The sequence below is a fragment of the Dipteris shenzhenensis genome, chromosome 25, assembly GCF_047967505.1.
Source record: "Dipteris shenzhenensis isolate YYH24624 ecotype China chromosome 25, Dip_SZ_1.0, whole genome shotgun sequence".
Taxonomy (NCBI): Eukaryota; Viridiplantae; Streptophyta; class Polypodiopsida; order Gleicheniales; family Dipteridaceae; genus Dipteris; species Dipteris shenzhenensis.
This window is the reverse complement of record NC_141620.1, coordinates 35403265-35547443: the sequence shown is the minus strand read 5'-3', so window position 1 is coordinate 35547443 and position 144179 is coordinate 35403265. Positions and strand designations below refer to the sequence as shown.

General features: G+C 42.3%; 1 protein-coding gene across 1 annotated transcript; it reads left to right on the top strand.

The window, feature by feature from the left end:
* The first annotated feature begins 30101 nt into the window (after nt 1-30101).
* Nucleotides 30102-103658, top strand: LOC147885810 (GATA transcription factor 26-like). Its single transcript, XM_087396452.1, has 8 exons — nt 30102-31151; nt 55795-56166; nt 65765-66209; nt 66463-66535; nt 66669-66772; nt 67246-67474; nt 67624-67762; nt 102614-103658. Exons 1-8 carry the CDS (start codon nt 31112-31114, stop codon nt 103132-103134), a joined length of 1923 nt encoding a protein of 640 aa, XP_087252578.1. The 5' UTR covers nt 30102-31111; the 3' UTR covers nt 103135-103658.
* The last annotated feature ends 40521 nt before the right edge of the window (nt 103659-144179 follow it).

Here is a 144179-nt window from a genome sequence, read left to right as displayed (position 1 = left end):
GTCTGTTGTGGCTATGATTCCACTGGGCTTACAGTTAAAATGAATAGCCACCGCTCACCCACCACTAGGCTTAAGCATGCATGATCACTACAAGTGTAGTAAAAATTACCAGTCACCGGGCTCGTATGCTTAGTAGAGAACTAGAGTTCATGGTAATGAGTGATTAGAGCTTCATGATTTACCTTAGTGAGAATTATTGACCGGTGGTGGTGGTGGCTCTCATCAGCCACATCTATCGTGGGTGGCTAAGATTCCACCGAGCTGGTAGTTCCCAACCACCATGGCTAAGATGACATGCTCATAGAGGGCCTCTTTATGGCTATGATGTATGGGTTCCCCCTAGATGTCAATGATGGCCTTGGCATTTTCAAAACAAAGTACTCTCAACTTGTTGGGGGGACCATAATCTGAGTCCTGGCAATGTGCATGGTCTTCGGCCTCTCCATCGTATCCTCCTTTGGCTCCCTAAAAATTTTTAATGCAACAAGCTAGACTGGCAAAAAACTGATTTGTACAAATTCCCCTTGCTCAGACGAGGCTCTCAGTAATGGCTAAATGTAATCTTTTGGCCTCTAAGGCTCTCTACAATCTTTTGCCTCACTCAATGTAATGTTTTGGTCTTTAAGGCTCTTAGCAATTGTTGAGTTTTTATTACATTTATTAATCTCATTTTGTTCAATTTGAGGCTCTCAATATGCACTATTGTTAACTTTTATATTTGAATGCTTATGGTCACTAGCTGTAATCTTTTGGCCTTTAAGGCTCTCAGCAATTGCTCAGTTTTTATAAATGTAAGATCCTCTGTTCAATTTTTGATCGATATAAGTTGTTGATTTTATATAACCTATTAGTGGACATAGATATACATTGTAATCTCTTTTGCCCAATTTTCACTCGACAAATTGTACTTTTTTCCTCGCAATTTCCTTGGTTTATGACCAAATAGCGCTAAAATAACTCCAACGACCCACCGTTGTGGTTGCATGGAGACTAATCTAGAAAAATACAATTAAACTTCCAAAAAATGCAATTGATGATATGGCCCTTGAGGGGTCCCCTCTAGGAGCAAGGGCCATATCGACATGCATTATACAATATCCAGGATGCCACTAGATAGAAATGGCATGTCAATATGGCCCTTGTCCCTAAAGGGGACCCCTCAAGAGCCATATTGTTGTCTATGTGCCAACATGGACTTAGGTAGAACAGAATGTGTGTAGAGTAGCGGCAAAGCTCTGCTTATACTTGCATAAGGCTAGAAATAATCCCTCTTAGAAATCCAACTTGCATGTTCTACATACGATTTGTACATGCAACTCCTACATGCGAGTTCTACATGCAAGTTCTACATGTGAGTTCTACATGCAGCTCCTACATGCAACTCCTACATGTGAGTTCTACATATGAGTTCTACATGCAACTCCTACATGCGAGTTCTACATGCAACTCCTACATGCGAGTTCTACATGCAACTTCTACATGCGAGTTCTACATGCAACTCCTACATGCAACTCCTACATGCGAGTTCTACATGCAACTTCTATATGCAAGTTCTACATGTAGAGAGAGAATGTCTTACAATTCCTACATGCAGAGAGAGAAGCTCTCCAACTTGTATAAATACCCCATAATGGAATGAAGCTTACACTCTTTGGGGCATTATGTTGAGTTCTACTTTGGTATTCCAAGCAATTGTCTCAAGTGTCTATGCTTCCTTGCATTCCATGTCCAAAAGCATGTCCTAACCTTACAACTCCTCCTCCCCTCTCCTCCAACCTTGCAACCCATCCTTTCCCTCTCCTCCTCTCTCCTCCTCCTCCCTTCTCCTCCTCCCTCTTCCTCCTCCTCCTCCCTCCTCCTCCCTTCTCCTTCTCCCTCCTTCTCCTCCTTCCTCTTCCTCCTCCTCCTCCCTCCTCCTCCTCCTCCTCCCTCCTCCTCCCTTCTCCTCCTCCCTCCTCCTCGTTCCTCCTTCCTCCTCTCTCTTCTTTCCCCCATGCTCTTACACCTTCTTCCTCTCCCACTCCTATGCTCCCCCTAAACCCTTAGTTTCTCAACCCTTAACCTCCATGATCTACAAGGGAGACGAGATCTCCACCATGTACTCTACCCTTAACCTTGGAACCTCTTCTAAACTCTGGAACCTTTTTCTAAACCTTGGAACCTCCTTCTAACCCTGGAACGTTTTCTAAACCCTGGAACATCCTTCTAAACTCTGGAACCTCCTTCTAACCTTACAACCCCCAATGATGACGAAAGCCTTCATTACCTCAACCATGATGATACACGTTCCTTTTACACATGCATGCACTATGTTTGCTTACCACACTTAAGCCCATGTCTCTCAATGGAACACGACTCGAGGTCCTAAGCTACATGTATACTACAAACGACAACAACCCGATATATCTATAGGTGACAAAAGCCTTAGAACCCTGCATACTGAGAATACCCTGCTCTTCCCGTGAAAGCCATGGGAAAGAGCAAACATTTGGTGTCATTGTCGGAGAGACTAGCATCTCAAGTAACGAGTAAACATACACAGGTATGTGTAAAAAAACAAACTACTTCAAACTTTCATGAACATATCACTCAAGAGTTAGGAGAGCTAAAATTTTTCCAATTCAAGTAAAAAATAATAATAATTTCCTAGCTGAAAGTCCTCGTTATCGATTTAGGAAAATGCATGTTTTCTAGAAAAACAACACCTTAAGGAATAAATCAAACCATGTGATGGTTATCAGAGTGTAGAGCTTGAAATTCTAAACATTTCTCCTTATTACTGAATCACATTCTAACACAACCACCAAAAGTTATGGGCAATCGATGATTAAAGGTTCTAAATGCCATAACCCAAAAGAAAAATTAAAACCACCTCCCTAGTCCAACTTATACAAATTCAAAGGTGCACATGTGTTTGACTAAATAAAAAATCACCCATCCCTCTCATACTTTTTCTTTCACATCTTGCCTCCATCCTCTTCTGCATTCTGAGCCCTACGCAAGACACTCCCTCTCCATCAACCACCACCCTACTCCCATTATCACATGGTAAGTTACTTCAAGCCCATCTTGTAGCACCGATAACCTAGCCATCCATCAACTGTCCATTGGTCCTCAACAATCCCGTTACATCGAGAAAGACTTGGAGAGCATTCAAGTGACCATCTCTTCCTCTCTTTGGATTTCTGTCAAAGTTTTATGTTTTCCGTCAAAGTTTTCCGTCCGTCAAGTTTTTTCTTTTTTCTTTTTTCCCCTCCCCCTCCTCCAACCCCCCCCCTCCACCCTCCCCTCCATCTTCACCACCCCTTTTCCCCCCTCCCTCCCTCCATCCCCCCCCCCCACCCCCCCTTCCATCTCCTCCACCCCCCTCTACCACCACCCCCTTTCTTCATCTTGCCCTCCACCTCCCTCCATTCCCCCCCCCACCCCCCTTCCATCTCCTCCACCCCCCTCCACCACCACCCCCTTTCTTCATCTTCCCCTCCACCTCCCTCCATCTCCTCCACCAACCCCACTCCTCCATCTCCCCCTCCACCACCACCCCCTTCCCCCCCCCCCCTTCTCCCTCCACCACCACCCTTTCTTCCCCCCCCCCCAACCCCCCTCCATCTCCACCACCCCTTTTCCCCCCCTCCCTCCCTCTATTTCCCCCCACCCCCTTCCATCTCCACCACCCTTCCCCCCCCCCCCCCCCCTCTCTCTCTCTCTCTCTCTCTCTCTCTCTCTCTCTCTCTCCCTCCCTCTCTCTCTCTCTTCCCCCCTTCTCTCTCTCTTTCTAACTCTCTCTCTTTCCCCTCTCTCTCTCTCTCTCTCTCTCTCTCTCTACCCTCTTTGCCGAACCCTCTTTGCCGACTGCTCCATGCACCTAAAACTAACTACAAATCTATACTAAGCAAGGGCCTTAAGGCCCTTGCTATTGCTAAGGGCCAGCGCCCGTGCACAGCACCAACCCAAGGCAACGTGTTGGCGGTGCCTACCTCATGCCCCTTCGTAGCACCCTCCTCCTTGCCATAACATCCCCCTCTGCCCCGCCCACCCCGCACCACCCCTCACTCGCCCCTCACCCACCCCTCCTCCTCGCCGTCGTAGTGTCCCCCTCTGCCCCGGCCCACCCCTCACGCCTCTTCCTCCTCCTCCTCCCCTCCCCCCTCCACCTCCCTCCCCTCCCCTCTGTGTGAAAACCCACCCCCCCTCCCGGTAATGCCGCCGTGTGAAATCCCCCCCTAACGCTTTTTTTTTTAATTTTTAAAAAACCCTAACTTCACTTTTAATCTAACCTTAGGTTTTTTAAACTAGCTAAGGTTAGCTATAACATAGGTTAGTTTTAACCTAGGTTATGTTAGCTTTAACTTTACTTAGGTTAGTTTAACTATTAGCTAGTAACACTAACTAGATCATTAGGTTAGTTGATTGTACTAGGTTAGCTCAACTAACTGTGGTTAGTTAGCTGCAATCAATCTAACCATAACTAGGTTAGGTTAGACTAACTATTAGGCATCTAACTAGACAGTTAGATTAGTTAGACTAATTAGGCTAGTTAGGTCAACTAAACTAGGTCAGTTACTGCCCCTCAATCAGATTTAAAGTCCATTCACACCACCCTTAAGAAAACCCCCCCCCCCCCCAAAAAGCCAATTTTACCCCTATTTTAACCCCTAGTAACTCATCCGTTTGGGACCCAAGCTGGACCTCGTTTGAACCAAGATTTCACACACAGAAACACCACGCTACAGGGTATTTTCCCAACCCATTGTACACCATTTTAGCATCCCTAGCACTCGCTCATTTGCGCCCCCATGTGGGCCTCGTTTCTCATAAATTCGCTATCTCTTCACACCGTGACCTCCAATTAATGATCCGTTTGCATCGGCACAGTTCCCTACACACGTAGGACAATCTTAGGATGCATGCAGCTCTGTTTCAGCCAACACCTCCAACCCCAACACTCGCCAAATCCACATACAACTCTACTGCAACCACCACCCCCGACAATCCTTTACCCCGAATACCCCCCTGGGATTCAATCACTCCCTTTAACTCCTCCATGCCACAATATGGCTAGATGCCATTGTGACAATGATGGGGATATCGATCTCGATGCAGAGGCTGACAATTTCTTTAATCGAAGAAATAATAACACTCCAGGCAAGTGCCCCTTGGGAAAACTGGAACTTCCCAAATATAATGGTAGGGGAGATCCAGCCCGATTCCTCTAGCATTTTGATGCAGCATGCCGAGCAGATGGAGATCAATCCCACAAAACCAAGGTGGCTTGGTTTCCCATGGCCTTAACTGATGAAGTGTCTAAATGGTACCTAGACCTTCTAGTGGAAGAGCACACCACATGGGACCTACTTCAAACAGAATTTAAAAGACACTTTCAAACGGAGAGGCTACAAGATGATCCCGTTCTCCAACTAAGCAAGATCAAACAAGGCCGTCGAGAAGATGCATGCACATACCTAGGTAAGATGAAAAGATTAGTCGCCAAATGTGACCCACGTCCCGATGCAAAGTACTCACGGCCTGGTTCATTGCAGGACTAAGAAGAAAATCTGAAAGGATATGAAAAAGATAAGCGGCTATGAAATGTTCAGTGCTGCTCATGTAGCAGCCATTGACATTGAGGATGGCATGACCGACTCAAACACTAGCAGTGATGACGGCAAATCTAGTACACGAGATAAGCGCTCAAAAAAGGGCAAATCAAAGTCCACTGCTGAAACATCAAATGAAGATCGCCTAGAGGCCATGACCATGGAGCTGAAAGAAGACATGATGCAAGCCATGGAACAAAAACTTCACTTGTCTCAGCCACCAACTCAGACATATCCACCACGAGAAAATGTCTAGTGTCCACATTGCATGGCCAATCATACAACAAATGAGTGCCTGGTCCTAAGATCCAAGATCACTGCACAAGCAAATCCACCACTAAGGTTGTGGTGCCATATCCGCGTCGTCAGCAGCCATGATGAAAATAGTTGCATCTTCAACATGTGTAACAACCCGCCTCGACCTCAACAATACTAAGTGACACCCATGCCAGTGTATAGGCAACTGGCACTTGCACAAGCACCCCCAGCTCCGAGGCTAAATCCTATTCCCGTTCAGACACAAGTCCCACAACTACTTAGGAATCCAAATCCACGACCATATGCAAGAGCACCAAATCCAGCTCCTCAGGCAGTTCCAATACATTAATTAAAAGCTGAGGAAGTAGACTCGTCATTTGAGTATGAAACAGAGTACCTAGTGTACTATGTAGACGGTGTAGAGGGTCTAATACCAGTTTATGCAAATCAAGTACGTCCCAACACATACCGAGCACCAATCAAGCGCTACAGTTGTGGCAAAAATCACCAAATCGCAGAGTGCCCTCATCATGGTAGCCCCGCTACATTCCAACCATTCTATAGAGATTGTGGCATAGGACATGCTTGTATGGATTGTCCCATAAAAAATAAAGTCCCACAACAAATAGAGGTTAAGCCTAACATCCCAATCGGCATCATTGGGGTGGACCATCAAAGTCTAGGTCTGGCAAGTGTAATATCACAACCTATAAATGTAATTACAAGCCAACAAAAAGAGGCCACCAAGGACCCTAACATTCCAATCCAACCAAATCGACTTCTTAAAAAGAAAGCACAAGTGCCTCCATCTCTGCCAAGCAATGAGCACCCGAGCTCATCCACATCAACTCTCGAGCCTCAAATAAAAAAAGCTCCATACCCAAATGCAAAGGTGGAGAAGGCTCATTTTCAGGCACTTCAACAATGGGTACTAAAGGAACAAGCTCAATTTGATGTCTACCTACCATGGTCATACAAAGAGATGAAAGGAATTTCACCAGAAGTGGTAGTACACATGATACCTATAAGGGAAGGTGCCCACCCTAAGGTATGTGGACCTTATCGCACAAATCCTAAGTATGGCACCATGGTTTATGACGAGCTGGAAAAACTCCTAAATGTCGGATTCATCTATGAGATAGAGCACACTGATTGGCTTTCATCCATCATCATTGTGCCTAAACACAACAAGAAGCTCAAAATATTCTTAAACTTAAAAAATGTAAATGTTGCCACAATTAGGGATCACTATCCCCTACTCTTAACAGAAACAGTATTGGAAAAGGTGGTAGGTTCAGAAATATATAGCTTCTTGGATGGCTTCAGTGGCTATAACCAAGTGCAAATTGCTCCTAAAGACCAATCAAAAATAGCATTTGCTACAAAATGGGGTATTTTTGCATATAGAGTCATGCCATTCGGCCTTTGTAATGCCCCGACCAAGGCATTTGAGTAGCTCGGTTATCCGGTAGGTCCTGGTTTGGACACCAAATGGGGGCAATGTGTGGCTTGATGGTTGGACAGAGTTGGCACACTGCTAACTAGGCTACATGCAAGTGAGGGAAGGCATCCCATGACTGACCGCATTAAGGGTAGATGGAGCATTTCTCGGGGCAGTCCACTCTCAGGTTGTGGGGCCCATTTGGAGCCCCAGATGATCTCAGATGGCTCTGGGCCAAACAAAAACCATAGGTTAGTTACTCTTTTTTGTGCATCGGTTCTATCATGTCAGTGGCCTATTTCGGGACCGAACCCCAGTCGACCGTTTTGGGCAGACGGGGTCGGTCACCCAATTGGGTCTAACCAACTACGATTGGTGGCTATATAACAATAAGCCCGTGAAGCTCATTTCATCACTGGCTATAGCAACCCTGATTCCTTAGCATCCAGCCTCTGTCCTCTACTGTTTCCAGCTTGCCTTCGAAGCTTCTTTCACAGGAGCGCATGGCTGGGAGGCAGCGCCATCTATTGTATCAGTTCTACAGTAATCAAATTTTTTATTCTCCATACTATCTGCTTTTCTCTCTTGTGTACGAGATCTTGTTATCTGTTGAGCACAAATGTTGCATTGTTTTCTTACACATTCTAGCGAGTCATGTTCACAGCTTTCAAGTCATTTATGAATAAGTTTTTACAGGTGTTCTTGGATGATTTGTACATCCATTCAAACAAAAAAGACCACTTCAAATGTCTTGAAGCAGTACTAATCAAATGCAGGGAGTATGGCATCTCCCTAAATCCAACAAAATGCCAGTTCATGGTCACCACGGAGTTGTTTTGGGACACATCGCCTCTCAACATGGGATTGCAACAACCGACATGGGCAAAATCAAAATCATCATGGAATTGCCTCCTCCTACAAATTCCAAAGGTGTACAGGTCTTTATGGGACATGCCGGCTATTATAGAAGATTTATATTGTGGTATGCCATGATAGCTAGACCACTTTACAGATTATTAGTGGAATTCTTATGGACCGAAGAGTGCAACCAAGCCTTTGAGCTTTTAAAATGGCACCTAATCATAGCACCCATCCTTATATCTCCCAATTAGGATATTTATTTTCATGTTCATATTGATGGATCCAAGTATGCAATTGGGAGTGTGCTTTGTGAACTTGGTGAACATAAGAAAGACTACCCATTCTACTTTACCAATCGACAACTCAATGATGCAAAGATCAACTATACCACCATAGAAAGAGAAGCCCTAGCAATGGTGTATAGTGTAAAGAAATTTCGGCACTATCTACTGGTGGCAAATGATTTTGTCTTCTACACCAACCATCAAGCATTGCTTTATCTTGTGAACCATCCATGTACAACAAGAAGAATAACTAGATGGCTCCTCTTACTTCAAGAATTCAACTTCAAAATAGTGGTCCGCAAAGGTGCCCAACACTACATTGCCAAGATCACATGTCTCGTGTCAAGTCGGGAGAAGAAGCCACTGGAGTAAAAGATGACTTACCAGATGCCACACTATTTCAAATAGATGTTGTTCCAGAGTGGTGTGGAGATATCATTGGGTATTTAATGATAGGCAAGGACTGTCAACATACTTGAGCTAACTCATGAATGTGCTATATGAATCTCTCCAAAACTCAATTCCAAGACAATAGTGCATAAGTCCAAGATCTTTCATGTCGAACTCTGCAGATAAGTCTTGTTTTAGTTTTTTGATGAAGCTATCCTTGCTTCCTGTCACAATCAGATCATCTACATACAAGAGTGCAATAGTAATGTCTTTCGCTTGAACTTTGTAGTAGAGAGTATGATCTGCATTGGATTTCAAGGTCAGGATTGAGGAATTACCCCACAAGATGGTGCAGCTTGGTGCACAACGGCAACCAATATATCTCCAACAACAGCAACCAGAGCCCGAGGCAAAAGATCAGCACCAAAACTTGAAGAAAGATCGACACCAGAGCCTGAGGTGACAGAATTGCCCATCGATGCCATGCTAGTCGATGAGCCACAAGGGGAGCTAGTGCCAGATCAACAGTATGACTATCGTACACAAGGGACTAAAATTAAATTAGAGCAACCTGCCCCAAATACTACAAAATCATCGGGATGGCTACATGGCCCCCTATTCACTAGCTTGGCCAAGCAAGAATATGCAAGAGAATTAGATCGACAAACTACAACAGAAGTCAAAGACCAATTCCAGGCAATCACTATAGAGGTCAAGGCACTTCGGGCGCAGATAGATGAGAAGGAGGTAGAAGAAGAGCACATGAACCAAGCTCTCCTCAAGAGAAGGTAATGAGGGATGTGACCTCCAACCTCCACCAAAGTCAAACACAGCTGACAATAGCAGTACAAGCAACGGCAATCCTACAGACCTACTATAACTCCTTGACATCTGCACATGCTCAATAGACAGAGGTAGTGGCACAAGCTCGACTCACTCTAATTCACAAAGAAGAAGAGCTCCAAGATTGCAAAGATAAGCTTGAAGACATAAAACAATCTTTGGCAATACATGCCTTTAGCATTGACGAGCTTACAAGGGAATGCAGAATCTTAAAGGACCAACTTGCTACCGCTCAAGAGGCCAGCATTTCATAAGCATAAGTCTTGGACCAATGGTCCAATACGACTGAAGAAATTCCTCAATAGGCAAAGGTCACCTTGCAAATGAGAATGCTTAAGGAGGCATATACAACCACTACAAGCAATATAGAGAAAAAATGAATGAGATGCACTCCCAAAAGATAATCATCTTCAAGCTTGAACTCCAATTGCTAATGCACAACAATGAGGCATTGGAAGACAACACAAATGAAGCCCCACTACAATGCACAATGGTGGTGTACCAAGAGCTTGTGGCTACTCTACAAGTGGAAGATCACCTCAATGCATGCGTGCTTATCCAATGGAAGCACCTCCAAATCAAGATCATATCTACTCATCCAACAATCAAATGGGAACGTTCCATAGGAACCAAAACCCTGTGCATAATTTGTCAAGACTTGTCCAAAGATGAGAGAAATATCTTCTACCTATCTACACATGCCTAGTTTATAACACTTAAGATTGATGCTTTCGTTGCATATGTATGCCTCATGGGTAGTCCTCCCCTCAGGGTTATTGTAGGTTTGTTGCCATTGCTACAAAGGCCATCACTATTATTTACAAGGCATGACATAACCGACATCCCACCCATGCAGATAATGATCCCATCGCACCAACAACATCCAACTTCCCATATCTAACCATTCTTTCTGCCAACCTCATAACCTCACTTACCCTTGTTGCTACCACCCTCTTAACCTTCCCCGAGCTCCATCCTAACATCCATTCCCTCCATCGTCTCTTTGCTCATGCTTCTCACCATTTTCAACTAACCCAACAGTAAAAAACTAATGAGCCCCTCACACCTAGCTTCTTCCCCTCCCTTGCTAATCCTACCCTTGAGGATTACCAAGCTGCTCAAACCATTTGCCAAGTTCTTCCCCCCCTCCCCTCTGCTCCCCCTTTTGCAACTAACACTCTTCCATATTTCTCCCCCATGTCCCTAGATTCTCTCCTTGCACCGTCATCACCTCCAACACTACTTGTGCTTCCATCAGCAAAAAATGACATAGTATTTGTTTTTGAATATCAAGATCTGGATAATCCAATTCGTACTCCCATGCCAAGTTCCAATTATGGGATGAGATACCACTTCCCAGTAACCCCATCAAGGAATTTTGGAGCAAATATCCTGATATGAAAACTCGAGGTGGATGGACCCTGGCTACCAACCTTCGTCAGCATCAAATTAGTGAAGGTTGGATTAGCAAGTTGCATCCACAACCTGATTGGCACCGCCCAAGCTCTTTGATGTAATCTTTTTGAAGGAGTACCTACGTGCACCTCCATGTCTCAAAACCCATCCCAAGTTCAATGCAGTTCCACGGTGTAAAAAATGAGAAGCCAACATACACACTTTGGATGAATCGAACCATTAATTGGCTAATGATCGAACCATACTCTAGTGTAGAATGGAATATCCAAGGCACAATGGTCCAAGCGCTTTAGTAGCATGAGCAAATAATGTGTGGCAACATTGATCGCTTCCTTCGCCTAAGTGCTATATTCTGTAACACATTGGAATTCATTCTGGAGGTCCCATGTTACCTCAATTCCCATTTTCCTCCACTTAGTTTCAATCCCAATGAACGGGTCGATGCTCAGATTACAAGCTGACTCTATCAAAGAGTCATCTTCTTAGAAGCACACCACATATCTCTGTTTGAGCAAATGGTGGATACATGCTCCTTGGAAACTGAGCAAAAATTGTATGGTGCCAAGGCTTTATAATAGGATCGACTGGCATGACACAAGTTCCATAGCCACTGGACTAAAGGCATGGCAAGTACTCACAATAAGCCATAACCCAAGGATGGGTAATAAAATGGATCCGGGAGTATGTTGTCTCTATGCCAACATGGACTTAGGTAGAACAGAATGTGTGTGTAGAGTAGCGGCAAAGCTCCACTTGTACTTACATAAGGCTAGAAATAATCCCTCTTAGAAATCCAACTTGCATGTTCTACATGCAAGTTCTACATATGATTCCTACATGCAACTCCTACATGCAAGTTCTACATGTGAGTTCTACATGCAAGTTCTACACGCGAGTTCTACATGCAACTCCTACATGCAACTCCTACATGCAAGTTCTATATGCGAGTTCTACATGCAACTCCTACATGTGAGTTCTACATGCAACTCCTACATGCGAGTTCTACATGCAACTCCTACATGTGAGTTCTACATGCAACTTCTACATGCAAGTTCTACATGCAACTCCTACATGCGAGTTCTACATGCAACTTCTATATGCAAGTTCTACATGTAGAGAGAGAATGTCTTACAATTCCTACATGCAAAGAGAGAAGCTCGCCAACTTGTATAAATACCCCATAATGGAATGAAGCCCATACTCTTTGGGGCATTGTGTTGAGTTCTACTTTGGTATTCCAAGCAATTGTCTCAAGTGTCCATGCTTCCTTGCACTCCATGTCCAAAAGCATGTATTAACCTTGCAACTCCTCCTCCCCTCTCCTCCAACCTCGCAACCCATCCTCTCCCTCTCCTCCTCGCTCCTCCTCCTCCCTTCTCCTCCTCCCTCTTCCTCCTCCTCCTCCCTCCTCCTCCCTTTTGCTTCTCCCTCCTTCTCCTCCTCCCTCTTCCTCCTCCTCCTCCCTCCTCCTCCTCCCTCCTCCTCATTCCTCCTTCCTCCTCCCTCTTCTTTCCCCCATGCTCTTACACCTTCTTCCCCTCCCACTCCTATGCTCCCCCTAAGCCCTTAGTTCCTCAACCCTTAACCTCCATGATCTACAAGGGAGATGAGTTCTCTACCATGTACTCTACCCTTAACCTTGGAACCTCTTCTAAACTCTAGAACCTCCTTCTGAACCTTGGAACCTCCTTCTAACCCTAGAACCTTTTCTAAACCGTGGAACCTCCTTCTAAACCCTAGAACCTCCTTCTAACCCTGCAACCCCCAATGAAGATGAAAGCCTTCATTACCTTAACCATGATGATACATGTTCCTTTTACACATGCATGCACTATGTTTGCTTACCACACTTAAGCCTACGTCCCTCAACGGAACACGACTCGAGGTCTTAAGCTACATATATACTACAAACAACAACCTCGATATATCTGTAGGTGACAAAAAGCCTCGGAACCCTACATAGTGAGAATACCCTGCTCTTCCTGTGGAAGTCATGGGAAAGAGTAAACACATATCATCAATTGCAGTTTGCTTAATTACATAATGGAATAGATTTTCCTTGGCACACAAATATATAACTCCAAGAACCAGCATGGCGGCTATCATAGATCTCCTTCTATTTGCCAGCGCTGGTCGACATAGACCTCCTCCTACAATAACTAAAAATAGATAATGGAGCTATAACTCCAAGAACTAGCGTGGTGGTCTCTCCAAGACAACCTTGAATTTGGGGCGATGACAAGTCGTCACACCAAAAACCAGCGCGATGGGCTCTCCAAGCCAACCTATGATTTGCGTGGGCAAAGATGCAAAAAAATACTGCATGAGTATAGGTGGTCAGGCCAGATGTTGCGCTGCGATGGTGTTCAAAATGATAGATTCCATCTCATTATTATGCCAAGAACTAGCACGTTTAATGATATGCATGGGTGTGATGCCCAGTGACACGTGGCAAAGTTGTGGCAAAAGGCTGCGCGATGTTAAGTGGTCAGGCAGCTTAGGCTAGAGACTATGTTGTGCGAAGTAGTGCAGAGATGCCGTGTTTCAAGCTATGCGGTGTTCAGAATAAATAGATTGCATGTCATTATTATGCCAGTGCACCTTCATGACATAGGGAAAACTTCTAGTGGTGAGAGCATGGGTCCGCAAAAATTTCAAATATTCACCCAAAAGCACATCATTTGCAATCCCAAAATGGCCCCAAAAATAGTTTCGCGCTTGGCTACACCCAAGCAAACGTGAAGTCCCAAAGCATCTGTAAAACAATGGGTGGCCTTGCTTTACTGTAGGGTTACTCATCATTGGTACCTCTAGGATGTGGCTAAGTGAGAAGATGTACTGCCTCTCAATAAGCCTAGGGTGTGGCTCAATGCTATTGCAAAGATGATGTATTAATATATGCGCAATGGACATTATTTTAGACATAACTATGGCATGAAAATATGAAAATGCTTGAATAAATTATGATTACTAGTAACATCTTATGCCACTCATGTGACTTCAAACTAGTTAGTTGTTAGCCAAAGATAAAAGCACCCTTCAAAGAATGTTGGACCCCTTGTCAAAATTTTCATGCTCACAATCATGCTTTTGACATAGCTATACCCATGATGCCTTTAGCAACTTTACCTTCCCATTCACCGCTATTGGCCACAAGCTCCTCTTTATTACAATGACTCTCAAGTCCTCTCATTGCTTCAAACTAGTTTTATCTCTTGTCATATGCTTCCATAAGCTTTAGAAACATTTTGGAATATGTGCATCGGATCCAAAAGATAGTTGAGTTTTAAATGTTTCCAATAAGAAAGGGTGTAGAAAATAGAAAGCCTTTCCATGCTTATTCGAGGTTTAATGTGTTAGGATCTACCATTTTAACAACCAAGACCCTTCATTTATCATTGAATGTGCTTCAATGCATCAAATGAAGCATGAAGGTAGTAGAAATGATCCATAGGAAGATACTTTCCATGATATTCATAAACCACTTTTCCAAGATGTGTGTGGTGGTGGCTCTCCAAATTATCTCCACCAAATGGGCAAAGCATAATATCCTTGCCCTTTTACCCTTGCACAATCATGTAACTCAAGACAGTCATCATGCTCGACAATAAAAGCCCTCGTAACATTAAGTCTCTTTCATTGATGGGTCATGATATATCATACACTTGAGTGCCATGGCACAAAACTTGAAACTCATCCAACAGTGAGGTAAGATACCCAACCCATTTGTTCATTAGAACTATCAAGCTAGCATGAGATGCTCTTTCTTTATAGTAAGCCACTGAGGAATACTATAATTTATAACAATCGCTATCAATGTAGACCAAGATGTGGATTGATATCCAAAGGGAGTAACACCAGCTAGAGCTAATCCAAGCTATAAATGGTGAGGTTCATCTTTAAACTTTGGTCACTTGCTCTCTATGTGGCACCATGCTTTCCCATTAGCTTGAATCCTCAATTGTAGAACATAGCAACATAGTGCAACACTGTGGCAACTTGAACTCCATGGTGGAGATAAGAGAGATGAAGAGACGGAAAATAACAATACATAGAAGAGAGAGTTACATGGTACAAGATGCTTATAACTTGATGTTCTTATAAATTACCAACAAGTAAAATGTGCTTTTGTATGCAAGAAGACTTTTCTCACACAACTCACAAATGAGATCACAAAAGTTTCAAATCTAACCTAATCTCATCAAGTGCGTCAAGTGGCCACCTAAGGGCACATAGTTCCCACACCTTTGGCCATGAATTTCATGAATAGCCATGATGGAACACAAGGGTGCAATCATATTTTATTTTTTCGAATACTATTATGATAAGCAAGCACTTGCCTTTCAATAGTGTTCACTTCAATTTTGTGAATAAAGCTAGATATTATAATAAAAGTACCTAGTTTTAAAATGTCCTTGTAGATGACAAACCGTATCAATCGCTTGCAATTCACCTAATGTCGTTGTGATGACAAGCTGTATTAAACAATCACAATCCTCATCTTGAACCTACAATACAAATGTGAAGACATCTTATGAAGTTCTAATTGCAATGAAATGCAATTCAATTTTAATTTACAAAAGAACTCTTTAATTCTATTTTTCTTTATAATTAGATAGCTCAACAAATAGTGGTTCAATTTTTTATATAACCATACATTCATGTGGGCAAAAAGCTAGTAGTATAGATAATGTAACTACATGTTCATGTGGGTGAAAGTTGGTAGTACACATAACGACACGTTCATGTAACTCCACATTCATGTGGAGGGAGAGTCAACACACTTCCTCTCCAACAATTATAAGACTAGGGAATGTGCCCTTCCTTGGGATGTTGCATTTTGTATATCACACATGGCACATTGTATTTTTTGAAATTTCAAAATGCTATTATACAAAGCGTTCTCTTTTTTCTTATGATCAAATTATTTTTCTTGTGAAAAGTTAAATATTATAGGAAGACTACTTGGTTTATGAATGTGTATTAATCATCATGAAATTCATGTATTGAACTTTATGAATACATGTATTATTCTTGCAAATGACAATCAGTACTGATGATGAAATTCATGTATTAAACCTATAAAATGAATAGTTATTGTTAACATGAGCTTAGGAATGAAAAGTGGCATCACTAGCTGCTCTAGAAGTTAAGTTCTTATTTAATAGAAAAAGAAGCATTCCTAGGAAAGAGGGCAATTTTGGAGCTATATTTAAAGTGAACTATGAGTTTCATAGTCATAGGACAAGAACATGGAAAACACTAGATTGGTTCTCATGACCTTTCAGCTGAACTCAACATGAAGATTAAAAACCCAAACATCCACTTATTGAGCTTTATGTAATTACTAATAGTAGACTTACAACGTCAAATAATGACAGAATTACAATATCAATAAGCTAAAGAGATGCTTACCCATCATTGCAGATTATTTCTTCAAGAAATTACAACCAAAAAGGTGAGACATATGCAAGAGTAAGTTAGACAAGAACCGACAAAGGAGAAGAAAGTAGCTGGTTTATTGGTGTCATAGTCAAATGGATGGAAGAACAAAGAGAACAAAGCAATTTAGTAGTAGCAAAAAAGCTATGGGAGGGGATATCTACTTCCTTGGCCTTCTGCTTACCTGCAATAGAAATCTATATCAAAAAGGACAATAGAGGCCATAGTCATGATTAGAATAATCAAGAGGCATGTTTTGTTGTGGTGCAGCATCTCTCTCTCTCTCTCTAAGAGGATTTTCTCTCTCTATGTTGAGCATGCGGTAAATCATTTTCTTTACTATGTCTTTGAGGTTATTGAGAGAAATCCATCATTACAAATGGAGCTATGCAATGACTCAACACACGGTTATGCTATGCACTAATTGTTTTTTTCTTGGACTTCTCTGTAGATTGACGCACAAACAAGGTTAACAACTCCTTTGGAATGATTTGATTATAGATCCTCAAGTTATGCTATTGTTTTCTTTATCCAACTATTGTGGTAAAGGTGCCATTGGTGCCTGAGTTGTCAAGCTTATTGTGGGCTTTTTCTTCTTGGTAAATAGAGATTTTGATTTTATCTATATATGTGTGAAGTCTATGTCACTCATTTTCTAAATTATATGAATCTTTGAAATAGGTGACTCAGAGTCTAAGCATCTATCTTGCATTTGGATTGGAGTAGCCGATGATCAATTGTGGTGGACGCTTCTGGAATTATTGCCAATGTCTGACTGAATATGGCATTATATTTTAGAACTCAACTAGGGCTATCACACTCATATATGCAGCATGCTAAATGATTTTTCGTATGAGTGTATTCTAGAGGAACAATGGGCTAGATGGCTTGAGCTTCTTGATAGCCTGAAAAGGTAGGATTAAAATGCCCATATATCTTACCCATGCTAGTAATACAAAGATACATGGAATATATGTTAGATATCGGGATCATGGCACCATCACAAATAGGTTAAATATGAGAAACATAATGAAACCATGAGCAACATGTTAAATTGAATAAATAGAATGACAATAATGTAGCCACAATGCACACCAACATCATAATAGCAGCCTACTTAGGATCAACAAGGACCAATAGGGGTCCACCTTGGAATAATTATTGATGGATGTTTAGATTTTCACCAAGTACACGTGTGCCACCCTGATATGACCCACTCAAGTACCATCATTTTCCACTACATTCAGAATTGTAGGAATACCATGAGTTGTTTTAAGTGTTAAAGCCCACAGAGGACGCAAATTGATCCATGAGAATTCAAGGATGTATTTTCCAACATGTGTGTAGGTAATCTCATTAAACATTGTCCTCTAGCTTGAGGAATAGAGTAGAATTCTCCTAGTTTGAATCAATCCTCTACAACATTCAAAGATTCTAGCTATAGAAAAAATCAATAGAACAAAGGATATAAAAATCAAGGCCAAACAATAACTATCTCAATTTTTGAAAAAAAGATAAAAGTAGATGAGAAGTCAGACTCTTTAGAAAAGAGTCACTCAATGTCAACTCAATCATACAAGAGAAGGATAGCAAAGATGAAAAAGTCAAGATTAGAAAATAATAAACCCAATGAGGATGTTTGCCCTCCTCTTTGTGATGAGCATGGTTGCCAAATTTGGGTGAGTACTTAGATCTCACACAAGAAAGAGAATCTTTGACACTCTTGGATCACACTCTTGGATTCTAGATAGACAATGAGTAAAGAGAGAAGCAATCTTAAAGGAGCAAATGATCTTATACTTCCTAAATCTTGACCTTCTAATATTGTGCCCATCATGGAAGACTTGAAATCCTTGGAATGCCCTGACTTTGTCGGAATTGGATTGAAAGTGCCAAATACTAGATGGTCATAAAATCTTGACACCAATAACATTACCTTTCACAAAGCATGTGCTAGAGAAAGTAGGGAAGGAATTCTATAGCTTCCCATACCCTTCCCATATGGGTTCTCTAGATACAATCAAGTATCTAAGGATAAGAAAAGAACAATAGTCACACCATTTGGTCTCACCAATCCTCCTACAAACTTCTAAAGACTCATGTGCATGCAGCACATCCTTAAAATGATCAACACAAAAATTTAGAACAGTATTCATGGATGACCTTTATGCTCATTCATCTTAACAAAACCACCTCAAGTATTTTGAGCAAGATCTTTGATCAATGCAAGCTACGTTAAATTTCTTTAAGCACTCTAAATTGTCGATTCATGGTAACTTCTCCATTAACTTGTCCTAAGTGAAACCTAATTGAAAAGGCCTTTATGTTTTAATGGAGAAATTCAATGATTTCTTAGGTGAGAAGGTGGAGAATTGAGATATCCCAATTAAGCTAGCAAAGGGATAACTTCAAAATCTCTTATAAATGGGGGATAGGAATTCAAGACATTCCCTTACTTATAAACTCTCTACATGAGATGTTGCAAAAAAATGGTTGTAAAAGAGTGAAATTTCACCCTCACAAATAATACAGGAGGGGGTCCCTTCCCTCAAAAATCGAGTGATGTCTTCATTATTCACTCTCCTCTTTATAACCCCCCTTTGCATTTACCACCCACTTTCCTCCTCCCCTTTCTACTAATTAACATATTTTTTAATTCTTTTCAATCATAGGGATCTATTCATAGAAAAACCAAAATGTTGCAAAATAGATGAAGTGAGAATGGATAGAATTTGGGGCATAGGACATGAGCTTGCGATTAGGTACTACCATATAACAAATGGATATTAATAAAACTTTCGGATTCCACATGAGCTTTATTTTACAAGGATATGATCATGTTTTTGATATCAATTAAAATGTATGACTTCTGCTTCTAGTGAGGGATGTTTTTTTCAAGTTCAATACTGATTGATTTTTGTATATTCTTAATATTACTTTCCCTTTTGATGGGGTTATAATTTTGGATATAATTAGGACCATTATTGTAATGTTCTTGTTTTATTCACTTATTTCATTTCCAAGGCATTCAGGTTGCTATTAAGCTTTTGTCTCATTGGCTCACCTACTACATTATGCAACATTCACATTAATACAATGCTTTAGTGGTCTTATTAGTGTTGTTAAGCTTTTGTCTCGTTGGCTCACCTACTACATTATGCAACATTCACATTAATTCAATGCTTTAGTGGTCTTATTAGTGCTATTAAGCTTTTGTCTCATTGGCTCACCTACTACATTATGCAACATTCACATTAATACAATGCTTTACTGGTCTTCTTATTGCCTAGTTCACTTCCTCTTCTTCTTTGATTATCTTGGAAAATTGATCAATTCTTTCTCAAAGATTCTACCACCTAGAGTGTACCCCTTAGTGGCCTTCCTGGTGCCTAACTAATTTTTTCTTATTCTTCTTTGATGAGCTCGTTGGGAAACTTATTATTGATTTCTCTAAAATGCTATCACCTAAAGTGTATCTCTTAGAGTGATTTTTTAACAACCTATCAAAAGAACTCTATTATGAATGAGGATTACCACCTATGAGGAGGGCACCATTCAACATAAGACTTCCCAATCACACCAAAATGAAGCCATAGAGAATTGGGGATTGTGTATTAACCAAGACTTTAGGAGTTAGGTTTGCAATTCACCATGCAAGACCTTCCAAAGGATCAACTACATATAAATAAGATTGAGAATACTACGGTTGAGAGAAGCATTGGCACTACATGATTGGAGAAGTAATTGACTCAGCATCCAAAATAGAACATCACTATCAAAGTAAATTTAGGATTGGGAGAAATGATAAAGCTACCATACCCAAAAATATTGATGGCACCTCACCTATCCTAGCCACACCAATGAAGAATTCCTTATGCCCAAAAGTCAAGAATCCCTCTATTGATGAAAGCCTATAGAAGGTGGCATCCAAAAGTGACATCAACAATTGGACATAGGCATTGGCCATAATTGATAATTACAACCTATACATCCTATGCTTCTAGAATTGAATGCACAAATGCTATATGTAGAACCACCATTTTGGTATGAAGAACCAAAAGAGCCGAAACACAGCTAACATTGGGTAGAAAATGATCTAGAATATCCTATAATTAAAATAAATGATGTAGACTTTGACTAGGACATAGAGATGGAGGCAAATAATGACACATTATAAGGTCAAGTCTTTGAAAGTGATTTGGAAATCCTCCAATAATTAATGGCAATATAATTCTTGGACTAATCAATAGTATGAGGTTGATAAAAAATAAGGAAGATATTCAATGATCTCAAAAGACGGCAAATGATCCTGGTGGTATTATACTTGACCAAACCAACCAAGAGGCTAGATTCGTCAAATCTAGAATCCAAGAGGACTTGAAGGAGTCCACAATGCAGAAGATTCACTGCTTGAGAACCAAAATTCTATCAAAAATCAATCCCCTATGACTCAAAGGAGGATTATAATTCAAGTTAGATGTAAAAATGAAGACTAAAACCAATTAGCACACAAAGGATCTCTTGTGTATAAAAATAACAATACAATAGGACAAGTACCATCCATGACCATAGCAAAGTAAGCAAGTACCTCACATTTGAATGTGGATCTAAGAGAAGTACTTGACTATTTTGAAACTTTACGAAAGGTATTGCACCCATAACTTTGCCCAAACTGATAAGAGAGCAAGAGGTCACTGAAATGGATAGCCTTGGGGAAACTCTAGTGTATGAAGGCCACCCACGCACAACAAGCAAATTAAATCTTACTTTGGAAGGAGAAGAAGAGAAGCCTGTATTCATTTTTGAAACTTACTCAGGGTGAAGAAGATGAGTTAAAAGGAGTCCTAGTGGCATACAAGGGCCTTTTGGCTTGGTCCTACAAAGAGTGAAAAGAGATCCACCCCAAAGTGGAAGGAGAAGAAGAGAAGCTTGTATTAATTAATGAAACTTACTCAGGGTGAAGATAATGAATTAAAAGTATTGCTAATGGCTTTGGCTTGGTACTACAAAGGGCCTAAAGGGATCTACCCTAAAGTAGCATATGTATACCTATTAAGGAGGATGCCAACCCTAATGTACCTGGGTCTTATCAAACAAATCCAAGATTATATATTATGGTCTTCAAAAGTAAGGAAATTTATTGGATGCTAATTCCATTTATGAAATCAAATATACCAATTGTGCCTAAAAAGGACAAGAAAAAAACTATTTAATAGTACTACAAAACCACTTAATACTGGTTTAGGACAAGTTAATAGTGCTTCAAGGCCTAGAACTTGCATAAGATTTCCTAAAGTCAAAGATACTAGGAGGATTTCTTGAGAGGTTGCAAGCACTAGCACCTACCCTTGACATGACTATGCACATTACTCACTTAATTAAGTCCTATCAAAGCTAGAAAGTGATAACAAGAAGCAAAGTATGCTACAATAATGTTTTCTAATTATACCCATTGTATCCATCCATGAATGAATACATCTCATGGCCTCCTACCTTGTTCAAGATAGTGCTTATGAATAGAATGAGAATGGGCCTTTGATGGTCTTGTCATTTAGGTTCTGGTAGTTTATGTACACTTGTAACTTGACATTATTCAACTTGACATTATTCTTTGACTTGGTTATGATTGGAAATAGCTAATTGCTTTGGTCGACCAAATAGACAAATCTTGCCTTGAATAGTTGATCCGTCTCCACTTTCACGAAGTTGGCATAGTTAAGGTTCATTTGATATCTCTATTATTGAATGGGTTTGGCATTCATTTGATTTGGATAAACTTTGTGCTTCCCACAATCCCATGTTAATTTCTTTGATTGCGTGGCCTTTTGTAATTGATCCTTTGTCAATGACTTGGTTCATTTGGTCTGTTGATTCTACTTGAGCTCTCTTTGTGCTTCTTCAAGCATTTTGGGAAGGCCATGTGGAGCTCTTTGTCCTCCATTAGCCATTCCTATTGCTACCCACATTGCATAAATCATTGCAATCAATACATGTCTAGGGCATAGGCCTCTTCCATCTCTAGGCATTTGGGCCTATAGTTCCTTGGATTATGCGATTAGTACCCATCAGTATCTACGTGTCCTACCCTTCATGGGTAATTTTAAGGGTATCTCCTCTCAAATCATGAAAGACCTTGGCAATATTCAACCATGCTCATCCCAACAACATTGGGTACCCTTCTTTGCTCTCCGTTTTGACCACGGCGAATGTGAGCATGGAGTAGTCCATTGATCTTGATGCAAGCATCTTTGAGCATGTCCATTGATGCTGACAATCTCTACTCTACCATACAAACTTTGAAATGAAAAGGCTTCAAGTTCTTCAACCTAGGCCTCTTCTAGATGTCTTTGGAGATGATGTCAGTCTTATTAGCCTCTATCAATGATGTTCTCAACCTCTGGTCCACCATACCAATTTGATTCAAAAAGGTATCAAGTTCTTTAACTTGAGCCTCTTCTAGACTTCTTTAGCAACAATGTTCACTCTTGAGCCTCCAACAATGAGCACCCCTCCCTTGTGATATTCCAAATTTCAATATCGATCATGAACACTCCTTCATACTAGATCACCGTTTTGGTTACCTGTACTCTTGGTACAAGGGGTATAGCCATAGCTTGTTGGTCAATTACTAAACTTTAAAAAATTTTACATAGTGAGAAGTGAGTTTCCACAAGCCTATGGGGAATTTTTTAGTCCATTGTATATGCTTACCTTATGAAAAACTTATCGAGATGAAGTGATAAATATTACATGGAAGCATAGGACATTAATTTGTAAGGTGGTAAATAGTTTTTGATAATAAATGTTCAACATAGAGAGAGGAACCTAAGAACATTTGATAAATACTTGTAACGGAATGAAGCCCACACTCTTTGGGGCTCAGTGTTCAATTTAACTTCATGTCCACCTTTTGTGTCCACATGCATTTCTCCTTCCATCCATGCTCTCTTGCAATATCAACATGTACTAGCATGCTCTTACACTTATCCCACAAACTTGCAATGCTTACGTTTACAACCCTTGCCCTTGCACTCTCCAACTCTTCTCCATCACTCCTCCTACTTTCTCATACCTACTCCCTTTCTTTTTCCACTCTTTCCTCCCTTTTATATCTTCTATTCCCAGATGTACTCTTTCTCTCCACCCCTAGACCCATTCTAACTTCATAATCCTTCTACACCCACTCCCACTAATCTAGACTTGCAACCCTTAAAACCCTAGAATAAAATTCTCAACTCTTATCCCTTGGATCTCTGAAGGAGAGACAAGCTCTCAATATCTCCACCCTATAGCTCCTTCTAAACCTTGCATCCCTTTCATAATCATACAACTTCTTCTAAACACTGCAACTCTCTAAACACTTCTACTAAACACTACAACTCTCTTTCATGCTTAAACTTCAAGCTAGATCTATCAACTTTACCCCAAATTTTCTAACATGAAACCACAATGGAAGTGAGAACCAACCCCATTTAAGCAATACTTCTTCTTCACTTGAACTCATTCAAGGATCGTTTACCATGCTTTAAGCCTACATCCTTAACCCTAAATACAAGAGGCCCTGTGCTATAGTTGTGATCACTTATGCTAAAATGAGCAACCAAACATAGCTAGAAACTTGAAGGATAAATGAGAAATAGTGGTAATGTATAATGAATGAATGGATTATTCATGTACCTTTGTTCAGGAATTAAGTTTCTTAAACTTTTGGTATAAGCATTAAGAATTTTGATTATTCTATAATAGTAACCACTAGAGAATTTTAGAAATCACTTTTTGATAGGGATTATCCATTTCCTCTTGGTGCTAGGGGCTAAGTCTTTGATGCTGTTCTTGATAAATCAACTACTTGTCAATAGAAAACGCTAGAGATTATCCCTTTTTGCTTGTTGGTATGGGGCACACGCGGAGTCTTTGGTGTCATTCTTGATCAATAGACCACTCATTGGTGAGGACAAGTTTAAATGAATTTTGATTGAAATTTTCTATGAGCCTATCATTGCGTGCCTTGGTAAGGAAAATAAAAATTGGTTTCGTTATTTGTTGATATGCTACAAGAAAATGTGTTGGATTCTTGCTATAAAGTGTATTAATAATTATTTCCTTTGGATTGGTAGCTGTGAAAACCCACTAATGGGCCCCATTATTTTAAATCTATTAGAGCTCTTCCCATTTGATAAGGTCATTATGTGTATGATTAACCCCCTATAGTTGGTGATAACCATCGTACCTCTTAGTCATTATCAATACCATTAAGCCCTAAAACCTAAAATTTAGCACATACACAATTGTCAATAGCCTTAGTTTGGTAAGACGGTTTTAAAGCTACCTTCTTGCCAAACATAAGGCTATTGACAATTATGTACAAGGAGTACTCTTGGATAATTTGATCAACAGAAGTACATCCTTGCACCTAATTGTGTTTCACATTATGTTGACATCAATGTTTCATGAACACTATCATCTTCTTCTGTTATTTACGAGATCAAAGCTAAAAGTCCATACGATTGCACCGTTGGATCATCCTTGTAACAATATTTAAACAAGCTTCTATGATCCTAGTGCTACCTTTCCATCACCATCAAGTTCAATCAGGTTTACTTATGTGCATCCTTAGTTACTTACCATGTCGCATCCTTCCTCCACTATACTCCAAAAGTTGATCGACAAATAGGTCCCAAGCGAGCCTTTTGTTTGCCTTTAAGCTATGTGGCATCAAATAAGTCAAACGTTACTTTCTGAAACATTAGTTCAAAACCTAGCTTAACCTTTTGCAATCTCAAGTAATTGGGTCCTCTAATCATTTTAATAGGAGGAAATGGTTGATGGATACATATGAATCTAGGACTATTATCATCTTGATACCTAGATGATGGAGCACTCTTACTTGCTTAAGTTTGGTCCTTGTTAATTAATACTCCTCCTTTTATGGTGTGTTTCCTTTGTCCATGGCAATGGATCAATTATGGTATGATGGATGATCTATGTTGGCATCATTGAAATTCATTATACTAATTTCGTAGTATAGTCTTATTTGGATTATTACTTGCTCGATTCACTAGGGACATTAACCACATAGCAAATTTGTGGATATTCTCGCTAGCGTCTTGTTAAAGGTTGTTCAAGCAAGTACCTCATGCGCTCGGCTTTGCATTTCATCCCTTTGGGGAAATTGGTAGAAACTCTACAATAACTATAATAAACTCTTTATCCCCTCTATTGAACTTTTAAAATCTAAAGTTTGACATTGTTGCTGTTGTTATTGCTTTGCCAAATTTTAAATTGGACCTTTTACGCTAGTAATGCCCCTACTTTTATTTCGGATTTTCCTCTACTCTTGGTGTCCTCTCATAGTTGAATCTTTGTCCTTGATTTATCAAATTACTCCCCTTACTATTTAATAGAATTCCCCTTTTTGCAAAAATTATAATTCTTACACAGCTACTTCAACCCTCCTATAATCCTCCTTTGCCATCCAAGCTATTAAATCCCTTTATTCTTTATTATTTTTCCACTATCGATCCTTTTCATACAAATTGACAAGCCTTTATTCTTTATTACTTTGCCACCATCAACAATACTACTACTAAACTACAATGTAGTTGTTGTATTGTAAAACTTTAAACTAAAAAAATAACCACCTACTAAATGATGAAAGTAATCTCATGTAGCTGAACTATAAACACACTTTAGACCGAAAACATACAAAATCACATATGGTACTTATGAAATCACTATGTGAACTCTTTACAAATCTCTTATGTCTTGTAAATTGCCCAAATTTGCCATTTGGCTCATACACCTACCAAACTATCAAAGTAATATATTTCGTTCTTTAAGCCACCATACTATTAAGTAGCCTAACAATATGGCCTAATTTTGGCCCCTAGACCTAGTCTTTACAACTCATGTGGGCTTTGATAGCCATATTTAAACTATGGCACCTTGTAAATTGCAATTTGCACATGATGTATTCAAAGAAACTAAGTTGAGAACTTGGATCTACAAGATCATGGAGTGGTATTTCATCCCAAAAAACATAATTTTTAAATAATAAGAGATCGCAAGTCTAAATTTATTTTTGTTGACGTATAGTATACTGAACAACATATCTATCTAGCTACAAATTTCAAATATGCATTGCTTAATGGCCATTTATATTAATTAGCTAATATGCATTGCTTAATGGCTAATTACAAATTTGGAGCATAATCGGCCATTTCAAATATCAAGCAAAGCCCTTATGCTCCAAATTTTGTTTATCATCTTTTGAGGGAACAAGTGATGTATGTAGATCCCATCTTTATTGAAAACTACTAAAATAAAGACTCGAGGAGTGAGGAAAGCTTAAGACCCATGAGTTCATCAAAGTTGAGAATATTTGATAAGGCCTCAAAGGGGAAAGGGTTGGGATTGCACTATACCCCTATCCAAAATCACAATTTTCCATTACGGTGCAATGAAATCCATTCCAATATTGTTTGGTGTTTCCACCACCATGAAAAATAGAATTTTGGATCCAAATCTATTATCTCTATAAAATTTTTCAAATTTATGGAGAAGTAGCAATAGCAATAGTTACACTTTATTGTGGTAGCTAATGTAATAATGCAAAGCATAAGGATGGGGCATGCTAGAGGGAGGCTATCAAAAAGGGGGGGCGAGGAGGGAGAGAATCAACTCTATCATTGAGACCCATGAGACTGAAAATATGACACGTTATAAACTCTATAGGGGTGTAGCCCGTAAAAACCTGTCTAAGAAGGGCAGTGGGTGGGGGAAACTATGTCCTTAATCCACATTGTTAGGTGTAAGGTCTCCCTTAAACCATAATTAGAGGTGCTTGTAACTACCCAAATCAACCTTATTAAACCCCCTAATAAATTCTTATGATGCCCTTTTTTTTTGAATGTAAACATGCCATATTAACATGCTTTAACCTTCAAAATAAGTCCTATATAGTTGTAGGATTGGGGATAGCAAACAAGTAAGCATATGATGCATGAATTAATTAATAAAATACAAGGCCTTGTAGTGAAGAACATATGTATTTGGTAGCTTCACATTACTCTATTTTCCAAATCTCATCTCGCTCATTTTACTTTGTTAAGACTAGAATACACTATGGCCTATGAAGTAGGTAATTTGAAAGTCACTACTTCATATCATGTGAGTTAGTATATCCAGGGAGCTAGTTGTACAATAGATATGATTCAATAGGTCCCGTCAATTGAAAATAATGAGAAAATGTATTAATTAGTGGAATAGGGATGGGAAAGGGGATGTTTTAGAAAATTTATTAAGCTAAGTGAACTAGGAGGGGCGTGGAAAAGGTGGTCCTATTGGTAGAACTCTCCACCAAACCTTCCTCGACCCTCTCTCTTTCTCTTCGTCTTCCTCTCTCTTAGCCATTTCTCTTACAGGCTCACCCCGCCTCCTCAGTGCAATCACTCCCCCCCCTCTTGCTTAGACTCCACTCCCTTGCATATTCTTCTATGGCTCCTTGCCTCTTCCTTGCCCTTGTCCTAACTCTTTGTGCATTAGCCTCCTTTGCACCTTCATGCTTGGCTCTTTCCCTCCTACCTTTGTCTCTACCTCCCTCGTCACCTCTCCCTCCCATTGCCTTTTAGCTTGAGCAACCCTTTCTCAACCTCTCTCCCTTTTTCCATTTAAACTGGCCCCTCTCTCAGCCTCTCTTTCTTTCTACATCCAATGCTCTTCCATTTCCTCTGTGCGTTTCTGATGTAGACACGGATAGTCTATATGTGTACATTTATGTATAGTCTCATCACTCTTATTAATACAACTAATTGCCAAAATATGTTTCATCCATTATGTTTTCATAAAATGTCAAAGAATTGTTTGATTGAACATGAAATTCCTTTGTGATTTTATCTTTATAAGTGATAAACCATGCTTGATTATGATTTATACATGTGGAATTATGATTTTATCTAGTTCTATGACTGATGATGTCAAGGAGCTAACAAAGCAAATTTGATCTCTCTAGTGCCCACTTCTTTATTTGGTTGCTTTTTATTGCCTGTTGAAAACATTTTTCCAAAAGAAGTTATTTCTTGGTCATAAACCTTGAGAGCTCAAATTCTGAATAGACTTGCACACATCTCAAGGATATTGAAAAGAATTACCTTCAGATTATTTGAATGAATAGAAATTTGAAGAAGAGCTTCAACATTACAATAACGCAAAGGTCTTATCCTAGTACAAGAAGACACTTTTACAAATACCATGCTATAGTAATATACAATATGCGACACAACATGGGTACATGTAGACTTCATGAAGTAGCTGAGAAGAAGGACGAAGATGGTTGTGCTATTGCAATATTTTTTCTTATTAATTAAAATGCTTGCATAAGAGGATAGCACGATTCTTCTAATAGACGGAGGAAGAGGTAAAGTCAAGAGTTTGTAGTTCATTTATTTCATAGGGGTGGAATAGTCATGATCTTAGAATGACACTAGATAATAAATATATGGAATTGGAATAATAAACTTTGAGATTGCGTGGGATTCGGGAAACAATTGAAAGGAGGGTGGCTTTTTAACTTATGGGAAAGGACGAGGAAAAGGAAATACAACTCTAAATATATAAAAACGTGGGCAATCCATAATTGGCCTAGCGTTTGGATGTAAAAGGATGTTCAAGCACATGTATAAAGAAATCGAATACACCATAGGATTTTAAGCCCATAGGTGGTTGTGGCTAGTAGCCATTCTTTGCTTGGTGAATGTGACATGCATGGTGAATGATTCATGCAATAAAATGGTAACATTGTTGCCCGTAGACCCCCCTTACCATCTCATATGGCCATGCTATGCCTTCAATGAGGCCATAGGTGCTTGTGCCCTAAGTGCGACGAATCAGGTAATTAATTGGACCACATCTGTGTAAGCAATACGGTGTGATGAGGGTAAGTTAGGGGAGCATCATGGTCTAATTGTGAGATTGGTACAAAACATGGAGCCATGCTTGAAGGGGGAGGTTTCGAAAGGGACGAGAACATGGATAACCATGAGGAATGGTTTTCTGACTATTTACAGGGGGGTGGGATGAGCTGCATTAGGCCGCACAGTTGATATCGAGTAAAGAGGGCCAAGAAAGGAAAGGAAAAGAGAATCATGTACGTGAGAGAGAGAGAGAGAGAGAGAGAGGGAGAGAGAGAGAGAGAGAGAGAGAGGGACAAGAAAGGAAAGGAAAAGAGAATCACGTACGTGGGGGGGAGAGAGAGAGAGAGGGGGGCGAGGAATGCATGAAGGGGAGGAGCCTCGGGTTGAACAATATCAACTTTTAAAAGGGGGGTGGGAGAGCGGGGAAGAAAAAAGAGCAGGGATTTTTTTTTTTTTTTTGCTTTAAGAACCCTAAGGAGGAGGGAAAGGGGAGGAGCAACAAGGGAAGAAGAAGAAGAAGAAGAAGAGGCCATCCATGCATGCATGCAAATGCATAAATGCATAAATGCGTATGCATAAGCAAAAGAGGGAGCAAGGCATACATAAAAAGGCCATAAGGGAAGGAGAGGACTCATTTTGCCACAGACGTTTGGGACAGCTTTGAAAACAGGCTTTGAAGCATCTTTTTCTTTATCTCTGCCCACAAGCCAAGTCATTACTCTGCCCATTCACTCTGCCTCTCTCTCTCTCTCTCTCTCTCTCTTTCTCTCTCTGTGAGCTGCCTCAGTTTGCTCAAAAAAATTCTGCCCTTTTGCCCTTCAATCCATCATTCACCATCATCATCACCTTTTCCTTCTTCTTCTTCTTCTTCTTCTTCTTCTTAGCCCTCTCTGTTGTTGTTGTTGTTGTTGCTGCCCAAATTTGCTGGCCTTGATCCATCCTGTACATTTCTTCTACTGCTGCAAGAGTTCCCATGGTTTTCTGCTTGTAAAACTTGCCCTTGTCTTTGCTCTTTTGCCCTTGCCCTTGTTGCCCTGTTGCCTTGTTGCCCTTCTCCTTCATCATCATCCCCCTTGCCTTGCCTGTTTTTTTCTCCGTCTTTTTGCTTTGCCCCCCCCCCCCCCCCCCCCCCCTCCTCTTCTTCCTCTGCAGGTTTTCCCTTCCAATTTGCCTCGCTTCCTGCCCCTTTTGCCACCCCAATTTTTGCCCAAGCCTTGCTGCCCACTTCTCCTCTCTGCTTCCTCTCATCATCCCCTCCTTCCTTCCCTTCCCCCTCTCGCTCCTTTTTCCTCCCGCCCATCTCACCTCATCACCAGAATTCCTTCACCCCCCTTGCCCAATTCAAGCCCGTCCCAAGCTTTCCCAACCCATCTTTTCGTTTTGAGGAATTCTCCTCCCCCCCCCCCCCCCATTTCCCATCACCGCCTCCCCTCCTGCCGTTCCCTCCTTGTACATACCCCCCCTTTTTCTTGCTTCCTTTCTTCCATAACAGCCCACACGAAAATTAATCACAAATTGTTTCTCTGCCGGTGCTCAGCTCTCGACACTTATTGAAGCAGCCGGCTATTGACTTTGCTCTGGGTAGCCTTACATGTTTCTTAGCCCCTTTGGAGCTCAAATCCCAAGAGTGGAAGACCGTCCGGAGTTTTTATTTTATACAGGAAACGAATGGGAAAGCAGGGCCCTTGCTGTCATTGCGGAATCTCCAGTAAGTCGCTGACTAATCATGCTATTAAGCGCTCAGGGAAAGGTTATGGAAACCCCTAAATTGCATGTGGGATAAGCATCTCTTTTCATTTACGTTTTCAATCCTTGGTTATGACATCTAGCTCCCTCGATTTTGCGCATAGGTTATCCATATGACTTTTCTTGTCAATAGATTGTACGCATCTTTAGTGTCTTGAACTCCTTTCGTAAACGACTAACATCTTTACAGTCACATGTCAACCTGTTTTTCGACGCACAGCGTACGAAGTCCGTACAGTTTATTTTGCTTTATTCTTATTCTCACCCTGGAGTGTACGTGGTGTGCAAAAGTTTATGTCATACCGTAGCAGCTAGTGTCTATCGATGTGCATGATAGCATTTTGCAGGTGCACCTGTTTGGCATTTACAGAGTACACGTTTTAACTTATAAATCGAGAATACAATCAATAGAGAATAATCAAATTTATCTAAACTTATGCTATGGCAACTACAATCCTATTGATTCAAAGAATCTCTAGCACTTCTCGGAATTGAAGGTATGCATGCTGAAGATTGGTTGCACCGTTTATTGATGCCTTTAGATGACAGGGGTAGGAATTGGTGGGTTTCATTCCCACGTCTTGTTTTTGTATACTCGTAAGTCCTTTAAAACGTTTTACGTTTTGCCAGTTCTACGCAGAGATTCAACTTGTGCATTTGGAGTAGCTGGTGTGATGGTTGTTTGGAAATGTGTAAAGGTCTCGTAACAGTGGCATTGTCTTATTTTAGGTACACTTGTAAGGATTGAGGGAGGATCAAATTGAGCCAAGGAGAGGGAGCATTAGATTTTGAAAAAGCACACAGATTGGATAAAAGGAGTAAACTTTTAAGTGGGAGTACTTCATATTTAATAGTTAAGGGTTGGAATGGGCAAGGGGGGAGGGTTCCAAAACATTGCTTACATACGTCTTGGGTTGCACTTGTTGTATGGGCATTCAGGAGTCATTTGTTAAACGCTTCTCTCTTTTCTTATTGATAATATCATCTTCTTTGTATTAACCCTTGCGTGAATGTTGTGGTTTGCCTTCATTTGCTTTTTAAAAAAATCCTCTTTTAAATTTCTAGCAGATTCTCAAATGCCTCATGCGATTAGATGTTCTTCTAACAGTTTATTCTTCCCTTCGTTTTGATTATTGACATTAATCTCAATGGAGGTGCTGTTTTTGAGCTGTGGCAGCTGACTTGTACTAATCGTGTTATCATTCCCAAGATCATCAAAATCTAGATGATTTGGCCTTTTGATCAGTGATAACTTTAGGGATGGTAAGTCTAGCTATAAGAACAGGCTTCTATAGACATAGCTTGATTAAAAAGTTTGGCCTTTGTTGTTGAGCTTAAAGACACGCATAATCTTATGTCCACCTTATTTTGAGCTCATATAAGAACGTCTTAACATATTCCAAGAGCAGAAGCGGTTGCGCATCCAGTTTAAACCAAAGTATGAAGATGCCAAGTTATTGTTTAATTTTGATACTTCCTCTCAATCACAGTAGTGACTAGGGAGACATGGCTTGATTGTAGGTGGACATTGTGTGATTTCTGTCTGTGAATATCTATAGAATATGTGTGCACATGTCTGTTTCTGTTTCATTTGTGCTCTTTTCACACGGAGAGAGAGAGAGAGAGAGAGAGAGAGAGAGAGAGAGAGCATGTCTAAACCCCCCAAGCACACACGTACACACATACATTTATTTATTTATATTTAAATATATAAACACATTTCTATCTTTACATACAGTATGTCTATGCCTCCCACACATGTGCGCCATATACATACATACATACACCATGAAATTGAAACCGCACTGTGTGTTCTGTCACAGAACTTTTGCAACCCCACACCCACACAGGTGCACGCTCACACAAAAATATACGTATTTATATGCACGCATGCGCACACAAATATCAATTAATTATACCTATATTAAGGTACGTGTATATATGTATATTTCAATGCATTTAGTTGTGTGTGTATGTGCATACACATGCTTACACAACCGTATATATACAGTTGTGTGTGTGTGTACACATGCACACATATTTACATAACGGTCCATATACATAGATGTACACACACGCGCGCACGCACACATATTTTCATCCTACCGCCTGTCACAGCTCCTCAGCTCCCCCTTGTTTGCTCCCCCCGCCCCCCCTTCTCTCTCTCTCTCTCTCTCAGATCTCTCCCTCACCCACACGTGTACACACAAAAATCGCGCTAAGCATCACGAAAACACAGATAATCCAAGACTAATTGTGCTGCTTATGGAAGCTAGCTAATTGCAGCAGCCTGGGTTCAGAGTGGAGGAGAGATGCAGCAGTATGGCACGGAGGTAGTGGCAGAGTGTGGAGGTACCAGCAGCAGAGAGGAGTTGAGAAAGGGATAAATTCTTGCATCTCTGTTTGGAGGATCTGCTCTGTCTGTTGTAGGCAGGTCTTTGCAGGGATTATTGGAGAGCGGGTGGCAGCGGCAAGGAGGAGAAGAAAGGGCATAGAAGGGCCTGATTAGAAGCTGAACGATGAGCAGACGAGCAGAGAGAGAGAGCAGTATAGAGGAAGTGGACAAGAAGGGAGCATGGCCAGAGAAGAGGAGAAGGGGTCAGCATTAGGGCAGGTAAGGGAGAGAGAAAAAGGGGGGGGGGAGAGTCTGGCAGGAGAAGGGAGGAGAAGAGGGGGCTGATGGCGGCATGCTCATTTCTTTTTCAATGCTCAACTAATTAACGGGTACGTGAGATGAATTTTTATTTTTTGATCACATAGGGGACATATCCATAGGGAACATAAGTACATATGTAGTCATGTGTGTATATTCATAGTTTCAAATATAAATATATATTGACACACATATATGTTTTCATATATCTTTATGTACATGTAGACACCTGTATGTGCATGTCTGTACGTATGCATTTATGTATTTATGAAGGTTATGCATAATATATGTGTGTGTGTGTGTGTGCGGGTGCGTGTCACCACTCTTGTGTACATGCTTACTTTGGGGTAGAGTGGTCACCTCCCCAATTGTGAGCCCCCAAATGAGGAGAACATGGGGGAGGATGACATACGGCAGAAGATGGGATGAATGGGGATGGAGAGGAGCTGCCATGTGGGCAGCATATTAATATGCTTCTTGCATTGGATTGTTGGCAGCCACAAGTCAGCAGCTATGGTTGACATAATGCCCTTGTTTACGGCTGGCATAAGAGCTCCCGCTGTCTGCATAAGAGCTGCAAGTGGCCCAGCCATGTGTCCTAGAAATGGGGCAAGGGGCTGGGGAAATGGGCAGTACAAGAAGCAGAAAATAGGTGGGCTGGGGCCTTTTATAGGCCTGTGGCCCCCCGGTCTGCCAGAATATTCAGGGTCACAGACCTTTTGGCCTCCCACATGGCAGGTTGGCAGTGGGTTAGTACAAGTCGGCTGACAGTCAGCCCGTCTGGGTCTGCTGGATTGCAGACCAGGTCATTCTGTTTTGGGGGGGTTGTCTATCCCCTATATAAAGACCCCCATTTGCAGTGTCATCCGTCCGTGTGTGCTTAGCCTGCAGAGCATCTTTGAGGGTGACGACAGAGGGAGCTTTAATGACCCGCATAAGCCTTCTAGATGCTCACTGTTGGGACAGATCAACATCAAGGCAGAAGAGCTGTTGGTGGGGTACCGAAGGAAGAGCAGATTAGCTCAACCTTAGTAGCTATTGTAGCCTATAGGAAGGCACATCGCAGAATAGGAAGAGTCGTTGTCATGACAAGAGAAGTCACTAATCCATGATTAGTAGACATTAGAACATTATTATATATTATAGGCCAATGGTGTAACATGTATTTATATTTATGATGGACACCGATCGATTTGTTATGGCGGTGGATCATCTATGTCACTACTTCAGATGGCATCAAATTTGGACATGTGACACTTATTCTATTATTAAAAATGTGCACACTTGTGTCTAGGTCCTTGGGGCAATAGGAAGGGAAGGGTGCATTAAGGTGCATTGAATGGTAGATGCATGGGTCATAGGCTAAGGGTAGGTGTAAATGGGAAGAGACTAAAATGAAAATGTTTAGACTTCACAAGCAGTTGTAGCTTGAATGAAGAGATTTTGGACTACCTTTTGATTAGCCTTCTCCTTTAGTGCTAGCCTTCATCATGGCTGAGTCTGCCCTTCACCTCCGGAGTGCCGACAGAAACTCAGTACGAAGACTTTGTATAAATGGATGCTCAAGTATCTGTGGGTGTGTGGATTTGTATGTGTGAGAGCATATTTTTATACTATGGTCTACACCCACTGTTGGGCGCTGATGACGTCAGTGGGGATGTCATAGTAGCTAGTCCCTGCTATGCATGATGGAGTCTATGGTTTTCAACCTTGTGAGTGACTATCATGAGATTGAAACTGCACTATGTTGTGTTTTTAGAGGATGAGTTTGGGAATGCTCCTGGATTCATCTAGGTATAAATAGGTGTAAATGGGAAGATGGAACTTGAGTGATCTCAAGGGACATTAATGAAAGGGTATCACCCTTTCATTGTGAATCTCACGTAGTATTCTCTGTATTCACCTTGCATTCATCTGCTATCTCTCACCCACCTTGCATGTAGGTCGAAAAGAGAAACAAGTACTCTCACGAGGGCGCTCTTCCCCATTGGAGGGGCAATTCAAATTCTGCATGCATTGCACACATTTGCATTCTTGAGAAGTCCATCCGGGACAGCAGGAGAGCGTGTGGGACGGAGTCATGGACAGCAAGCATGAGCATGTAAGAAGACTGCGTGGGAGGGAGCCGTACGAGGAGGAGATGCGTAAGAAAGGCTTGCACGGAAAGCACAGCGGAAGAGTGCTGCACAAGAAGGCCACGTGTGGGAAGGACCAGAGGGTGGAAGAGGCACGGGACACCCCCACACGGTTAGGCATGCAGAAGGCTGCAGATCAGTACGTTGAACAAGGCTTTTGCCTAGACTCTGTGCAGAATCCGAGTTCTGAAGGCCGTATGCATACCTCGATTTTTGGGGTCAAGAGGTTTCTTAACCTTGCAAACGCTGTGGAATCCCTGAGGTAAGGCCTTACTCGTGAAAATTTGATCTTTGGACAGGGAATAGAGTGTCCTAACTGGGTGACCCCCCCCCCCTCCCCCTTCCGTGCCAGTAGACCCTTAAAACTTGTAACAATAGTTACAGTAGTTAGCTTCATTTTAGTAGGAAACTACTACTTTCCTTTGTAAATGCTACTTTAAATCAGGCAATGCCATGTGGCAGCCCTTGGGAATTATCCCATAAGCATTCAATGTGCTGGCCCACTTTCCCATAATATAATAGGGGCTTGAGTTGTACTTCCAAAGTACCTTTTGATCATAATACAAATGTGAGTTTACTCTCTTGATCCAATCTCAAGAAGGATTTTTCCTAGCAATGGCTAGCCAGCCCATGGAGCTGCAAGTCCATGCCCTCTATTGTGAGTGTTTCTAACCCTACCCCTCTATATTTCTGTTCTTTCTGTTAGTTTAGGTGACAGTTTAGTAGTCTAGTAGTTGCCCTTGTTACATTTGATATCAGAGCCCTTTTCATGGGAAATTGTGGGATAAATCATGTCCAAACTTGCTGAAACTTTTGGAGCATGGCATCTTGAGGCCTATCCCTGTCTTTGTGCAAAGATTCATCGCGATCAGGTGTCCCAGTCAGCTGTTGCCATGTGTCGGATTCTGCAGAGACCGTAAATTTCAGGGTGCTCAGAATTTGGGGCTTTTAGCATCATTGGATAGCTCTTGCTCCCCTGATCACTCCTTTGTGCAAGAAACACGAAATGGTGCAGGATTGACCAAGAAATAGCTCGAAATTCAAATGGTGCAAGTGAAATTGACCTAAACTGCGATTTAGCCAAGTACTGTACCGATTTTGGTACTTCTTGCACCCAGCTGGTCGCCCTAGGCTCTATAGGCTGCTACTAAAGTTTGGTAGACATTGGAGTTTAAGTGGAGGAGTTATCAGCGTTTTCGACTGGCCGTACTGCGTTTCTGCTTCGAATTAGGGTTTCCCTGCTGCAAATAGTGATATCCCTGCTTCCAAGGAGTCGCCTCAGCCTCTAGAGCATATGAACCAGGTTTGGAGTCAATTGAAGATCATTTACCTTGAAATCTACTCAAAATTCAGCTCACAGGTGGCGCAGTTGTAATATCCTGTCAGATTCTTTGAAATTTTTGGGGCTTTTTGAATTTGCAGGCCATCCTACTCTATTTTATCTTGCCTAACCTAAGAAATCTAATGGCACCAAAGAAATTTGCATCTAATTCCAGAAAGGGTAAAATAATTCGAGATCTAAGATCTGAGATGGAGTATGATGAAGCTCAGTTTATGAGCCAGGCAGAAGAGAATGTTGGAGCCCTGGAACTTGGGGATGAAGTCCATATTAGTGAGCAAGAGCCAGAAGATGAGGGATTGGCAAGAAGGTCTACCTCCCAATCACCTGTCAAATCTCCTCTTTCTAGGCCTGGAGGTCTTGAAGGATTTCTGGCTACAATGCTGCAGCCACAGCAAAGTATTATGGAGAAGCAAAGTAAAATGATGCAGCATCTTATGGATCAGCACCAAAAGCTATCTGGTTAAGTTGGGCAGCTCAATGTAATGCTGGAACAGAAATTTGATGATGTGGAAAGAGAATCCAAGGCTAAGTTTGACTATGCCTTCACTCAGCTAAGAAATATGAGGAGTGATGTGAATCAGGTGAGGAATAGGGTTGAACCTAGAGCGAAGGAAATCCTTGCGACAGGTATTGAGTGCTGTTGTTCGGGGTCAACCTACTCATTCATCTGGGTGAAATCCTTCCCTGTTCACTTACAAATCGGCGGAGTAAATAAGGGAGGATGTGCCCAAGAAGGTTATGGAACCAAATCAGGGTGGTTTGAACTCAGGAAAGGGCGGATTTATGGCAGAGGCTAGAAGATCTCATCCACGACGACCTTCCTATCATGTGCCCCCATGGAATGCAAATCTGTCAGGTGCTACAGAAACAAGTCCAGCTCTTGTGCCAATTCCAGAAGGTGGAATCAGTTCATCCAAAGTGTACCAAGTGTCACTTAAGAGAGGTGAAATGTTGACACAACAGTTGATGACTTATAATCAGTTAGATTCAGATGTAAAAGAGGCTATGTCTTTCACTCAGTTTGTGAAGACCACTCAGGTTGATATTAAAAAAAAAATGGAGCAAGGTTCTAGTATGGGCAAGGACTATAAGGACAAAATAGTGCTGCAGAAATTGAAGGGAGAGCAACTCACCAAATGAGCCGTGCAACTGGCAGAATTATATGAGCCCAAGTATAATCCAAGGGAGAAGGTCATTGGGATTGGTACTTTCCAGAAGCCCAGCACAATGGATTATGGTGTGAGGAAGTCTATGGATGAACAGAAACTTCAAATGGGGTTAAGCCTTCTCAATCAGCCTCAGCTTATGGTGTACCAGGTAGAACAATTCCCAAATATCCTACCCTCAATGCTTCAAAGAATACTTCTGTTGCCAAAGAGTCCAAAGCTGATGGAAGATGTCTAGACCTCGACAAGGGCAGGAGGGAGGTTCAAAAACAGTTTCCCCAATCACTAATGGATGAGAGGAGAAAGAAGGGACTATGCTTTAGGTGTGGAGAAAAGTGGAGTGTTGATCACAAGCCTGAAGAGTACCATGATTGTGGTCAAGAAGCTCCAAGAGATGATGAGAACTTTGTCTTCAATCCTGGGGGTCTCAATCATGGTGAGTTGAAGGCCATGGACAGCTCTAGGCCATGGAATTTACTACCATTTGCTGCTCAGTCAGTTTCAGATGCAACTACAGCAAGGAATGGGCACAAGTCCTATCATCTTGAGGATCCTTTTGCTTGCTGTGAACCCAGCAGAGAAGCTGAAGGCAATGGAAGTGTTAGTGATGAAGAAGTGGCATGGGTTACTCAGTCAGAATTGTATGTCATTTCCAGCAATGCTCTAAGTGGGATAAGTGGACCTACTACTTTTAGAGTCAAAGGGCAAGTTAAGGGCAGAGATGTCTATGTACTTGCGGACACAGGAAGTACCCACAGCTTCATAAATTCCAGGTCTATTCAATCATTTAGGCTCCCAAGTGGTGAACTACCTCATAGCTTGAAGGTGGAAGTGGCTGATGGAGCCTACACTACCAGCCAAAGGATTTGCAAAGATGTGGATATTAAACTCTCTTCAGAATCCTCTTGTACTGTGGATTTATTTGCATTAAATCTTGGTCCTATAGATATCATTCTTGGCTGTGATTGGCTCGGAACACTAGGTAAGTTCACTAGGGATGACCATGACTTTCCAAGATGGGTATAAGGAAGTTTGTTTATTTGGAATTCATTCTGAGAAATTACAGTTGGTCACTGTTAAACAGCTTAGAAGACTCTTGAAGAAAGAGGTGAGTCTATTTGCACTTATGCTTGAAGCTGAAAGCACTCAAAAATCTTGCAAGGACTTCAATGTTGAAGATGTTGACATGCTGGATTTGCTACAGCAATATAAGGACATATTTAGGGAACCCCCACCTGGTCTACCACCAAAAAGGGAAGTGGATTATGCCATTTATTTGGAGGAAGGGGCTAAACCTGTCAAAAAAGCTCCCTACAGGCTGTCAAGGGCAGAGAAAGATCAAGTGGTTAAACAAATTCAGGAAGGGCTTTATTACCCATAGTTAATCCCCATTTGCTTCTCCTGTTCTATCGGTTAAGAAGAAAGGTGGGACTTTCAGAATGTGCATTGACGATAGGGAGTCAAACAAAATGACAATTAAAAACAGGTTTCCTATCCCTAGAGTGGATGACCTATTGGATGAGCTTAAGGGAGCCAAATACTTCTCAAAGATAGACCTCTAGTCAGGGTACCATCAGATAAGGATCATGGAGGGAGATGAGAGTAAAACTGCCTTTAGAACTGAAAGAGGACATTATGAGTTCAAAGTGATGCTCACTAATGCCCCAACTACCTTTTAGTACCTGATGAACCAAATCTTGGGCCCTTATCTCTTCAAGTTTGCACTTGTGTTTTTTAATGATATACTCATATACAGTAAGAGTAAGGAAGAGCATTTGCAGCATGTTGCTAAGGTTTTGGAGATTCTCAGGCTGCACCAGTTATATGCCAAACCTTCTAAGTGTTCTTTCATGGTGCAAAGGGTGGAGTACTTGGGTCACATCATCTCCTCACCTGATGGTATCCCAGTGGATCCAGCAAAAGTGCAGGTGGTTGAGCAATGGCCAACACCCTCAAATCTCACTCAGTTAAGGGTTTTCTTGGTTTGACTTCTTTCTACAGAAGATTTATTAGGCATTATGCCAAGAGAGCTTAACAGATTTGCTCAAGAAGGGACTCCTTCTCATGGAGTCCATCAGCCCAAACAGCTTTCAATGATCTCAAGGAAGCTCTTACTTCAGCACCTATCTTGATATCCCCAGATTTTTCAAAGCCTCTCTTTATTGAGGCTGATGCCAGTGGCAGGGGCAAAGGGGCTGTTCTAAAACAGGGTTACGGAGCCATTGCCTATGACAGTAGGAAGCTGAGTGACAAGGAATTTATTTTTCCTACCTATGATAAAGAGATGCTTGCCATTGTTCATGCTATCAAGAAATGGCACCATTACCTATATGGCAGCCACTTCAAGGTCAAAACTGATCATAGATCCTTGAGGTATTTCCTATCACAAAGTACTCTTACCCCAAGGCAAAGGAGATGGTTAGCATTTCTGCAAGGCTATGACTTTGACATTGAGTATAAGAAGGGCAAAGATAATGTGGTAGCTGATGCTTTGTCTAGGCTTTGGTCTTGTCAATGTTATGCAGTCGCTACCCTCTACAAGGATCGGATCCATGACATCCAAGAGGAATATATGGAGCATCTAGAATCTGCTGATATTTTCATGGCACTTTAGGACCCTCAATGTTTGGATTATCCACATTATGCCTTAAGGAATGGATTGCTATGGTACTTGGATAGAGTTTATTTGGTCCCTCATTCCTCATTTAAAAATCAGATCTTTGGTGAGTTTCATAGCTCACCTATGGCAGGACATATTGGGCTAGGCAAGACTTATGAAAGGGTTAAACAAAGCTTCTATTGAAAGGGACTGTGGAAAGATGTAATGCAGTATGTAAAGAGCTGTGAGCAATGCCAGCAAAATAGAACTGAAAACACTCATCCTGCTGGCCTATTAAGTCCCCTACCCATTCCTGAGGTTAAGTGGACACACATCAGCATGGATTTTATCAGAGGATTGCCCACTACAGCAAAGGGATGGAATAGTATTTTGGTGGTGGTGGATAGAATGACCAAGACAGCTCACTTTATTCCTACCAAGACCACTTATTCTTCTTCACAAGTGGCTAATCAGTTTGTGAAGTATATCTTCAAGTTGCATTGTCACCACAATGTAAATATCCTAAGTCAAAGTACAGTTGACCATTTATTTGATCTTAATTAAAGAGTTCTATATGTGTTAATTACGGTCAAAGAGTCATTTTAATGGTCGAAGGATTGACTACGATCAAAGATACTTGACTCCAGTCAAGTAAACCTGATTGCGGTCAGAGAATGTTGACTTCGGTCAACAAGACTTGGCACGTGCCAAGAGGGGTTAACCTCGGTTAACCAAGATGTGCCAACCTCGGTTGGAGAGACTTGGCTATAATTAAGGCGCCTTGACTCTTGGTCAAAGCTCTTTAATTATAATCAAGAGTGTTGACCTCGGTCAATCAGAGAAAATATATATATATATTTTATTAGATGTGCACATGTGTTCAGTGGGGACGCCCACCGTGACTAGGATTAGTCCACAGTGTGTTATTTGCATGCAAAGCGCTAACAATTAATGGGTACCATGGTGGTGCGCTTTAATTAATTGTTGCAGGTACTAGAAGGATTATTTTTCCTAAGCGAAATGGGAGCCTCACAAGCACCTAGGAAGCGGTTCCTGTGACCGAGAGCCTTGAAGACTCCAGAATGGCCCTAAGTGGCTTGTAATAAGAGCTAGTCTAGATTGTAGACAAGTGGCATGTTGCCAATTTGAATGGGGTTTGAAGCCCTTGTAAAGAAGGATTTCTTTTCACGTAAGAGAGAGGAGAGACTTACGAGACAGCTTCCTGCTGAACTTTTGTAACAGTTTTTCTGAAAGTAATAAAGACCTTCGGGGGGGTCCAGCCCGACAATTTGTCCTGGGCCCTAGTGTTTGTCCAGAGAGAGAGAGAGAGAGAGAGAAGGGAGAGCTGTGGACAGTTTTAATTCAGTCGTTGACGTGAATCCATGGCTATTTATTTTCCACGATCAGTTCCGGTTGTATTGGTATCAGAGCCTGGATCATTGTTTTCCTTGACAACGACGATCCTAGTTATGCTAAAGGCTAGTGACGAGGACGAAGCGTTGGTGACAGAGAGGCTGACTCAACTGAGTCGTACGCCAGACGTGGGTTTCTAGGCAGTGTGATAGGGACTAATAATTTGCCGCCAACATTGCTTTGAGCGTATGGCAGCGTGGAACCTGTGCGTAGGGAAGTTCTCCGTCGACGACTAACGAGGCTTTCTTATTTACGCGGGCGCAGAGGAAAGGAAGAGTCTGGTTTAATTTCGTCGTTAGAAGAAGCAAGGGCTGAAGGTTAGCGCAGAAAGGTAAATTGCCTGATGCCTTGAGTGGGACAACGACGCCTTCACGCACCGGCTAACTGCTTCGCTGGCTGACGGAAGACCATCGCCTCACCAGAGACATTAAAACCGCGACGCCCGACGACGATCAGCCCACGACCAAGGTTTGGGCAGGCGCTGACGTGGCGCGGGACACGTGGCGTAGCACACGTGGCAGAGGTTTTGCAGGCGCTGATGTGGCACGTGTGTAATCTGACACGTGGCGCAGCACACATGGCATACACAGAGCTGACGTGGCAGACACGTCTGGATGATGACGTGGCACTCTGACACGTGGCAGCCAGGCTGGCAGACCCGTGGTTAGTGAAACCCTGGTTAAGTCAACTGCAGTCAGTTAACTCTGGTTAGTTGAACCAGTGTCCAGTCAGTTCAACTTTGGTCCAGTTAATCTGGCCTAACCAGATCAGTTTGGTTGGTGTAACCAGAACCAGTTAGTCTGGTTAGACTAACTAGCAGTCACTCCATCTGGTTACTGTTTTCAACAAAAAAAAAAAAAAAAAAAAGAGACAGTTGCAGAGACAGTTTTGGCTATCAATTTTCTCTTGCCTGTCAGGTTTTTACTGTCAGAAAAGTAGCAGAAAACCAGAGAAAAGCAGAGAAAACAGAGATTTGCAGAAAAAGGAGAATGCATGCCTTTGAACAGTAAAAAGAGGGACAAACAGATGCCTTTTGAAGCCATCTGCAGCAGCCAGAAAAAAGGGCAACATAGTTGATGATGCTTTGGCAACTGTGTGGGTACATGCCTTGAACTGACAGCCAGTACTGGCATAGATTGTGAATGCAAAACACCTCTTGTTGAGGTACCTTTTCTGTTGGAAAACCAAAGGTAGTGTGCATCAGTTACTTGCACTGTGAGAGAAAATCTGCAGATCTCAGAATATGGATCAATCACCTATCCAGTGGGATTCTCAAGATAGGGATGTGCATCCAAGACAGAGGAATGTGCTGCAAACTCAACAAGAATTTGAACAAATGGTACGCACTCGTATACAAGAGCTGGAAAATCTTAAAAGGGATCCCAGGGCTCAGCATTTGTTTCCAGCAGAGGCTATGCCTGATCCAGTATATGACGTGCCAATGCCAGAGGCACACTCCCGTGTACAGTCTGAGAGAGAGAGATCTCATAGATCTCATAGGAGACGGTCCCATAGTAAAAAGAGATCGAGGCATCGTCACCGATCTCCTAGTCCATCACTGTCTACCTCGAGTTCGACTTCTGTGTCTTCTTCTTCCTTATCAGATAAACTATCCAGGAAAAGAAGGAAACATGAGAAGTCTGGGAAGAGAAAGTCTTCCAAAGCGACCAGGGAATTTAAAGAGGGAGGAAAATCTGTCAAGTTTATGACCTACAATGGACAGTATGGTCATACAGACAAAGCATTGCAGTTTATCAGACAGTTTGATGCTGCATTTGGTACAGAGAAATTTTCAGAATCCTCCAAATTAAGAATGGTCAGCTTACACTTAACAGCAACGGCTAGTGCATGGTGGAGTGCACTGACCACAGATGGGTCAGCCCCAAGAAAGTGGAAGGGCTTCAAGAAAGCCTTCTACCAGCAATTCATGCCTAAACAGTTCAGAGACCATGTTCTTCAAGACTGGGACAGCTTGCACATGGATGCAGGAGATACAGTGGATGGGTACAACCAAAAATTTTGGGATGCTTATTTGCAGGTTGCACCGTTCAAAAAGATCTCCAAAGGTACCCAGATGAGAAAGTACAGAGCAGGTCTCACTCCAAGAATTCAGGCAGTAGTGAATGCTTTGGGGGCAAAGAATATTCAAGATCTTATGCATTCAGCCTCAGTAGCGAGTCTTGTGCCGCTACAAGATCCATCTACAGTGCCATCCTTGCATGCAGGACGTGCTGATAAAAAGAAATCTGATTTTCAAAAATCAGAAAAGAAAGAGTCCCCTAAGGCTGAAAAGAAAGGGTTTCAATCTCAGAAGCCGAGGGGTACTCAGTTCTCGAAGACCTATAAGGGCAAATCTAATTTTACCCCTGAACAGATAGCGGAATTACGTAGAGATGGGAAATGCTTCAGGTGCGGTAAAGAGGGGCATGTGGCTGCCCAGTGCCCAGAAAAGCCTTCATCATCGAAGGGAAAAGAGGCAGAGAAGCCACGAGGACCGCAAAAGCCAATGGCGGGGGGTATTCCTGATATACTGGGTCATGCTTTGAACCCAGAAGAACGAGAATTGCTGCTATCATGGGGCAAAGTTAGAGACCAGCAAGCGCTGATTTTATTTGATCCAGGGGCTACTGATAATTTCATATCAGAGGATCTAGCCCTGAGGCTGGGAATAAAGACGGAAGAGCTAGGCAGGGCTTTGGATGCCGATCAAATGTTTTGTGGGAATCCTGTGCCAGTTACTCCCTTGATAGGGAAGCTCCGTCTTCATATTCAGAGTTATGTGGATCAGGAAGACTTCTTCATTTCTCCACTGAAACATTATGATGTAGTTTTGGGGATGCCTTGGTTTCACCGCAAGGCAGTGAAGTTGACTCTTCCTGAAAGAGTGCTGGAATTTGTACATAGGGGGAAAAATCAGCGTGTAATTGCCAGGAATAAAGGGGACACTATCCCCATTGTATCTGATGTTTCATGCGGTAAAGCAATAAAGTCTGCAATTTCTGCGTACATGGTTTTTGTAAAAGAAAAAGGGACTGATATGCATGCTGAAATGAATGATGCAGACAAAGATAAGTTTCAGTTTTTGGTAAACTTTAAAGATTGCTTTTCTGATGTTTTGCCAGGGGAGTTACCCCCAGAGAGACCAGAAGATCATCAGATAGAGTTAATGCCTGGTAGTGAGCCACCAAACAGACCCCCTTATAGAGTCAGTGCGACTCAGAGAGAGGAGATTATGGCTCAAGTACAGGACTTGCTGTCCAAAGGCTTGATTCAGCCCAGCTCGTCTCCTTTTTGTTCCCCTGTACTGTTAGTACAGAAGAAAGATGGTTCATTCCGCATGTGCGTCGATTATCGCGCACTGAACAAAATGACCATCAAGAATAGATTCCCTATTCCGCGCATTGATGATGTCCTGGATCAGCTAAATGGAGCTTCAGTTTTCAGCAGGATAGACTTGAAGAGTGGCTACCACCAAGTGAGGATACAGCCTCAGGATGTGCATAAGACAGCATTCCGCACAACATTCGGGTTGTATGAATACTTAGTGATGCCTTTTGGGTTGACAAATGCTCCAGCCACATTTAACAGAATGATGGATCGCATCTTTCGGAAGTACAGGCATTTTACTGGTACTTTCTTTGATGATATCTTAGTTTTTTCTAAGACAGAGGAAGAGCACAGAGAACATCTTGCTATAGTGTTTCATGAGCTGAGAAATCATCAGCTCTATGCAAACAGCAAGAAAAGTGAATTCTTCCTGGAAGAAATCCATTATCTGGGGCATATAATATCCAAGAATGGGATACAAATGGATCCAGCGAAGATCCGTGCCATTCAGGAATGGCCAGAGCTGAAAACTGTGCATGAAGTTCGAAGCTTCTTAGGCTTGTGTTCTTACTACAGAAGATTTATCAGACACTTTGCTGATATCGCAGCTCCATTACATGACCTCACTAAGAAAAATGCAGCTTTCACATGGGGATTATCACAGAAGAAAGCATTCAATATACTCAAGGAAAAGTTGACTACATAGCCTATTCTGGTAGTTCCAGATCTGTATCAGTCTTTTGATGTGGATTGCGATGCTTGTGGAGAATGTGTTGGGGCTGCATTGCATCAAAATGGTCATGTAGTAGCCTATGAAAGCAGACGACTTCGGGATGCGGAAAGATATTTAGGAATCTATGAGAAAGAGTTATTGGCTGTAATTCATGCCATCCATACATGGAAACATTATCTTTTGGGTGCAGATTTTACTGTCAAAACAGATCACCAAAGTCTGAAATACTTTTTGACTCAGACCAAGCTTTCAGAGAAGCATATGAAATGGGCAAACATGCTGTCAATGTATCATTTTCAGATTGTCCATACCCCAGGAATTCGGAACAGAGTAGCAGATGCCTTGTCCCGAAGACCCCAGGTCAATAATGTAACTATTGCATATCATCAGGACCTGGAAGACATGAGGGAACAATATGCTCATGATTCTGATTTTGGTGAAATTTTACAGCAGATGCAAGAAGGGCAATCCACTAGTCACTATTCCCTGAAAGATGGGTATTTAATGAAAGATGATTGCCTATGCATCACCCAGGAGATGAGGAAAAAGATTTTGGGGGAATGCCATGCACCTCCCTATGCTGGACACAGAGGAATTACAGCAACAACTCTAGCACTAGAGAGGTATTTCTTTTGGCCAGGAATGCGGAAAGATATACATCAGTTTGTTACTGAATGCCTTACGTGTCAGAAAATGAAGTATGATAGACAGAAGGCACCTGGCCTACTTATGCCTCTTCCCGTGCCTCAGGCACCATGGGAAAATATTACAATGGACTTTATTTTTGATTTGCCGAGATCAAAGTCAGGGAATGATGGGATTTGGACTATCATTGATAGATTCAGCAAGCAAGCTCATTTCCTTCCGGTTCGTAAAACCATAAAAGCAGATCATATGGCTAAGCTGTTCATGGCACAGATCTTTAAACATCATGGTATGCCTAAGTCCATTGTTAGTGATCGAGATCCCAGAATGACCAGTCTATTCTGGAGAGCTTTATTTGATAACATGGGGACGAATCTGAATTTTTCTTCTTCTTTCCATCCCCAGACAGATGGTCAAAGTGAAGTAGCAAATTCTACCATTTTGGATATGCTGAAATGCTACGTGGGTGACCAGAGTTCAGACTGGGAAAAGTACCTACCCTTAGTAGAGTTTGCTTACAATAATACAGTACATAGCTCTACAGGGAAAGCCCCTTTTGAAGTCATATATGGGAAGGTGATTTTGCCACCTATATTAAGGACTAAAGATGAAATATTCGCAGCTGATCAGTTTGTGAGGGACCTCCAGACAGCTTACAGCCAAGTCCGGACAGCAATTGAAAGGTCTCAAGAGAAACATAAAAGAGCTGCAGATAAACATAGGAGACAGTTGGATCTCAAGGAAGGGGACTGGGTACTTTTAAAGTTTGAAAAAGCTAGGCTCCGCAAGTTTAAAGGCAAACACAAAGTGTATGCAAAGTTATCTCCCAGATACTATGGCCCTTTCAGGGTTACAGAGAGAATAAATGAAGTTGCATACAGATTAGCATTGCCAGAGCATTGGAGGATTCACAATGCATTCCATGTGAGTCTTCTAAAGAAATTTCAAGGACCAGAGCCTACAGAACCAGTATCAGAAGATCCACCAGAAGTGGATGAGCTGGAGGAAGTCCTTCAGCCAGAGCAAATTGTGTATCATACTGTACGAAAAGGCCCTCAGGGTAAAGAATTTTACAGGTATCTTGTAAAATTCAAGAATTATACGGCATTAGATGCCAAGTGGATGGACGAAGACATGTTATACGATCATCCACACCTTTTGGATGTTTACAAAGAAGCTTTTCAGTTGAGGTCAACTGAATAGAAGCCGAGGGGATGTCACCACAATGTAAATATCCTAAGTCAAAGTACAGTTGACCATTTATTTGATCTTAATTAAAGAGTTCTATATGTGTTAATTACGGTCAAAGAGTCATTTTAATGGTCGAAGGATTGACTACGATCAAAGATACTTGACTCCAGTCAAGTAAACCTGATTGCGGTCAGAGAATGTTGACTTCGGTCAACAAGACTTGGCACGCGCCAAGAGGGGTTAACCTCGGTTAACCAAGATGTGCCAACCTCGGTTGGAGAGACTTGGCTATAATTAAGGCGCCTTGACTCTTGGTCAAAGCTCTTTAATTATAATCAAGAGTGTTGACCTCGGTCAATCAGAGAAAATATATATATATATTTTATTAGATGTGCACATGTGTTCAGTGGGGACGCCCACCGTGACTAGGATTAGTCCACAGTGTGTTATTTGCATGCAAAGCGCTAACAATTAATGGGTACCATGGTGGTGCGCTTTAATTAATTGTTGCAGGTACTAGAAGGATTATTTTTCCTAAGCGAAATGGGAGCCTCACAAGCACCTAGGAAGCGGTTCCTGTGACCGAGAGCCTTGAAGACTCCAGAATGGCCCTAAGTGGCTTGTAATAAGAGCTAGTCTAGATTGTAGACAAGTGGCATGTTGCCAATTTGAATGGGGTTTGAAGCCCTTGTAAAGAAGGATTTCTTTTCACGTAAGAGAGAGGAGAGACTTACGAGACAGCTTCCTGCTGAACTTTTGTAACAGTTTTTCTGAAAGTAATAAAGACCTTCGGGGGGGTCCAGCCCGACAATTTGTCCTGGGCCCTAGTGTTTGTCCAGAGAGAGAGAGAGAGAGAGAGAAGGGAGAGCTGTGGACAGTTTTAATTCAGTCGTTGACGTGAATCCATGGCTATTTATTTTCCACGATCAGTTCCGGTTGTATGCATGGCCTTCCACAGGAGATTGTGAGTGATAGGGATGCAAAATTCATGAGTGGTTTTTGGAAAGAATTCTTCTGTCAAATTGGAACAAAGTTGACCCCTAGTACAGCATATCATCTCCAAACAGATGGCCAATCAGAAAGAGTAAATAAGTATGTAGAGGAATACTTGAGACACTTTTGCTTTGAGACACAAAACTCTTGGGATACATGGTTGTGATTAGCAGAATTTTGTTACAATTCCACCCAGCACACCTCTATTGGCATGTCACCTTTTGAAGCATTATATGGATGCCAAGTTCAGTTATCCTCCATCAGATTTTGTTAAATCAGCATGCAAGGATGAAGTGGATAGAATGCAAGCCATCCTACCTGTCATGTGCACGGATTGGTATCTGACGTGTACTAGTTACACAGAACTAGCTCAGGTTAGCCTGGGGAGGCTTAGAGCTAGGCAGGCTTGATTCTCGGGTTGAGTGGCAAGGGTACGAACTATTTATAGGTCTTCGCTATTTTTGGCGCCGGGGCCCGAGTCTATAAAAGAGGCCCAGGGGGTTCAGTTCTCAGTGTGCAGTTGGGAGCAAGTCTCGTTCCCAGGTGCAAGGTCTGATCCTGGATTGTGTCGCGGACGCGCGCCTGCATCTTAGCGTAGCCCAAGGCCCAGTGGCAGATCCAGGGCTTCACAGCGCCACCTGGTGGTATGGGACACCAGGTTGGTTAGGATCTGATTGGGAGTTCGTGCCAGTAGCTCAGCTCGTGGCTCGGAGGGGACATCTTCTGATTCGGGATCTTATCCCGTAGATGTCACGGTTGGGTGGTGAGCAGCCTGCTCAGTTCTGATGTTGTGTGTGGTTATTTTGCAGATCAGGGGTTTCAGGAGTGCTGGGACGTGTCACTACCGCTGGCCAAGGATAACCTTCTCAAAGCACAAGCTAGGATGAAGGAAAATGCAGATAAGAAGAGGAGGCATGTGGAATTTGAGGTGGGAGATTGGGTTTATCTCAGGCTGCATCCTCATAGGTATGCTTCTGCCGTATTAGCGGACAATCAAATTTCACCTTGTGAAGTTTTCGTCCAAGTTGCGGCTTGTTGGTATTGCGATAATTCTTTCTATCTTAAATGGTGCGTTGCCCTATCAGCTAGATTTAGATTTAGATGCTCGTTTGGGAGAGACTTAAATGAAATCGTTTAGACTTCACAAGCAGTTGTAGCTTGAATGAAGAGATTTGGACTACTTTTTGATTAGCCTTCTTCTTTAGTGCTAGCCTTCGTCATGGCTGAGTTTGCCCTTCACCTCCGGAGTATCGACAGAAACTCAGTACGAAGACTTTGTATAAATGGATGCTCAAGTATGTGTGGGTGTGTGGATTTGTATGTGTGAGAGCATACTTTTATACTATGGGCTACACCCACTATTGGGCGCTGATGATGTCAGTGGGGATGTCATAGTAGCTAGTCCTTGCTATGCGTGATGGAGTTTATGGTTTTCAATCTTATGAGTGACTCTCGTGAGATTGAAACTGCACTATGTTGTGTTTTTAGAGGATGAGTTTGGGAATGTTCCTCGATTCATCTAGGCATATGCTTCCTTAAGGGGCAATACTAACACTAAGTTAGCTCATAGGTTCTATGGCCCATTTCAGATCCTTAAGAAGGTGGGAGACTTAGCCTATAAACTCAGCTTACCAGCCACAACCAGTATTCATAATGTATTTCATGTTTCCCTACTCAAGAGGTATGTGGGCCCATCCATTCCAGTTGCAGCAGATTTGCCTCCCATGGATGAATCAGGTCAAATTGAGTATATTCTAGACAAGATCTTGGGCTATAGAGACAAGGTACTCTGAAATAAAGTCATGGTGGAGTATCTCATCAAATGGAAAGATCTGCCTAAGGAGGAGGTTACATGGCAGCCAGAGAGCATTTTGTAGGAGCATCCACATCTCATGAATTAAGTCAATGCCTACTTGCTCATACCAGGCTGTGTAAGACAAAGGAAAAGCACCGGTTGCTTCGAATGGTGATGCTCCTCCTTCTGTGCCTTCAACCTCTCATCCTCGGGCAAAATTTTTGTAAGCAAGAGGGGATTGTAATAGTGGCTACTTCCAGCTTAGTAGTTAGCTCCATTTTAGTAGGAAACTACTACTTTCCTTTGTAAATTCTACTTTAAATCAGGCAATGCCACGTGGCAGCCCTTGGGAATCATCCCATAAGCATTCAATGTGCTGGCCCACTTTCCAATAATATAAAAGGGGCTTCAGCTGTACTTCCAAAGTACCTTTTGATCATAATACAAATTGGAGTTTACTCTCTTTGGTGATTGATCCAATCCTAGTAGGATTTTCCCTAGCAATGGCTAGCTAGCCCATGGAGCTGCAAGTCCATGCCCTCTCTTGTGAGAGTGTTTCTAACCCTACCCCTCTATATTTCTGTTCTTTCTGTTGACAGTTTAGTAGTCTAGTAGTTGCCTTTGTTACAAAACTCTTAAATCGTGATGAAGAGAGACCCCCCCCCCCCCCGTTCTCCCCAATGGAAAGTCGGATCGGAGCAAGATTTTAAGGGGGTGATCCACCCACCAAGCACCCCCTATAACGGTATCTAGAGCTCCAATCCACTCAAAACAAGTAGCCCAAATGGAGTGTACCAGTTTACAGCATATAAACAAGGAAGAAAGGCTAAAAGAGAAGGAAGAAGAGGTCATTTGAAGTGGTTTTTCAACACAAGCGAAGTGCGAGTCGGATAAGTACCACCAACTCTACAACACTTGACTTTGCTGTAAAATAAACTCCTTTTCTGAAATTACAGCAAGTCATTTTCTCTCTTGTATTACTAAAAGGAAGAATGGAACGGGAAGGGAGATTCAATAGTGAACTTGTCCTTTTTCTTCCACTATCAGAAGAGGATACCATCACCTCCTTCAGAAGAGGATGGTCTAGATGAGAGTTACACACATATTGAGTATGATAACCCTACGAATAGAATTACCTTTATCTCTTCAAGAATCTCTTGATAGGGAGTTTTCCTTTAGAAATGAAGGGAGGAATGAGTCCATCCAAGAGCAAGGTGTTGAGTTGACATTTTTAACTCAAAATCCCGTACGCATGGATTATAATCCAAGTGCAAGAGGGAGAGAGGAGTCTCTTGTTGATAAGCTGGTTTCTTAGCTTCACCATATGATTGAACAGTCCATTTGACAAAATTAGGGACTAAGAGAGTGCTGAATTTTGGGGATGACGATTTAAGTACCCGCGCGTAGAGAGCCAAATTCCAACCCCGAGAGAGAATAGAATTCCCAAAATATGAGAGGTGGATAAAATCCTTAATTGGATTTGCCATTTTGAGCTATATTTTGCCCATCAAGATAAGACCGATCATGATAAGCTTGGTCTTGCTACATTGCATCTACATAAGGATGCTTTGATGTGGTGGTCCTTATTACAAACGGGAGGAAAGCCTTTTCTTCAATGGTCTAAGTTTATAGAGCAGCTTAAGGCGCTTTCATGCCTTCGAGACATAAAGAAGAATAGACCATCCGTTGAGAAAGGTTCAGGCAATTCGATAATGAGAGTAATGCCAGTGAGGTTCCGAAAGGTTCAGACAATTCGATAATGAGAGTAACGCCAGCTAGGTGCTTGAAACTCTCTTTAGAGTTACCTGAGAAGAGTGAGGATGATAGAAGGAAGAAGTATTTAGCAGCCCTAAGTCTGATAGTGGGGTATGAGGATGAAATGTTCAACCCAATCACACTGAAAGACCTCACTAAATTGACTGAGATTGTTGAGAGGAAATTGAATCCTCGTAAACCCTTCAAAGAAGAAAAAGAAAAAGCTATTGTATAAAATGTTAATAGCCAATCACGTCCTGGACGGATACCATTTTCTTCCATGACTGACGATGAGAAGAAAAAGCTAATTAAGGAGGGTAAATGTTTCGGATGTAAGAAACATAAGCGAGGGCATTCATGGCTACTCTATTAGCCAAAAATACCAAGATCAATTCTGTAAAAGGGAAAGACAAAGCATTCAGAGGCTTCTACCTCCTCATCCCAGGACTCTACGGGGCGAACATAGAACCAAGAGTAAATGTTATCCATTCAGCCAACACTGGTGTACCGATGTGTGAATTGAATCGAGAGTAGGCGTATTTATTCATTGTAGAGTATGGACAAAGAATAAATAATTTTCTCCTCCATGTAGAGCGTCTTATAGGATGAATAGGGTTGAAATTAAAGAGTTGAAAAAAAAAAGAGATTGAAGGCCTTTAGTTTCTATAGACTAAGTAGTTCTCCATCGCAAAATCAAATATGGCCAAGGTCTACCTAGTTTAATGACACATTTGGGTGTGAGAACATCTTTTAATAGTGAACAGTTTGTTGAGAATATGTTTCAGCTTATTGAGCAGGTTATTATGAAGAGATTTCAGCAGCTTGGTATTCAAAAGAGGATTCTGAGTATGAAGAGATATTGAAGAGGCATCGCAGTGGTACTTTTGCATTTTGGATGTTCAGCATCAGGAGGAACTTGAACTTGAAGATGAGATTTAAGTTCTGATTCAGAAGAGATCGTGTACTACCAGGAGAAGACTATTTGCAGATTATGAAAAGGAGATGCAAATGCAGAAGTAGAAGAGAAAAGCGCACGAGCGCGAGAAAGGAGAGAGGATCTACCCATTCAAGCAGGAGGGAGTGTCATGACAAGAGAAGTCACTAATCCATGATTAGTAGACATTAGAACATTATTATATATTATACGCCAATGGTGTAACATGTATTTATATTTCTAATGGACACTGACCGATTTGTTATGGCTGTGGATCATCTCAGTGGATAGAACTAGTCAAGCTGGAGCCACTACTTTAGACGCCATCAAATTTGGACATGTGACACTTATTCTATTAATAAAAATGTGCACATATACCTAGATGAATCCAGGAACATTCCCAAACTCATCCTCTAAAAACATAACATAGTGCAGTTTCAATCTCACAAGAGTCACTCAGAAGATTGAGAACCATAAACTCCATCATGCATAACAGGGACTCGCTACTATGACATCCTCACTGACGTCATCAGCGCCCAACAGTGGGTGTAGACCATAGTATGAAAGTATGCTCTCACACATACAAATCCACACACCCACACATACTTGAGCATCCATTTATATAAAGTCTTCGTACCGAGTTTCTGTCGGCACTTGTGTCTAGGTCTTAGGGGCAATAGGAAGGGAAGGGTGCATTAAGGTGCATTGAATGGTAGATGCATGGGTCATAGGCTAAGGATAGGTGTAAATGGGAAGATGGAACTTGAGTGATCTCAAGGGACATTAATGAAAGGGTATCACCCTTTCATTGTGAATCTCACGTAGCATTCTCTCTATGCACCTTGCATGCATCCACCATCTCTCACACACCTTGCATGTAGGTTGAAAAGAGAAACAAGTAGTCTCACGAGGGCACTCTTCCCCATTGGAGGGCAAATTGGCATTCAACTTCTGCATGCATTGCACACATTTGCATTCTTGAGAAGTTTGTTTCTTCACAGTCAAGCAGGTGTGCAGCATACAAGGCCATTTTGGGTGCCTTACCTCAGCCGTAGTATGCTCTGCAGATGTTGGTATAACTTTTGGCAGGTCTTGTACTTGGATTTATATATCTATCTATATCTTTTGGCTGTACATCTGAGGGTTGTATCTTCCAGATGTGAAGTGTTTTCTTTACATGCATGCTCACTTAGTGAGTTGTCTCTTGTGAATCGTGATGTGTGATCTTGGGGAAGTCTTGTGCCGTGTGGAGTTGGCTATAGCAAGCAAGCTCTCTCATTTGACGTGGTATCCGAACTTTGCGTGGTAGTGGATGCATGCAAGGCATGGGAGATCTTGAATGATGTATATGAGACATAATACAGGGAGTATCATCATACTCCAAAAATCTGTTGTACACCATGATGATTGGGGCTTTATAAGAATAACTATGTAATAAATTCAATGGTTGTTTGATTTTAAATCATTTTCCTGTAGTTGATTCTATGGATGATGTATTGCATGGTTTGAAGCTTTGCAATGTGGAGTGTTGTGAATTCAAGAGATGGACTCAGGAGTAAAGTGGACCTTTTTATTGACATCCAGTCTGAAGACTGCTGTCAGACTGCAAGCATTTGCTTCTGCTTTGAATTTTCGATAAAAGCGATTTTGATCCATTTACACCATTGTAGTGGTTCATGCATGGGGTTGCGTATGTGCCCATGATACAGTTTGTATTAAGCTTTAGATGAATAGGGTAGATGATATATGTACCTATTTGATTTTAATATACAAATATACATTTGGACACATTTTTATGCAACTTCGTGGGTGACTCCTTATGTTTATCTGCTCATCCATATGCACACACAGTCATGACTACATACCATATTTTGACCTGTCTTAGGGACGTACACATCTAATGTGTTGGGTTCTGATTTTGCAGCCACACCCTTATGGCGAAACGGTCCCCCGGATAAACCTGTACTTTGTAATGCATGTGGTTCAAGGTGGAGAACGAAAGGTACTTTGGTGAATTACATGCCAATGCATTCAGGAGGTTGTGGAATCAAGAGTGGCTCTGAGTTGAAGCTGAATCGTGCCAAGAAAGGCTTTCAGAAAATCAGAGAACAGCATTCACACAAGAGAAAAGAGCCTTGTGATGGGTATTCAGAATTCGACTATCAATACCAGACATCGGATTACTGCTTTAGCAAGGTGTTTGACGAGGATGTGAGCACCAGGTCAAGTACAGCATCAGGAATATCATATTCTGAGTGTTGTATACAACACTCCATGGGAGCAGGCAGAACCTCAGGTGTTTATCATTGTTTGAGCTCTTTCTTTGGGTTTTAACTTTTTTCATAACGTCTACAATGTAAAAATGTTGAATGGTGTCATTGTCTTTGTCAATAGTCTCATTCGCTTCTTCGTCTAGATTCAACTAGAAGTGGCATGTCTCCTATTCATTTTTTGCCTTTGTTTTGCTAGCATAGATGAAAAGTGTTGTAGTGCCACAACATTGGCAGTATGGATAATTCTCACAAGGACTTTTATGTGGAGCTCAAGATAGTATCCTTATCGCTACCTCTGGCTTGAAGGCTGTACACAGCTTGGTTTTGTGTAATAATTACTTGTTATAAATAATGCATGCTTTGTTTTTTGTTATTACTTGCATGCTCATGTGCGAAATTGACATAATCTTGGCCCTTCAATGGGAAAGAGCATCCTCATGAGAGAATTTCTCTGCGTTGACGTACATGCAGATGGGAAGAAGGTTTGGATGAATGCGACATGGATACGAGAATGCACGCTCACACATTAAGAGGAATATGCCTTCATTCATGACCCTTAGATCACTCAAGGATCATCTTCCCAATCTACCCTTAGCCTGTAGCTCTTGACCTACCATTCTATGCATCCTAATCTGCCCTTTGCCCTTTCCTATAAACCCAAGGACTTAGACACACGAGTGCATATCTTTATTAATAAACATTGGTCAATATTACATCCTTTGTTGGTACCATCCATATCACTTGGGAGTCAGTCCCAATAAGACCTGAGGGCTCCATCCAAAACCCCCACATTGAGATCTAAGCCTCAACATAAGGTCGTCACGATAATCATAAAGTCAATAATACAATTCATCACATAGCCATGGCAATACTAATAAATGTTACATAATTGTGGCACCATCAATGCTCAACTATTATATCTGTAGATGTCATTGATCATAACACTCTCTCTTGCCTATATCATAGCTGCCCTCAACTGCATAGCTTCTTGATAAAGCTTCAATATGTTTGGATAGTCCTCAAAGAAATACACTTCCATCCATTGTGCATTGACACAGGATGGTTCTTAAATTTCAAAGGTACCGGACTCTCATTTGGTTGTGGTACTCTTCTCTTAATGGCAAATAACTGTTTCGGTATTGATATTCCTTATGGTTCTTCTTTCATATGAGGCTGTGATGGAGGTTGTTCTTTATATGCCTTCAAATTGCTGACATGAAAAGAATCCTTCATTTTTCAAGAATCTAGTAGTATCAGTGTGTAAGTAACCTGATTTTCACTAGGAAAACTGCTTCTGTCACTTGAAAAGGCCCATAGTACTTCACTGCCAGTTTACATATGTGCTACACCTAAATCCATTATCTGTGACAATGAGTCAGTTTTTTGTTCAAAAACATGGAACCAAGTTTTATTTTTCCATTGCTTTTCATTTCCAAGCTGCTGGTCAGAGTGAAGGCGCCAGTAGTTCTATAATTAGTATCTTACGAGCCTATGTTTGATTTGTCTACTAAACACAAGTGGTCGAGAGGACAGATGCTTGATACTTTGATGGTCAGTCTTCAGCTTAAATTTTTGACCCATATAGATAATGCGGGTGTAGAATCCCCAACAGCTAAAAATTCTCAATTTTGGACTTTAGGACAACAAAAAACTGAATTTGTACGGTTGGACATATTCTAGTCTTACAAAGGCATATTTTTCTATCAGCTTAGTGGACATGCAAATTCTTTGAATTTTGTTCCAGGTGGTGATTAGCTGTTTAACTTTATCGAAATATCTTATGCGGGTGTAGAAGCCCCAACAGCTAAATAATCTCAATTTTGGACTTTAGAACAACAAAAATCTCAAGTATGTGTGGGTGTGTGGATTTGTATGTGTGAGAGCATACTTTTATACTATGGTCTACACCCACTGTTAGGCGCTGATGACGTCAGTGGGGATGTCATAGTAGCTAGTCCCTGCTATGCGTGATGGAGTTTATGGTTTTCAATCTTATGAGTGACTCTCGTGAGATTGAAACTGCACTATGTTGTGTTTTTAGACGATGAGTTTGGGAATGTTTCTGGATTCATCTAGGTATATGCTTCTGCCGTATTAGCGGACATGCAAATTTCACCTTGTGAAGTTTCCGTCCAAGTTGTGGCCTATTGGTATTGCGATAATTCTTTCTATCTTAAATGGTGCGTTGCCCTATCAGCTAGATTTAGATTTAGATGCTTGTTTGGAAGAGACTATAATGAAATCGTTTAGACTTCACAAGCAGTTGTAGCTTGAATGAAGAGATTTGGACTACTTTTTGATTAGGCTTCTCCTTTAGTGCTAGCCTTCGTCATGGCTGAGTTTGCCCTTCACCTCCGGAGTGTCGACAGAAACTCAGTACGAAGACTTTGTATAAATGGATGCTCAAGTATGTGTGGGTGTGTGGATTTGTATGTGTGAGAGCATACTTTTATACTATGGTCTACACCCACTGTTGGGCGTCGATGACGTCAGTGGGGATGTCATAGTAGCTAGTCCCTGCCATGCATGATGGAGTTTATGGTTTTCAACCTTGTGAGTGACTATCATGAGATTGAAACTGCACTATGTTGTGTTTTTAGAGGATGAGTTTGGGAATGTTCCTGGATTCATCTAGGTATATGCTTTTGCCGTATTAGCGGACATGCAAATTTCACCTTGTGAAGTTTTCGTCCAAGTTGCGGCCTGCTGGTATTGTGATAATTCTTTCTATCTTAAATGGTGCGTTGCCCTATCGGCTAGATTTAGATTTAGATGCTTGTTGGGGAGAGACTAAAATGAAAATGTTTAGACTTCACAAGCAGTTGTAGCTTGAATGAAGAGATTTTGGACTACCTTTTGATTAGCCTTCTCCTTTAGTGCTAGCCTTCATCATGGCTGAGTCTGCCCTTCACCTCCGGAGTGCCGACAGAAACTCAGTACGAAGACTTTGTATAAATGGATGCTCAAGTATGTGTGGGTGTGTGGATTTGTATGTGTGAGAGCATACTTTTATACTATGGTCTACATCCACTGTTAGGCACTGATGACATCGGTGGGGATGTCATAGTAGCTAGTTCCTGCTATGCGTGATGGAGTTTATGGTTTTCAATCTTATGAGTGACTCTCGTGAGATTGAAACTGCACTATGTTGTGTTTTTAGAGGATGAGTTTGGGAATGTTCCTGGATTCATCTAGGTATATGCTGCTGTCGTATTGTGTAGTTTTCGTCCAAGTTGTGGCCTGCTGGTATTGCGATAATTCTTTCTATCTTAAATGGTGCGTTGCCCTATCAGCTAGATTTAGATTTAGATGCTCGTTTGGGAGAGACTAAAATGAAATTGTTTAGACTTCACAAGCAGTTGTAGCTTGAATGAAGAGATTTGGACTACTCTTTAGTGCTAGCCTTCGTCATGGCTGAGTTTGCCCTTCACCTCCGGAGTGCCGACAGAAACTCAGTACGAAGACTTTGTATAAATGAATGCTCAAGTATGTGTGGGTGTGTGGATTTGTATGTGTGAGAGCATACTTTTATACTATGGTCTACACCCACTGTTGGGCGTTGATGACGTCAGTGGGGATGTCATAGTAGCTAGTCCCTTCTATGCGTGATGGAGTTTATGGTTTTCAATCTTATGAGTGACTCTCATGAGATTAAAACTGCACTATGTTGCGTTTTTAGAGGATGAGTTTGGGAATGTTCCTGGATTCATCTAGGTATATGAATTTGTACAATCGGATATATTCTAGTCTTACAAAGGTATATGCATATGGATAATGCTTCCAAATCTTGAGATCATCACAATTGCCAATAACTCTTTTTCAGAAGTGCTGTATTTTAGTTTAGCACCTTGAAGCTTACGGCTTTCCAAGCCTATATAGGTCTTAGTGGGACCTATTGATATTCTTTTCATATAGTAGCACAACTACATAATAGGGATTGCCTGAAATTCCAGGAATAAATAGATTACTTCTGCGAGAAGTTAGTGAAAGGAGAATGTATTTTGAAAAATTCAGAATAAGCCTTCTATAGTAGCTACACATTTGCAAGAAAGATCTTAAAGCATGGATATTCTTGGGAATAGGCCAATCTTTGATGATACTAGTCTTCTTTTGACCACCATGTTCCCCGTAGCGGAACTAGTACTTGTTGTTGCCTTTTCTTTGGGGTTTTGTTCTTTTGGGGTGTGTGTGTTGTGATTGATATTCAGCCTAATTTGATTCTCTCTCTCTCTCTCTCTCTCTCTCTCTCTCATATTTTCCTTATTTTTTGCTTTATTTCTTCCTTCTTTCTATGAACTTTTTTATCGTTTGGATTGGGATTTCAAAGCTTAGTAAGTGCTAGGTTTACCCGAGAGATTTTGGATTAGTTCAAAACCCAGATTGGGAGCTTATGCTTGCGTACTGATGAGAACATAAGCATAGCTTTACTAAGTTAATTATTTTGATTTTTTATTTCCCTCATTTACTCATAATTTTGTTTAAAGGTGCTTACGAACTCCCTTCTTTCCTTTGCTCTTTTGCTTGTTTTACAAACATTTTAATTTTGTTTAAAGGTGCTTACAAACTCTCTTCTTTCCTTTGTTCTTTCGCTTGTTTAATTAAAAATTTTAATTTGTAAGATTGGATATATTCTCGTTTTGTGTGTGTGCGTGTGTTATTGGGCTTTGTGATCTCTCTATCATGCTCGTAACTTTTGGCTCTATGGATTGGATCTTTATCATTTCTTCCGTTCCTCCCTGCTTCGCGCTCTACGGGATGTGCATTGCATGGGAGCTCTTTTTGCAACCTAGCTAGAGTGTTTTTTCAATGTTTTTACTTTTCTTGTACTAGCTGTTCCTTATTGGAGCAGCTATAAAATTCAGCCTATGAGTACTAGTTGTCTCACTTGAGACAACTACATATGTAAACTTCTTTTAATGAAAGGTTCTTTTTACCATCCAAAAAAAAGAGTGTACATACATATGTACATACGTACATACATACATACATGTATGTACATATGTACACACACACTCTTTCTTCTTTTGGTGAAACTTTTTCTGGGTGAAACTCCACACACACACACACACACACACACACGGTCACACATGCACATGGTGTAGATCTTGTTGCACTTGTTGATACGATGCTCAAATTTGAGGTTGCGCATGACTACAACAATAGTATGTAGTAACAAAGGGCTTCCTTGAAAGTGGTAAGTGTCAAATTGAGCGCCTAAAGGATGAGGGGTGCGACAATAGCAGGGCTTGAGCGACGAATTGAGTGGTTGCTCAAAGAATCGAGGTGGCGCGCAGATTGTTGGGTGACGAGTAGAGGGATGGTGCACGGGCTGGCAATGAAGAGTTGAATGAGGTTCACAGAACTGAGGTAGTAGCTCTTTTGTCATCTATTTATTTTTTTCCAATCTTGGACGAATGGTTGCTTTAACAACTAGAAGCCACTCCCACCCTTACTTTATCGACCATTGTGTTAGCTTTCATCTTCACTCGTCAAGCTTTTTCCTTGAAAGAAAGATGTTTTGCAACTAGAAGACATTCTCTTGAGGCAGGACTAGCTTGAGCTAGTAGAGGAGCAGTGCTCTGATAACAAATGTTGGGTTTGGAGATGAGAGAAGAATACCAAAGTGTGGAGTTGTATCGAGAATGCAAGAGTCATGTCTTTGAGATTGACCAAAATGAGGATTATATCCTCTACATGGAGACTAACCCTAGGGGGAAAACTCCGTTATTAGTGGGAGAAATGTTCCCAAGGATGTGTTCACATGCACTACTTATAATCTAATATTCCTTAGTCTTTGGGAGAGCAAATAGTATTTCAATGGAACTTGCGTAGGGATTTGCTCAATGGAGCTTGCGTATGGATTTGCTGGTTGACCAAGACTAGAAGGGGTACCTAAAGGAAAAGTCGCAAGTGTCAAATTTGTAGGCGATCGCTTATGAGCTTGGACCTTAAAAGGGTGAACTCTGATGGCATCAAGGGATGCACACTCAACTCATGGGGGACTGATATATTGGATAAGGATTGCGATTTGCTATTTGAGGAGACCGCTGCAGAGAATTCAGCCTAGAATCACCTATTTGTTCGTCAATTTCACCTTAGAGGGGTCGAATTGGAAAGGGATATCTGTGGTAGGTGTTGGATGCAATAAAGAGGCTAAGGATCAGCTTGGAAAGGACTGGCTTGCACGGAAAGCAAGAAATTTACTTTTCTAGGCGTTGCTTCCTCAAAATGTGTGAGTTCTCTTTTTTGGGCAAGCCTCGGCTTGCACGCAAAGCAAGGAATTTGCTTTTGAAGAAAAGAACAAAAAGTAGAGCTCATATTTTATGGCAAGGCTTGCTTAAAACATAAGGCTTGGCTTGCTTGTAAATCAAAGGATCTCTTTTTCTATGGCTTGCATGAAAAGCAGCGGTTGCAAAGAAAAGCGTTTTCTTTTCAAGGAATGGCTTGCACAAAAAACAGGGGTTTACTGTTTTGGCAAGGCTTGCTCGAAGAAGAAGGCTTTTCCTGTATTTGGGGAGCTTTGCTTGTATGCAAGCAAAAGCTGTTTTTGGGCATGGTAGCCCAAGGTCTTGAAATTGCAGCGAGCATTTTCTATTCCATGCTTGAGCCCACATCAAGTTTTTTTTGCATCCTCTTGGATCAAATCATATAGCCTTTTACTCTTGCTGCCCATAATTTGCAAAAATCGACACACCTCGCACCTACAAAATTATTTGGAACAGTGTTGAGGTTGAAACCCACGTGATTTTCAGCTTTCTTCCCTAGTTTACCTCCATCTACTCCCATTTCTTTGTATCTTCATAAGTGGTAACAAAATTTAGCCTTGCGAATCTTTGTGCTTCTAATTCTTTCGTGGTCATAGTATGTACATTAGAAGTATGAGTCGTTATATTGTCTATACGTATGATTTCAATCGCAAGGATAGAGGTTATGAACATTACATGACCAAACGGTCATAGAACCTTGGAAGCCCTACTTAAGTAGGGGCTTCTCAAGAACAATAGTCTCATGGGTGGATCTTCACAAAGGCTCTTGTAATGGGAAAGTGTGACTGTTGATGTAGAGCTTGATGAGGGTGCATTGACACCTGTCCATCAACCTTATTTGGACCAGGCCGCAATGTGGGGAGGAATTCGAGTGCTGTCCCTTGATTTGGCACCCAGAGGTCTATGATCAGGAGGGGCACATGTTGGGCCACTGCATGCATATTAGTTGGGAAAGTGGGATATTAGACATGCTTGCTTGTTGGGAGCTTTGTGTTACCTCCCCTAGAACATTGGAGGGGGGCTCTTGATCAGATTGACACAGCCATTCTTTTGGGCACGCAATTTTACTATGTGGAACATGGCAAGGACTCTGCTTGGCATATAGATCTGAGCCCTCGTCTTTCTATTTTCGGGTTCATGGAGGTTCTGGCACTATGGAGGGGTCCCCATAAAGTATCTTTAGTGGGACCCGGAAGAGTGGGAATGGATTGTTGCAGGGAACCAAGAGAGGAGTCTTCCTTTCTTTGGTTACATGGTCAGTAATGCCTGAAGGTTCCCGATCAGCTGTAGAGGTTGGAGACCTTCCAGAGCCCCTCATTGGAAGGGCTATCAGGTTTCAGCTGACTTGCAGAGATGCTTTTGGAGAAGTCTTTGGAAATCTCGAAGAAAAAGAAAGATTACTTTATTTTTTAAGCTTTCTATACATGGAGGGATTTCATTGAACAGGAGGAGGTCCAAATTTGGGGCAGATTCCACTTGTCCGAGGTGCTCGTTTGCAGATGAGTCGGTTCATCATTGCTTATGGGACTGCATACATGTGAGAGGGGGCTGCTAGGGTTCTCAGCCCTTTCCCCCCTCTCATTTCGTCATGACGTGGGGATCAGTGGCTTTGCTCTCTTTATCAGGTCCTCACGAGTGGCAGGATGCTTCCTGGGCCATTTCTATTCGACGGCCTAGTTGAGCCTTGCTCTGTGGAGGACGTGCCTATCTCCTGATATATACTAGTGCATGCTGATGTGGATTCTGCTTGGGAGATACTGGCTAGTATTACTGCTTGACAGATCTGGAGGGCCATATGCACAGAGGCCGTTGATGGATCTCAGGTCCACCCTTCTCATACCTTGGCCAGTATTTGGGCTATAGCACACACCTTGATGGAATCTTCAAAGGAAACAAGGAAATGAAAGGTAGAGGCTATAGGACAGTGATATGTCACACTCTAATGGCCAGTTGGGCGAGCATGCAAGGGTCTTTCAGGGCAGCCTCTTCTAGGAGGGTTATATTCCTTACGGAATGGAGGGGCTCCTCTCAGAGACTACATCAGGGTTGAGGTGGCATTTTCAGCCTCAACCTTGGTTTCTCTCCAGCTCTTTTTGAGTTTTTGCTTACTCTTATAGAGTTTTTTTTCTCATGTCCTCATCGAGCTTGCTCTCGCGGGTTTTTTTCTTACTTAATAGAAGTCTCTTTCATGAAAAAAAAGAAAGAAAGATTGACACAGCCCATGAGGGGCTCAAGGCGGCCGGCTATCCAGATCACCCTCCTTGATGGTTTAGCCAGTTTTCCAGGATAGGGGCCCCACTCAGTATTTTCTCCAGGGTTGAGTAGATTGATCCTCACTCGGTTTTCTATAGCATAGGCTAAGGAGGACTGCTGTTGCCAAATATGACAGACCCTGATCCTTGGTATTCACTTGGGCGATGGTGGTGTGACCATTGAGGATAACCTCGCTCACTGGTGCTGAGTGGGTCACTAATCAGGGCATCCTTGGCATCTCCCATTCCAAACGATGTTGCCTGTATGATTTCCAACATCACAGCCTGGCACATCTGGGTAGCCCGATGCAGCCTGGTTATGTGGAGGCAGCAGACCCGACCTGTGGCCACCATCGTGGTATTTGCCATGATATCATCTATACTTTGCGTGCAAATTGGGAGTGGGGTGTGTATAGAGGACTCTGAGAAGACTTCCGAAAGGCGTGCTGGTTTTTGATAGGGTTGGCCTGCAGGGATATTTTATATTCTCATGGATCAAGGTATCTGCCGGCTGTATACCCTCCCTCTTGGATGTTGGTGTCTGCTTCCAGGGTACTCTTGGTAGTGAGCTGAGATCAGCATCTTTTCATTTCAGCACTCACGGATTGCTGAATCCGTACTTTCTCAAGATTCTTCTTTTTTCGGGTGAAAGAAAAGAAAGAACCTATGAGGCCACCTGTGTTTGCTCAAGGAGGGAATGTCCATGTCAGGTGTAGCTGAGGCATGAAGTTTTGTGGAGAATTGAGAGACATATTGGTACTGGATGAACGTGTTATACTTTTCTTAGCAGTCCTCTTTTATAAGTTCCTTGTTCTTCATGCTCATTAATTGCACTGTTGCAGTTTTTGATGCACATTTACTGATTTACCTTATCCTGTAGTTACTTTTTAAATTATTTCTTATGTCTTGTGGATGTGCTTGTTTATGTAATCTGCTGTCTCTCTTTTTGTTCATTTTATGCATTAGGAAATCTTTTTTTGGGTGCAAGTCAAACCTTTGTTGATGTTTGGCATGATTTGGACTTCCTGATACGCGATCTTTGTATCATTTAGTCATTGGCAACTGTTTAGACCTAAGTTTATGAACTCTTCCTTTTGGTACAGATCAGTGGCCTCCATGGGAATGCCCAGTTCCTTCAAAAAGACGCTCCCCTATGTACAGGCATAACAGATTCTTTCATGCTCACTCAGATCTTCGAGAATCAAATTCTTCTGTCTATCCTGAAGAGGATCTACTTGTTGAATACAAGCCTTCATTGATGACACTTGAAATAGGGCTGGGAGGTGTTTTTATCCGACCACCAGTGTCCAGGGTCCAAGAGCAAGAGTCACAGGCAAGCTCACTGATGTTTGATAGTAAGGAATTTGATCATTCGGCGGCACTTAAGAGTGATATAACAACAGAAAAAAGTCCAGCGTTACAGTTCTCTGATGGAAGTGTTAAGCCTACCGTAGCTCGTGGAAAGGAGAAAACAAAGCAAATAGCGAGGAATGTTGATGCCGGGCGCCTACATCCTGTCAAAAGCTTGATGCCAAACAAAGCTCTTTTGTAAGCATAATTGCGTTTGGCATGTACCGTGTGTCTGTTTCCCATCACATTTTTTGTGAAGTGAGGTGATATGACCAGGTCAGGTCTGGAAAGATTTACTTTAGTAGTTTCATCGTTTTAGAAAGTCCTCTGTTTGTGTTTTCCTGCTTGTTACTCTTGTTCGCATTCTATATCCAGGTTGGAATATGTGCTGATCAACTGACTTATTTTGTTTGTTGATCAACTGACTTATTTTGTTTGTTGGAATTGGCAGGGAGAACTTTCCCTATAATAAGCGTGATGTCTTGCAAAATTGTCAGTCACCACTGGTCTTTGTGGAATTGAAAGTAATTGCTGCCTCATCCAGTTTTCCCCTTCGTCTATTTGGAATTGAAGATATCAAAACCTATTTTAGTGGAAGTAGACTATGTGTGTAGCATTTTGATCTTACATGTCTACAGCTTTTAACATTCTTTGCAGGATATTGTCAATATTGACACATTCATGGGCCTCCTAACAGACCAGGAGCAAATTCACCTTATGAAGCAGGTGTCCTCAGCAGATGTTTCAAGGTTTCCTGATAGGTATTTGGAATGAAATTTTAAAGGAGAGATCTTGGTTGTTGCTGTTGTGGTGAAGTATGTTGATGCAAATGTAAGGAAGTTCCTTCAAGGATCTGAGTCGACTCTAGGCTTCCTAAGATGCTCAAGTTAAATGTAACCCTTCTTGTCTATCATTCAAGAGTATGAATTAGCTTCGTGAAAAGGCCCTTTAATTATCATAATCCACTAAGGGGTGCCAGATTAGTACTCGAACAAGAGGTAGCAAGAATAATCATAAGCTCAAAGCCTTTATGTTGTCCTCATCGTGACCATGTCTTAAGGATTGGATTTGATATGCTTTGCTCAAATGGTTTGCTAAGTCTGCCTCCCAGCTCTTGAGTAGTGCTGGCAGCTTACCCGAAAGGTATAAATATGTAATTGACGAATATGAAAATGTGTGAAACCTGCAGTATGAAGCTACCCCAGGGTAATAATCGTGAGCATGTTTTCTGCAGTTTGAGGTCTATGTTCAACAGCGCACAGTTCGAGAGTGCTTTGCGGAATTTTCAACTGCTCTTGTCAGAGGGCATGTTTGACTCATTAGAGTCTGGTCTGAGTCCCCGTGTATTGCAGCATTACCACCAACTTCTTACAATTACAAACCTGACAACATCAGGGTGGATGGAGCGATGCTCTCAAATTTTCAGTCGTAGCAAACGGAAAAATGCGCTGGATGATGGAAGGGTAATAACTTTGTTTTCTGTTTAGGTGGTTTGATTGTACTTCCAAATATTGCTGAATAGTTTTGCAAATCATGTTAGTAGAGTTGGAAATCTTGCCCTTGTCTTATTGGTAAATGTTCTAAAACTTGTTGGTTGATGTGTGGAAAACAGATTATGCAAGGAAAGGAAAACCAGAAAGAGCGGCTCAATGGCTTGACCAACACATTTGCAGCTGTTATGCCCTCTGTTTCAATTGGTGTAACTGAAACCAAGAATCCACCAGCCAGGTCACTTGGTTCTTTTATTACTGGTAAGATCTGCAAGCAAAACGCTCTTTTACACATGGGTTTAAAAATACACTGGGATTTAGTTGAGGGTTGTGATATAATTCTTTGCTTATACAATTCGTGGGATTTAAAGCGTGTGAAACTTTGACCTTGTATGGAAGCGAGTCATTGAGCTGTTAGGTTTGTACATCTACAGAGAATTGTGGTATCAGCTGGCCTCTTTTTGACTTGCAGTAGCGCTCTCTCTCTCTCTCTCTCTCTCTCTCTCTCTCTCTCTTCCATGCTGATACAAATGGGTCTTTTAGGAGAGACCAACACTCAAAATAATGAGACAAGACTTGTACCTCAATGGATCTATGAAACCGTGATTGAATTTTTAGGACAGACCAACACTCAAATTAATGAGACAAGACTTGTACCTCAATGGATCTATGAAAGCGTGACTCAATTTTTAAGAAAACAATAGGAACTTGATAAGTGTCAAAGCTAATGATACAAGCTTACCTTGATTCAATTCGAGCTCTTGAGTCTCTTTTGTAGCAATAATTCCAAAGAACCTTGGATGAAACTGCTGGAAAGAAGATCACCGGAGCCTTGTTTTTTGAAAGCTGATGGAGAGGCACTTTACGACGTTCCTGACGAGCATATTGCTCGCCCCACCACGTCCACACTCTACACCACAGCTCGCTTGAAGGAGGCTGTCAAGAAGCTACATAATGGCAATGCCAAGGATTAGGAGGGCCTCCAAGCAAAGCTGCTAATCCACGGGTGGGGAGTACTTGCTCCATTCCTAGCGAAGCTGTTTAATCTACAAAGGCTCTTTGACCTTGTGCATCCAACATGATCATGCCCATTCACAAGGCAAGTAACTATTGTACCATCATGGTTGGCCACTTGTAGTCGAGCTCAGATTGATCCACATTGGATCTTATGTTTACTTTTAGATCCCTTGGAGAGGGGGCCCAACTCCGAAAGCATAGGGTATATTGCTACTTTGTGAACTTCCTATGACCTTTGTGACTCTACCATGAGCCCACCTCTTTGCATGACTCAAAAGCCCTCGACATAACACACGACTTTATACGGGAAGTATGAGAGGGTTACAAGAAATGTGCGCACCACATGGGAATGTTGGAGGAGGTGAGAGGCACCACTGGGGTGAAGCACGACTCTCCCCCATTCTCTTCGGCCTTTACATTGATTAGTTGGCCTCTTTTGTGGACACACTAGGATGATGGGGAATCACTTCGACACACGCTGTCTATATCTATCTTGTTATATGTTGATGATATAGAGCTGTTTTCAGATACAATAAAGGATCTTCAAATGCATGTGATAGCTTTGCAAGCTTTTTGTGATAGCCAAGATGTGATGGTTAACTTGGGTAAAACCAAGGTTGTGAGCGGAGACCATAGTTGGGTCCGTACGTGTATGGTTGGCTGAACCATACGTGTATGAAATAATTATTCTGTATGCGTATAGTACGGCCAATCATACTTGGCTTTTTTCGGGGGGGGGGAACACGGGGTTCCCAAACCTCTATGAAAACTATTTTTTAACAGTTTCTTGACTTCAAAATAAATACAAGTTTGAAGTTTGAAGTTGAAAATTGAAAGTTTTTTAGCTCTCTGTCAAGTAAATGTGTATAATGTATATTTTCCTGTTTTTGTTTGTAAAATTAGGGTCACATATGATTCAGCCCCAGGGGCTGATCTATACTCCAATCATACTTCCGTACCTGTATGCAGTATGCATATGGTAACGTATGGAAAATACTATGGCCGAGACATGAAGGTTAACTTAGGTAAAACCAAGGTTATGATCTTCAACACAAGTGACACTCTACTTCAACAAGCAGCTTTCACACATGCAAAGGAGTGAGTTGAGATAGTCAAATCTTATGTGTACTTGGGGAACATTTTCATGGGTCCCAAGTCCCAAGTTTACCATGAAACTGCCAGCACATGCACACATGCCAGAACATGACAATCTGGAGTAGTGGAAAATGGCCAAGACGGCCCCCTGGTTCCCAATGCAACTCAGCAAGAGCTCTCCCTTTAAATATTAAAAGCCTGCACCTGGGCTCAGTTGCGACTGTAGAATGGGATGGATCTAATGACCAAACACTCCCCAGGCATCTATAACTCTGATCCTCTGCCTGTGTAAATCGTGCTAATTCAACGGTTGAGTAAAGTTTGAGTTTGTGGGGAGGTGTTTGAGGCAAGGTATGAGAAAGGTGCTGGTCCTTCTCTCACTCCTAAACATGTGCCCTGCTCGCTAAAGTACCCAGACCATGTGAACTCAGTATGAGGGTAGTAAGGATCAATAAAGGTCTCTCTCCAACCCTACAAAATGCGGTCTCACAATCCACAGTCTAATAACCATGTGGAAACATGGTCCATATTTGTGTGTGATGATTGCCAATTTGGATCTCTGCTCACAACCAAGGGTGACACCCTACTACTACAAGGGTTATTAAAAAAGTGGCTGCCTGGCTGCTACTCCTTGGCAGATGGGAGTGTTGCGAAAATGCTCCCAAAATCTAGACAAGGCTCCTCACCATCGGAGAACTGGGCTTACAATGATGGTTCAGCATGAAAATCAAGCTGATCCTATTTGATCATTGCCCAACTGCTCGTGGTGTGTACTGAAAAATTCCATGAAACAAAAATTGTTTCCAGCGTGTTGGGGTAAAGGCTCTATGGCCACCCAAGTACAGTTAAGTACACTTAGTACTTTATTTGTTAAGTACACTAAGTACACCGTACTTAGTGTTGTAACCTTATCCTTTCATATAAAAGCTTCACTGTGTGCTAGGGGAGGTACACACATACCTTTTATCCCCACACTTCTTGTTACTTATTCTGCTTGTGTGTGTGTGTGTGCTCTCACACTCTCCCTTCCACAACTGGTATCAGAGCTAGAGCACCTCTCTCCCTAGCTAGAGCACCTCTCTCCCAAACGTGGGTCTTAGCAAGTCTTGGAGCAGCAGCAGGCAGGACCAGCCAAGCAGCAACAGCAGCAGCCAAAGCTGCTGCATTCGCCGCCAAACAGCAGCAGCAACAGCGAGCAGCCCAGCAGGAAACAGCAGCAGCAGCGTGCTGCTGCTCCAGCCAGGCCGGCCAGCCAGCCAGCCAGCCAGCCAGGTCGCCCAGCCAGGCGACGCCAGGTCGCCCAACCAGGCGACACCAGGTCGCCCAGCCAGGCGCGCCACACAGGCGATGCCCCAGCAGTAGTGGCGCCTGGTCGCCCAGCAGCAGGCGAAGCCAATCAGGCCGCCAGCGTCGCTCACAGGCGACGCCAGCAGCAGCGGCTTCTTCGTCTTCGCCAGCACCCGCCATCTTTTGCTCGCAGAAGCGCGAGAAATCCTTCAGAAGCACGCTGCGACACGCAGCCTCTAAGCTCCGACAGCGACAGCCCTCTTTTCTTCATTTTTTCTGGTACACTTTGTCCTTCTTTTCGCACCCGTGTACTTGCAGGTACAGGTGCAGTCCTTTTGAGCTCATTGTGAGCACAGTTGGTCAGATGCAAGTGCGCTGCAAGTGCAGTACGCGTTTATGCCTACTGTGTGAGGAAATCCTCAACATTTGTTTGCAGAATCAAGGGGCTTTTGTAGCCAGTGCCAAGAATTGGCCTGTACACGCACGCATTGCGTTTATACTCCCGATTGGAGTTTGATTCTTGCAGATTTCGTATGCATTTGTGACCTACGGGGAGTGGAAGATGCATTGAGTACCACATTGCAGATTTGAGCACTGAATGTGCTAGTCAAATTGTGGCTTTTGCAAGGTGGATGCATATCAGTGCTGGGGGAAGCAACAAAATGCCTAACAGTTGTCAGTGAAGCAGTTATGCACTCTAAATTCTGAGTTTTTTTTGCCTCCAGTCAAGGGGCTTTTGCCCAATTTCTGTTCTAAACTGTTGTATACAGTTTTAGAAGTGTCTGGAAGCTTGAAATTGACATTTTTGAACAGTCAAACAGTCAAATACTGATTCTGTACTTTCTGGTACAGTCGGGGACTGTCCTGTGTCAACAGCTTTGACTGAATTCAGTCACGGTACAGAGGTACAGAGTGCAAAGTACACTGCTGTTTTTCACTGTGTATGCAGGGCAGATGCTTCTGTAAATTCAGAATCTTGCTGGTTGTACAACGGTGCATTAAATGATGCAAACAGAGTTGCTGTTCGGAAACTGCAGCAAGCAGTAAACAGTGATAAATCTCTGTTTAAGTGGGAGATACAGTGCAAGTGCAGTTCCTGTTTGTTCCGCTGCAGGAATTGGATCTTTGAGCACAGTTCAAGTGCAAGTGTGCACTTGGTTTGCAGGGAGTCAGGCACCTAAGTGTGGGTTATATTTCTTGCTGATTATAATGGCTTCATCCTCGGAATCTTCTCTTCTCAATATTAAAAAGTTACAGGGTGCTGCTAACTACCCAATGTGGAAAAAGATGGTCTTGAATGTTCTAATTCTCAGGCAGTTTCATGCTCCTATTATACACAAAGGTGTGAAGCCCACTGTCACATCTGATGATGCTTGGGCACTAGCTGATCTGTCAGCAAAGTCCATAATTGAATTGTCACTCCATGAGAGTGTTGTTTGGAATGTGGATGGTGAGAAAACAGCCTGGGGTGTGTGGAAAAAGCTACAGGACACATATGAGCAGCAGCAGAGTGTAGCTACAAAGATATATTGGCTGCGCAAGTTCTTCAATCTGAAGATGAAGGAAGGGACCTCCATGGATGCACATCTCAATGAGTTTAATTCAATTGTCACTCAACTTGCAAATCAAAAATATGTGGTGGATGAGGAAACCAAGGGTATGGCACTCTTGATTTCTCTTCCTGAAAGTTGGGATACATTCACCACAGCTGTAACAAATGCAAACACTTTCATAATTTTTTCAGATATCATAGGGTGGATTTTGCAAGAAGAGCAGAAGCTGAAAGCTCAAGATGCAGTAAAGCCTAACAATGCCTTAAATGCAAGGGGGAGAAGTCAGCAAAGAGGCAAATCTCAGGAAAGGGGAAAAGGGAGGAGCAAGTCCCGCTCCAACAAAGATGTTGAGTGCTACTACTGTGGTAAAAAGGGACATACTAAAAAGCAGTGCTTTAAACTGAAAAATGATAAGAGAGACAAAGCCAAAAATACTGATGCGTCAGATGCAAAAGTAATTGTACCAGTAAGCAATGGCAAGAGCAGTGTGAAGATTGAAGAGCTTCATTCTACACACGGTTATGATAGTGAGGGAGAGGTTCTATTTCTCTCTACTTTGGATGCTCATTCTCTCCATGCAGGAGATCTTGCAGACATGCACTCTTGGATCATTGACTCAGGTGCCTCATTCCATGTTACACCTTACAAAGAATTGTTTGTAAGATATGCAGCAGGCAGTAATGGAGTCGTTTTTCTAGGGGATAATCATGCATGCAGTATTGTTGGTATTGGAGATGTCAGGCTTGTATTTGCTGATGGTACTCAGCTTATGCTTCACAATGTTAGGCATGTACCCGAAGTCAAGAAAAATCTGATTTCTACTGGCATGTTGGATGATGAAGGTTTCGTGACCAGCTTTGGTCATGGTTTCTGGAAGGTCACCAAAGGTGCCCTGGTTGTTGCCAGAGGCTCTAAGGTTGACACAATGTATACTCTTCATGCTAAAGTATGTAATCATGCTGATATTCATGCCATCGAGCTGCCGAATATTTCTATGTGGCATAGCCGGATGGGACATATGAGCATAAGTGGAATGGAGCAATTGGCTCGCCTTGGCTACTTACCGTCTCTTAAATTTTCTGATTTAAAGTTTTGTGAGCACTGCATATATGGTAGACAGTTACAGTGTCCTCATAAAAGGAGATTAGGACATAAAGATGCTCAACTTGAGCTTGTGCATACAGATGTGTGTGAGATGCCTAGTCCTTCACTTGGAGGTGCACGGTACTTTGTCACATTTATAGATGATTCCACAAGGAAGGTGTGGTTGTATCCTCTTCGATTGAAGAGTGATGTCTTTCCAGTGTTCCAGAAATGGCTTGCTATGGTTGAGAACCAAACAGGCAGAACACTAAAGGCTTTGCGGTCAGATAACGGTGGGGAGTATATGTCTAATGCATTCAATGCATTTTGTGATGCTAGAGGTATTAAAAGAGAACTCACTGCTCCCTACAGTCCAGCGCAAAATGGCACTGCAGAGCGTATGAATAGAACCATACAGGAAAAGTCTCGCTCTATGATGTCACATGCTGCTTTACCTCATGGATTTTGGGCTGAAGCTGTAAAAACAGCAGTACACCTCATCAATAGGTCACCAAATAAAAGACTAGATGGCAGAGTGCCAGAGGAGCTTTGGACAGGAAAACCTCCTTCCTATAAGCACTTGAGGGTCTTTGGCTGCACTGCGTACGTGCATATACGCAGAGAAAATCGCAGCAAGCTTGATCCTAAGTCTCTTAAATGCATTTTTCTTGGATATGGTGACAGTGGTGAGATGGGTTACCGCCTATGGGATCCTGTGAATAAGAAGCTAATACGCAGTAATGATGTCTTATTTGATGAGTCATGTATGTTTAAGGCAGCAGATAAGCCTTCTGATGCTTCAGAGGTTGACATTGATGACTCGGGACATCCTGTACAGTTCAGGCAGGCTGCAAATCAGCCACAACAGCAGCGTAATCAGCCAATGCATGATGCTGCAGCAGGTCCAAATGGACAGCCCGCAGTGGCGGAAGATGTACTACGGGACATGCCACCTTTGGAAGACCTCCCAGGCCTAATTCTGCAGCCTGATCTACTAGAACAGCAACCTGTTTTAGGTGAGCAGCAAGTTGGATAGCAAGACCAATGGGTCAGAAGGTCCACTAGACAAATGAAACCGCTAGACAGATTTGTACCAGGAGCAGATTTTATTATGCTTACAGATTGTGGAGAACCTTCCTGTTACAAGGAAGCAGTGCAAATGCATGATAAAAGGCTATGGGAACTAGCCATGAAGTCTGAAATGGACAGTCTCCATAAAAATGGTACTTGGGAATTGGTGCAGTTGCCTAATGGCATGAAGGTACTGCCATGCAAGTGGGTGTATAGATTGAAAGTCACACTTGGAGCTAAGCCAAGGTATAAAGCTAGGCTGGTTGCCAAGGGCTTTAAGCAGGAGTATGGTGTTGATTTTGATGAGATCTTTTCTCCAGTGGTTAAGATGACCACACTCAGGATTGTACTTGCTTTGGTTGCATGTGAGAATTTGGAATTATGCCAAATGGATGTGAAGACAGCCTTTCTTCACGGTGATCTTCATGAGGAGATCTACATGCAGCAGCCAAAAGGATTTGCAGTCAAGGGCAAAGAGTCACTTGTATGCAAGCTTAAAAAGAGCCTTTACGGGCTGAAACAGGCACCAAGGGAATGGTATAAGAAATTTGATACTTTCATGAAGTCCCAAGGTTTCAGGAGAAGTGATGACGATCACTGCTTATATACCAAAAGGGCTGCAAATGGCAGCTTAATCATTCTCATTTTATATGTGGATGACATGCTTATCGCTGGTACAGCTCGTAAGGAGCTTGATGACCTTAAGAAAAGACTGCATGAGGCCTTTGATATGAAGGACCTTGGTGATGCAAATCACATACTGGGAATGCGGATACGGAGAGACAGGGGACAGCGTTTGTTGTATCTGTCTCAGACCGAATATATTGGCAAAGTATTGCACAGGTTTCATATGGAAAGGGGGAAAACCCTTAGTTCTCCATTGCCTCCGTATGTGAAACTCAGTGCAATGGACAGCCCACACTCAGATGCTGATGAAGCTGAAATGGCCAAGATTCCGTATGCTTCAGCTTGTGGCAGTCTCATGTATGCCATGGTTGCTACCAGACCTGATATTGCGTTTGCAGTGGGAGTGGTTAGCAGGTATATGGCAAATCCAGGCAAGAAGCATTGGAATGCAGTGAAAGGTATCATGAGATACCTGAAGGGCACACAGGAGTTGTGCATATGCTTTGGTAAGCGAGATGCAAAGGTGCATGGTTATGTGGATTCAGATTTTGCTGGTCATCCCGATAACCGGAAATCTACTACCGGTTATGTTTATACATTCACTAGAGGTGGAGTGTCATGGATGTCAAGGATGCAACAGTGCATAGCCTTGTCTACTACGGAAGCTGAATATATTGCAGCCACAGAGGCATGCAAAGAGGCCTTATGGTTATCTCGGCTAGTGGGAGATTTGGGCATTACAGGTGATATTCCATTGTTGCATTGTGACAGTCAGAGTGCTATTCAGTTGGCACACAATCCTGTTTTTCATGCAAAGACAAAGCACATTGATGTGAAGTATCACTTCATCAGGGAAGTGATAGATGATAAGCTGATTCAGCTTGTCAAGATTCACACAGATGATAATCCAGCAGATCTGTTGACAAAAGGCTTGCCTGCAGAGCGGTTTGCACATTGCCGACAGTTGATGGGTATAGGTTGAGCCTCATTTATTTTTACTTGAGGGCATATTGCCTTTAAGTGGGAGGTTGTTGGGGTAAAGGCTCTATGGCCACCCAAGTACAGTTAAGTACACTTAGTACTTTATTTGTTAAGTACACTAAGTACACCGTACTTAGTGTTGTAACCTTATCCTTTCATATAAAAGCTTCACTGTGTGCTAGGGGAGGTACACACATACCTTTTATCCCCACACTTCTTGTTGCTTATTCTGCTTGTGTGTGTGTGTGCGCTCTCACACTCTCCCTTCCACACAGCGCTGGTCCCCTAGGTAGCCTCTAACATGAAGCTTGACTAGGAGTGCCCTGCTCTAAAGCTTTGGATCAAGAATCCCCAGTGCACCTATGATGTGGGGAGAAAGATAGTGTCCAAACATACTCCAAACATACTCTAGCTCTGGTTTCCGGTGAGCCATACCCTCCCCATTCTGCAAGAAATTCTAGTCTCTTCACATGTCTAATACTATCTACCGTGCTCCAATGTGATAGCTTCCTTCGTAAACTCTCAGCCTTCCTCTCCCGTTGCTCAGCCTCCCTCTCCCGTTGCTCAGCCTCTCCACCTCCGTCGCTAGCCTCTCAGCCTCTTGTTGGAATGGTCACTGTAAGCCCCCATATGAGGAGAGCATGGGGGGGGTGAACTTAGGAAAAGAAAGAGGGAGGGGGTTGCCACATGGGCAGCACCTCACACAAAGAAAGGAGAGTACCTGGCAGAAGGAAGCTTGCCTGGAGGGCAGATCTGGCATAGAATGGCCAGGTGACTGTCAAGGACAGAGCAGAGCAGATCTGCGCAGCATCTCCATTAAGGAACGAAGGCGCGATGACGTCAGCCACTGTACGGATCTGTACAGGCTGCTGCAGGGCAGTGTACGGAAGGGGTACGGGCAGGACATGGCGCCGGCAAAGGGCTGCAGCATGGCACAGCATAGTGGGGGTCTATGGGCAGGTATACAGCCTGCAGCAGGGTCTACAGCAGCAACAAAGGGCAGCCTAGCAGCAGCCCAAAAGGGCCTGGCTAGGGACCTTATATAGGGCTGGTTGGACCAGCCAACCAGGTAGGTCGGCCAGCAAGCAGTCTGGTCGGCCAGTCTGGTCGGCCAGGATGAGGCTGGCTGGTCGGTCTTATGACAGCCCCTTGGGGGCCTATAAAAGGAGAGGCCCTGGGTCTCATTTTATATCCAACATTCAGCCAGAACAGGAGCAGACAGGAGCAGCTAGAAGCCACTCCCTTGGGCCTCACACTTGTGGTGAGGGAGAGTGGAAGGTGTGCTGCAGACTGAGTTCCCTAAAGGCTGGACCTTGGCTGTCTTCTAGGGCAGCAAGGTGTTGTGATCATCATATTCTCTGGAGCAGCAGATTTACAGCAGACAGGAGCAGTAGACAGGGCTTCCTTGGGCCTTTTCCCAAGAGGTGAACGAGACCTAAAGAGGGCTGCAGACTGAGCTAGTAAGTGCTGCCTACCTAGGCTGATCTACAGGCAGTAAGGTAGAGAGAACCATTCTGGACAGAAAGTCTACAAATGCTCGAGGTGGAGCACGCGGCTCGAGTCTAGAGATAGCCAGCAGATAGGAGAAGTACCTTGTGGCAAGATCAGAGGACCACACCATTGGTGGAACTCTGGATCTCTCTCTTTTGTATTGTGTCCATAGCTTTGGACAGAAAAATATTATTTTGGTGGTTTCTCTATTTGGTTGGTTCATTGTCTATTGATGAGTCTGCACATCTATTCTATGCACATAAGTCGAAGAAGTTTGTGATTCCACATACCACACGCACACTGTAAGAGCTCCTGGGCATTACTATCAGTCTTTGCTGTGCGTACCCTCTGTTGGGTCATTTCTAACACCTCTCCGTTGCTAGCCTCCCTCTCCCGTCGCTAGCCCCTCCCTCCGTCGCTCAGCCTCCCTCTCCCGTCGCTCAGCCTCTCCACCCCCGTCGCTTAGCCTCTCCGCCTCAAGCCCCTCCTCACTGCTCAGCCTCTCCACCTCTCTCTCTCTCTCACACACACACACACACACACACACACACACACACACACACACACCCCTCCCCCCGTCAGCCTCACCCGTCACCCGTTACCTCAACCTCTTTGCCCGTCAGCTATATCAAGGATATATCTAGTCTCATAGTGTCACATGCCATCTCATGGTGGTCATGGATGAATCTATGGCTAGGATCTCAGGCTAGCAAGGGTTCCCAAGGGTGTAAGGCACACAGAGTGGGATACACAAAACACCCCCCCCCCCCCCCCCTTCAATGGTTCTCTCTTGAATGCACAAATGTTTTCAAGAGGTACCATGGAGGCAAAAACACAACCCCCCAAATGGTTCTCTCTCTTGCATGTACAAGGATGACATGTGTGCAAGAGGTATGATGAGGGAAAACATACTCACTTGGCCTATATCATATGGTGACCAGAGGCGATTACAAAGGAAAAACACACACATAAATTTATTCCATTCATTTTGGAGGACTATTCAGGTAGAGTACCTTGACACAAACCATGGTTGTTAAGACACTCGTGTATTATAATAAGACACCTAAGACACTTAAGACATGTGTCTTACCTTAAGACACCTTTAGACATTCTTTTTTTTTGGTTTGGGTGGGTGGGGTGTAACAACAAAAATTGATTTTGACTTAACCATGCTATCATTGATGTGACTTTTGATCCAACAGTGGCAGTGAATGATGAAGACAGTCATCACTAAGACCTAAAGCAATAATGGCATAGGCTTTCTATTCTCGAGCATGGTCTCTTTGTGAGCTTGTAGTGGAATCTCCTGGTTGAGAGGCTGTGGAAGAAGAGGCTGAAGCAGGTTCTACAAGTTCCCGTAAGTTCTCCCGCATCAAGGTAAACTTAACCTTCATTTGCCAAGTATGAAATGCTTGGCCATTGAGCTTCTCAATATGCAAACAGGTAGCCATGAGAGGGCCTTACCCGAGGACAGGGCAGTGTATACTCTCGTATAGGGCTGAAAGAAGTCCAGAATTGAAAATGATGCAGTCAAATCATGACCCCACACATCAAGCATGAACAACTCCAATTTGTCAAAACTGGCAACTAGAGGCAACAGGAACTTGAAGGGTGAAGTTCGCACAACCACGACTAGCATTGAAGGGGCTTTTTATGCACAAATAAAGTACATATACCAGAGAGTGTCCACACCATAGGATGGGCAAAAAGTCGCATCAGGTCGCCATAGCCAGTAGCTTCAATCGCGACTGTGTTTTTTTCGATTTCTCCTCAACCCGTGGACCAAATGAGCTCAAATTCAAATAGCAAGCAGCTCATAGCATTTACAGAAACCTTTGACGAGAAATAAACATGCCGGGCGGCTGTATGACTGCATAAAATGATACTGTGAAGAAACGTGATACTGCATAAAATGATACGGGAAGAAATGTGCCATTAGATTTCTGATCTTGTGTACTTTAGAACAATGAAGCAGCCGGTAATGTAGTTACTGAGAAGTATGCAGGACCCAAGGGCAGCAGCTTGTAGCAACTCCAACTGAAGTCATTAGTATGAGAAGAAGCTAGTGTATGCAAGGCTCCAACCCCCTATGGGTAATGTCACACCTCATTACTATTGTTGTGTAAAATGGATTACCTCATGAGTAGCACTCAAGCAGCTGACATCAAGAAGATTTCAGAATTGATGATGAGGCTCTAGAGCCCGACCATATGGTGATATCATTCACATTGGAAGGTATGGTGAGACAGAAAAGTATATGAATGGACTGCAAATTTTGAAGCAGATGTGCAGAGATGGATAGCCACTATCAAACTACTGAGAAGCAGCTCATAAATGCTTCACAAAGAAAAACAGAAGGAGAAAAGAATGCCAGGTGACAGCTGGTTTGATATAGAATGTAGAGCTGCTAGAGAAGCTTGGAAAACAGTACAGAAGCATAAAGCAGGATAGCAAGGTCTCCACAATCAAATGACTAGCAGGCAAAAAAGAAGATTTATTAAGGCAAGACAATTTGGAATGGTTTCAGCAGCTCAAAAGCAATGAGTTGGCGTTCTTCAAGAGACTGCATGTGAGAAATAAATTTGTGATATGAGGGGTGGGATGGAAGAATATGGTGGCATCCACCAAGAAAATTCATAAAAGTTGAGGAATAGAGACCAAATAGCAGAAGATCATTACCTTAAAACCCATTTTTTTGAAACCAAAACCCAAGACGTAGAGCCCGTTGACCCGAAACATGAATCTTGGAACCCAGAATCTGTAATTCATTTCGTAGGGCCCAGAACCCGGAGCCCATCCAGATCTAAATCCATTTCTTGGACCCAAATCTTGGAACCCGAAGCCCATCAAGTCTCGGAACAAAAAGCTTGGAACCCAAAATTTGGAGCCCATTGATGCTACCCAAATGAGGCTGAAAATAGAAGCTCCACCACAAGTCCAAACAAGTGATCACTCTCTCCTTAGACTATATCTTATGAAGATGCATTCTTGACTTCAAGCTTAGTCCTACGTTCATGTGGAACATGCATAAAGCACTTACGACCAAAACCTTCAAATGCTTCATAGAAGGCTTTCTATTGGAATAGGCCTTGTGGGGAGTCCTTCCTTTTACTACATATGTTGAACTCTGGTCGAGTAAATACATTGCACTGTGGATAGCTTGAGCCCAAAACCTTTTGGGAAGTCCCTTACTGTCTAGCATTGACCTTACCATCTCCATTACGGATTTGTTCGTCCGCTTTATTACCCTTTTCCGTGATGGTGGATTGAGAGGTATCATAAGTTGACGCTTGGTCTAAGTTGACACTTGGTCCTTGTTGATTAGAGGAATTGATTGAACTTTGTTCAAAGGAGTTCTCCTCCCTTCGACTTCTTTTTCAGTAAAGGTCCAAAACAAATGATGTTGTGGGCATATTGCCGCCAACATTTGAGTGAATTAATATGAGAACTTTGTTTGCCGCCTAGCGATAGCATGAAAAGAAAGAGAATTCTTGTTGAGTTATTCCTTCCACTATAGACATGGAGTTATCATCGAGTGTGATTGATTCGGGATCAATCAGTCTGATGGAGTTGTATCACTCTAATTTGTTGGTCATGTGCCTGGTGGGCTAGTGGCACCATAATCAACATACAAGATGTCTCCAGGGTTGAATATTACATTTGCAATGATTGGTATATCCTCAATGACGAGGAACAATATGTCAATTAGCACATTTGTCCTCCTCTTAGTTTTCCTTCTCGTCAGCTACTTTTCGCTTGCACTCTTTGGCATAGTGTCCCTTTTTTTGTTTGTAGTAAAAACACGTGACTTCTTCCTTTTCTTTGAATTTGAAGACCCCTCACCTTACCCATGCTTTTTATGTGTAGATCCTTGTTTTCCTTTGTCCTTGCACTTTTGAGTGGGCATTCAAAGCCTTGTTAGTAGCTTTCGTGCATCATACATCTTCGTCTGTAGTTCTTCTTGCGAGGGCATGGCTCTGAGCTCTTCAAATATGATTGTGCTACGTCTTTGACCCATGGTCAGTGTTGTCTGAAAGCCTTGGTAACTGAGGGGTAATGTAACATGCAACGTAACTTGATCGTGTGATCACAACAATATCTTTAAACCTTTAGCGACGAATTAGCGCTATGCACCATAGAGAGAGAAAGGAGATGAGGGTAGAGAGAGAATAGAGTCGACAACCGATTGGGTCCCTGTACCCACTGAGGGCCCCCTCCCCCAATTATGGGAGAATTTGCTTTATACTTGGAGAGCTGAGAAATACAAATAACACTCTTCAAGAGAGCACAGGAATGCGCTTCTGAAGAGTACGCTGTGCAAACGTATTGGAGACCCATAGACCTGAGAGGCAACGCCGACCAATACTGAGACCTTGATGCTGTCCACACTGACAATGTAGGGCACTTCTGCAAGGCAAGGAAGAGGCTTGTGCTGTCCACCGGAATGTAGGGTTACTGCGTGAGTGTGAGAGTGAAAGCTAGGAGTAATAGATTCTAAAGAGAGCTAAGAGATGACTGAATTATAGAGCTCAGAAGTGAGCTGTGCAAAAATATAAAGAAAGCTCTAAAGAGTGTGAGAGTGAAAGCTAGGAGTAATAGATTTTAAAGAGAGCTGAGAGATGACTGAATTATAGAGCTCAGAAGTGAGCTGTGCAAAACTGTAAGGAAAGCTCTAAAGAGCTACTGAAATAGTACCCCAAACCTTATTCCGTTCGCTGATTCGAATCCTCGACTGGTCTGCTGCGTAGACACCTTCCAGAAGGGCTGAACTGAGGCTGGTCAGAGGCCAACTTCTCGAAGTGTCAGGCTGCTCGAGGGGCTGCAGGGGAGCTGTAGGAGTGCTAAAGCCAGGAGGAGCTGAGTGAGGAAGGAAGGCAAGGGGCTCCCCCTTAAATAGGGGGCTGGACTGAGCCAACCAGCTCAACCTGGCCGAATTTCAGCCGGCTGGTTTGGGCTGGCTTTGCGGCCCTTTGCCCCATAAAAAAGCCTACCTAGGGTCGGGTGCAGGGCAGCCTATAAAGGCAGCCCTTCCCCAGCCCATTCTAATTGTAAGACGGAAACACAACCCTACTGTTCTCTAGTGGGTACCAGTGAACAAGGACTGATTTGTCTGACTTGACCTAAGGCTGAGAGACTGACTTATGTAGCTTGTGCGTAACTGTCCCTGGACAAGGGATCACAAAGGGTCACAACATATGACAAAATCTCCTATTAGGGAACTATCACACACTTGTTGATGTAGCCAGTGTGTCACATTGCACCCAAGTGCAAGGGTGCGTTTGACAGGTAGCATGCTTAGAATGAGCGTTGCTAGATTCTTGGTTTCTATGCTTAGTCTTGCAAGACAGCCAAGGATGGATGGGATTCTTTGGCCCGTCTTTATCAGATTCGCAATGAGGCCCAAGAGTAAGGATTTTAGAGGGCAGCTCATCAATGTTGATGAGATTCTACCAGATTCACAGGTAGTGTCTACGACCCTCGATGGTCTCCTTGACTCATACCAGGGATTCGCTACTACAACACTGAGGCTAGGGGCCATGGGTAACCCCAACCACTGTAGCTTCAATCATCTTGCTGCCCTACTATTGCGGGAGGAGCAGAGTCGTCAAAACAGGGCTGCTTCTATTCATGCAGATCAGGCCTTTGCCACTGATCAGCGAGGCAAAGGCAAAGGGGGGAAAAGTTACAGCAAGCCCAAGCTTCAGCGCATTGCTTCAGAAAAGAACAAACAGCAAAAGGCCTTGCTGTCACAAATGCTCCTGCTGCTCCTGAACATACTCATGAGGCAGCAAACATGGCTCATGATGAGTGGGCATTTGTTGTGACATGTCAATACCATCCGGAGAAGCATGCTTCAGCCTTATCTATTTGAGATTCTGAGTTATGATGATATATTGATAGCGGTGCATCTAAGCATATCACTTTATGCCAATGTCTCTTTCAATCAGCTCCACATGGTGGCATTGCCACTTTCTAGGTATCAGAAAGAATCTGATGTCTATCTCAGCCATATCTCCAAATGGCTTTAGGGTTCTTTTCGATGGTTATCGTTGTGCCGTGTATGACAACCGGTATGTGTAGGAATATAAAAGGAAGAACTAGAAACTAGAAAACTAGAAGTAAAATAAGAACAAGATTGAAAGACAAAGAAGTACCTTGAGAAGAGTGTAGACAAGACACAAGCTAGATAGATTGCAATGATGTGACCCATGAATATATGGGCCAAAGTACAAGACATAAAGCAAGAGTGCTTATGGGATAATTGTAGAGGTGCCACATGGCACACACTCAAGACACAAAGACTAGACTAGACTAGACTAGACAAATGTAGACTAGGGAAATAGTACACTTAGTGTGCACTTATCTCCAACACCCTCCTTAAGTGGACACTAGGAGTAAGACAGAAAGACAAGACTAGAAGACAGACATAAAGACTGATAGACTGAGAGACAAGACAGAAGACATGACAGACAAAGATCCTGAGACACCCCTCTTCAAGTGATATCCTCATATGGGTCCACAAGGGTAGGAACAGGATGGATCTAAAACAAAACACAGTCAGATTGATAGACAAATAGACAGATAGACAAGACTAGATAGACAGAAGACTGACTGTAGACAAACAGAAAGACCAAGACACTAGAACCCCTTGACCTACATCATCGGTGTGTTAGAATTATAGATATAATTCAGCAGTGACCAATGTAATATAATAAGCTAGTTAGGGGCACTTTTCCCTCTTTAAGAGGTTTTTTTCCCTAATCGCAGTTAGTTCACTAACTATGGTTAGTGACTACTAAGGTTTTGTCACTAGGACAAAACCTTATCTCTCACTCATTGTGTAGTACTCTTCACACTCTACTATTGCAACTCAGCTTTCAGCTTCCAAGCTTCCAGCTCTCACTCTCTCTTGCTCTCTCTCACTCACCATTCTCTCACATTTGGTATCAGAGCATTAGATCCAGCTCCCTACGACTTCCCCGTTGAGCTCCAGCTGCAACTCAGCTTCGTTGGTACACCTCGTCCGTACAGTCCGTACGACTGTACGGAATCCTGCCGTACCTACCTACCGTACAAAATCGTATCTGCGTTGCAGACCTGCGTCAAACGTTGCGTCCGTACAACTCCCGTTCTGCTGCTCCTCCATTCTGCCGTACAGCTCAGCTCCCGTACAGTTCCGCCGTACAGCTCAGCTCCCGTACCGTTCCGCCGTGCTGCTCTCCCGTAGTCGTGCAAGGTTCTGCGTCGTACAGCACCGTCCGTACTCCGTACAGCGCCGTCGTCCGTACTACGTACATTCGTACGGTCATCCGTACAACGTACGAATTCCGTACACTGACTGTTCCGTACTGTCAGCTCATTGTCCGTACACTTCTGTTGCAGGCCTTCTGTGCAGATTTTTACTTCTGCAAGTACTCGAGCAGTTAGTTTTTTGGGCAGGCTTTGTTTGCAGATAGCCATTGTTTGGCTCAGTTTTCTGGAATAATTTGGGGCATTTTGTTTGTTGCAGACATTGCAATCATTGTGTAGTTTCGGAGCTACACTTGGAGCAAAAATTGCAGATTTGCTCTGAAATTTGGGGCTTTGAGTACTTGTGTCCCTTTCTGGTTGCAATTTCAAGCTCGAAATTTGGGGCCTTCAGTTCTGCAGTACAATTTCTTGAAGAAATTTGGGGATTTTGTGATTACACTGCAATTTTGCAGTAAAATTTGGGGCTTTTGCAGACAGAGCGCAATTCTTGCAACATTTGGGGCTTTTGATCAATTTGCCCCTTTCCGGTTGCAATTTCAGGCCTAATTTGGGGCTTTTGTGTTGGGAGAGCAATTTTTGGAGTTTTCAGTTCATACTGCCTTTCTTGGAGTGCTTTGTAGCACTTTTGGCAGATTCTGGAGAGTTTTTGATGCTTGGACAGATTTCTGACAGTGCAAGTACAGAAATCTAAGTTGCATTTACAGCTCGTGCTTGGCTGTGTTTTTTGGGAGTTGTGCATATCATTCCCAGTAAGGGAATTCAGTTTTGTATCTGCTTCAATCACTTTCTCAAATATGGCCCATCAAAATCAGAATGACTTCCAGTTCGGTGGTCTTTCACAGGAAGACAAGTTGGATGGTACCAACTACTCCCTCTGGAGTTTCATGGTACGCAATATTCTGATTTCTCGCAATTTATGGGATTATGTCAATGGGGATGAGATCCGACCAGCAGATATTGCACCTGCTACCCCTCCTTAGCAAGGAGGTGGAAGAGGTCGTGCACAGGGTGCAGCTGTAGGACAAGTTGGTGCAGCTACAGTCACTACTCCAGAGCAGAAGAGATGGGATTCACGGGATGCCTTAGCTTTGTCATGCATCTCTCTTTCAGTGAAAAGATTTATCATTCCGCATATCCGGTCGTGTAAGACCTCCAGGGCAGCGTGGGATATTTTGGAAAGCATGTACGCAGCTCGGAATGATGCAAGGGTATCTTTCTTGAAAAGAGAGTTCAGTAATACACATATGGAAGAGGGTGACTCCATGTCAGTTCACCTCACAAAGCTACAGGATCTCAGAGAGCAATAGTTAAATATAGATGAAATTATTCCTGATTCAGAGATGATTACAACCACTCTGAATTCTCTTCGTGAGTCTTATCTCAGCTTTCATACCTCGCTGAACTTATCATTGAGGGGGGGTGCAAATCCTCTCACTTTTCATGAGTTGATAGGACTTCTGCTTCAGGAAGAGCAGACCAGGAAAAATTTGGCTTCACGTGTAGGTGAACAAGCCATGCTCTCAAAGTTTAAATAAAAAACAAAGGGACAGCCAAAGACATCAGTAAATCAGCCTTCCAGTGGGTCAGGACAGCCTTCCCAAAAGGCTAAAAATGATGCAAGTAAGCCCAAGAAGAAGGGTTTTTGTCACTACTGCAAAAAGCCAGGTCATCACATAGCAGAATGCAGGAAAAGGCTTGCAAAAGAAAAGAAAAACAGCTCAGGTATGGCTGTTTCAGATTCAGCTCCTCATGCATCTGACAGTGGGGATGCTGCAGCCAACTTTGTTGGACAGGAGTATGCCTTTTTATCTTGCATTTCAGATTCTAGGTTGGCTGTTCCAGATACTCGGGATAGTACAGCCACTTGCAGTGATGATACATATGCATTTTTGACTTGCAGTTATGACTCTTCTACGGATGCATTTGCTTTCAGTGTCAATGAAACACTAAACACTTGGTATTTTGACAGCGGTGCATCCAAGCACATCACTTCTAGGAAGTGTCTTTTTACTTCCTTGCATCCACCTCCCGTTGGTAAGAAAGTCACTTGTGCCAACAACTCATCATATTCAGTACGTGGCACAGGAGATGTTGAGCTCACTGCCATTGATGGCTCAATTTTCAGACTTTCAGATGTCTTATATGTGTCTGGCATAACCAAAAATCTCCTTTCAGTGTCCACTCTTAACAGAGGTGGATTTCAGGTCATCTTTGAGGATGACAAATGTGCTGTCCGAGACAGGGAAGATGACTATGCCTTAAGGTTACAGGCAAGGGTATCGTGCATCAGCTCACAGTCAGGATGACCCCTCAGCTAAATGGCAAAGCTGAGAGGAAAAATAGAACTCTCATGGAAATGGACAGATGTATGCTGAAAAGCAAACACATGCCTCACAAATTCTGGCTTGAGGGTTTGATGTGTGCCAATTACATTTTGAATCGGGCTCCCACTAAGGCTTTAAAAACAAAAACTCCTTATGAGGTCTGGAATGACAGGAAGCCTTCAGTGGATCACTTCCGAGTCTTTGGATGCCTTGCTTATGCTCATGTGCCAGTTGAATTTAGGCACAAATTGTCTGATAAAGCCATCAAATGCATATTTGTTGGATACAGTGCAGAAAGCAAGGGGTACCGTCTCTACAATCCTGCTACACGCAAGATCATAGTAAGTAGAGATGTGATATTTTCTGAAAATTGAGCTCACACTCAGGCTGAATTTCAAATGCCTTCATCTTCAGAGGATGTCTTTGAGGGGTTGCTACCCATTGCCTTGGGTTCCCCTGCTGATTTTTCTGATGCAAATCAGAATTTACAGCAACCTCCACATGCTTCAGTTCCGCCACAGGATGTTAAGCACTAACTATCTATTTCTACTGCATATCACGGGAGCAGCACCATGGATATCCTCCCAGCCAACCTTGCTGAAGCTTAACCAGCAGACAGAGAATTCCGATCAAAACTTACGTGAAAAAAAACTCTTCTCTTCTCTCTCTAGCCTCAACAAGCCCCATCTCCCTAGATGGATCTAGATGCCACATGTCATCCATATAGGGCCTTCCTAATGCAACATTTCACCCCTCTCTTGGGATGCATTAAATCCTTTGTCCCTAGGCACATTCTTTGCATTAGGCCCTTAGCCTTAGATCCACCTAGTCTGGTGCTATCAACCCTCACCTAGGACCTTGACATTAATTCCCTCTCGATCATTTACATGAAGCGCAAACAAATATATTACAAAGATAGATCCTTTAAGGGAAATGTCGACTGATTCTTCCGAGGTCATGCTACCTCGGCTAGAGCGTAACATTCCTCCCCTCTTCAGACATCGGCGTCCTCGATGATAAAATCTGGGAACACTCTCCGCAACTGGTATACGGATTCCCAGGGAGCTTCGGATAGAGGCTGACCATGCCATGCAACCAACACCGTGGGTATCTTCCGATTTCGTATTTGCATTGTTCCTCGGTCCAGGATTCTTGTTGGTTTGCGCCTCGCATTATCCTCTATCTCCTGAAACAAAACCACACTTTCGATTAGTGAGTCACCTGTATGTAAAAATTTCTTTAAGCGCGAAACATGAAAAACCGGGTGCACCTTACACCCCTGTGGCAATTCTAATTTATAGGCCACCTTGCCTATTCTCTTTAGAATTAACCACGGCCCACAGTATCGAGGTGATAACTTAGCACACTCTCCTGAAGTCAACGACTTCGAGTGCGAAGGAACTCTGAGAAAAACTTTTTCTCCTTCCTTAAATACTCTTATAGACTGGTTTTCATCCGCATACACCTTGGCTCTATCCATAGCCTGGCGGATATTAGCTCTCGCAAGTGCTAGCATCTCCTGCATCTGAACTACAAAGTTCGCGGCACTAGGTACTTTCTGAGGTACTCCAACTATAGTTGGATTGGCTGGTCTATAACCATAGTTCAGCTCAAACCGACTGAACCCGGTAGAGGAATGTTTTCTATCATTGTAGGCAAACTCCAACAATGGCAACCACTTGTCCCATGTATGTTGCCTCAATGACACATATGCTCTCAGCATATCCTCTAAAGTCTGGTTGACTCTCTCCGTCTGACCATCCGTCTCAGGATGATCCCCACTACTCATTCCCAACTCAGTCCTTAGTGTCTCAAATACCGCTGTCCAAAAATGACCGGTAAATCTGACATCTCTGTCTGACACTATGGATCTAGGCAATCCATGCAGACGAAATATATGTCTAACGAATAAATCCGCCACTTGCGGGGCACTAACAGACTCTCTAGTCGGAATGAAGTGAGCCATCTTGGTTAGACGATCAACCACCACAAGGATAGAATCATACCCTCCTTGTGTTGTAGGCAGCCCTACAATAAAGTCCATGGAAATGCTCTCCCACTTGCTTAGTGGTACTTCCAAGGGCTGTAAAAGTCCGGGTGGCTTGACCCGCTCGGCCTTGCTTACCTGACACGAGAAACACCGTGTCACATATTCATGAATATGCTTTTTCATCTTTGGCCAAAAGAAATCTTGCTTCACGAGATCATATGTCTTCTCGACTCCTGGATGTCCCGCACATGGGCTATCGTGGCACTGTCGAATGACTCTCTGCCTGAGATCATTCTGACTAGGTACTACAACCTTGCCATTTCTTTCTAGCATACCATCCCTTATGGTATATCTTGCATATGTTTGGCCTTTTCTGGATGCCAGGTCATCCTTTTCATTTTCCCCGGGTTTTAACATATGAGCCTTAGGCCATAAGCTCTGGACAAACTTGTCCACGTTTTGAGTTTCTCTGATCTTGGTCATTAGAGCACTCTCTAATACCGTGAAACTCAGGTTGTGCATAATGCGAGACAACGCATCAGCCACCTTATTATCTTTTCCTCTTCGGTACTGAATCGTTAAATTAAACTCCTGCATGAGCTCTGCCCACTTAGCTTGGCGGCCCCTCAAGTCAGGCTGTTTACAAAAATGTTTCAGAGTATCATGATCCACATCCACATAAAAATCTGAACCATATAAATAATGCCTCCATGTTTTCAAAGCATGGATAACAGCATACAACTCCAATTCATGAGTTGGCCAATTCCTTTGAGAGGAAGAAAGCTTCTTGCTTTCAAAGGCTACTGGCCTTCCCTCTTAAAGGAGAACTGCTCCTACCGCAATGCCACTTGCATCGGTTTCCAGGAACAACGGTCTCTGGGGATCAACTATTTTAAACACCGGTCGTGTGACCACAGCTTGTTTTATGGTGTTAAAACTTTCTTGTTGATTCTGTCCCCATATAAAAGGTACTTTATCTGAGGTCAGATCAGTCAATGGCGATACTATTTCGGAATATCCTTTGATATGCCTTCTATAAAACTGGACAAATCCCAAGAATGATCGCAACGCAGTCAGACTTAAAGGGATTGGCCAAGTTAGTATCGTAGCCACTTTCTTCGGATCCATTTCTACCCCCTGTGGAGTAATTATGAATCCTAAATATTCAAGCCTAACCATACACAGTATAGTTTTCTTTTTATTTACATAAAGACTGGCTTTCCTCAAAGTACTGAACACTACTCTTAAGTGTTCACGATGCTCAGTAATACTTTTACTGAATATCAGGATATCGTCAATAAAATGTACTACAAACTTTCCGATATACGGACGTAGTAAATCGTTCATAAGCATGACGAATGTCGTCGGAGCATTGGTAAGTCCGAAGGGCATTACCAAAAACTCATAATGACCAAACCTGCTTCTGAAAGCGGTTTTATGCACATCCTCGGCTCTAATCCGGATCTGATGGTAGCCACACTTAAGATCTATCTTGCTGAAAATCACGGCTCCATGTAATGCATCTAGCAAATCATCAATCCGAGTCATCGGATACCTGTGCTTAACAGGGATATTATTCAATGCTTCGTAATCTATACAGAGGCGAAACGTATCATCCTTTTTCTTCTTTAATATCACTGGCGAAGCAAAAGGTGAGAAACTTGGTTGAATCTGCCCCAGCTTGAGGTATTCTTCCAGTTGTCTACGCACCTCCGCCTCTTCAGTAAAACTCATTCTATAGGGAGGTCTATTTACAGGTTCTGCTCCCGGGATCAGTTCAATCTTATGCTGAACTTTCCGCTCTGGAGGTAACCCATAAGGTAGTTCATCCCTAAAACATTCAGAGAACTCCTCTGTTATAAGATTAGCCAGCTTGGCCATCTCACCACTTCGCGTAACATCAGTGCTAGCCGAAGAATCATCAACCGGCTCTACCGATGCTGTGCAAAGGAATAAAAACTCTACTTGAGCTTTTCGGATTTCCATCACGGAAACCAACGGTCCTTGAGGTATATCTTTTTTACCTCGCAAGACATAAAGCACATCATTCATCTTGAATTGATATACGTGCTTTTTCCAATCAATGGCTGGATTCTTCCTAGAATGCCACGCCATACCCAGGGCTATATCCGCATGAGCAAGCTTGGTCATTTTAAAATCAAGCTTCTCAGCATAGTCCTGAATCCGAAGCTTCAACTGGGTAACCCTTTGGTCCCATACTTCAGTTGAACTTCCATCTGCCATCCTGACTGTATACGCATAGTCAGATGGACTTGTCTTTAATTTCAGCCTCTTCACGAGCTTGGAGTTAATCACATTGTGAGTTGACGCCGAGTCAAACAACACAATGACATCATGATTGGCCACTTGCCCTTTCATTTTAATTAACTCCGTATCATTAAAGGCTGTACACCCCGTTGCTGCGGGCTTAGATAGGATGTTATCAGGTGCACTCGTCACTAGCTTAGCAACAGACACACATAACAAACAAGGTACTAACCTCTGAGAAGATCCCGCTAGCTGAATCTGCATCTCTTCCGCTCTGGGACTTCCCTCCATCTCCACGTCGCACTCTGAGATCACCATCTCAGCCATCCGACGATCTTTGTTACGTGGACAATCCTTCCACTGATGAGGCTGAAGGCAACCAAAACATAAGCCTTCTCTCCTCGCTTTTTTCCTTTGTTCTCTGGGTTTAAGGGAGACTTAGACCAAGCCCGGGCTGCCATTGGGGTTACTTTCCTCTTCACTCCAATGGTGGTACTTGGTTTAGGAGTTTCAGCCGGTTTCGCCTGCTTGGCTTGACCACTCGGCTGAGAACCACTCCCTCTACTAGTCCATTTCTTCTTAAACCCAGATTTCTTCGGATATCCATACTGGGTTCCGACCTGTGCAAACCCACTTGGCTTGCTGCCCTTGGCATCCTCATAGTTTAGGGCTATGGCTATTGCATCATCTAACGTGTTCGCGTACTTAGCCCGAACTTCCATTTTTATTCGATCATTCAATCCAAATATGAAATCTTTCACTTGGATTGATAGAGGAAGGGGCTCGTCAACCTTCATTACACTCTCTCGAAACTTATCAGTGTATTCTGCCACTGATAAATTTCTTTGACGAAGGTTCCTATATTGATCCCAAACTCGGGATGCTTCGTCAGGAGGTAAGAAGTGTTTCCTGAACTCTCTTTTAAACCCCTCCCAAGTATTGGATGCTATACCATCTTTTTGTTGTTTAATCCACGACCGATCCGCTGCCTCACTAAACATGTGGGTGGCCTCATGGATCTTCTTGATGTCATTTCTGATTTCACAAATGACGAACGCCTCGTCCCATTTGTGTAACCAGGTCTCAATGACATCGGAGCTACGGTCGTTCATGCGACCAGAATACTTTTCCGGTCTGTAATTGGCAATATTTGGCACTTTAGCCTTCCTAGGCTCGACCGTATGGACACTAGACTCCGGTTCCATTGGAGCCTTTCCCTTCTCCTCTCGAGAAGGTCTGGCAGACATACTGTGTATTGCTCTCCTAAGTTCGGACTGCCTTGCATTGGCTTGTAATTGCTGCGCTAACAACTGTTGCAAGGCATCCTCCAGCAATGCAATCCTGCCAGATAAAGTGTGAGCTACTGGGCGCGACACCTGCTGGGTCGGCCGGACTCTTGACTCACGAGGGTCCCTCCTGGAAGCTCCTTCTTCTGCTTCCATTCAGTTCAATGGGTGTTTTGTTCTGTTTTGTTTTGTTTTGTTTTTTTTTGTTTTTTTTTAAAAAAACACCGCTAGAAAACTGTATTTATAAACTGACGCAATTCAGCGTACTGACACTTTGACACAATTCCCTATACTAGGGAATTCCTGCAATCCCACATGCACACTGACTAGGCATTTGACACAGGCATATATCCCAAATGGCGCTTTTCCCTATCCTAGGGAAGCTCCTGCAAACAAACTCAGACTGTAGCACATAGGCATAACCTCAAGCATAATCTGTCCCTGCTACAACATCAAAGCCTCATGCAGGCTGATCACTCACGAGATCCTGTCTATGAAAGTAGAGCATCAACCGACTAGTTAAAGAAGAAAAAAAACACGAAACTGATGGAAGTCAAAGAGAGCTCCCTGGTCATCAACGATTTCGTCACAGCCTTCTTGGTTCCATGCAGATCCTGCCAACAGTCTGTAGTCACAGCTTACGCGCTTGCTGGCCAATTCCGGAATACGTGGGCAGCTGTCCGTCGACTAGCGCTCCACGCCTATCTGCGTCACCTCTGCACTGCACGTTGGAACACCTCGATACGTATCTCTGTTTATTCGTGTTCGTCCGTCCGTCGCAGGTCAGCAGTAGCCTAACTGCTCTATGCTCTTAGTACCTTCCATTGGGTTCTCCGTTGATCTAGCGTCAGTCACGGACTATCAACGTCGAAGGGTCTCCCTAATTCCCGAGTTCCTGTTACGCCTCCCCTTCCGTTGTTGTTACGGGAGCGCCAACAGCCCCCTTTCCGTTGTAGTTACGGGATCCCCATATCTTAATTCATGGAACACGTCGCAGGTTACCAGCAGTCAACTCACCACCTACACTCCAGGCCTGCTGTCCGTCGTCACGGGCAGCCCCCTCCAATCTCGTCGTAGATCAGCGTCGATCCCATCAGGGAATCAACCTTGCGTCGTCAGCCACCAGGGCGGTCCAGGCCTGCAACTCGAGCTCACACTGCCTTACTCATCCCGTTCGTCCAGCTTCGTGGTGATAGTGCGGGATGACCACCGCTCGAAATCCGTCCGTCGTCGTGGTGCAGTACCCTCCAATTCGTAGCCTTGGGGTCTGATACCAAATGTTAAGCACTAACTATCTATTTCTACTGCATATCACGGGAGCAGCACCATGGATATCCTCCCAGCCAACCTTGCTGAAGCTTAACCAGCAGACAGAGAATTCCGATCAAAACTTACGTGAAAAAAAAATATTCTCTTCTCTCTCTAGCCTCAACAAGCCCCATCTCCCTAGATGGATCTAGATGCCACATGTCATCCATATAGGGCCTTCCTAATGCAACATTTCACCCCTCTCTTGGGATGCATTAAATCCTTTGCCCCTAGGCACATTCTTTGCATTAGGCCCTTAGCCTTAGATCCACCTAGTCTGGTGCTATCAACCCTCACCTAGGACCTTGACATTAATTCCCTCCTGATCATTTACATGAAGCGCAAACAAATATATTACAAAGATAGATCCTTTAAGGGAAATGTCGACTGATTCTTCCGAGGTCATGCTACCTCGGCTAGAGCGTAACACAGGATGTCTTGCCCCCTCCACAGGCAGTGGAGCAAGAAATTGCAGACATACATGCAGCAAAAACAGTCCCAAACTGGCTGTTACAGACTCTTAGGGAGAGTAAAATTGATGCTCCGTTATCTGGCAGGACTCGCAATGCAGCAAGGCACATGGAAGGTGCTAATTCAGTGGAATCAGCATATGCAGGTACTCTTCTTGATGAGGAGGAGCCTGCCACATTCGAAGAGGCAAAGGATAATGTGCATTGGATGAATGCCATGCACGATGAGTTGCAGTCCATAGCCACTCCCATGGAGCCGGGGCTGAAACTCACAATGCATGATGCAGGAGAATTAGTTGATGCCACACTTTACAGTCAGGCTGTTGGATGTCTCATATATCTATGCAACACTAGACCTGATATTCAGTTTGCAGTATCTCAGGTGAGCAGGTACATGCACAGCCCAAAAACTATGCATTGGCAGGTAGTTAAGCGCATCTTCTGTTATTTGCAGGGCACGAAGTCTTTTGGCTTACTATTTCCCAGGGGGGGTGACTTGCAGATGCATGCCTACAGTGATTCAGATTGGGCTGGTGATTATGACACTAGGCAGTCCACTAGTGGCAATTGTTTCTTTTTGGGTAAATCTTGCATTTCCTGGCTGAGCAAGAAACAATCTACAATGGCTACCTCATCATGTGAAGCTGAGTACAGGGCAGCTTTCACAGCAACAGTTGAATGTGTCTGGCTGCGACGTCTATTTGCTGATCTTCATCTGTCTTTGGAGGGTCCTTCTCCAATTCTCACTGATAGTCAGAGTGCCATTGCAGTGGCAAAGAATCCAGTGTTTCATGCTCGCACGAAGCACATTGAGGTTCACTATCACTCCGTCAGAGAGAAGTTGCATGCAGGAGAGATCAGTATGATCTTTGTGTCCACACATGACAACGTTGCAGATATTTTCACCAAAGCACTACCACGTGAAAAGTTTGAGGCATTTCGCAGTGCCCTGAACTTATATCCATTTGGTGATTAATCAGCCTTTTACATGACATTGGCACTGCAAGGGGGTGTTAGAATTATAGATATAATTCAGCAGTGACCAATGTAATATAATAAGCTAGTTAGGGACACTTTTTCCTCTTTAAGAGGTTTTTCCCCCTAACCGCAGTTAGTTCACTAACTATGGTTAGTGACTACTAAGGTTTTGTCACTAGGACAAAACCTTATCTCTCACTCATTGTGTAGTACTCTTCACACTCTACTATTGCAACTCAGCTTTCAGCTTCCAAGCTTCCAGCTTTCATTCTCTCTTGCTCTCTCTCACTCACCATTCTCTCACACGGTGGTCAAAGTGGTAGACAAAAAATATGAAGTAATCAGAAAGCCCACTTCTCATCATACGAGGAAGGAACAGCAAGATCTGCTGATGGAGATGTTGCGGCAACATGGGTTGAGGTAGATGCAGGGGCTGATGTAGAGGGTTTGGAGTAGCAGTCCCTCTCTCGGTGATTATCACGGCCACAAATGGTGCATGGATGAGCCTTGAAACAGTCCTTCTCCATATGATTAGTTTTGCCACAATGGGTGCAAGGCTTTCTTACCTTAGAACTTCCTTTCTTTGCTAAAAATGCAGTGTCAGTTACCTTTCGTTGTTGAGTTCTTTCTTCCTCTTGGAGAGCATTGATGATACCTTCAAGAGAAGGATTATTGTGATACTTGAAGGTAGTGACAAGAGTAGCATAGGTGTCAGGTAAGCTTTTGAGAAGCACAACAATAGCAATATCTTCGGAGATGGGAGACTTTACTGATGCAAGCTGAACCATAAGACTGCGAAGATAATTGACATGAGAGGCTATAGTAGCTCCTTCCTGCATATGTAGATCAAAGAATGAGATCATAAGTGCAATCTTAGAGTTTTTAGATCGGGGTCCAAAAAGGGTATCCAAAGCGATCCATGCTTGAGGAGCAGATTGTATGTCGCCGGTCGGAGATGTGATGAATGTAATCATCTCCAAGACCGAGCAAGATGATAGCATAGGCTTCGTCGTTCTTGGTAGTGACAACTTGCTCAATGTCGGGATCTTCGGGAGCAGCACGGTGAACAACGTCCCAAAGACCTTCTTTCATAAGATGGCACTTGATTTTGATTTGCCAAATATGAAAGTTGGACCCATCGAATTTGTTGATAGACATGAGAGAATGAGAGGAAGAGGCCATGTGGGAAGGTCTTACCTCTTGCTAAGATGCAAGGGCAGTGTCTATTCCCTTACAATATTGCAGAAATAAATGAAAGAAGAGATCCAAGAAGCCGGTTCTCTCACCACTTTGTCAAGGCCATAGCATGTGACAGCCCATCGAAGCTGGAGGAACCAGCAGTTTGGAGATATGAGGATAACAAAAAAGGACTGCTCAGCAAACTGAAGAGACAATGCACAGTACCTTGTAGATTCTTCAAGAGGAAGTGATGGTAGAACTGAATGCAGGTTGGGCAGAGATAGAACAGCTTCAGCTCCTTCTTTGTTTCGAACAGAAAAGGTACGGGCAGCAGCTTCAGAAAGTCGTGGGCAGCAACATGGAGCGACTCTTCAGCATGAACAGGGGCGGCAGCTCACAGCGCAGCAATGGCGCGCAGATCTGGCGCGCAGATGTGGCAGAGATGGCACCTTGAGCGCAGCAGATCTGGCAGCGCAATGGCGTGCAGATCTGGCGCCTGATGTGGTGGCGCAGATCTGGCAGAGAGATGGCGGGGCAGAAAGAGGCGGGCAGATCTGCAGTGGCAACCTGAACAGGAACGGCAGCAGCTGGAGGTGACGGTCTGAATACCATGTAGTGGAGAAGACAGGCAGAAGATGGAGATGGCGGCGCAGAGAGTGGCAGGGCAGACAGGAGCAGCCCGTGGCACAGAGAATGGCCGGGCAGACAGAAGCAGCCCGTTTCGGAGATGATGGTGACCAGCTGAGCGGGGCAGAAATCTGAGAAGAGGCGGCTATGGCTACAACAGACTGAGAGGAGAGAAGAGGGATCTACATGGCTCTGATACCATGTAGGAATATAAAAGGAAGAACTAGAAACTAGAAAACTAGAAGTAAAATAAGAACAAGATTGAAAGACAAAGAAGTACCTTGAGAAGAGTGTAGACAAGACACAAGCTAGATAGATTGCAATGATGTGACCCATGAATATATGGGCCAAAGTACAAGACATAAAGCAAGAGTGCTTATGGGATAATTGTAGAGGTGCCACATGGCACACACTCAAGACACAAAGACTAGACTAGACTAGACTAGACAAATGTAGACTAGGGAAATAGTACACTTAGTGTGCACTTATCTCCAAGAGTATGATGATTGCATTGTACTTATTGGGTTGCTTTTCAAGGGGCTATACCATCTTGATGCCTATGAGAAATAGGCATCTATTGAAGCAAATTTGGTCTTTGAATCTATCATTTCAGATTCACATTTGTGGCATGAGAGATTGGGGCATCTGAATTACAAAAGTCTGGTGAAAATGCATTCAAAGGATATGGTGGTAGACCTCCCACCCATGCATATGCCTGCCAAACATGTCTGTTGCGTCATTGCTCTTGCATCCCATAGGCATTGGGAGTTCCACTAGTTTGACATTAAGACCGCTTTCTTTCATGGGGATTTATGGTAAGAGGTCTATGTCACCCAACCTCCAGCAGATTCTGAAAATAAGGTATGCAGGCTGAAAAGGTCCTCTATGGTTTAAAGCATGCACCACGGGCATGGTATGTGAATTCCTTTTTGCTATGCCTTGTATTTCAAAACAGCGTTACAGAGGTCACTCTTTAGAGAATCAGAATTTCTGATTTTAGTTCTTTATGTGGATGACATGCTTATCACTGGGTCAGACACTCAGAAAAGTACAAATTTCAAGGCAAATTTGCAAAAATCGTTTGCCATGTGAGATATGGGCCGGTTGCACTACTATTTGGGCATCTAGTTTGCTAATGTTGAGGGGGGCATAATGATGAGTCAATCCAAATATATTGGACAGCTCTTGATTGCAAGCCGGTTTGGAACGTGGCTTCCGTTTCTACTCCGAAGATGGGAGTATCCCTTTTGACGCCACTCTTTATCTGCAGATTGTAGGCTCCGCCTGATTTTCTTATGTCATACCCGGCTTGATTTGCAATATGCCATTTCCTAGTTAAGCAGGTACATGCACAAGCCGAGCACGCAGCATTGACAAGCATTGAAGCAGGTCTTTCGTTACTTGAAGGCCACACAACATTTGGGATTGTTCTATAGTGATCAGTCTTGACTGGACTTGCATGCATTCACGGATAGTGATTGGGCAGGTTGTTATGACACCCGTGTGTCACACAGTGGCAGCTGTTTCATGCTTGCCTCTTCGTACATCTCTTGGTTCAGCAAGCAACAACCTACAATTGCCACTTCTAGTTGTGAAGCTGAATACAGGGCAACCTTCACAGCTACAGTAGAGCGTGTTTGGCTTCATAAGTTACTCTCGGATCTTCATGTCAATCAGGACACTTGTACTATCATCTATATTGACAGCCAAAGTGCTTTAGCAATTGTGCGAAATCCAGTTTCATGCGTGTACGAAGCACATTCCCATTATCATTATGTTCGAGAGCGACTGTGAGCTGGAGATATACAGTTTTCCTACGTTCCCACGGAGGATAACTTAGCAGATCTCTTCACAAAGGCTCTACCATGACCCAAGTCTGATGCTTTTCGTCATGCCTTACACTTGGCACCATTTATTATACGATGTTGATCTCCATGTACTTTCATAGGTTGCTATATCCATTTTGGACGATTATGTGCAACCATGATATAGTTCTCTAGTATTCCTGAGATGTATCCTAGGATACTTCAGCTATACCATGGAGGGGGGTTTGTTAGCAACTTAGCCTTGGTGTGGAACTGTAGGGTAGTTATGACATTTTGTCCTAGTCTTGGTCAACCAGTTGACATTGGGGCCATATAGTGGCCACACTTGTACTTTCTCATTATCCATTTGCAAGCACTCCGTGTTCTCTTATTTGTTGTTTGCTCCCTAGTATTCCACTTGCTTTCCGCACCCCCAACAGAAGGTATTGAGAAGTGGCGATCTCAACTGTCTGAAAGTACCTTCCTTGTCTTGGTGGCTGTGTGAATCTTGAGGGTTTGGATATGTGCATGTTGTTGGAATATGGAAGAAAGAACTAGAAACTAGAAAACTAGAAGTGAAATAATAACAAGATTGAAAGACAAGAAGTACCTTGAGAAGAGTGTAGACAAGACTAAAGCTAGATAGATGGATTGCAATGATGTGACCCATGAATATATGGGCCAAAGTACAAGACATAAAGCAAGAGTGCTTATGGGATAATTGTAGAGGTGTCACATGGCACACACTCAAGACACAAAGACTAGACTAGACTTAGACAAATGTAGACTAGGGAAATAGTACACTTAGTGTGCACTTATCTCCAACACCCTCCTCAAGTGGACACTAGGAGTAAGACAGAAAGACAAGACTAGAAGACAGACCTAAGACTGATAGACTGAGAGACAAGATAGAAGACATGACAGACAAAGATCCTGAGACACCCCTCCTCAAGTGATATCCTCATATGGGTCCACAAGGGTAGGGACAAGATGGATCTAAAACAAAACACAGTTAGATTGATAGACAAATAGACAGACAGACAATACTAGATAGACAGAAGACTGACTGTCTGTCAAACAGAAAGACCAAGACACTAGAACCCTTTGACCTACATCATCGGTGGTCAAAGTGGTAGACAAGAAATAGAAGTAATCAGAAAGCCCACTTCTCATCATATGAGGAAGGAACAACAGGATCAGCTGATGGAGATGTTGCAGCAACATGGGCTGAGGTAGATGCAGGGGCTGATGTAGAGGGTTTGGAGTAGCAGTCCCTCTCCCGGTGATTATCACGGCCACAAATGGTGCATGGATGAGCCTTGAAACAGTCCTTCTCCATATGATTAGCTTTGCCACAATGGGTGCAAGGCTTTCTTACCTTAGAACTTCCTTTCTTTGCTAAAAATGCAGTGTCAGTTACCTTTCGTTGTTGAGTTCTTTCTTCCTCTTGGAGAGCATTAATGATACCTTCAAGAGAAGGATTATTGTGATACTTGAAGGTAGTGACAAGAGTAGCATAGGTGTCAGGTAAGCTTTTGAGAAGCACAGCAATAGCAATATCTTTGGAGATGGAAGACTTTACTGATGCAAGCTGAACCATAAGACTGCGAAGATAATTGACATGAGAGGCTATAGTAGCTCCTTCCTGCATACGTAGATCAAAGAATGAGATCATAAGTGCAATCTTAGAGTTTTTAGATCGGGGTCCAAAAAGGGTATCCAAAGTGATCCATGCTTGAGGAGCAGACTGTATGTCGGAGATGTGATGAATGTAATCATCTCCAAGACCGAGCAAGATGATAGCATAGGCTTTGTCGTTCTTGGCAGTGACAGCTTGCTCAATGTCGGGATCTTCGGGAGCAGCACGGTGAACAATGTCCCAAAGACCTTCTTTCATAAGATGGCACTTAATTTACCTTGAGAAGAGTGTAGACAAGACACAAGCTAGATAGATGGATTGCAATGATGTGACCCATGAATATATGGGCCAAAGTACAAGACATAAAGCAAGAGTGCTTATGGGATATTTGTAGAGGTGCCACATGGCACACACTCAAGACACAAAGACTAGACTAGACTTAGACAAATGTAGACCAGACTTAGCTGCTCTGGCAGCCTACAAGCTCCTGGAAGACTCCAGATTGAAATTTCTGGAACCCGCCTGCTCCACCGCCCTATACATACTTGAATTCGGCTCTCCCTTCAATTAAGCTTCGCAATCCTTACGTTAATCTAAATTGCGCTCCCTTCGATCCCTTCGACCAATACTAATAGGGATTATCGCTTGGGGGCCCTATTGGGTGGATGCTTTCAATAAAAACTAATATGCAGATATCATTTAAATAACAGAAATAAATTCTACATGCATGGTTGAAAAGAATCTTGTTTCCAAGGTTTAGTATAGGAATGTAAGCGATGTCAATTATGTAAAGATAATGCTTAAAGATGCATCTATGTACTCTAGCGAAGTTGAAAAAGTATTTCCATAAATTTTATTACTTACATACTCGTGACAAAGGAAATTGTTTCGTCTTAGGTGACAGACTAGCTTGGGCGAACTATGTCTGTATTTACCATGGCAGATGTTAAAATTGATTGAATAGCTTATATTTCATCTGTTGAAGTCTTTGGTCTCTCAGTGCCCATACAAGTTTTGGCAATATTTGAGAAGCTTCAAACCATGTATGGCTTAGCATTGCTTATCATGATCAGTACAATAGGCAAGCAGACTTGATTTTAAGCAGTGCTAAAGAATGGTTGCAACCTTGTCCATACTGTACACATATGGTAAAAAATGCTGAATGTAATACATAAAGGGTATAATCTGTTGTCACTATATCAAAATCTGTCCTAAAAATGGGTGCTCCTAGCATGAGCAGGGGGGGAAGCACATGTATCATTTGAGGTTGGGCCTTTTGAAGCAGACCCCATGATGTCGAGTTTGGGCAGAAACCTGAAGGGGTTCTGCAGGAAGCAGAGTTCATCGTTTGAGAAGGGGTTCTTTACAGCAATAATAACTGAATTAGATTACTCAGGACTACACTTCCATGTTCTTTGCTCTTCATGGCTTACCATGTCGATGGCTGCCACTCCCACTCCCTGTAATTGGAGATATGATAAAAATTGAATGTCTGTATTGGTGAATGTATGAACTCGGAAGTGTAAATACCATGGCCAGTATGAGACAATTAGAAGAGTCAATGTGAATGAAACCCTACCACATGCACTTCAAATTAATTGTGCAAGTGGGTGTTACTAAATCATATAGCAATTTCTGTGCTGGTATAAAGACTATTTAATGTCTCATCTGATGAAATTCATGATAACACTGTCTAGGGAAATATAACTGCTCTATTTTCAATTTCAGAGCTGCAAAGATTTCTCTCTTCCTAAGTTTTGTTTTTTGATTATACTGAAACAGAAGACGCAAGTAGTGTGCCAGCAGTTGCAAGCACCAGTTACTCAGTTCATACGTCAATTAGTTCGCCGTCGATTTTATCAGATGCTACGTTTGGGAAAGATCTTCAGCTAGCTGAGCTTACCAGCAAAGATCAAGGAAGCTCTTCTAAGGATACAGGCAGTGGAGGGGGCAGGAGTCGACCCTGCTTTTGTGCTAACAGCTTTTACCCTCCAAATCATGGGATGAGCTCTTCAAATCGATATAATTCCATGGAAAGTTTACTTGATGAGGTGGTAGAGCCTGATATTCTACTTCATCTTCCCTCCAACATGTCCTTTCAACAGGCAGAACTGTTGCAGCAGCCAGATTGGAGTAAGCCACCACCTCCAGCAGAATCAGGAAATGAGTTGAAGCAAACTAGAAGTGGGGATTTGATTGCAAGTAACATGTGGTGCAGTGAGGAGCTTTTGGATTGGAGCGGACTCTTGTGGAATCCACCGTCTACTGGTTCAGTGCATATTCTCCCTAATGGAACCATATGAAATCCAGGGAAAATGTCTCTCTGATGTGTTGTTGTGTATTGTGTACAAGTCTGTCTTTTTTGGATATGCCCAGTCTTCTGTTTTTGCCTGTCACCTCCCCTTTCTTTTTGGTCACATTTGGGGGATAGTGTGTTAAAACTTTTCTCAAGAGTGTACGATAGTGTATCCGGATCTGTTGTACAACGGTCTGTTGACACAGTGGTAATAGTGCCCTTTTTTGAGTCATGGATGACTAAGATCATCCATAGTGTTATTCTTATATTTCAAAAAGCCAATAATAGAGTCATTCCTCTAGGTGCCTTTGTGGCAAAATTGCGTGAGAAATATATGACAGCAGTCTCATTAGTACAATTCATGACACAACAGAAAACTCATATCCTCTTACCTTGTGGAGGGGATGTAGCTGCAGGATTGGCTTGTGCAGCTGTAACAGTATATAGCTTGACAATCAAGTCTGTAATTTTTGAAATCAAAGGTTTTGATTTTTAATGGAATACAAAATTTAGGACTGTTTTAGCCTTGTATATGGTCCTGGTAAGTGTTTGTCATGTACATTGACTTTTTTTTACTCCCCCACTTTCGATTGATAACAATGGACATTGCTGAGGAAAATTCATGCTATTTCCCTGATGCTCTGTTTACCATCCATGTGTAATGGATTGTATCTAAGAATCTGACCAGTAAATATCTTAAACTTTATTGAACACGAGGACAGGAGAGGCTTGCTAAATGCGAGATATTAAGCATGATAGAGTGCAGTGATTAATATAACTTTCTGAATTTGGATCACTTGCCTTATCCAATGTAGTTGTAAAGCCCACCAGGTGTGATTCCAACGGTCATGATGTTTGGGCAAAGAATTAAGTTATTTTACGGTCAATCACCAGGGAAGTTTTTGCATGATTTATTGTAGAAGAAATGATGCACATAGGAGGCACTTCAGCCTGCAGCAGATCCTTTCATTGAGTTTGCATAGGCAACAAAACTCACATATAAATTGGCATGCTAAAATCTTAAGTATTGAAAATAAGCCCTGCAATCTCCAAATCATCTGGCAAACCAATGGAGAAGTTACAAATTACTAACTAGGCTACAGAATGAATGTGGAATTTAGAAGGTGAAAGCAATCCCGAATCATGATCTTGATCATGGAGACCGCAAATTATAAGCTTATGCAATGTGAATTAATTAAATCTAATTATACAAAATCCAAAGCTAAAATCGAAGTACGATACCAAACTTCAAAGCATGAAGCAAGTATATTATTCCTATAGCATTTCTTTCAACTATCGATGGATTTCTTCTGTTATTCTTTTAATTCGGAAAAGTCATTATATTATATTTTAGAAAAAGAAAGACAGTTCTTCTGTATTTCTTGTAAGAATGGTGCCATCGAGCACAATAATACTGCTTTTCCTCTTTCCTAAATACGATTAAGATCTCATTGATCCTAATTCTAAGATAGGATAATTATCATTTGGCTCATCAACCTCCTTCCAATTGGCCGTAGCTCGACCTGCTGGCCGTATCACAATGCACAAAAACGCCAGTGCTAGAGAAAAAAAACCCCACTTGCGTTGCTGTACAATTGCCAATCAAGATCCAAAGCTAATCCTACGCTTTCGTTCCCCACTTTTAGCTGATAATAAAATACGTCGTACATCATCCTCCGGTTTGCATGGGTTGTATCGGAGTATTGTATACAACTTTTCCATAATTGGTAAGAGTCCCTATGTTCCAGAAATAAGAATCATTCAGAGGTGGCCATTTATGTATAAGATCCTCCCTGAGACTCTCATTCCCGTCGGCCAACGTCGTGCACCGACCAAAAATGTTGAGCCACCACATACTGACATATGACACTGCAACCATATCATCGTTGCTTTCTGGCGTTAAAATGGTTGGGTTTTGATCGTATATCACCTCTGCAGGCAAAAATCAATGTAGTTTAAGTTGGTCACGGCACCCATTTCTTCTACTAAAACCAGCTAGCCAAATAGATCTCAACTTTTAGATTTGTTTTATCAAATTAAGCTTACCGGATAAATCTCTGCAAGTCCTATACATATACTGACGAGGGTTCAAAATGTTTACTACCAGTCCAGTTTTTGTGTCTAGGTACTTGCGAACATTATCGAGCAAAGTACTGCAAAGCTGTTGGGTTAAGCTCAAGTTCGTGCATGAATTCGGCAGCAGAGATAAAAAGGAATCAAACCAAATCGTAGGCAAGTCCTAAACAACGGGTCCTCTCGTGAAAGTTGTATTGTCCTTGTCTCGTGCTGTTATTGTGAAAATTTCCGTTAGGATCCAACGAACGATTCGTAGATAAGCATGGACACTAGACGAGTAAAACCAGCCTGAAAATCGTTATCAGTAGACGGCATACTGATCTCACGGATCTTGGTCGGTAACCGTCTATAATCCTCGAGCTATGCATTCGCCATCGTAGCGCAACAAGATATCAAAACAGTGGAAAAAGCAAGCGGGGGAGACAGATCAACACGAAGCTTAGCTTGTACCAGGTATGCTCTCTCACCTTTCCACATCTCCAACAACAATGGTAGTGGAACGGACTATCCAAGTAATGAACCGAGCCTGCATCGCAGACATCGTTGAAGCTTTGCTTTATTTTCAAACTTGAAGGGCTTCGTTTTCGTGTGGGACAAACAACGGCCACAGATCATGAACACACCTTCAAAAGATAGAATGCATTTGGTATAGGGGGAATTGGAATGAGCCGATCAGGGAGGCTGATTCGTGCCGTGGTAGTTCAGAAACCAGCACGACGTTATGGGAGACTTCAAAATCTCGACGGCGATGATGGTTGCTATAGATAAAAGACCTCCACGTTTGATTTGCTGTTGCAAGTTCTGTTGCAATGTGATGCTGCGGGCTAAGCTCCGGAACTTGTTGAGGCTGCTGGAGTCAAGGGTTGGAGATGGTGATCCGATCAAGGAGAGAGACAACGAATGACGAGGAAGCTAGAAAAGCTGGAAAATGAGGAACCCATCTCGAAAAGGTGGCGAAAGGAGGTATATACAAACCTCCATTTGCCAGCTTTTCGAGCTGAGTTCTCCTCTGGGCAAGGGTTCCTTCCTTTCATTCGCTTTGTCTCCCAGGAGTGGGGAAATCGTACTTGTTTACGACTGCTGTGGCTTGGTGTTCCCTTGGAGTCCCCAATTTCAGTATATTGACCCATTCATGTAGTAGGAATCACCCGTCTGGGTCGACTTTCCATCAATGCCTTTTTGGATGGGCTCCAATCTTGATGTTTGCTGTGGCTAATTTATTCTCTTGGGAGGGTCTTGGTGGTGCCTCAATCAACTCCCAAGGTTTTTGGACCATAAAGAGCCTGGATCCTTTGGGACAGCAGCCAGGATTCCCCAGATCTTGTCAAAGTTCATGAAGTCTGCGTCACACAGAAAGTCCATTTTCTTGACTCTTGCTTTCTTTGTCAAACGATGGGACACTATGCAAGAAACTGCCCGACGAGAGAGGAGAGAATACTAGAATTGCTCGAGGTGAAGACAAGGATGATGGGAAAACACAAGGTGTGGGAGATACACTGGAGTGAGGAAATGTTGATGTCATTGTAGCTAGTCCTTGCTATGTGTGATGGAGTTTATGGTTTTCAATCTTATGAGTGACTATCGTGAGATTGAAACTGCACTATGTTGTGTTTTTAGAGGATGTGTTTGGGAATGTTCCTGGGTTCATCCAGGTATGTGGCTCAGAGGATGGCCTCTAGCTAGTCCTCAATAGAATGAGTTTATCTGTGTTGGTAAACAACCCGAGGATAAAGGCATGGTGGCACTTTTAGTGAAGAAGTTGATAGCTGATCGAGAGGTGTTTAGAGACGTCCCCCCCCCCCCCTCCCCTCCTTATTGTAGATTGTCTATTTATTCCTTATATATATATATATATATATATATATGTATGTATGTATATACTTATAAGTCTTTATTTTGCGTTTCTTTATACGTTACCATTTTATTTTCCCTTTATCTAATGGTTTATAGAATTACTTATAATTCACTTATACTCGTCTTCTCCTTAATAGCTTAGCCACAATTTCCTTATAGTATTACTACTTTTTCCTGTAATTTCATTTGGATGTTCTTAATGAATTATTTTGCCTAGCTTTTTTAATTATCTCAAATAGTTGTTCTGGAGTTTTTTAAAAAATAAATTTGTTTAGGGCTTCCTTTAGAATTTATATATATATATATAGCTATCTATACATAGCCTGCATGTGTGTTCTTTTTTACTCTTTTAAGTATTCTTGTAGTTAGTTTATGGTCGTTTTCCTTTGGACTTTTTGCATAATTGTATTGTTTCTCAATACTTAATTTAGCAATTCATTAGCCTAATTGCATGGAGTTTTATTGCCATCGGTAGCACTCGAGAGATGCGCTGCTCTGATGTGTTTTTTCGCATGAACAAGAAGCATTCCTCACTAAAGCACATTGCGGAGTGGTTGGTGGTCACTTTGCAGGAGCAATGTTGAGAAAGGTGTTGTAGGTTGGACTTTGGTGGCCAACGCTGCAGAAGGATGCTCGAAGATTCGCACAACAATGTGACATGTGCTAGAGATTGGATCAGCCATTTGATCGGGATCGGATGCTGATGCAATCAGTGCTACCTCTCGAACAATTCCAAAAACGGGGATTGGATTTCATGGGTCTGTTCAAGCCCGCAACCACAAGGACTAAGAAATGCTATGTACTGGCTATAACAACTGACTATTGAACTGGATGGGTCGTAGCATGGGCTTTGTGGGACCACATCGCAAGATCAATAGCTAAGTGCCTTTACAAAGGTTTTTTTTTTGTTGCCCCATTGAGTTGGTTAGCGATCTTAGGAAGCACTTTGTGGCCTACATGGTGATTCATAAGAAGTCCTCCTACTATCCACAAGCTATCTCGAGCTCAGTGCGAGCCCACTGCCATGCATGCCTTCACCACTGGGAGTTTGAAGGGCTAAGTTTAGTCATTCACACTATTTTTTAATAGCTTCTCACTCTTGTCCTTACCCGGTTGCTTGCTTTTGTGCTCTTCTCCAACCTTTCTCACTCACCTCTGGCAGCTCCCACACCTATGGTGATGTCGTTGGTGCAATTGGTCACGGTTTCCTCGCTCATCTTGTTGAGTGACAAATAGATCAATGGATGGTTGAGCCGTCTCAAGATTTGTAGCTTTTCTAGCATTGATTGGGTGTGCATCGTCTTCTATCGACAAACAGTTGAGCTTTGTAAGGAGCTGGCAGAGGGAGATCAGGTGACAATGTTGAGTGGTCCACAGACTTTGATGGTTGTGTTGATCTATGACCGACTATATCTGCCCATGGATGGAGAGAGCCAAAGCATCCCAACCTATGGTGCAGTAGCAATGGAGGCAGAGTTTGGACCATTAATCAGGGGGGAGTCGTGACTCAGCAACTGACAACGTTCAGATCAAAGAAGGTTTCCAATGGGTGTTGGAGTCTATCTTCTTCTAGGCGAGAATGTACACTATATCTCTACACATATGAGGAGTCATTGCGCTTGTAGAGACATAACCAATTGCCTGGGCATGTGTTTTGAAGGAGCGGTTGTAGGTAGAAGTAGCTGAGGTGGCAAACGTAGCAACAAAAGATAAGTTGATCCATATGAAGGTTGGGCAAGTGTTGAATGTTCTTTTCCCACTCATAGATGATGGAGGTGCCATTACATCTCACAACAATGATGATGCCAGCATTGATGCATGAAGGACCGAGAGAAGGAATGCCTATGCCAGTAAAGAGGCAAAAGAGAAACAACGAATCAAGTATTTCATCTCAGGCAAAAACAACAAGTTCACGCGCTCCTCCTTCAACCGTAGTGTCAATGCCCCCTTCTTCTCCTCTTCCCCCTTCAACCATAGTGTCAATGCCCCTTCTTCTCCTCTCCCCCCTCCAAGTTTAGTGCAACCAAGCTCCCATGTAGCAAGCACTGTGCTGGTGATTACTTCTTCCGGAGTCAGCACTAGTGTTACAGTAGTGTCCAGTGTTGTGGAGGTGCCACATAGTTTGGTGACCACCAATTTTGTTACAATGACTTGTGTGGGTGGTAGCATGTTGTGGAGGTGCCACATACTTTGGTGACCACCAATTCTATTGCAATGACTTGTGCGGCGGGTGGTGAGTCACTTGTTACCTCTAGTGTTAGCTCTCTTTTGGGAGGTTTAGCGGGTTTTAGCAACTCTCTCTGATAGTGGCAAGAGAGAATTTTACAATCAGTAGTGCCCTCAGTACCACCAATCACAAGTACAATGGAGGGTGGTTCTATTGTGTCTTCTTAGGTTTTATGCTCCCTCCTTGTTACTTCAACAATTTTGACCATGGTTGATAGCTCCATTTCAATTATTCCATGGAGGTGCCCGAAGTCTATGTCACAGCCTGCCCAGTTGGAGGCTTGTGGCTAGTTTTTGATGGATCTGGCAAGCCAGCGGATGGTGTAGCAAGAGACTTAGCAGCAACTAGCGGAGTTAGAGAGTCAAAACGAGGCCTTGTAGACACAGAACGTCACACTTCAAAGTCAAGTGGAGCACATGCAATAATTGGAATCCTGATTCCAGAGTCTTGAAGCACGAGTCAAAGATGCAGAGCTGGTTGCAGAGAACGCTTGCAATCTACATGAAGAGAGCCTCTAGAATGCCTTTGCGGAGTTGCAGAGCCGAAGGACAGTGGATACATTCATGCATTTTTTAGCAATTATTTTAGGAATGGTTTAAGTGAATGTGGACCGACTATTCATGTTGAGAGATCACGCTCAACATCCTGTGATTATATGTGCATAGCACTAACCCAATAGAGTGTTATAAAGGAAAGGGTTAGATGCCCTAACCCTAACCCTAAATGGATTTGTATATATTCTACATTTTTAACTAAATCTAGTGTATAGATAGTCATTTGTGGTGTGCTCTCTAGCTATGCCCTCTCTCCTCATCTCCACTCTTCCTCTCTCCTCTCTTCATATTTTGTCATGGTATCAGAGCACGGTTCTGTGTTCTGCTGAGGTGCCATCCTTGTGAGAGAGATTGAGTGATTGAGAGATTGAGCGATCGACTGTTTTCATTCTTTCATTCCGTTGATGACATAAAATTTCCATCCATTTTGAGAGAATTCTTTCCATTCTCTTCTCTTGAGAGTTGCGAGGGACATGTCCATTAAGAGATTTTTGTTTGATCCTTAGGAGATATTCCATTCATTGAGAGGTGCTTATTCTTGAGAGATTTCCATTCTTTCTCAATGAGCAAAAGGACCACTCAGGAAGAATGAACCTTACAAGAACTCACTTCAAGAAACTCTCATAGACACTCGCAAAAGGACCACTCAGGAAGAATGAACCTTACAAGAACTCACTTCAAGAAACTCTCATAGACACTCAAGAGAAAGAAAGATATCTCTATTCTTCTTCTCAAAGAGAAAGAGAGGGAGATACTTTGAAGACTATGACCTAAAGTTATGAGCTGCATCTACCTAAAGCTACACAGCCAAGAGAAGTTCTCAGCTCCATTCAACCACCTCTCCAAGAGTGGCTCTCTACCATAGCCTCCTAGAGTCACGAGCTCAGTGGCCTCTCCATCAACTAACAAAAGCAAAGAGCGGCAGCCTCCAAATAGCTCGAATGACTTTAACAAAGCCGCTTTCAACAGCAAAACGGTATGACCGTCGCCTCCTCCAACGAGTTGCACTACAAGCTCATCTCCATTGACACCTCAACTAGAGCACGAGCCCGACCTGCAAAGCAAAAATGAATATGGGGCCAACAACGTCCGGCTCCACCATGCCCTACTACTACCCGCTTCACGGCTCCTTCTCCATCAGAACCTCGCTCACACCATTGCTCCAATGAGACACACCAGATGCTCCATCGACTCGGGCTGCCTACACAACAAACCGGCTGATAGACGGACGAACCGGGCTCTGGAGGTAGAAGCTCTACGACGGACGAGCCAGGCTCCAATGCCCTTGGCGGCTCTGCAACACCTCACAGCTCCTTAAGGCTCCCAGCCACAGACGACTACCCAACTGTTGCCTCTCCAAACGAGCACCTTCATCAACGCTACTCAACGCCATAGCTAGCCTCGCAGATAGCTCTAGCGCCCTCCGACTCGCGACGGCTCCAGCACCGGCCTACAGCACCGGCCTACAATGCCGACGCCGACACTCTTCACGTCCAAGCCTCCAAGGTTTCTAAACCTTCATACCATGGTTCATTACTATGGTTAGCCCATGTAACTCAGGATTGAGTCCAGTTATATATCTGACACGTGGCAGACACAATTTTACCTGAGTTAGGTTTGTTAACCTTGAGTTTGGGAGTGGTTAATCTTTTGACACGTGGTAGATAAGTGCACCCAGGTTAGGTTAATTGCGTTAACCTTGGGTTTGGTTGGATTGGTCAATCGTGGTAGCCTTATCCACAGGTGCCACATCAGCATCCACGTGTCACCTTATCCTACCACCTCATCAGTCTAGTCAACAGTCTAGTCAGCTACAACATCATCACTGCCCTTTGTCAAGCACAGTGACCTCCTGCCAAGCACACACAATCACTTCATGTGCACCTTCTTGCCATATCACCAAAGTGCTCCACTGGCACACCTCTTGCTAAGCACAGTGCCACATCATCACTGTATGTGACCTTGAGTGCCACATCATCATTGAGCACTTTGCACCCTTTTATTGGCCCTACACCTAGATCAAGTCATATCTCTTGATCCAAGAGGAATTTGAGGGTGCTACAAAAAGGTGAAACGATCTATTTTTCGTGCTCTATGCGCTCGTCACATCATGCATAAATTTTGGCACAAGTATCACTCACTTTTGAGCCTCGTCAAACAAATCCACTTCCTACACGCACATCAGCCTCTACATCGATGCATCTGACCCAGCACATAAAAAGAACCAAAGAAAAGAAATTATTTGCTGTTCTTTCATCGATTGACGGTTGGTATAGATCTAGATTAGAGTAGACTAGATCACCATAGAGGAGACACTTTGAATTTCTCCAAGTTCCCAATCTAAGCCATGCCCAAAATTCTCGACTAGTTCCTACTCAGAGTCAGTCCCTACGCTCACATACGGTTTCACATCATCACATTACTTGAAACTTGACATTCATCAGTTCAGTGATTAGACTTCAAAGTGTTCAGAGGCATTGCCGATTGATCAGTGGGAAGATAGCACATGATTTTATTTCACACACACATGCCATTGTTGTAAAGCCTATTTGGCTATTTCACGGCATAGTGCACATCATTTCAAGCCTTGGCTATTCGTAGCATCATTTGCCACAAGCCTTCGGATTACATATTCCAGTTTTACCTTCACCGACAGTTCAGATTTTACTTGATACAATCAGTGTTTTGCACTTGATTCAGACAGTGATTTTCACGATACTTTTACATTTCTTGCACCATGTCTACGATTAGCAACCTCAATCTAGAGGCATCTGCTAAGCTAAACAACTCCTATTACAGCACATGGAAATACTGAATGGAGATCATTCTTGTACTTCAGGACAAATGGGAGTATGTCGATGGATCTACACCTAGACCATTAGACAGTTCAGTCAACAGTAGCTCTAGCTTTATGTACGTGACTCTTCATTGCTTTAAGAGAAGTAACAATTGGCCCATTTTCAACGTTTTAAAAAAATGACATTCTTGCACGAAATACTCTACCAATTATATCACCAATTCTAGTTTAAAGAGACATAACACCATTTTTTAAATTAGACACACACACACACACACACACACACACACATGCACTCATGCAGACGCATTCAAGCACATGGATACACCTCTTGTTACAGCACTAGCAGAAGCGGGATCTCCAGCTACACAAATAGTTTCCGCACTTGTAGCAGATCCTACCATTGCCCAATCACAAGCAGAATGGGATTAGAAAGATAAGTATGCATATCATCTGATTAAGCAAAATGTGCAAGATGTCATGCTAGGATAGCTCAACACCATCAAGACATCAACAAAAGAAGCATGGGATATGTTCGCAGCTCTCTACGAGTCCAAGAACACTTCCAAGATTCTAACACTAAGAAACCAAATTGGCGAAACCAGTCATGCTTACATACTCAGGATCAAAGGCTACAACAATCAACTCACAGCAGCAACAAGAGAGACTCTGAATCCCGCAGAAATGGTTCAAGTCATCCTGAATGGACTAGGAGAGGGATACGAGAATTTAGTCCAGAGTATTGCCATCCAACGGCAAATTCCGACACTGGAAGAATGTTAGTCACTCTTACTTGGTGAAGAACATAGGACTCAAGCCATTCATGCACGCAAAGGTCATTCTAATGATCATGCATTCAGAAGTAGAGGCAGAGGTAGAGGTAGAGGTAGATAATTCTAGCGAAGTGGTCATCATCAGCAACAAATTCATCAGCAAAGTCTGAATCAACATCAACATCATCCTCAGCAACATCAAAATCAGCAAAGAAAAACATTTCAATCAAGGATTCCAAAGACGAGGGAATGCATCCACCAACATGTCAAACATCCAGTGCAACTATTGTCATAAGTTTGGACACTATGAAAGAGATTAGTACGACCAAGGTAGTCAATTTAGCAGTAATCGAGGAAATTTTTGCGGAAGAGGAAATCATCATGGTGGACATTCTAGTCATAGTCATTTTGCAAATGAACATGGGAATATGTTTCTTGCAAGCGAGAAAATGCAGAAGACTGATACAGTGTACCTAGACACTAATTTCGATCCAAAAGAGGATTTCAGCTCTATCAAGTCGACGAAGTAGAATAAGATCCTTGGTATATTGACAGCGATGCATCATCTCACATGACAAATCATCAGGAATGGTTCATAGAAATGAAGCCATTAGAAGGTTAGAAAAATGTCATCTACACAGCAGATAATACACCAAATCCAATTCAAGGGATAGGTGTCATCCCTATGAACAATTTCACTAGTACGAAAGGATTGGTGAAAGATGTGCTCTATGTTCCAAAGCTCAGCAAGAACCTCTTGTTAGTAGGTCAAATGACGGAGCACAATTATCGAGTCATCTTCAACGGAGATGAATGCACTATCAGAGACAAATCCAGAAGATGTCAGCTAGTAGCAAAAGGTGTCAAGGAAGGACGCTTATACAGAATGCTAGCTACAGTACCAGATAAGCATGCCATGTGAGCTCAACCGCAACAGATGCCACTATCTGCAAAATGGCACAAGAGATATGGTCATGTCAATTTCAAGTACTTGTTAGTTCTCAGGAATCAAAATATGGCGATCGGGATTCCTAAGCTACAGTTTCTTGGAAAAGTTTGCAAAGCATGTTGCTTCGGCAAAGAAAAGCAAACCAACTTTGGCAGAAGTACCTCTCGTGCATGAGGTATTCTTGATTTGATTCATACATGTATGGGGTTATGCCCCAGACCCGCAACATCAATGGTTGACTTTACTACTTGACTTTCATCGACAACTATAGCAGATATTGTTGGGTCTACTTTCTGAAAGAGAAATCTGAAGCCATGGTAGAAAACTAGACAGGCATAAAAATCAAAGTCATGAGACCAGACAGAGGAGGTGAATACATGTCTTTAGCATTCATGAACTTTTGCAGAATTCACGGCATTCGAAGACAATTCACTTGTGCAGATAATCGAATCGATTCAGGGTATGACACCTTATGAAGCATTCATTGGAGACAAGCCACACACATTGGGCATCTCTGCATATTTGGTTGCATAGCATATGCCCACATACGTGATGATCATCACAAGAAACTGGATGCGAAGTCATGTAAATGCATCATGGTTGGCTACACTGAAGAAAGAAAAGCATACAAGTTGTATGATCCCATCAACCGCTGCAAGGTCATTATCTCCAGAGATGTAATCTTTGATGAGGAATCAGAATGGAAAACCTCAAGTACATAAGAGATAGACACACCGATTACTCAGTCATCTACAGAAAAGGTTGATGAAGAAGAGCTAGAATTACCAGAAACAGCCCAAGCAGAGCCGCAGCAACTCAAATGGTCTACTAGGGAAAGCAGAGATTGACATATGCTTAGAAAGGCAAAGCAATTTAGGTTGAAACCACCAAGTATGCTCTTATGACTACCATCATGACTACAGAAGAGCCAGTGTACTTCGAAGATGCAGTAGACAAGCCAAAATGGCAAACCGCTCTATGAATGAAATGGATGCTTTGTATAAGAATAATAATTGGGAATTATGTGACCTTCCACCAGGAAAGAAGGCCATAGCAAACAAATGGGTATACAAAGTGAAGTACAATCCAGATGAAAGTATTCAAAGATACAAAGCCAGACTAGTTGCAAAAGGATTTGCACAACAATATGGTCAAGATTATGATGAGACTTATGCTCTAGTAGGAAAGATGGATTCCATACGGGTCGTGATATCACTAGCGACACTCAGCAGATGGAATGTGTACCAGCTCGATGTCAAAATTGCACTTTTGTACGTATATGATCTGATTGTGATTGGAAGCAAGGATAGCTTTGTCAAAAAGCTAAAACAAAACTTATCTGCAGAGTTCAACATGAAAGATCTTGGACTTATGCACTATCATCTTGGTATTGAGTTCTGGAGAGATTTAGACAATACCTTTATGAGTTAGCTCAACTATGTTGACAGTCTCTTGAAGAAGTTTCATATGGCAGATTGCAAGATTGCAGCCACTCCCATGGAATAGAGTTCAAAACTTACTAAAGATTCAAAAAAGCCTACAGTCAATGACAGGTACTATAGGCAGCTTATTGGATCTCTGATATATCTGACTATCACATGGCTAGATATTTGTTATGCAGTAAGATCACTAGCACATTTTATTGCAAATCTAAAACGGTCTTATTGAAACGCAGGCAAAAGAGTCTTGAGATACATCGAAGGTACAAGACAATTTGAAATTGAATATAGAGGAAGTCATCTAAGGTTGCATGGATACTGTGACAGTGACTATGCCAGAGATCATGAGACCCAGAGATTAACACATGGATATGCATTTTTCCTTGGTCAAGTTGCTATATCATGGTTGTCAAATAAATAGCCAACTGTTTCTTTGTCTTCGTTTGAAGCAGAATATAGGGCTCTCACTACAAGTGCATGTGAGGCTATATGGCTCAGAAGACTACTGTCAGAAACATATTACTTTGATGAGTCAAAGCCAACAACAATATACAGTGATAATCAATCGCATTGGCCAAGAATCTAGTATATCACTCCAAGACAAAGCACATTGATGTTAGAGAGCACTTCATCAGAGAAAGAGTATTACTTGGTGACATCACAATGCAACATTGTGATAGCAGAGAGAATGTTGCAGACACATTTACCAAACCACTCGGTAAAGAGATTTTTGAGAAACATCGACAAGCTCTTGGTTTGACACAGAGGAAGGACATTCCCATTAAAGGGATGTCATGGAATGTAATGTTTAGTCCTTCTTCGATTCCCCAGAATCATCATCTTGAGGGAAGGCCTATTTCATGATGTTGATCTTGAGGGAAGATGTTGAGAGATCACACTCAACATCCTATGATTATATGTGCATAGCACTAACCCAATAGAGTGCTATAAAAGAAAGGATTGGATGCCCTAACCCTAATCCTAACCCTAAATGGGTTTATATATATTCTACATTTTCAACTAAATCTAGTGTACATTTAGTCATTTGTGGTGTGCTCTCTACCTGTGCCCTCTCTCCTCATCTCCACTCTTCTCCTCTCCCCTCTTCATATTTTGTCAATTTGATCTATGGGTGACTCTTCAAGATAAGATGTAGAGAGTGTGTGACACACAGATCCTACACTGGCAACATAATTTTGTCCTGGAGACGTGCCGAAGGCTGACTCATCGCAACCCAGAACCCAATGTGGATGATGAATCAAGGAGACTCTTTGGCGCAGATGTGGCTGCTAGTGGGAGGGGACGATGACAATCTGCACTCCAGCTCCGGTTGGATCACAATGCGGTGATGTAGGCAGAGGTGGTCATGCTACAGACAAAGGCAAAGCAATAGTAGACCTGACAGAGGTGGTTGGGAGGCAAAGTATAATACATTGGCTGAAGCAAGAGTGCTACAGTTAGAGGGTGGATGGCCTAGATCAACCGACTTAAGGAGAAGATGCTGAAGCTATGCTTTTGGCTTGAGTACATAACCCACTCCTTTGCACTAATATTGCCACCTCGTCCTATTTGGTGGAAAGAAATAGATAGGTTTTTGCACATTCATTATGATAACTTCCACACTCCCTTTCTCCCTTTACCAAATGCTCCATCAATGTGGCTGCAAGATTTTGAATGCCTGACATCTTTGCAAGAGTGCCAAGATCTGAATCTACCACTGGAAGCAATAATCATCAAGAAACTTTCGTGAGAGTAGTGGTCAGAGCCAATCAGAGTGGACCACTCTCGTCCACATACAATGTAGTGGCTGATGGATGTCGAGGAGACATAGAGGCAGGAGAGACTTGCACAAGACGGGGATGTAGAGCTAGCAGGCATGGAGTGGGACCGAGTGGAAGCGGTGGAACCTCTTTGAGCTGAACGACGTGAGATCTCTAATCCTACGGTGTGTGGATTGAGAGCATTTAGTCAAAGTGCTTCCAGTTTGAATCAAGATCAGGAAGTGAGGATCCTGAGGAATTAAGTAAGAAGTTCCTATTTAATCACTTGGTTAAAATGTGGTTGGCTAACATGAATACTTCAGAGATTCTACTTGCATAGGCTCTCTACCTTGGCATGGACTTGCACGACACTAAATTTGACTTCTGATTAGGCGATAGTAGTTAGTTATGGATCCACCCTTTTTACTTTTTCCCAATCTTTAATTTAAATTAGGGGGGCCTTGACATCTTTGGAAGGGAGGAGGGAGGGGTATAGGGAAATACAAGTTTTACCCCCTAAATATAAAAAGTACACACACATATACATTTGACTAGTGATAATCAGTCATGTACCAAGTGTGCATGAACTAAGCCTGATTTATGGCTAGTTTTAGGCCATGGTAGGGAAACAAATGAATATTAATATTTGAAGATGGTCTAATCTATATCATCTAAATTTTCTTATGGTCTAATCTAAGTAATCGAGAAAGAATTTTCTTATGGTCTAATCTAAATAATTGAGAAAGAATGAAAGGGGGGACATAGTGCGCTTTTGGTGGTATCCTTATAAGCTTAAATAGGGGTATTTTATTATGCTACATGGAAGTTCATGCATGCAGGTGACATCCCCCTTGTACTAAGAGTGAATCCCCTGGGATTGTGAGTGCCATGTGTTAAGGAATTAATAGTGTGCATGGGGTTATTGCAGAGTTAGCACAAATTCTTACGGGCGCAAGTACCCGCAATTACATGCGCATATATATCGTGGTCACAACCACATGTTGTATTTCATGCGACCAGGATCTATTTTGGATCTATCTATTCATGCGTTCAAGTATTCACAATAGAGATGTGTCTCTTTTTGTGTTCTTAAGTCTCTATGTATTTCCTATTTGCATGAGTATGTATTCCGTGTATGTATATATTTCATGTATTTATGTATTTCCTGCTCATATAGATGTGTCTCTTTCTGTGTTCTTGAGTCTCTATGTATTCCCATTCACATGTGAATATGTATCCCATAGTGCCTTTCACTTAGGGCATTATAGAAGTCGAGCATATAGTTACATGCATTCAAATTTGTATGTATATACCTTCTAGCATGCACTACCTTCTGCACATTAGCAATTGCGAGCAGCGATAAGCAAGCACTGATCTACAAACAATCACACTCGCTTTTTTATTATTGGGTATTTCCAATCATGACGAGACTCCTCTCTTGGGTACCAATTTTTGATTTGCCATCTATAGCTTGCCATTGTTGCATGCAAACACATAAACATGTCATGGAACTAGCCACCATTAAAGAATGGACTAATAATCCCTAACTCATGATCATCGAAATGGCCTATGGCACATGCCTAACTCCTATGGCATGGTACATGCCTCTATGTAGCACTGACATGGCTAGCTCCAACTTCAACATGGCGTACACATCAACAATATCATGCTTACTTCTTTTTCTTGCATATGAAGCTGTTAGTTTTAGACCTGGAACACCGACTATTGAAACTCAATGCACCCTTCCTTCCACTCTTGATCCCAATATGGAATGTTAATGCACGACGTGGAAAGTTTACATCGTATGCTCACTCAAAAACATATTGAGTGCACATTTGCATTTCGGTTCAACTTGGCACAACTCTTTGATTAATCTCTTCTTTTTCCTCACTTGTGGAGGCCGCAAGGTGTCATAGAGCACTAGATGGTGTGTGCCAACTAATTCCTTCTCCCTCACGTTTTTTTGGGCAATGGAAGCTTGCATTTCCAACTAGTCAGTTGCCCAAAGAGTCATCCGACGATAGCTCAAAATCTTGGTGGGCTCTCAACAATTCTAGTTGGTGCAATACATCACCAAACATCCTACTATGAAATTATCTATTACTTCATGCACATCAGGCTTGGGCACTACTATACAAGCTGCATGAAACCTCTCAAACACAACATCGTGTATCTATCTCCCAAATGCACGAGTATTTGTAGCTGAAGTCAGGTAGTCGCAAATATTCTCAGTCCTCAAACTAATGATAGAGGAAATTGTGACATGGCAAACAAGTATTTGCATCTCTCTCCTCAATTTAGGTGATGTTGGGGCCATGATGAGTAGCTAGAAGTGCTATGATTGATTCACAATCCCTTACAAGCATTCAAAACAAAATTTAATAAGCTATAAACAAGTACAATAGATATATGATGCATATGTACAAATTCAAACCGACTATACTCAATGTAGCTAAATCTAAGACTCAAAACCTGCCATCATCAGATAAACAAGATGATCTATAACCTATATCCAATCATAGCCTACTCTACTACTACACATTTGTGAATCTAAAACTGTAAGCATATAATAGCAGCACAAAGCCAAGATGATCTAGATCAGCATTGCCAATCACACATCTGGCTTGGAAAGTTCAAAATTGAGGTGTTCAAAGCTGACAGTTGTGAACAACTACAAGCCACACACCCAAAAAACAACCGGCTCTACTCAATACCCTATATATATAAATATTTAGATATTTTTCTTTATATAGCAGATCAAAGCAAGGTGATCAAGGCCAACACATGTGTGTCACACACCTTAACTTGGATCCCATTTCTCACTCCCTCTCTCTCCTTCCTTAAATTGAAACAACTAATACTATGCTACTCTCTCCACTAGTCAGTTAAAGCGAGGTGATCAAGGCTAGAAATTGCAAGCCACACACCCAACGCTGCCTAACAAACATGGAAAGAATAGATAAAAACCTATCAGTCAAGGGGAGGTGATCAAGTCCAGCAATAGCAAGCCATACACCTGTCCTTGCCTGAGAAACATAAAACATAAAAGCTTAAGCATACATGTCTATCAAGGTGAGGTGATCAAAGCTGGCAACTATGAGCCACACACCTGATCGTGATCGACTGATCGTGATTGACCAAAAAACAAAAAGGACAGAGGCTAGAATCTCACTGAAAGTGTGGATGGATGGTAAACTCTGAACAAAAGATGGTAATGTGTGAACAAAATGCGATGGAGACTAGCTTTTATAGACCCTGGCCAAAATACCAGGCCATTTATCAGCCATACCGCATGATTTTTTTGACTAATCAACGATGAACTTTGTATTACACACGACGTTAGCTGATTCCCTATAGTATTGCATGGTAACTCAAGCATACCGCATAGTATTTATGGTTGACATGTGGCACCCAATCATTACCTTAAAGGTACTGCATGGTAAAGTGTAAGTTGGAAATACCGTGGTAATGTGAATATACCATGTTTCCAAAGATAAAAATGTAGAAAAAATCAAATGTGTTGAGCCATTTGTGCTTGTATTGAAGATGGTTGACACGGATTCCTTTGTTATGGGTAAAGTAAAGTATATTGGAAGATGTCTAAAGCAATACGGCAAGTTAGAGAATATGTGCACTTTGTAGCTAAGGAAAAGCAACAAGTCTTGCTTTTGGCTGATAAGAGATGGAAGCAAATGCACACCCCTTTGCATGGAGCTGCATTTGCAGTACATCCACAATACCAAATGCATGCTCAATCTCAGAATCCAGAAGTCATAACTTTCAAGAGGTTTGTCGAAACTTGCTTCTAGGTGAGAAAGGTAAATTGGCCTACCAACAACGCATGAAGTACATGAACCGTGAAGGTTCTTTTGGTGATCCTTGGAATCTTGATGCTATTAAGATGATGGTTGCAGCTACTTGGTGGAAGGAATTGGAATTGCAAATTTATGTTTGTTTAATTCAGGTGCATGTATGCTTTGATGTATTCTTATAATGCCTAATGCCCATATTGCCTTTTTTTGTTCTTAACATCTCATCTTGGAAAAAAGTTGTGTTGGAGTTATATGCATTTATGCACTATGTGTCAATTGCTATAATGTGTTCCTAAAATACCCATTTCCCAAGTCTTTCTATTGTGTTTAACATGGAAATGAAAAGTTCTTAAATTCTATGGCATTGTCATGCATTCTCATAGGTACATCTTTCTCTCCAATGGCCCCCATTGAATAGGCTTTAATAGCATATTTGGAAAAGCTATACCTCCAATACCTTGATATTATGGGACCCTCTATTGGTGTTGGCATGCGCCTGGGGCACATCTTTTCCCTAGCACCCAAGATGGCCTTGACATTGATATCTCAGATCAAGATAATTCTGATCAAGAGAATTTAGAGGATTCTATTGAGACCATGCAAATGATGATCAAATGAGAAGGACACACACCTCAACAAGGGCCTATGAAGCAAGAAGAAGAGAAGGAGAATACAAGCAAGGGAAAAGACAAAGTGAATGCAAGCAAGAGAGGAAAAAGGAGCACAAAGAAGTAGAAGATTAGAAAATTTTTAAGAGAATATATAAAAGAGGAAATATTTCCTTTTAGGGTTAAGGATTGTAACATCTTGAAACATGTATCTAGTTTACTTTCTTGATGGTTTTGATAAGTGATTGATGCTCCTTCATGCAAAAACCAAGATCACAAAATTGCATCACTTAAGGAACTTTGAAAAGAGTCATTACATTTCAAGATCATCTTTACAAAATTGCATTCCAAATACACATCTTCACAATAGAATGTCTCATATAATAGGTTTGTGTGTAAAATATCTCAAGGGACAAGCCCACATCTAAAGTACCATGGGTGCTAGGTCTTACACCCTTGCTGTCCAGATTGGTCAAGTCCACAATATCAAAAGTATCAACATCATCTTCCATGTCTAATTCCCCAAAATTGGTGGAGCTGAGCCTCTAGAGTGTGGACATGTGCTTGTAAGTCCTCAATCTCTTTAGCTTGTCTTGCAATCTCAGCTTGCAAGTCCTTGATGGTAACAACCTATTGATGGAGAGGTATGGTAGACATTGCTAGGTCAATAACGTCATTGTCTGCCTATGGAGTCAATACACAAGGCCTGTGAGATGCTGACTCTCTGTTCTCAACCCTTGCTTGCTTGCGCTCGATAGGATGTCCTTTTCTAGTGCTCGACAAGTGGTATCTAGCAGTCCAATCTACCTACGCATTGATGCAAGACATCGTGAATGTGCGCAAGAGCCTTGTGTCGTATATAAAATAACTTCGGCTATGAGTTCTTATTTTTAACATGCCCACTTTGAAGAAACATGTTGTTTCTTATGAACTCACTTGGACAAAGCCTAGCCACTTGTGGAAGAGATAGTGGCTCGCCTTGCATCGTATCATTATCCACCAGGCCCATGGCGAACACACCTAATCCCTCCCTTCCAAGCGTCACTTGTTGCTCATTCAAAATTTCTTGAGCCTTGGCATGATTCAGTTGCTCAGCGAAATCAGACTCTTGAGACCCTAAACCATCTTTGGGGCTTGGAACATCCTTAGGAAGTGTATTTGTAGGCTCCTTTGGAAGTGTGTCCATAGACACCTTGGGATGCTCCTATGCGGGTACCTTCTTTCTCTCTGTGCTCATTTCAATCCTAAAAGAAACCTAAAAATGACAATCAACACATCAAGAACATGCAAAAGTGTTTAAAATAATGATAATTGCATTAAACCACATTTAAGAGTAGCAACATAATAATTATCACATTCAATCATAGCAGCATAACACTTATCGACATGAAACAAGTCACATTAAATCATAGCAACATGACACTTATTTAAACAAATTACTTAATACAAATAATATTTAAGTGCTCATCATGGACTGGGGACTCAATGATATACAAAATGATCATGTTATGAGCTATCATGTCACAAAATGTACAAGCATTATCAGACATTTGTTGGTTTAAGTCCTTGGTTGGGATTGAGTTGCAAATCGTAGCTTGCTACAATAGTAAAAATACTACCAACATCTGTTGTTGGTGGACAGTTGTTTGGGTGTGTGTGCTTTCCTTGGAGTGCAGTGCACGATCAAAGCCTATGTAGGACTAGTATAAATCGGTGGTACACAAATGTCTATAATCTTAAGAATATGGTGGGATATTGCATACACATCTTGTGTAGTACAGAAAGGTGGGGGATTAGTACAAAGGAACTCTAGAGCTACATGGCAAAATCTTTGACGAGAAGTCATAACAGCTATGGGACTAATACTCTTCAATGCCAAATAATCCTTGTTACTTCTCGTCGGTGTCATCACTCCCAAATCACAAATGCCCAGATAAGACCGTATTAGATAATTCGAGAAAAACACAATTCCCAGAATGGCAGTTTTGGAAGAAATTGTAGCTCCCCTCAATGAAAAAACAGGAGAAATATGTGAAAATAGACTAGATAGCCATTCATGAAGTGTGAAATATCAACTACATTCTCAAATAATAAATAGAATATCAGTGTCTAAACTACGTTATCATCAACAAAATAATAAACTTTGAAACCCGTTTGAGTTAGATTCATCTCGTGAGCCATAGTGATGTTCAAAAACACCTTCATAATAGCTCTCTGGAATTTCCATTGATATTGAGACTCGCTTTGTTGTGAGCATTCTCATTTGAAAATCTCCAAAACACCGTTTAAAAAATGTAGAGTGTAATTAATAACCATGAGTATTGCAATGAAAACGCATAGGCTCTTTAACTTGACCAAGTGTTTTTAGAGGAGAATGAATGCAAGATATGTAGTTGATGGAAAATCAATGGGCAATGACAAGCATTTGAAGTAATTTAGGTGACAATGACAATCATTTATTGTGCACTTTCAATGTTTAGACTGACTAGCATTATTGTAAAAGGATAACTTTACATGTCATGTTGATTACTCATTGCAAAGTAAAAAAGTACACTTTAGGATGAAAACATAACTACTTGTTGATGCACCATTGAAATCCCTAAAATAAATCATGATTCCAAAGAAACTCTCAATTTCTAGCCCCAAAGAGAATGGCACCGGAAAGAATGGCATGAGAGACACTCCTTCAAAATACATTATGAATGTAGTTATGAACATGTTTGCATATTATTCACACACAATTACGCAGCAATTTACATAGCTGGCAAGAAAGTAGTAATCCCCGTAAGTAATGATTGTATAAAGAAATACAATGTTGTTATTCAAAACTCATAGTCTGCAAATAGCTCCTCTCCTGCATGTATATCATCTATGGATTCAATACAAATGTGACCATATTCTACAATATCTATGTTCATCATGGGGTCATACCAAGGTGGAACATTAGGGGAAAATACATAACAAACGTTTGGCTTTACATTGGTATTTCTATTGCTGTTAATAAATCCTGCCACATTGCTATATTGAACATCACCAACAATATGCACCATATCCTTCATAGGGACAGTAGGGTCCTCTTGGATAGAGTACTTCTTTAGCCTTGGATGAACTCTACATAATTCCTTCCAGTCTCTGTAGGAGTACTTGTCACCTCCATAATGGAGAATAGTAGTTCCTCTCTTGATGGAGTCATGCACAAACAAGCCCAAGCCAGCACCTATAATGGTTGACTCAATATGCACCTCGAAAGCCACATTTTTTATCCAGACCACTTCGTTGATAGGGACATGTAACTTTGGTGGTCCAAATGGATCTTGTTCTGGTATGTACCTACTCAAGCTTGATTTGAACGTATAACTATCTACATCACAAAAGACAAATTCAATTAGCTGCAACAACAGTTATATAGACTTGAGATAAAATCAAAAAACACTTTGACATATGTACCTTCATGGAAAATACGCATTCTGTAGTCGGTTTATGTAGCCCTTAGTAATGTATTTCTTGATATAGCGACCTTTGTACCCTAGGTCTATAGCCAATTGAGAAACTTGCATAGCATTCATGCTAGAGAGTTGCGGAGCATTCCTTAAAAGTCTTATTTGGTATGCATTGAGTTTAGGCACCTGGCCATCACCACCATGGGTTGCTCAGTTAAAAGTTGCAAGTCTTCAACGTGATGCTCACCCTCTTTAATTCCTTATCGATAGGTGAATCAGCTCTATGTGTCTCAAGAGGCCTCTCAATGCTAGACCAAATCTTAATATGGGGATTATTTGATGCATGTGCCACACACATAGCCTCGACCTCTGTCACCTGTTGGGATGTCTTCACCAGTGAGATTACTTTTCTTTTGCTTGACAATGCTTGTAATGCCACACATCCATTAGTAAAGACGTCAACAACAACTTCATGTTCCCTACTACAATAGCACCTGATGCACTCCTTGATGATGCCATGCTTCACAACCGCCTCTTTTTCATACTCATCGTCCTCATCAGAATAAAGAATATTGTCCTCAATTATTGTGTATGGCCTTGTGTTTTCGAACATGTGCTCAAATCCATCAAACCCATCATGTGAGCTTACAAATGACAAAAAAAAGGAGGTCTCAGACAAACCCTTTTGTGCACTCTCCGATTCATGGATAACACCCACAAACCTTCTATGCCAAAATCGAGCCTGTATCATTGCTTCCTTGAGATTTACCATCTCTGTCATTGTCATAAATGATAGCAATACATACTGTGACGGAGTGGCAATGGTCTCCATCAAGCCACAGAGCAACTTCTTGAAGGCATCCTTATCCCAACACATGCCTTTGGCAGATCCCTCTGAGGTGTCAAGCACACACAAGCTGTCCCTTGGAGTGACGTGTTAGAAAGCTCTCCCCCTCCATCTCCATGTTCACTTGAATAATTGTCCAAGGAAAACAAGACTGTAATGTAGACTTGTTACCCTCTATTGAACTAATCACCCAATCAACATAGATTGATGCGGCTTCTGGGAAATCAGGTGTGGACTTGCCAACTTGCAGCTTCTCTTTGACCCATGACTCACATGAACCCTTGAAGCTCTGATAAACAATTGAATCAATTTTGAAGTAAGTTGCAAGGGCATCCCATGTTTGATGTTGGGGCGAAGGGTGACGTGAGTTGATCTCCTTGATGAGCGCTTCTTTCAGGGCTCTATCATGCTTAATCTCCATTGCCCGTTGAGACATTTCAATGGAGTCCTTGTCTTTGCTTGACTTGACCAAGACTATTTCCTTAGACTCAATCTCTGCTTGAAGTGCACGTACATCTTCGTCTTCCAATCCTAGCAGACACCTCATATATGTTATTGTGGGATTTTGACCCTCAAGATCACCCTGCTTCACCAATGTCAAAATCCTAATCCATTGTTCGTAGATGTCATCATCGTATGTGACCATGTGTGTGTCCTTGGTAGCAAAGTTTGCGCCCATCGATACGCTTGCAGCTCCTACAAAATTCTATTTTAAAAAATCAAAATCATCTTAGACATTCTTCTAATCCAAATCATGTAATAGAGATAATAATGACACTAGTGCGATTCTCCCATTACCATGTCAAAAGCATGACTTGGTAACTAGAAGAATGGCACTAGTGCCATTCTCACATCAGGGAATTGACACTACTATCATTTCTTTTACAAAGCCATAAACATTCTTGAAATAAAAAATGCATACAAAACAAAGTTTATTACTTACATCCCAACTTTGTCAATCTTTATGCCCTTTGACAAGGCCTTGGGCTGGTTTCTTTGGTCGTCCAAATGCAATCCACTGTGCCCTTAGGTGTTGTAAGATATCGATATATGGTTGATTTCTCAAAACGGTCTGTGCCTCCATGTTGGCCATTGATGATATCTTACAACTTGCTTCAACTGGTGCATTGACAACAATTCTCACCGTGTATAGAAACCTTTTCGTTGATTGAAGGCTTCTCCACGTGCTTTAGTTATAAACATCCTTGCAGCATAAATCGAATGCTGCCGTACAAGAATCCAATAATTATACTCCTTTAACTTTTCCACCTTTATCTCTTCCTTGCACATCAGAGTATTTGTGCCTGTGTGGTAAGGCATAAGTTATGCACATGTTGCAGGAGGTGATGCATTCATTGCAAAACTCTTGACCAAGTCACTGACATAGCTGAGGGTCAATGTCCTGTACACATATTGGCTTGGTGCTCTAAAGCAATTCATCACTGGGATCAACACCTCAAACTCCAAACCAAATGGGAAGTACTCTATGTACTCCATCAAGCCTGTCATACTTGTGTCCTTCCTTTCCAATTTCTTTTGTAGTGCCTTAAAGTCAACATCTGGCTGGATTTTCTTATACAGGATGATAGTTGCTTCAGATGACTTCTCACCATGTCTTGTTATATGTGTCTCACCACTCCCCGTTGCATCACCTCCACTTCCAGTTCCATCAGTGACTATTCCCGTACCTCCATGTTTTCCTCCTAAAGTTGTCTCTTTATCTTTAGCTTCTTCATCCAGTTTATCCCCAATGCTTGTTTTTCCATCTGACCTTATTTCCTTCTCACCTGTTGTTTCCTCCTCATCGGTCTCTCTAGCCTTCTCTTTCAATGTGTTCTGAGACACTTGAGAGCTTGATCCCTCAACGTCACTTTTCTTGGTTCTTTTCGAAACTTTTCTACTCTTTTTTATATCTTGCTTTATCCCTTTTGTTACCAAATCAAAGCTTTCTAATATCTATTGGTTGGTATAATTTTCTGGCTCATTAATCCAACCCCTAGATATCATCGTGTCCTCCCCAGTAGCATTCATCCTCGCATGATCAAAACAAGCAGGATCCAATTGATACACATTGCCACCCAATGTATGAATTTTGAGACAAGGAATGTTGTCTTTCTCGGTACCCTCCATCTCTTTAACTTGTCCAACATCTTCAAAAGTTGTTCCTTGGATGTTCACAAAACAATGCACTTTATGGAGTTTTTGGAGTTCGTTATTGTATATATCCAAAAACCATCCTCTTCCAGAACTAACTCCATCATAAACTGACACCTCTCGAACCTTTCTCTTTCCCTTGCTAGCCATTCTTGCAATGTTCTATTAACAAAAGAACCAAGGACCCAATTTCCTCGATTACTGTTGGATTGATTGCCTTGGTCGTATTGCTTCTTGCAGCAATCTCTTTCATAGTGTCCAAACTTATGACAGGAGTTGCACTGAATGTTTGATGCGTTGGTGGATGCATTCCCTCGTCCTTGGAATCTTTCTCGATTGGAATGATTTCCTCTTTGTTGATTCAGATGTTGCTGAGGATGAAAATCATAAGTGTAGTAGGAAATATTACAACCACAATGCAACTTCTATTAACAAAATAACCAAGGCGAAGCAACTTATATATGCATTATGAAAAACTACACCCACATAGTAAGAAAATATACACAATATCAAAGTTAAGATGGTTATAATAAAGAATGGTATTCGTGCCATTCTCCAACATAATATGATGTTATGAAGAGTGTCACAAATGCCATTGAACACATGGATTGTGAGTTTGTTCAGAATGGCACAAGTGCCATCCTCCGTGAGAGTTTGAGGATAATGCCACTGGTGCCATCCTCCATGATGTTAAGGAGAATGGCAGAAGTTCGATTCATCACATGGATTGCAGAGAATCAGAGAATGGCATCAGTGCCATTCTCCTTATGTGAAGGTTATCACATGAGAGTTTTCTCACCTGACCTTATAGAGAAGGGCAGTGATGCTAATAAGAATGCACATGTGAGTTTAGTCTTCTCAATGCCATTTTCTAGGGCCTAATAAGAGACTGGCACCATTGCCATTCTCCACTTGTACAAATGTTTACCCTACTATTCTAGGAGGGGTATTCTAGGAGAGTGGTGTCCAATTCCAATCCACAAATGCAAATACTTTGAATCATGGCACTAGTACACTTTGGAATACTTACAATTGGGCCTATGATATGGAAGGCCTGCATCTGGATGCACACATATGTCTACATGGGTAAAGACATGTTGAATATATACCCGCGTTACTATTTTGCTATTGGGAGACATTTCAAAATCCAATATCCTCACCTTCCAATGATGATCTCAGTGTGATTATGTAGTTGCCAGCATGAGATTGGCATCACTGCCATTCTCCACTAGTGGTAGTCTAGACATTCCACTAATTTTATTGGCTGCAGTAGGATGCTGCAGTAGGATAATGGCAAAAGTGCCAATGCACATGTGAGTTTAGAATTCCTTGTGCATGTTTTCAGGTCATGGTATGAGATTGGCACCACTGCCATTCTCCACTGGTGGCATTCTCCACAGAGATTGACACAAATCCATATGATCTCTACACAGCGGAGATAGTGATCACTACATAGAAGAATGCACATGTGAGTTTAGGCTTCTCAATGCCATTTCTTAGGGCCTAATAAGACATTGGCAGCATTGCCATTCTCCACTTGTACAAATGTTTACCCTACTATTCTAGGAGGGGTATTCCAGTAATCATAGGAGAGTGGTGTCCGATTCCATTCCACATGTGAGTTTGATGATCTCAGTGTCATTATGTAGTTGCCAGCATGAGATTGGCATCACTGCCATTCTCAACTAGTGGTAGTCTAGACAAACTAAACCTATAGATTGACATTCCACTGATTTTATTGGCTGCAGTAGAATAATGGCAAAAGTGCCAGTGACATGTGAGTTGAAAAAAATCCTAGAATGGAAAGAAGTGGTCAAGAAAGGTGCAACATCCCCCAAGAAGACCTTCATTTCAGATGCATTAGAGGAGTAAAATGGACGAAGCAATAAAGCCCTTAATGTGCTGGTAAGAGGTTTGGTAGTGTGTGATTCCCCGATGGCAGATGCAAAGGTGAACGTCAATCTCACCTTTGAGGGTGCGTGGCGAGTAGGAAGAGATGACATACCCACAAAGCCACTCATAATTAAATTTAGGACTGTCATGGATAGATCCACCTTTATGAGTATGAGAACCACGTTGAAAGGAAGTAGGACATACCTTGATGATGATCTCACACTCTTGCAGCAGGAGTGGAAAAAGAGTATAACACGTGTTTTGCAGCCAGAGAGGAAGGCGATGGCCTGTCTATAGAGATGGTAAAGTTATAATCCAAGAGAGGAAAGCCAAAGGCATGTTTTCAAGTCATGGTATGAGATTGGCACCACGGCCATTCTCCACTGGTGGCATTCTCCACAGAGATTGACACAATTCCATATGATCTCTACACAGCAGAGACTGTGATCACTACATAGAAGAATGCACATGTGAGTTTAGGCTTCTCAATGCGATTTCTTAGGGCCTAATAAGAGATTGGCACCACTGCCATTCTGCACTTGTACAAATGTTTAGCCTACTGTTCTAGGAGGGGTATTCCAGTGATCATAGGAGAGTGGAGTAGGATAATGGCAAAAGTGCCTTGATGCACATGTGAGTTTAGGATTCCTTGTGCATGTTTTCAGGTCATGGTATGAGATTGGCACCACTACCATTCTCCACTGGTGGCATTCTCCACAGAGATTGACACAATTTCATATGATCTCTACACAGCGAAGACTGTGATCACTACATAGAAGAATGCACATGTGAGTTTAGGGTTCTCAAAGCCATTTTCTAGGTCCTAATAAGAGATTGGCACCACTGCCATTCTCCACTTGTACAAATGTTTACCCTACTATTCTAGGAGGGGTATTCCAGTGATCATAGGAGAGTGGTGTCCGATTCCAATCCACATGTGAGTTTGATGATCTCAGTGTCATTATGTAGGTGCCAGCATGAGTTTGGCATCACTGCCATTCTCCACTAGTGGTAATCTAGACAAACTAAACCTATAGATTGACGTTCCACTAATTTTATTGGCTGCACATGTGAGTTTAGGCCTCACAGTGCAATTTTCTAGGGCCTAATAAGAGATTGGCACCATTGCCATTCTCCACTTCTACAAATGTTTACCCTAATATTCTAGGAGGGGTATTCCAAGGATCATAGGGGTATTCCACATGTGAGATTGGCACCACTGCCATTCTCCATAGAGATTAACACAATTCCATATGCTCTCTACACAGCGGAGACTGTGATCACTACATAGAAGAATGCACATGTGAGTTTAGGCTTCTCAATGCACTGCCATTCTCCACTTGTACAAATGTTTACCGTACTATTCTAGGAGGGGTATTCCAGTGATCATAGGAGAGTGGTGTCCAATTCCATTCCACATGTGAGTTTGATGATCTCAGTGTCATTATGTAGGTGCCAGCATGAGATTGGCATCACTGCCATTCTCCACTAGTGGTAATCTAGACAAACTAAACCTGTAGATTGACATTCCACTAATTTTATTGGCTGCTGTAGGATAATGGCAAAAGTGCCAATGCACATGTGAGTTTAGGATTCCTTGTGCATGTTTTCAGGTCATGGTATGAGATTGGCACCACTGCCATTCTCCACTGGTGGCATTCTCCACAGAGATTGACACAATTCCATATGATCTCTACACAGTGGAGACTGTGATCACTACATAGAAGAATGCACATGTGAGTTTAGGCTTCTCAATGCCATTTTCTAGGGCCTAATAAGAGATTAGCACCACTGCCATTCTCCACTTGTACAAATGTTTACCCTACTATTCTAGGAGCGGTATTCCAATGATCATTCGAGAGTGGTGTCCGATTCCAATCCACATGTGAGTTTGATGATCTCAGTGTCATTATGTAGGTGCCAGCATGAGTTTGGCATCACTGCCATTCTCCACTAGTGGTAATCTAGACAAACTAAACCTATAGATTGACGTTCCACTAATTTTATTTGTTGCAGTAGGATAATGGCAAAAGTGCCAATGCACATGAGTTTAGAATTCCTTGTGCATGTTTTCAGGTCATGGTATGAGATTGGCACCACTGCCATTCTCCACTGGTGGCATTCTCCACAGAGATTGACACAATTCCATATGATCTCTACACAGCGGAGACAATGATCACTATATAGAAGAATGCACATGTGAGTTTAGGCTTCTCAATGCCATTTTCTAGGGCCTAATAAGAGATTGGCACCACTGCCATTCTCCACTTGTACAAATGTTTACCCCACTATTCTTGGAGGGGTATTCTAGGAGAGTGGTGTCCGATTCCAATCCACATGTGAGTTTGAAGATCTCAGTGTGATTATGTAGTTGCCAGCATGAGATTGGCATCACTGCCATTCTCCACTAGTGGTAGTCTAGACATTCCACTAATTTTATTAGTTGCATTAGGATAATGGCAAAAGTGCCAATGCACATGTGAGTTTAGGATTCCTTGTGCATGTTTTCAGGTCATGGTATGAGATTGGCACCACTGCCATTCTCCACTGGTGGCATTCTCCATAGAGATTGACACAAATCCATATGATCTCTGCACATGTGAGTTTAGGCTTCTCAATGCGATTTCTTAGGGCCTAATAAGAGATTGGCACCACTGCCATTCTCCACTTGTACAAATGTTTACCCTACTATTCTAGGAGGGGTATTCCATTGATCATAGCAGAATGGTGTCCGATTCCAATCCACATGTGAGTTTGGGGCTCTCAGTGCCATTTTCTAGGTCCTAGCATGAGATTGGCATCATTGCCATTCTCCACTGGTGGCAATCTGCACAAAATCAACATGTAGATTGGCATTCCACTGATTTTTTTGGAAGTAGGATAATGGCACAAGTGCCAATGCACATGTGAGTTTAGGATTCCTAGGGCCGTTTTTCAAGTCTTGGTATGAGATTGGCAATACTTTTATTCTCCATTGGTGGCATTCTCCACAAAAAGACATGAAGATTGACACAAAGCCATATGATCTCTACACATGAGAGACTATGATCACTACATAGGAGGAAAGTTGAATTTCCCTAATCTACCCTATATATTTCAAAGATGAATTTACTGTATACTTGGAGGCATCTGAAAGATGAGTATCTTGCCATAATCTATCATATACATTTTGTGCCACTATAGCAGTGGGAGAATGGCATTTAAAAGCTGAATTTCACATTTTTGGCTGTATTATGCCCTATGTATTGATAAGATATTACTGAGAGAATGGAGTTTCAAAGATGAATTTCACATTTCTTGCAAGTCCAGCATTGTGCAGTGTCATGTGATCAATAGGGTAGTGGCATTCCAATTATCATATTGGCATTAGGAGAATGGCACAGGTGCTAATCTACATTTAAGTTTGGGGTTCATAGTGATACTTTCCAGGTTCCGGCTTGGCACCCCTGCCATTCGCCATTGGTGTTTTATAGGATGGCTCCACTACCATTCTCCACCAATGGAACATAGAAGAATGCACATGTGAGTTTAGGCTTCTCAATGCCATTTTCTAGGCATGGCACTTGTGCCAATGTATCTTTAATTGACATAAATCTTTTACTTAAAGCATTCCCATTTTTGCCAATCTTTAGAATATTTTTAAATAATTTTTAATTTTAGAATGGTACTGGTACCAAATCTTACTCCGAAATCTTGATTATTGTTTCATGTCTTTCACTTTATAGCTAGAAATTTCCAAATTATCAAAATTTATTTATCTCAAGGGATAATGGCACTAGTCCCACTCTCAAGGACTTCTTATGAGGTCTTGGAGAATGTTTAAAATTTGAATTCCAATCTCTAAATTTGCCATTCAGTCATGAAAATCAAGATTGAGATTGAAGTTTAACTTGAAATCAAAATTTGAAAACTAGAATTTAGGTTTTGAAATACAATTTCAAACACAATTTATATATTTGAACTACAATTTGAAATTAAAAATATCAATATTAATTTGAATTTGAATTTAATATTGGAGAGAATGGCACAAGTGCCACTCTATATATCCAAAATTCGAAAAAGAACAATGGCGGGAAAAGCTATATTATAAAATTTTAATTATTTAGTACTTTTAAATTATCATTTTAAATTTCAAAATCTACATTGCAGCCAAATCAAGCCCTTTCTATTGATGCCTTTCCTTGAGAGAGAGAGATTCGAATGTGCCTAACCTTTTACAGTGCGTAGGGTTCTTGTACCGTGCTCTTCCCTCTGCCTCTTAGCAAGTGAAAGTGATTTAGTAGCTCTTCGAAATCAAGGAAAAGCACATATGGATTTATGGTTAGAAGGGAACATATATCCAGTAGATCCACAAACTTGTCAGACTCCTCAATTCCATGGATTGACCAGCTTAATAAAGTTTCTATGTAAGAGTGAGAATGGTTTGTTAGGATATTATCGAAGGTTGATTGGTCATGGAGCAAGTAGCCTTCACAGCCAATATCAATCTTTGCTTGATGAAAGAGACAAAAGGATCGCAATGTTGGAGGCTTGGAATCAACATTTGGTATCATGTATGCAAGCTACAAGTGTTCAAATGTCTGCATATGATGGCATAGAGAAGAAAAATCAAGAATTACGGGCAAAGGTTCAAACATTAGATGCTCAATTAGGAGAGAGCACTATAAATGCAATTCACTTACAGATGCAAAACACAGCTCTGAAGGATGAGATCAAGAAGTTAGAGAAAACATTATCATTCATGAAGGATACTCCAATGGGTTCAAGACTACGTAAGAGGAAATTGCGTCCAATGGATGAATATCCAAGAAAAGTGGTCACTGGAAGCATCGAGTGAGAGCTTGTAGGAGTGTTTCCATCTCTATCCATGATGAGCACTATGGTGCTATGGGTGAAGTGTTTAGAAAAAAAATGTTGGAGTCTGTTATACAATGCAGTGTCTTGATTCAAAATTTTGGCTTCACAAAGGGGCACCAATGCCATTCTTCCATTGCAATTCCTTGATATAAAATTTTGGCTTTGCAAAGAGAGCATGGCACCGGTGGTATTCTCCCAAGGCAAAGTATCAAGTCAAAATTTCATCTTCACAAAGGAAGAATGGCACCAGTCTGTTCTCCCCTTATGAAGCCAAATTTTTTTCTCAAGTCAATGCATGGGAGAATGGCACTGGTGCCATTCCCCTTTGCAAGCAAATTTTTTTAAATCAAGACATTGCAATGCTAGATTTGCACTAGTGCGATTCTCCCATCTTAAAGACAAAGTTTTGAATCACGGCATTGTAGTGGGAGAATGGCACTAGTGCCATTCTCCCATTGCAAAGCAAACATTTAGGACATTGTAATAGGAGAATGGCACTAGTGCCACTCTCCGTTTGCAAATTTGCAAATTTGAGAGCTTTGTATTGGGATAATGGCACCTAGGTCCATTCTCACATTGGATTGTTGTAATTTAAAAGATTGGCTCTCTCATTTTATGAAGCTAGAATTTGCACACTTGAACGTCATTAGACTAGGCTTGTGAATCCCTTTAGCTGCATTCTGCTCGCTTTCTTATTTTCCATGATTGAAATGACAGGGAATGGCTACTAAATGTGGGGATAATGTTAAGATGGTGGGGAATGAAGTGGTTGCAACAGGTTCAGTTTGTATACTAATCAATGCAAATGGGTGACGTAGTGGTGTGAAGATTGAGGTAGGTAATATATCAGTGTTAGTGGAGATGGGATATGCCATTCTCCATAGGAAAGTCGGATTCACATGGAGAATGGCATTAGTGCCATTCTCCACAATCCCACATGGAGAATGGCACTGGTGCCATTCTCCCCCGCTACAAGGACATCTTTGTTGGTCTTATGAAATTCTTTGGTTGTAGTTTGTTCATAATTAATTTCTTGTAATCGTAATAAGAGGGGATGGCTATCAGATGCGGGAACAAGGTCATGATGATGGTGAAAATAACTCATGATTTAGAAAAAGTTTTATCAAATTACTAAAATTTTTAGGGAAGTAATTCATGCTTTCATGAAAATTTTGTATAGACTCATCCATGGATTCTAGAGATTAGCACCAGTGCCATTCTTCCCCACTACAAGGACATCTTTGTTGGTCTTATGAAATTATTTGGTTGTAGTTTGTTCATAATTAATTCTTCGTAATCGTAATGATAGGAGATGGCTATCAGAAGCGGGGACAAGGTCATGATGATGGTGGGGAATGAAGTGGTTGGAATTGGTGGAGTGTGTGCAATAGATCTGGAGGCCTATTGTAGTGGTGTGAAGATTGGGACAAAAAATGTATCAGTGATAGTGGAGAAGTCTATCAATAGTGACATGCTCTTGCCATTTCCCACTATGGATGCAGTGCTTATTGGGAGGCACTTTGGAGCATTGTTAAGTGGCCTAAGGGCTCTCTAAAACATGTTGGTGATTCTTTAGATGATCTGGTTAACATACCAAGTGAGCCTAAGAAACCTTATGTTGAGGCAATGCCAGTTTCTTCATTGGAAACTGACAATTCCATTCGTGAATCTTGGAAAGAGAAAAAGGTTGTCTTGTGGGATGAGAGCAAAATAAGGACTATGGGGAAAGGTGTGATCTTATATGTTTTCCCGGGTGACTCTATAAACTTTAACCTATTGGGTAACGATGGCATTGGTGTGGGTATTGAAAAGAAAGAACAAATTACAGTAGGTGACTTAGGGTCTTCTATGTAAGATGTCGGCTCTCTCAACCTAGTTAAGTGGCCCATCAAGCAGATTACCTTACTTGAAGGAAGCCCATTGCAACAATATGTGCCCATGGACCATGCTATTGGGATAGAGGAGTTAGTCAATGATCAAATGTTGAAAAGGGATGATCCAACGTCAAAGAAAAGAAGGTACACTTTCATTAACAGGGTGCCTACACAAAGAGAGCCTCCAACACCAATGTATAAAATGTGAATAGATTCAGTGTAGCAGGTTTCTTCCATCGATTGTTGTGGGAGTAGGTGTTGCCAACATGTTGGGCAAGATCTCTTAATGACTCTAAGGAAGAACTTTTGGGGCAGCTGCTTGGAGTCACGTACAAACTTTATATATGATGTTAAATGTCAACGGCTTGGCATCCTGACTACACTTGGAGGATACGCTACAACTTCAAGGTAAACAGTAAGGATGTGTGTTTCAGAGCATGGTATGAGATGCATGGAATTCCAAGGACATCATTTTATCAATACAGGGCAAAATTTGAGAGTGGTGTGCAACGATATGTGCATGGGAATTCAGGGATTGTGAGGAGGAGCAAGGAGCACATAGGTATGGGAGGGTCTCTCATTCAACACTTTGTGGATAATAGCACAAAGTAGAACCATGCAAGATGGTTCTAGAGAGACACAACAAGTGATACCTAAAGTGTATAAGAAGATAGACATCATGCGTGAGGTCAACACTTCACTTAATCAACGTGATTATCAGAGCCTATTCACTTCCACATTTGGTAGGATTTGGAAATCAGACTTAAAAAATGTAGCCCTTGCTAAGACGAATGAATTCTCTAAATGTAGCTTGTGCAGTCGAATCAAGGCTCAATTGGTAGCCACAAAAAATAAAGATGAGTGCAATTCGCTGATGGAGGAGAAAAAGATGCATATGATATAGCAACAAAGTTGTAGGAAATTATACTATCCATGGTGTAGGTACTCTGAGATGGATCCAAAAAAGTATGTATGCATAATCCATGATAAAATGGACCAAAAAAAGATGGCAATTCCAAGACTTCAGGTGAGGTCCAAGGACACCAATTTTGCATGGTAATTATAGGTTTCACTCATTGGAATGATTAACCATGGGCATGGACACAGTCATTATGGACACTTCACCCTCAATGGTTTGTGGCCATCTGATCCCAACCTGATGATTGGATCGCTCTCAAGATGTTTGCGCAACCTCGAGAGGATGGATATGCATGAACTTGGAGACCTTGCTACAATGGGATTGCAAGAAGCAGTGCTCACCTTTTTAATGCTCTATACTCAAGAAACGCTTTGGACTCCCATTATAGTTCTGAAGGTGCACATCTTTCCACAAGTAGAGCTAGCTTCTCTGAAAATGTAGATGTCACGATGACAAATGCAAATCTAGGAACTGTATCGAAGAGTGACCCGAATTCTATCACGGATGCCATGACAACTTCCATTACAAGGGCTGCAGACACATGTATGAATTTTTTGCCATCAAATACAAGAGAAAACCCACCCTCTTCAAAGGGAAGTGTTGCTGTTGAGCCACCATTCCAAAAGTTACCAAGGAACTTGCTACTCTAACTAGATAATTGTGGGTATGAGAACAAAAATAGATATTTGTTTGCATGCCTTTCTCGTCTTGTAGCAAGGGGCATTTTCAAGATAATTCTATTGGGCTTCTTGATGGTAGGGCACACACATGAGGACATTGATGCAATGTTCAATAGGTTCTTTGAGAGCTTGCGAGTGGGACAAACATTCACTTTCCCACATCTGATGGATACATTCAAAAAATGTACATCATCTTCACTAGCACCATTTCTTCTTACACGAGTCCCTAACTTCAAGGATTATGTGGATGGCTACCTAGGTGATGGGAAAGAAATGCTAGTTGGACATGCAAAGCCATTACAATTTCGATTTTACATGCAAGGTGACATACCAATGATGCAGTACAAGGTGCATCCAAAATCACCAAATTGGATGCCCATTGAAGGGGGAATTGAGCTATGGAAGAAAGATAGTGAGGGTCGATCATTGTTGCCAACAGGTTGTCCGCATATACTGCCAATGGCTGCATTTGTGAGAGATCACTCTAGTGCTGCGCCCATTACATCCATACTAAACCTCACACGTTGTTTGTGTTATTTTGCTATTTCATAGATCACACATTGGAAGACAACAAGAGGAATAAGGTTGTCCATGGAAGTTTGTTACTTCTGGATCTCTTGGAGAGCCTTCATTCTTGAGTTTGTCCTCCTCTCGTTGGTACACAGAGATATGATTCCATAACATATGGCGTGCTTCAAATAGATGCCTGTTGAGAGTTCACGCTCAACATCATGTGATCATGTGTGCATGGCACCATCAGATGATCATATGTGCATAGCACTAACCCAATAGACTACTATAAAGGAAAGGGTTAGATGCCTTAACTCTAACCCTAAATGAGTTTGTATATATTCTACACTTTCAACTAAATCTAGTGTACAGTTAGTCAATTTGTGGTGTGCTCTCTAGCTGTGTTCCCTCTCCTCATCTCCACTCTTCTCCTCTCCCCTCTTCATATTTTGTTATGGTATTAGAGCTCCCTTGCCTTCCGCTGAGGCATTGCGATTCTTGAGAGATTGAGAGTGATCGAGAGATTGAGAGTGTTCTTGAGTAAACTTGAGTGTTCTCTTCCATTGAGAGAACTCCATTCATTTCAAGTGTGAAATTTTCGTTTCATTTCATTGAGAGTGAGAGTTGTTCTTGAGAGATTTCCGTCCAAGTTGTTCTCGAGAAATTTTCGTCATTCTTCTAAAGAGAGAGTTCAGTTTTTTGAGAGAAAGAGAGGATTCTTCCTATGTGAGAGAAAGGTGAGAGAATTTCAAGAGTTCTCTGTAAGGCTCATTTTGAGGTCCTCTTGATCTTGTGTGAGAAAGATCAGTTTTATTGTGTGAGAAAGATCAGTTTTATTGGCTCAAGAGAAATCTCTGTGAGAGAGATCTAAGGAGAGATCTCTACTCTCCTACACTGCTTTGAAGGAGAGAGAGAGAGAGGGAGTAAACTAAGCTTCCAAGCAATGCCTTCAAGCTGCAGCGAATCACCAATTGTATGCTTCGTCATCCAAGTGTCCCTTTGAGCAGATTTCGTTCTCTGAAGGGCACTCCTTCAATCGATCCAATGAGGCACAAGCGTCGGATGGAACAAGGGAGAGAGAATTTGCCTGAGGCAGAGCTGGGGAACAAGAAGCATGACGAGCCTGTTGCAGCACCTGCTATGATAGTACATGCATGAGGCTCACCTGAGGACTGCTTCTCTTCATCGAAGGACCATCTCGCAGCTCGCTCTCTCGCTCTGTGCCCTTGTAGAAGGCTGTCGCTAACCTGGTACCCTTGTAGAAGACTGTCGCTAACCTGGTAAGGCTCTCTGCTAGCTCGGACGGTGCACTCACCTCTCCAACGAAGGTAAACTTGTAGATTGGCTAGTTTGGTTGTAGAGTCTGCAACAGCTCCCTCGACGACCGAGCTCCCACACAAAACCTCCAACGATAGCGCTCCTGCATTCAAAGGGCCTTCTCCTGCAAAGCAACGAGTCCACGCTCCGACATAATCGACAGCCACACGAATAGCCAAAGCGTCGCCTCAGAGAGCGCTATCGCCAAATGACCAGCCAAGGCAGCTCCAACACGCTGCTCCAACCATACTTAAGGAGGGTGTAATCTTCCTACAACACCACCAACGCTTCATCCACGTCGGCCTGCTTCTCCACGAGAGAGATCCAAGTGACGGCTCCAACACCATGCAAGCTCCACTGATGAACAAATGCCCACAGCACTAGCTCTCCCACATCACAGACTCCAATGCTGCACACAGATCTTTCTCCGATGATGCACACAGTCAACAAAGGCCAGGCGACAGAATCCTGAAGATTCCGTCTGGCACACAAATTCCATCATAGATTTCGACAGCCCACATCCAGCCACGTGTCTCCTTGTGGCACCTTAGCCACAACTGCCATGTCATCTCAATAAAGTGACACGTGGCCCATGTGCCATGTCATCTTATATGCCACATGGTAGATAAGGCTCTCAAATCCTTGACACGTGACATAATTGCCACATTAGTTTATCCACAGGCCATGTCACCACTGACTGCCACATCAGTAGTCCAGTTAGTAAGAGCCACCTCATCACTGATTGCCATGTCATCAATCAAAGTCAACACTACCACATCATCTTACGAGCTCAGCTGCCACATCAACAAAGCCATGTCATCTACTGACATCATCATTTGTGCCACATCATTACTACCATGTGGCACTGACCTTGCAGGCATAGTCCCCTGCCAAGCACACTGTGCACGCAATTGCCACCTCAGCACACTGCTCCACAGGCACACCTCTTGCTAGGCATAGTGCCACATCATCATTGCATGTGACCCACAGTGACACATCATCATTGAGTACCATTTGCACTCCTTTTGCCCCTCCACCTCGTATCTCTTGGTCCAAGAAGAATTTCAGGGCGCTCCGAAAAGAAAAGTCGCTCGATTTTTTGTGCTCTACACACTCGTCACATCACGTGCACATTTCAATGCAAGTTACACTCACTTTTGAGCCTCGCTTGCCGCTGACAAAACCACTTCCTACACGCACATACGCCTCTACATCGATGCATCTGACCCAGCACTTTAAAAAAACAAAAGAAAAGGAATTATTTGTTGTTCTTTCATTGATCGATGGTTGGTATAGATCTAGATCAGAGTAGACTAGATGTTAGATATGCTCAATGCCCCACCCTCTTGGTAACCACCAGTGGTCCAAGGTGCTCAAGTTATAAGGCCCCCATATGAGGAGAAGCCATGTGTGAGCCTGGGACACTGGATGGATTCTGACTTGCATGTCAGATGAGGTCTATCAATGAGACCGGTGATGGTAGAATGGTGATCTATGTGAGTCTAGCCTATGAGCTAGGCAGGGTAGGTAAGCTGGTAGCACAACGAGGCACATTGTCTTGATTGTGTGGGAGCCCCTTACTCTTCCTGGGCCCTAGGGGCCAGCTGGCCCCCAGTTGGGGGGTCCCAAGGGAGCTAGCAGCCCCTCTGGTGGGGGTTCGGGGGTGAGAGACCCCGAGGTGACGGTATAGGAAATATTCTCTGAATATTCCATGGATGACTAGTCGGTTCCACTGACTAGGTTGACTGGTCGGCTCCACCAACTAGGTTGACTGGTCAATTCCACCAACTACGTTGATCTGACTACCGCCCTCATAGCTATAAAGAGGCGACCTCCGCAATCCATTGTATCAGATTAGAACAGATCAGATCTTTCAGCTAGTAGCTCTTCACCTAGCATCTGTCTGGATCGCCATCTAAGCTCCACTATGGGAGCACACGGGTGGACGGAGCCATCATTTGTACTACATCAGTATTGAAGGAAAATTCCGTTCGTCTCCAGTTTGCTGTGTACTCTCTATTCTTTGTTCAGTTTTTATTCCGCTGCGCCGTGTCGTGTAATTTAACACTAGATCGCCATAGAGGGGATGCTTTGAAACTCCCCAAGTTGCTAATCTAAGCCATGCCCAAAATTCTCAACTAGTACCTACTCGGAGTCAGGCCATACGCTCACATACGGTTTCACATCATCACATTACCTGAAACCTGATGTTCATCAGTTCAGTGAGCCAACTTCAGAGAGTTCAAAGGCATTGTCAATTGTCCAATGGGCAGATAGCATTTGATTTCACACACACATGCCACCATTGTAAAGCCTATTTGGCTATTTCACGGCATTGTGCACATCATTTCAGCCTTGTAAAGCCTCTTGGCTATTCCCGACATCATTTGCCACAAGCCTTGTAACACAAATCGAATTTTATATATTGTAGTTCTATCTTCACCGACAGTTCAAATTTCACTTGGCACAGTCAGTGTTTTTGCAGTTGATTTATTTTCATGACACTTTGAGTACATTTCTTGCACCATGTCTATGACTAGCAACCTCAATCTAGAGGCATCTACTAAGTTAGACAACTCCAATTATGGTACATGGAAATATTGAATGGAGACCATTCTTGTACTTCAGGACAAATGGGAGTATGTCCATGGATCTACACCTAGATTATTGGGTGATCCATCCACCAGTAGCTCTACTCCACCTATTATCACAGCACTAGTAGCGGGATCTATAGCTACACAGATAGTTTTCACACCTATAGCAGATCCTGCCATTGCCTGAGCTTAAGCAGAATGAGATAAGAAAGACAAGTACGCCTATCATCTGATCAAGAAGAATGTGCAAGATGTCATGCTAGGACAGCTCAACATAGTCAAGACATTGAAAGAAGCATGGGATATGTTCACATCTCTCTACGAGTCTAAGAACACATCCAGGATTCTCACACTAAGAAACCAGATCAACCAGAGTTTTCGCAACAGCAGTGAAACCGGTCATGCTTATGTACTTCGGATAAAAGACTACAACAATCAACTTGTAGCACCAGGAGAGACTATGAACCCCGCAGAAATGGTTCAAGTCATCCTGAATGGACTAGGAAATGGATACGAGAATCTAGTCCAGAGTATTTCCATCCACAACGACAAATTCTAACACTGGAAGAGCTCCAGTCAGTCTTACTTGGTGAAGAACTCAGGACTCAAGCCATTCAAGCTCGAAAAGGTCATTCTAATGATCAGGCATCCATAGGTTTAGACAGAAGCAGAGGGAGAGGTAGAGGCAGAGGTAGAGGTAGATCATTTCAGAGACTATGAACCCCACAGAAATGGTTCAAGTCATCCTGAATGGACTAGGAGAGGGATACGAGAATCTAGTCTAGAGTATTGCCATCCAACGGCAAGTTCTGACACTGGAAGAGCTCCAGTCAGTCCTACTTGTTGGTGAAGAACTCAGGACACAAGCCATTTAAGCTCGAAAAGGTCATTCTAATGATTAGGCATTCATAGCTTCAGACACAGAAGCAGAGGCAGAGGCAAAAGCAGAGGCAGAGGTAGATCATTTCAGAGAAGTGGTAATCATCAACAAAGTTAGAATTAGCATTAGCATCATCCTCAGCAACATCAGAATCAGCAAACCAATCGAGGAAGATTCCAAGGACGAAGGAATGCATCCACCAACATGTCAAACATTCAGTGCAACTACTGTCATAAGT

Coding starts and splice junctions, on each gene's coding strand:
- LOC147885810 (XM_087396452.1), top strand. CDS start 31,112: ATGGGAAAGCAGGGCCCTTGCTGTCATTGCGGAATCTCCA. Junction 66,536..66,668: donor TGGTCTTTGTGGAATTGAAA/GTAATTGCTGCC, acceptor CATTCTTTGCAG/GATATTGTCAATATTGACAC. Junction 67,475..67,623: donor ATGCGCTGGATGATGGAAGG/GTAATAACTTTG, acceptor TGTGGAAAACAG/ATTATGCAAGGAAAGGAAAA.